The 132,881-nt window shown below is 46.7% G+C and overlaps 5 protein-coding genes across 6 annotated transcripts in view; 1 reads left to right on the top strand and 4 right to left on the bottom strand.

The window, feature by feature from the left end:
• Positions 1-1,639: 1,639 nt before the first annotated feature.
• LOC135400725 (alpha-crystallin A chain-like) lies at positions 1,640-2,504 on the bottom strand. The gene has a single exon (XM_064632593.1). It carries the CDS (start codon positions 2,498-2,500, stop codon positions 1,817-1,819), a length of 684 nt encoding a protein of 227 aa, XP_064488663.1. The 5' UTR covers positions 2,501-2,504; the 3' UTR covers positions 1,640-1,816.
• Positions 2,505-5,173: 2,669 nt separating this feature from the next.
• LOC135400724 (uncharacterized) lies at positions 5,174-28,209 on the bottom strand. 2 transcript variants are annotated; one of them, XM_064632590.1, is made up of 7 exons: positions 28,042-28,209; positions 17,438-17,543; positions 15,413-15,577; positions 14,637-14,834; positions 12,598-12,809; positions 8,075-8,323; positions 5,174-7,010 (listed from the first exon to the last, which is right to left on the bottom strand). In XM_064632590.1, exons 2-7 carry the CDS (start codon positions 17,535-17,537, stop codon positions 6,846-6,848), a joined length of 1,089 nt encoding a protein of 362 aa, XP_064488660.1. In that variant the 5' UTR covers positions 17,538-17,543; positions 28,042-28,209; the 3' UTR covers positions 5,174-6,845. The 2 variants fall into 2 exon arrangements, with proteins under 2 accessions (XP_064488660.1, XP_064488662.1); XM_064632592.1 differs by having other exon boundaries at positions 15,413-15,574.
• A 2,794-nt stretch (positions 28,210-31,003) lies between these two features.
• On the bottom strand, positions 31,004-126,396 carry LOC135400723 (cytochrome P450 302a1, mitochondrial-like). Its single transcript, XM_064632589.1, has 15 exons — positions 126,004-126,396; positions 75,428-75,528; positions 75,120-75,210; positions 74,797-74,958; positions 72,929-73,091; positions 72,325-72,542; positions 50,557-50,752; positions 48,044-48,281; positions 44,792-44,985; positions 44,343-44,544; positions 43,131-43,290; positions 38,844-39,013; positions 35,999-36,077; positions 34,243-34,449; positions 31,004-31,543 (listed from the first exon to the last, which is right to left on the bottom strand). The coding sequence occupies exons 1-15, from the start codon at positions 126,019-126,021 to the stop codon at positions 31,433-31,435; spliced, it is 2,310 nt and encodes a 769-aa protein (XP_064488659.1). The 5' UTR covers positions 126,022-126,396; the 3' UTR covers positions 31,004-31,432.
• On the top strand, positions 107,687-119,010 carry LOC135400722 (procathepsin L-like). The gene is made up of 8 exons (XM_064632588.1): positions 107,687-107,724; positions 109,154-109,289; positions 110,783-110,925; positions 112,747-112,938; positions 113,248-113,439; positions 115,105-115,270; positions 116,054-116,162; positions 118,376-119,010. Exons 2-8 carry the CDS (start codon positions 109,175-109,177, stop codon positions 118,473-118,475), a joined length of 1,017 nt encoding a protein of 338 aa, XP_064488658.1. The 5' UTR covers positions 107,687-107,724; positions 109,154-109,174; the 3' UTR covers positions 118,476-119,010.
• Positions 126,397-132,313: 5,917 nt separating the features above from the next.
• LOC135399735 (keratin, type II cytoskeletal 68 kDa, component IB-like) overlaps positions 132,314-132,881 on the bottom strand; it is a 1,647-nt gene continuing 1,079 nt past the window's right edge. Inside the window, exon 3 of the mRNA XM_064631472.1 lies at positions 132,314-132,514. The gene's annotated coding sequence lies outside the window, so the exon portion shown is untranslated. The remainder of the gene's footprint in view (positions 132,515-132,881) is intronic.

The following is a 132,881-nucleotide window of genomic DNA, read 5'->3' as shown; positions in this document are numbered from 1 at the left end:
ATGGTGGTCCTGTGAATGAAATTTATTGCCCCTGCGTATTGTGTTGTAAGGCCGTATGGTTTAGCGTCATTTATACCCCTGTCACACGGGCATTTTCTATCCTGCTCGACCGAACCTGCTTGAACCCAATGCAGATCGGATGGTGCTACACGGCTGCTTCCAAGCAGGATCGAACTTTGATCCTGCTCGACTCAAGACAGTTCCCATAACAGGATTGAGAATTTCAAGACTGCTCGACGGCCGCCATTTGCATCCTCGACCCCGGTGAACTGTCATAACTTAAGACGGACATGCGCGCGAAGCTACAAATGATGCTTACATCGGTATACGATAAATTACCACTAATATCGCTGTTATATAGGAAACGCGAAATTAATGAGTTCCGTTTATTCATTTGCACAGGTCAACCATTCAATGCGCATTGAAAGTGGCCGTGTAGCAGCGTCAAAACTCGAGCGTGCTCGGGAAGTTCGATGCAGATCGTATTCGAGAAGGATCGAAATGCCCGTGTGACAGGGGTATTAGATAGCAGGCTGGCTCGTACTCAAGCAAGGTACAGATAGCAAGCGTACTCTCAAACTACTGCTTTTGTCACTTTGGAACGTAAGAAACATAACGGTCAGGAATACTATACCGTGCAAAACTGCACAAGCTATACCCATAAATGCTTTCGATGTGTTTTTAGCAGAAGTATAGGAATAATGATAATGGATGTGAATAATAGTGAGTTTCAGTATAACGTACGCTGTCGCATTTGCGTACGTAAGGGATAGCGTCGCGGTTCTGCGCAATGCGCAAAGCTCTCTTTATGCTCAGCGTGTGCGCAGAACCACTAACGCTATCTCTTACGTACGCAAAAGCGATAGCGTACAGATAGGTAGCAAGACGATAGCCTACGGTATACCAAAACATCCTATTAGAGAGTTTTAGTGCACCGCACCCCCGCGCCTTTGCGTACGTAAGGGATAGCGTGGTGTTTCTGCGCACTGCGCGTAGCTCTCTTTGTTTTGCGGGTGCGCAGAACCACGAACGCTATCTCTTACGTACGCAAAAGCGATAGCGTACGATGCACTAAAACTCACTAATGTCATCAAAGCTTAGTGTGCCCACCTCAACGAAGTGTGGCAGTACGTTCGAACCCCTATGTTACTCCCCCCCCCCCCTCTCAACGAAGTGTGCTGCAAGACAATGGCACATATATTTTGATGTAGCGCAATGTGACGTTCATGTCGTCGTAGCAGAGAAAAAATATGCTGGGAGGCAAGAGGTCTTCACTCGTCGTGAGCGCGCCCACGAATGAATGAAAGGGCTGAAACTGCGGATCGCGCGAGGAAAACCGGCACCGTCATTGTCGTAGGCAGGTGCCGCTGCATCTACCTCACTTGCTTCTCGGGTAATATATAATTCGGTTCGACAGCTCAATAGAATGTAGTAATCCTTGCATCATCCTGTTGTATCATAGTTCTATAATACTACCACTATTGCTACCACTCGTTCCTTGTTACTAAATTATCTTTTTAATCCTTGTTCAGGTCTTTCTTTTCTATTCACGTGTTCTGGAGTAGCCTGCTCACATCTCCATATTTTGTTATTATTGAATCAATCAATCAATCAATCCAGAAAAGCCTTAGTCATCAAGTAACGTTGATTACAGTGGTATCTTTATTTCCCTTGGACACGCGAAGAACCATCTATCGGACATATCCGAAAAGGCCTCAAGGATGCGAACTCCTTCAATGTAGTTCTCACAACACGCAGATGAACTCAAAGGCGATCAACTGCGGAGTTGTGGTTGCTGAATTTTCACAACGAGTTTTCAGCCCATCATGTCTTCAACCGAGGGCATCATGTCATCTTCAACGGTCTTCGAAGACCTTTTATGCACAGGTCGATCGCTGTAGCCGTGCATATACGTAATCGGAACAACCCTCTCCGCTTCACGGGGCTGCTGATCCCTCACAGGAACGCGGACCGTCAGGAAACCGTCCTCTGTCAGGCTACAGGACACTCGATCCGGATCTCCCCCATCGGGCATCAAGTACTTCCTCGTGAACTCTTTGACGAAGATACCGCTCCTTCCCCTGTCTTCCCGTCTCACTGCTTGGATGATGATGTGGTTGCCGCAGGTCTTCACCGTCACGTCCTCCGGGTTGAACTGGTGGACATCTAGGACGACCTTGAACTGCGTGTTGGACGGGTGCGACTGGCAAAGTCCGTCTCCCACAGGCGAGGAATGGCGCGAGCATTGGGGACAGCCGGCGTAGTCGGTGCGCCGCCTCTTGCTGTAGTATGCACCTCGACCGCGCAGAGGCTCGTGGCCGTCAGCACTTCTCACCGGTGACGTACAGCGTTGCCGCTGTCGTGGGCTCGGTCCCCTTGAGCTGCGGCTGCAATGGCATTGTGCAGGGCCCTGGAGGCTGGACTCCGCCATCAGGGATGCTACGCCACCAGCCTCTCTTCGTCGTCTTCCTCTACCTTCTTCTTCTTCTTCCTCGTCCATTGGCCTCGTCCTTTGACATCTCCTCTTGTTTCTTTTCTTTCTTCAATTTCTGGTTGGTGTCAACCGTGCGGCCATCGTGGACACGAAGGCGGTATAGACTCACGTCACACGCTATCGAACTCCAACTGTGCGGATCGCATAAATGCAGAACGTTACCTAAAATACGATGTTGAACAGAAATAGTTTGCCACTAGATGTGTATAATCATCATATCTTTCTCCATTTCTATTCGTTACAGTACAGAGTGTAACAGAGTAACCTTTTGGAGAATGTCATTTGCATTATGAGTCGACCGGGGCTCGTGTATTGGTGGAACCAGAAGGAGTGTTCAGGTACCCATAACGGTGGATTGCTGGAGAATACATCATTCGACGTGTCAGCAATATTACAGGAGCCTCACGTGTATTTATCGTGTGCGGTTAGTAGTGCTCTCGAGGTGGGTATCATTTGTCTGACCATGTATTCATACGAGCGTCATTTCCCCGGAATATTCTATATGAAAGAAAAGGTAAAATTCTGCTTACGGGGCGGATGACCCGCCGTGTCTTACACTCCAACGGACGGCACGACACCATCGGCCTTGTCGTCTGCTACGGTACACCTTGTGGCTGAGCTGCAGGATATTACTCATGGTTAGAAGAAAATGAAAAGAAAAAAAGAAGTCATTTTGCGCACCTTCCGCTGGAGTATTCTAAGGACCCTCTCTCGTGCGAATACACTGAGAGTGTAGTTTCTGATACGACTATTCCATTGGAGTATAACGAGCCTTATTGTTCATGCCAGTGTGATGAGGTACCCGGGTTCGAATCCCGGTGCAGGCTGTGCTCTCTGCGGTTTTTCCTGGGTTTTCCTCAGACGCTTTAAGACATATGTCGGCACAGTTCCCTTAGAAGTTGGCACAGGACGCACATTCCCCATGGCGTCAGTCGTGACGTTGCCCACCTCTGTGAGGCCGACAACGGCGAGCCCTTTCACCATCACCACCACCACCACCACCAATAATAGTCTTCGATGATTCACACTTCTGCTTGCGTGACGACAGAGACACGATGGGACAAGCTCAAGTAAGTCATCCCTTCGTGTCTTCTCCTCGTACTCAAGGAAAGGTTACTTACAACCTCATTACTCCAGCTCGCTTGCTTCTCACTTATTCACTCAAAAAAATTTTTCAGCGTGTTCAATGAATGAGCGGCTAGTGTTCGAGCGATTATACCTTGCTATTCAATGAAAACTTTTTTGTGAGCGGACTCTTGCGATTTATTCATTAACTATATATATGGCAACTTTGCATCAATTTCTTCTAAAGCTGCAATATACTGGATACCCCTTTACATTTTGAAAATATAAACTTGTAGAATTCATGTCTCAGCCGAAAGCGTGTATAGGCCTTGACACCGTCGTCTCTACGTGGTGCCTACTCATCCTGTCGGATGGTGGTGCGCAATGCAAGTTCAATCACAACGGAAAGTGTTTCGCTTTTATTAGTTCATTTTCCACAAATGCACAAAAAATATATATCGATGACGACTTTTGCGAGGAATGTTCACACTCCCAGAACCAAGTAACACTCACATGAGTGACTGCGACGTTCCGAAAATATTGATACATATATATCATGTACACAATTCACATATCATTCCAGGGACACTCTTATACGATTCGTTGATCGTGTTACCCACCCGGCAACATGGAGCACTGCAGAGCAGCGCCATTAGATCTTCCTATTTGCCGTCTACACTTCTGTACAACTTGCTTATATCCGTGCGTTTTCAGACTACCTTCGAGTAAAACATTATCTCCAGTCAGTTGTATATCACAACATAAGTATACAGGTGTGCGTGACTGTTACGAGAACATTGTGAGGCAATACAAGTACACGAAGCTCGTCAATGTGTGGTACTCCAAATTAGGTACCTAACTAGGACTTTTATGTGAGGATTTTTGGTCACATAAACGGGTCGAAGCATGGACGCAGGTACCTACAGTCATGTTATCCTTGTCACACAACACATAGTTATAGCAGGGTACGTGTCAGCACTTCAGAAACCCTCAGGGAATAACGCATAAATGTCGTCATAGTTTCGTCTTGAAATTTCGAGCAGTAGTGCAGCGCCCCCTTGTGCGCCTCGCTGATTACTCCATGCGCTTCAAAAAAATTGCACCGTCTCGGCACAACGGTTCTGTCGATTCTGCATGTCCTACGCTCGTCTGCTTTCTTTATTTTTTTTTAATGCAGAACAGTGGCGTAGCCACGGGGGGGCTAGGGGCTAGGGGGGGGCTAGCTGCCCCCCCACCTGCCACTGACCGACCCACGCAAATCGTGCAAATCCGAGGAGAAAATAATATATGGGGGGGGGGGGGGGAGGGACCAGTGTGACGATCGCGAAAGTTCTTACAGTTCATGGCGTCTATCTAAGCGACACACTTGAATGGTTTCCAAAGTATGAGCATTTCACAATACTTCCAATCCCGTGACACCACCTCATTGGACATCACAGTATAATCGTATTGTGAATGTCCAAATCAATTATTTTCGTTTTTTTTTTCTTCAACCGCATGCTGCGGTGTGCACAAGTATTGTGTGTTGTCGCACCCAGGATCAGCGGGAAAGAGGGAGTGGGGCGGGTTTTCGTATAGAGCCCCCCCTACCTTGGAGGTCTGGCTACACCACTGATGCAGAATCAGTTCGAACGATACGAGGGCCGAGCCTGTCCATTTAATATAACGCATTTTAGCTGTGCGATGTGTCAAATATAACAACCTTAGCATACTCTGTGCACTAGAAACGCATGTGATATAATGGAAATAATGCTTATGCACTGATATTTAATTGCATTCCCATATGTCTCGACGAATATGTTTCCCTTTTGCAGCATTGCGCACCACGCTCACCGACGGCCGCGTTATTATGCGCTTGGAACAACAAGTGAGGTCTTACACAGAGCAACTGAAAACTAAAGGGAGAGAAGAACATTGCAAAAAAGTACGAAGACAAAATAACTCGTCATTAACGAGGCTTCTTCTACGCCGCGCGAACCATATACACTCTTAGAAAAAAGGGTGGAGAAGTTACACCTTTTAGGAGGTAATAGTTGTCTCATATGTTGTGCCTACAAGGTTGCAAAGTCCTACCTGCCACTTAAGAATGATAGGGTTACCGCTTCTGATTCGGTGAGCGAGGGGAATGTACGCCTTTTTGTAGTAATTTGGATATATGATAATTGTTTTTACCACTCCTTTACAACCTTTATCAGACGCTATGTTGATATAGGTGGTAACTATAGAAGTTACTACCTTTTCACCACAGGGGTGGCATGCAATGTATTGCTCCGTAGACGAAAGCGTGGTGGGCGAACGCAATGCATCCTGGACAGGTCCTGGTCGCACGTCACAGCAAACGTCAAGGCACACGTGACCTTCAAGATGGCGGCGCCCGCGATCGGCGGCCAAACCGTTTGTAAACAATGCGGTTGTTGTTTCTGGACGGCGTTTTGGATGTTTTTCGATCACGGTAATTATTTTTATCCGATAATCTCGCAATAAAACGCGCAGTTTTACACATAAAGCCTCGTATTGTTGACAACTTCCAAGGATGTGATGACGACCGCGCGTTAAGACTTACCGAGCCGATGCGACGTACTTAAACTAAGGTGAAATGGGCTACCATGTTGCCGAAGAAGCACCACATAGTTTACGCTGGCAAAATACGGTCATCTCTTGGTGTTATGACGGCGAATATATGTCGGTGAGCGGCAAAACGGCATGTAAACAAAGTCACATGACCTCAAAATGACGTTTTCTATGACGTGCGACCAGGACAAGATGGCAGTTTTGCCAAAAGCACCCGCTTGAGGGTAGTTACAACAATGGCGGGTTTGTGTCACCCCTGTGCTTTTCACACCCTTTTTCCTTAGAGTGCACTCACTCGAGCGAACAAAGCACTTCAGTTTTCCGATGGCGTTTATCGACAGAAGAGATCAACGACCGGAGGGAAGAGCCCTCAGCCGGCTTTTCTCTCAACCACATTGGCGTTCACTTTCCGTGCCTGTATTGCCCAAACAATCTACCTGAACAGAAAATAACTGCGCTATCCTCCATTCTCTCATCACAATTTATTTGAAGTAATGCCCATAGCTGGCCTCGGTTTTAAGCTGAAACTACATTCCGAACTCTATCGCCTCACACACGTCAGTACATAACGATGCACTTTCAGACATTTTCTCATCACGTTAGAAACGACCACGGAAATTATGGGCTCGCATCCCCACTCGCCTCTTTGAACAAAAATAGGGACATCCGAGTGGCTCAATGAAAAAATAAGCACCGCCTTCTCCTCGTTCTTTCTCTATGCCCAAGCATCCTCGGGCTCAGCCAGGAGCCCAGCAAGGGTGTATAGTCTGCTGATGTCAGCGGTGTCATCTTGAGGTGGCTGACGGCGTTTCTGCAGTATCCGGCCCCAGCGATCGGAACGCTTTTGAGTTGCAGACGGCATCACCAGGAACCTATAATCCTGTAATAATCCAACCACAAGATTTCCGTATGTGGCTATCATGGAAGGCAATCGACGCGTCAGGTTGCCTTCACCTGTACATCAGCTGAAATGTATACTCAAAATCCCTTGCAGTTGTGTCTGCGGTGTGCGTGTAGTATCTGCAGGGCCGCCATTTTCTCAACATACTCACTATATAATCACGTCATGCACTGGTCCCCTTCTTTAAGGTGCCTGAATGCAAGCTGCCTTTGTATCCCGCAGTACACGGAGAGTTACTAATATTCAGGCACCGTACCGTTCTTCTGTGTGCGGTGGGTGAAACTGAGTGTGATGCAGGTAAAAATGGCGGATTTTGAGTGAGCTGCAGCTTTCAATATGCTTGGGGTGAGATTTTGTTTGATTTTTGTTTTGTTTCTACAGGACGACAACGTTTGCAAAAAGAAAAAGAATACATGAAACATCAAAGAAGCAACTATGAGTCTGCACAGTTTAAGTGGGGTAGACTCAATCTGGTATTTTTAGGGCGTGATTAAAATGTGTAATGATTGCTAAATTCCACCTGTAGCGTGGTGAGGAGCAGCAACGACAACAACTTTATTTGGAGATGATGAATAGGGACATCGCCAGCGGCGATGCTCTACTCCATGCTTTACCCCATTGCTGGTGGTAATGTGGGGAATGAAATAAAGAGCCCCTTCACAATAAGGATCGAAGACCTAGGGTGTCCAAAAAAGGTCAAGCGGTGAAATCGTCAAGTCAAAGGAGCGTGTCTAGATGAGTAATGAATTTCTCATAAACAGCCCTTCACCTGCGCACAAAGCATTTGAGAGGATCATAAAGAAATCCTCCTTTTAAATAACCTGCTGCTTACTCCTGGGGGTGGTCGCTGCAGCTATATATGTGGTCGAAACTCAGTCTCTACATAGCGTCTCTACAGTGTGTGTGCGACCATGCCGTTCCTTCCATCCCACCTTTCCCCGTCTTTTGTGAATGGGTCCTTATTTCTCCCTAATAGGCACTATTGGGGAGAAATAAGGCACTAATAGGCCCTAATTGGCCCTAACAGGCACTTGTTTTCCTACCTGTGGATAGAATGGTGCTTGAGAACGGCGTGAGACCTGAAACCACTCGGGAACGTCTTCCCGGAAGTCATCAGCAGTCGGCGCTCTTGCGGATTGGTGAGGTTCTTGTTGTGCCAACGCCGCCGCCGCTGCCAATGTGGACAACGTGCGGGCTCGGTCCTCCCGGGACATGTCGGAGAGCTCTCCCAGATACTGCTCCAGCTGCGCTTCGCTCGGCTCAGAGGAACCACCTCTGAGGACTGACTGTGGCTACGAGACAACGGATAGAGTGCACGAGACTGCTAGTGGGGCTATGAACTGCCTGAGGCACAGATATTGTACAACACCGTATGAAAACGAAGGTCCTATACCATTAACGTACGTTGCTTACTTTCTATGCTGTGATGACATTTGAGGATAGTTTAATATAGTTGTGAAATACTGTCGTCGGTTGTAACATGTCAGCCTACTGATCCCAAGGTAACGGGTTCGATGCTGGCTAAGAATTTGGTGGCAAGGTACAAATTACTTACCGGCAAGGAACGGAAAATAACGAAATAGCGGTGGGAGTAGATCTATCTAGACCTGCGTCTCACCCAGAATGGTAAAAAGATATTGGTGATGACGATATATATATTTTTTAAACAGTTCACTCATTCTTAGGGTCTTCTTGAAAATGTAGTACCGCCACATAGTCATGATAGTCACCCACGGAAAGAACTTCGTTGATTTCCTTAGTTTCTGGTAGGTGAGCGTAAATGAGGTCCCGTGGGTCACGATAATTCTGCCTTGCGGTTCCCCGAAATCAAAGCAAGAAAGGGGGACGCCAACTGATTGGGGGAGCAGGAAGGCCAGACAACGCTTTGTTTTGGTTGGTTGGTTGGTAAAAAAAAGAAAAATATGGAGATGTTGGCCCAACTCTACATTGGGCCAGCTACTCCAGTACGCTTATGGTAGCGAGGTCTGGACACAAAGGAGTCTAAAAAGATGTTTGTTTTTACAAACGTCCTAAGGAAGGAGATCACAGAGTGTGAAACATGTCGATTTGCTGCGGGCCAGTCACCGAGTACCTTCTTCAGGTCAAGAGGGCCGTTGGCGTGTCTGACCAAGGCATCCCGGAGAGCTTCTCGACTTGCCGTGAATCGCTCGCAGCTGAGCAGTATTTGTTCAGTGTCCTCTCGCACTCAGCATTGAATGCAGTCTAGTGATGGAGCTATCCCGATACGGTGTAGAAACGCGCGGCCATGGGGAACGTTCAGGCGAAATCGATGGAGTAAGGATTCCAGTGGTCATGGCATCCTTGACGGTATTCGATATGTGAGGTGAGGATCAATCCTGTGGAGCAGTGACATCGGTACTCTTGCGTTCAACCAATCACGTTTTACCAGTCGGGTTCGCAGAATACCAAGAGTTCGTTTCGCGTCGGAGCCGGTGAAATAGACTTTCTGCATGGACGCGAGCTAGTGAAGGTTCAGTGCCAGAGGGTCGGCTACTTCGTTGCCGCGTATGCCCACGTAGCCGGATGTCGTGGCCTTTGTCTAGAGCTTCGGTGTACGCCGCGCTGATGTCTTGGACCACAAGTGAAAGGCTGCTGGTTTCCTTTGCTGTACGAAGCATGGCCGATACGAAGCGTGGCCGATGTTGCATGGGACAAGCGAACGGAGTGTTGAATGCCACAGCTTGGAATGTAGAAAGCGCAGGTTGACCCAGTTGGGGTTATTGACGCGTCAGTAAATATCTGTTTGAGTTTCCTGTAGTTCTGTATGACTTCTAGAGTAAGTTCTCGCATGACTTGAGGAGCAGTAGTCTTCTTAGATGTTAGGCCTGCAGGCCTAACATCTAAGAAGACTATACTGCTCCTCAAGTCTCTGGGTTGGACGCAGTTGGGTATGGGCTATGGAATTTCGTGCTTGAGAGGCATTGCACACTGATGAATACCCGAATGAGATCAGCGATGGATTGCGTATATTAGCGGGTGCCTCCTGCGACGTCTTGCGAGACGAGTGTAATGTCGAAGCCCTTCTATCATGCGGAGGGTCGGTACGTTCGATTCCCGTGCTTCAGCCAATGCCGGCAAGTTCGGTGCATCGCTTGGTACTCAGAGGCAAATCTTCACGCTCTTTGTCAGAACACGCTGTAGGTAAGTTTCAGATGTGGCAGATAGACCATGAAGGACGGGTAAGTGGTGCGTCAACATCTGTCGAATGAGAGACGCGTGAAGCCCAAGCATAGAGTGGCATGTAGCTCCCCATCGTGTCCCACAGAGATAACGCAGAACGTTAGTCCTAGCGTCAGGTCGATCTTTTATATTCCGGACTTCAGCATCGCAGTATATTCTACGGTCAAGGATAATCCCGAGGAAGCGATGGTGAGACACCCGTACTAAGTTGGTTCCATTCATGTGCAGGGTGAACTTTGTGAGATGTTTCCTGGTGAAGGAAAGATACACAGTCTTTTCCTTGGAGATGTTCATCCCTCGTTCTGTGATGTATTGTGCTACATTATTAAGCGCACACTGCAACCTGGTTTGCAGCGTCGGTCATTGTTTACCGGACGTCCAAATGCATATATCATCTACATACATGCTGAGATGCACACCCCGCGTCAGAACCTTAGGGAGATCTGCGAGCACGAGATTAAATAAAGTTGACCTGAGTACTCCTCCTTGCGGAACCCCTGCCTCCTTGCGAAACCTCCACTTGTGCGCATAAATACTACTCGGTCTGATAAGTAATTAGCAAGCCACCTCAGCATGTGACCATTGACTTGCAGTTCATATAGAGCACCTAGCATGTGCGTGTGGCATACGGTGTCGTATGCCCGTTTTATGTCCAAGAATACAGCCACTGTGATGTTCCCACAGCTTCCTCTTCAATGTGCGACACCAGGTCAATTATGCAGTCCATGGTGGTGCGTGCCCGCCTGAAGTCTGCCATTGCTTGAGGAAGGAGTCTTCTGCTTTCTAGAAACCACTGCAATCGGTTTAGCCCCATCCGTTCCGCGATTTTGCTCATGCAGCTCGTTAAACTTATAGGACGGAAGGATTCAATTGCCCTTGTAGATTTCCCAGGTTTGAGGACAGGAACAACAACAGTTGACTTCCATGTCGCAGGGACCACCTCGCTGATCCACGATCTGTTGACAAGCTCCAAGAGGACAGTTCTGACTTTGGGACCCAGATTTCTAATGGCTTGATAAGTGCCGTCTATGCCTGGCGCAGAGTGTCGCCTGCAACTGTGAATGGCTTTTCTCCAGTTCGGCCGTTCGGTCGTGAATTCGGCATTCAAGAATTCATCAGCTGGTACCGACCGAAGATCAACCGTATTTGTGATCGCAGCAACTGCTAGCCAGTGTGAGTCAGCGGCAGACGCATCGGAAGGCTTCAAAAGGTGTACACCAAACTCGTCTCCCACGCTAGATCCAGGGCTGCAAAGGTGTAACGCCAAAGCACGTAACGGCTCTGCATGGCCACGGGTGAGCTAAGGCACTTCACTACTTGCCATATGCGCCCTGTAGAGGTATATGGAGTCAATGACGCACAAAAGGACTGCCATTTGCGGCGGGCTAGGCGTTGCTGATGGCGGCGAACTAGACGGTGAACTCTTCTACCTTCTTCGTAGTCAGGAAAGCTACCTGTTCCTTTGAAACGCCGTTCTGCTCGTCTCCGAATGGCCCACAGCTTTTCATGTTCAATATCTACCGTTTGCATTCCCTGTGGTGGTGCGATCACCCTCGTTGTAGTGTTGAGCTGCTCTGCTAGCAGGCTGCTAAAGCCATCTAAATCTGCCCCTCTACACACCTTTTCCCCGACTGCCGTTGTAAACTGTTGCCAGTTCGTCAATCGCACTTTTCGCTTGAGGTGTGAATGGCGAAATAGCGCATGGCTAATGAGTATGGGGACATGGTCGCTACCCATGAATTCCAAATAGCTCATCCATGTCAGGTGTCTTACAATATCCGCCGATGAAAATGTAACGTCTATGCAACTGGAATATTCTGGGCCTCGGAAGTGCGTATATCAGTGTGCTGGCTGCCCCAGCTTATACATGGCGCACGTTAAAGTCCCCGCATATTAAAAAGTGCATGGCAAGGAGCGCAGGGAAAAAGCTGTCGCACATTTGTATTGCGTCCTCGCCGATAACAATGTTTGATGCGACATATGCACTCACAATTGTGAGATCTTGATCCTGGAGGCGGATCAAGATTTCACAATTGTGAGTGCAGTGCATTGTTTGTTTTGGTGTTGGACGCATATCCGTTCATGCATCACATAATGTGTGTAACGCACGCAAAGCGTTACGTCATTAGGATAGCGAGTGACCTCACTAGTGCTGTGATCAATTTCGTGTTTGTTTTCCCATTTTGTTTGCTTGTTTTTCTTTTTGTTCGTCTTTCCTTTTCTTCCTGCTTTTCCTTTCTTTCGTGGGAATAGCAAGCCGCCGTAGCGCAGGATAACCTTTCCCTCTTATTTTTTTTATATAATAAACATATCCCCCCCCCTCACTAGTGCTCTAAAATGTAAAGTAATTGTAGAAGTTTCTCACCTCTTCGTCCATGAGGTAGGCATATCTGGGGTCCGACTTGGTGATTTGCGTTAGGAAGTACAGGAGGTCATCCATGTTGGCGTCTCGCTTGTACCGAAGGGCCCTTCGATGGAGTCGTCTGCTCGACAGAAGCTCGTCCAGACTGTTGCGCAATGTTCTCTTGCGTCGGAAGAGACCGTCACTGTAATCGTACATGGAATAGTCCATCCCACCTGCAGAAGGAAGCAAGCCGGTTGGAAGGAAAGAAGATTGCCCAGCAAATGGTACGCCTTTCTTCGTGCTTCGAATGCTGTTTATGAGACCAGATCTGCATTTTGCAAAACAGTGCGCGCCGAACCCATCCATCACGCGCCTGAAATCCGTACCATTAGAAAACCACTTAAGTGTAATCTGTCGCTGCGCTCTTGGGTTTTCAAAAGGAATTTCGGTACACAAGGGGTATGCAGAAAGTAAGTTTCAATCTTCTATTTAAAACAAAAAGACAACGTGGAAACTTGGTTTCAAATGTTTTATTTTCACTCAGTTCCACATAGCTTTAACTAAACGTCTTTCTGTATGACTACTGAGGCACCACTATTGATGCCCTTATCATAGTGGGGTCATAGCTGGTTACCAGTTTCTGCATTCCCGCATAGAATAATGATGCTGCCTGCCATGAAATTGAAGAATGACGGGCTAGACCACCATGTTAAAGCTCACCATAACCATGTCACGGCTTCCTTCGCATCGTATTCGTCGTTTCCATCTTTGAGAAAACGGTCACCACGACCAAAATGTTTTCGTCGACTACAGTGGTCTCTCCGGAATCCCAAGCACGGAGGGGTGTTAGAAGAAATGGGGGGGGGGGGTCATTATTATAGTTACGTCACTACATAAGTATTTAGATTGAAACATTTAAATAATTTAGTTTACTAAAGAAAAAGTTATTTACTATTACATTTATTTATTTATTACAAGTTACAAATTATTTAAATGTTTCAATCTCTTTAAATAAGTATCTTATTCACTTGCGAGTGCTAGACTTTTCCCATTTTTGCCTGTTAGTGTCCTTACGTCATTACACCTTCACATATCATTACCGACATGTGTCTAAAGCTGAAATCGCAGGGGCACCCCTTGTAGGGTGTACACAGCTGAAAAAGTTAGGGGGTGTCACTGAACATTTGGGGGGGGGGGTGTCAGGGGCTTGTAGGGGGGAGGGTCTGGATAAATCCCTGGTCGTCTGTTACAAACCGTCCAGAACTGACCATTCGAACGTCACTCCTTCTCCTCTCCTCCTATACGAGCGGCGACGTCTGTTATCTCATCTCATCTTATTGTCTCAAAATGGCGTCTATGACTCGCCAGCGGGGAAATGAACTCCTGAGCAAATATTTGCAAACGGAACTTTCTGCATGCGCCTCGCATAATGGCACAGTAAGTGAGAGAGAAAGCGAGAGAGACAGAGACGTTCATATACCATGCTACAGTGGGCTGTAGTAGTACTGTGTACACAATAGCTTTGAGTAGAGAGCCACAAATTAAGTGGAAAGTTTGCTGACTCATCATCACTGGGGAAGGGGGGAGGGGGAATATGTTTCTTATATAAAAAAATGAAAATATTAGCCTAGGCGCCTTAGCCTTAGTACTACGGCGTCTCGTCACTGGTTGCATTTTTTGTTATTGTTGTAACACTTTGCATAATATACGCAAAGTGCTACAAAAATGGTGTACGCTCCTTGTTCTCAGCAAATCAGGAGACGGAAAGGCATCATTCTGAATGCTGGCTCGCATTGACTGCGGAATGCGGTGAGGTTAGTTAAGGTGAGGTTGGAATGTAAAGTACCGCAGTCATGTAGCATGTTGGAAGAGCTGGAAGAGCATGTTGGAGTCAGGCGCTGTCGGTGTTACGGACAGACGCAACACGGTCGGACGAATCATGTCGAAGGGAGACTAGGAAGGGAGGGGGAGAGGAGCACACAGAGGAAAAAAAAACAGCATCCTACGTTCAAAAGCGGAATGTACCTCAGAGTGAGAGGACAGTTCTCGTATATCCTTACCAGTGTTCTCCTGTGGAGGTGGAAGTTCCCGGCTGGTGACGGAGTTCCCATCATCCAAGTAGTCGTAGTAGTCGAATCTATTGTGCGTGCCTTGCTCGGTGCCTTCTTCCGTATCTCTAGGCAATTCCTGTTCCGACGCTTTCAAAGCAGTCGCGGAAGTGGCCGCTTCTTCCGACGACGGTGCCTGGGTACTCCAGTCTACGGAACACAAACATACATGTACTCAACGTGCGTCTTGAAGTGGGGCCGTTTATTTATGTGTCACAAAAATAACTGAAGAACAAGGTTCTCCTGAAAATGGTTTTGCACCATCACTGAATGCACTTGGCAATGGCTCTGGATAGGTTACATATCACATCCATAACAGATCACACCAAAGCCTTAAAAGAGCTGCGTAACGACATTTAACCTCGTCACAGCCTAGCGGGTGTTCGGCGAACCACCCATGCCGCGCTCCAAAACAGTGTATATTTTGTGTAAAATATACAGGGCGTTTTTTTTTCCCCGCAGCGTATTAAAAAAATTCTGTGAGAGCAGCATGGATGCCGATTTTGCAGTTGAGGTATTCGGCGTAGATTCCCAAATTACCCAAAACCCAATTACACAAAATTCATTAACTACTTCTTACAGAGTTACATACTCTCTTCGAGAGGATTCGCTGCCGGCCGTATAACTCAACTGTAAAAAAGGCATTGTCAGCAAGGGACGCGTACTAGCCCCCTGTCTTTCGTCGCCTTCTATCGAAAGTTAATTCTATGCTAATTCGATGTACTCACCGTTCTCGTTGCTCTGCTGCGTGCCATTTTTGTCTTCTACCGTGTTGCCCGTGGCGGCAGAAGGATCGGACTTTCGATCGGGGAATACTATGAGGTCGTCCATCATTCCAGCCGGCTTGTTCTGTTGGTTCCCAAACATAATGTCCTCTTGCGAACGCTTTTCTTCTTGCGAAAGAAAGCCACAACACTATTAGATATTGAGCAGCCAAATGTATTGCGTGCGCTATTTCATAAAAAAGGCCACGCAGACGTGGTACGCTTACCAACGACAAACAGTTACAAAGTTATACAGGGTGTTCTTTGCGCTGTTACACAAGGGGTGACCAACTTTGAGTAAGTGGTGTGTAGTCGTTATATAATATGCAGGGTGTTCATTTTTATCAGTTACTGATTTTTTTGTAAAAGTGCTATGAGTGCACCGTAGATGTCGTTTTTTGCAGTATAGAGTTTTACGGCCAGGCGGACATATGAGTGTGCAACTACAAGGTGACTAATTAGCTAAAATTCATTAATTAAATCTTCAAATAGGAAATTCCGTGCAAAAAGCGAGATAGCAGGGTGGGAGACAATTCCCGTTGAAAGTCATTCCATTTCTGTAAAAAAGTCCGGAAACGCGCTTATGCGTTGAAATGTCCATAACCGACTTTTGATATGCAAATGAGCCAAAACCGAAACAGGTGCTAAACCGAAACCGAAACCGAAAGCGCTCATTCACGACAGAGGGCCAGATCAACCGAAGGTCATGCGCGCTCCTAAGGCGCGCTGTTTTGGTTTCGGCTCATTTGAGTAGCGGAATTCGGTGATGGATATTTCACGGTACGCGCTCGTTTAAGGATTGGTTTTTAAAATGTAGAATGACATTCAACGAGGATTGTCTCCCATTATCTTATCTCGCTTTTGCCGGAAATTCCCTAATTAAGGAGTTCATTAATGAATTTTAAGAAATTAGTCATCTTGTAGTTACACACTCTCATCCAAGGGATGTACGCCTGGCCGTGGAACTCAAGCGCTAAGACGACATCTATTCTGCTCTCATAGCTTTTTTATAAGCAAAAATATGTAACGGATAAATACAAACACGGTGCATAATATTGTATCAGACCATCTGGACCGCTGCTGGAACGCGGCGACGCCACATTATCTCGCAATCAAATTTTGATACAAGGTTCTATCCTTCTGTTTGAGTTTCTCCTATACGTCTATATGTAAGACTATTTCTCTGAGAAACCCAAGGTTTGCTACTGAAAGAAAAAGAGAGAGAGAGAGAGCAAAGGAGGTTCCGATGTGCCCATCAAAGTACAGGGAAAGGCTACTAGACCTCAAGGTACTGCATACCGCAGTCAGACAGGTAGTTTCCGTTGGCAGCATACTTTAATAGTTTGTTCCCTGTAACTACAGCGCAACAAATTATACGTGTGATAGGGCACCCTTAACATTTTTAATTTGTGAGCAAAATCGCCGTAAAAGGGTTCGGAGCGAATTCTGGTTGGAAGTAATCTCTAATTCGTCGAAGAACAGCGATTTTTATGTCTCCCGAGTATGGTCACATACCCCAGAGAATGATTTGCTGCTCCTAATGGCTACATATCCAACACGTAGCCGACTTCTTTCGTTTAGACTTCTTAGACCCAGTGTTGTGCTCACACAATGTAGTCTTGCCGCCATACTTCCTGAGGGGCAATGCGAAGTTGGTGGCAACTTCGACACAGTGTTGCCCGTAGTACTATACTATGTACTATATATCATGAGTGCTTTTGGGACAGAAATTGTCACATAAGAGTAATAGGGCTATCAGGCTATCGAATACATAAATTTTCCAAGATTGTACTTCTTCTATTTCTTCGGTACATTTTTCGGTATTTGCGAATACGTTGTGATGGCTCTGCATGCATTATGTGTTCTGCACAGGAAATGGTGCTAGTGAGAACTAGCAAAAGAGCTCTCCTTCGAAAGCTTTTTCGATTCCTGTTTGATTTGTATTGTGGGTTTGAGTGTGCAACATAGTCTGTAGGTCGTGTCACATACCTGTTTCGGTTTGGCCATTGTCCCTGGGTGGCATGCTGAAGGCACCACACGATAGTAGGAGGACAAAAATGCTGGGCCACAGCAGCCGGCACATGGTCATGGTTTCCTATCAAGAGAAGAGAATATGCCTGCTCATATTTCCGTTCGCAGGAAAGTGGCTGTGACATACTGCGTCTTGGTACGTCTTGTGAAAATGGAATTAGAAGAATGAACATGGAGATGGAGGCTTTAAAAATGGTTGGTTGGTTGGTTTTAAGAAAAATAAACTGGATATTTTGCTTCACTTGTGTGAGGCCCGCAACTCCACATCACTTGCACCAGTTACTTTGGTGGAAAACTCCTGGAATGCATTGAATGTACCATGTAAATTCAATGATGTAATGATGTAAATTCAATAAATGTAAATTCAAACATGAATGTATAGCGCTTAAAGCTGCGTGGTAAAGTAAAAATAATAGTAGAATATGAGTAGAGAGAATTGGAAATATGTGTGGCAGCGACTCTAATAAGTTACTTACAGGTAACGAAAAAGAAGAAGAAGAAGAGAAAGAAAATCACAGTATGTGTACTTAAGGAAAAGAAATGATACTCGAGTGACACCAGAGATAGCAGCGCACATTGCCTAAGTACTGCTTGTTATTTATTCCTTGAACACTGCAGATTTCTATAATATACTACTGATATACCTGTAGTACAGGACTGAGCATGCGTGTCTCACTTTATACGCTTACTACAGCGCAAAACAGCACAACGTGACACGGCGTATTTATTACAAAATAATGTCGAAACAGTGCCACGCATTGGCGCCCGCTATAGACTGAGTGCGCCAATTACGCGAGGAAAAGCAGCGCCCGCTCTGCATTATAATGGCTGACACAGTGGGGGAGTGCCGGAAGTCAGGGTGCGCGAAATTCCCGGGGAAAAAGTACCAACATTTGGGTGCCCAAGCTGGCAGCCCGTTCATTACGCGAGTGCGTCATTTATGCGGGTGAATACTGTATATCCAGTCATTCGTCGCACCTCGACTTTCACGAGCGACGTGGCCGAGCGTGTACAACATCCGTTCATTGGTGGAGACTCCAAGGTCATGCTGAAAACCGGGAGGTGGTGTGTTCGAATTCTGCGACCTAAGGTTCTCCTCGGGCTTTCCGGTATACTTTCCGGACGGACGTCGGCACAGTTTTCCCCGAAGTCGACACAGGACGCATACTAACGCCCCCGTCCCCCACTCCTTCCTGGTGCCCTCTCTCCATTTGTCCACATCGCTCATAGCCGCAGCCACATCGCGGCGATAACACAAAAAAAGAAACCTTAATTTTCAAAGCAAAGCAAAATATTTTCATGGACACAACTGTATCTTTCGAAAATTCGAGCTGTAAGAGGGCCGCGAACATACTTCTACTGTGCCAACTACTACTTTTCTGTGTGTGTGCCCATTTCTGTGGAGGAGATACCGTGTATACCCTTCACACGAGCGACGTTCCCCAGAATATTCCAGAGGAAGATGGGTAAAACGTCATAGCTTTCTGCTGTCACGTGAGCACAAGCGCTCAACGTCATGCATTTCCGTGCTCTTCTAACCATAGGGAATATTCTGCGGCACAGTCACGAGATAATTCGTAGCAGATGACAGAGCCGATGCTGTCGTCTGCCATGAGCACAGCACGGCGCTTCCGGTATTCCGACGCCGTGAGAATGATCAACATAAGACGTGGCAGAACTTCCGCCCCTTCGCTTTTTTCTTTTGCTCTTCCTTCCACTAGAATAATCGGTAGGATACTGACTACATTTTTCTAATGACAACGCCCCTATACCGCTTCGGGAATATAGGCACCAACAAGAAACTTTCTTCGCTGTAACGGAACACGCATAACTCTTAAAGACGCCTCTCTCTTTCACTCGTTTTCGCAGACTGCATTGTGAAGCTTCTCGTGTATATCCCGATTTGCACATCGATTCGCTTCTTGGAAATGGTGAGTGATACAGCATTGTGTCTGTACATTACACTCTTGGTGGGCGACATCCAAAAACAACGTAAACATCTTGATCTAATATAACGTCCCCCTTCGGCGGCCAACAGGGTAACGAGTAGCTGGACGAGAGCCCTCCTCCTCACAAGAATGAGTAGGAGAAAGGAAATCTAATTTTACTTCTTCTGGCTCCAGTGATCGAATGTGGGAGGAAGATTTGCTTTTCTTTCTGTTTGGTCGCCACGTACCACGTCATCCAGTCAGCGAAACTAGCCCTTGTTTGCTTGGAAGCAACAGCATCAGAAACTAAGCAATAGAAGTTTCTGGTCCGTCACAAAAGCTTATATGGAGGCCACCCATATCATTCCAGACCTGAAGAAATATGATGGATTGTTCCGATGTTGAGGTTCGAACACAGCAAATCAAAATCTGCACTCTTAAAAGAGATGGTGGTGGTGGTCTCGCCGTTGTCGGCCTCAACGGTGGGCAACGTCACGACTGACGCCCTGGGGGAATGTGCGTCCTGGGCCGACTTCTTCTTAAAAGAGAACTTCACCGCATTACACTCTGCCTGCCAACCATCATCTCGAACGACATCGTTCTACCCCTGATTTGTTGAAAACTGGAGGAGGCGTACGCCGGTTCTTTGCGCAAATCAAGAGTGGTGACAGTATCATCATGTGCAATTGGTGACCTTCAACGTGTTATGTGGTGATTTTAAGAGAGTCGACGAAATATCTAAACGAAGCAGTCGCTTAAATGTCCTGAGAACGACGGAACAGGGACGAGCACTGGGTAGTCTGACCATTACACCACGCTGGCTCGACTTCCGAACGACTTCACAAGTGGACTCTTTTGAACGCACGGGACACGCGCACTCACCCTCTTCACACTCCTAGCCATTGCTCTCAAACACGTACGTGCAGTGAACTCAGCAGGCGACATTTTCTGAACATGATAGAGCCACTGGGTCACTGCCGAACATAACACAGAGCCTCGAACGCCAAAGAATATTGAAATAAGCATTCCATTGCAGTATTTTAAGAAAGTTTTGTCACACATTTTACTACCCCACGCACTGCCATTACTATTTGTAAATTCGACGCACGTACATGTGCGTTCATATTTCTGCGCTATGGCATGCTGTGGCGTTGACGATGATTAAGGCAAGCGTAGAAGAAACGAAATGACGTCACCGCGCCATGGCGTCACAACATCACGTAGTACAGTAGATGTCCCCAATGACATCACATACACACGGCATCACACCACCCGCAGCACTGCCACTGACCCGCACAGTAGCCAATCGGAGCGCAGGGAGAGGGAAATAAACCGTGCTGTGCGCTTGCCTGTTGACGCTCTTTGAACAAAGTGTGAAAATAGTTGTTAAAACGTGTGCGGTGACACCAGCTCACAACTAGCTCAAACTAGTACGACCGTCAAAACGTTGCGCCCAATTGCGGATGATACACTGGATGATTGCGCGTCACTTCTTCGCATATTGCGGGCGAAAATACTTTTTCTTAAAGTTTAGTTCTACACTTTAGTTAGGCGGTGATATGTAGAAAAGTGTATGCAGCCATCATGCATAGCGGCGCTGCAGGAAAGTCAAGTAAATAAATAAATAAAGCAAATATTGAAAATGCGGGACCTATACTGCTCTGCATTCATGTGATGGTATTCGTTATCTAACTGGTTAACGTAGAAATAAAATGATCAGTTTATGCAATTACCATTTTGGGCTACGTGCGCACTTGTGGCCTAAACCGATCGCAATGCCCGGGCAATGGTTGTTACCCATCTTACTATGGAACCAACAGCCATGGTCACGAAACGACAACTCAAGGGGATAGCGGTGCATGACTTAAAGTCCTACAGTCTCCCACTTTCCGGCGATTGTGACTTGCGAGAGCTTATGCGGTACCCTATGATCGCTATTGCCGGAAGTAGAAGTGTACGTTTTTGGTTTTCCACATGCATGGGATGGGGGAACACGGTATATCGGTGGTTAGGATCTAACGGTAGCATGACGACATCTAACACGGAATACGCGAACAACGAGAGACAATAGCGGCGTTTAATAGAGGCGGTTGTCTTTCGTTGTCCTCGTGTTATCCTCCGTTATACTTAGTCGTCGTCATACTACCGTTAAGTGGGGTTGTCGTATGCACAAAACACGTGAATGCACTTATAAGCCGTCTTCCACTATCACTCAACGTTTTGAAACGTGCACTGCCTACGTAGCTCAAACCGAAAATTGGTTTAGTTCTGCCCATTCGCTAACCAAAACCGCGCATGAACACACTGGACGCTATGTTCCAACTTCTTCATTGATGGAATGGAAGCTATTGACCGACGGTAACTGCCGGACGCGGAACCTAGCTGCGGCAGTAAAACGCTTCTGAAGCCCACATGGACAGTTCTCGACCTGGCTTTACGACCGACTTGGTAATGGCGATGTCCATACCAGCCAACTTACAAACGACCGTTGCTCTGGAAGCAAACGAATTTCTATTACCCCCATCTTCTTAAGGCCAATCGTATCTCTGAACGCTTTACCGTTTTACATGCAGAGGGGAAATTTTACGGGTACCAAAAGTAGATCCTCCAGATGCGAAAGTTCCTCCAGAGAATCTACGCGTACATCGACGGTTGGTTACCAGTTCACAGCCCGGAAATCGTAAATGTTGACGGTTCAATATTCTGTGGTACAAACATGCGACAACATAAATGAAATTTGACGATTGCAAGAAAAAGACCAAACGAGGTGTAAACTTTAGGCACAAATGAGGTGTAAGTATGGTGCCACCCGCATTTTGTTAGTACGGTGAACATATTTTTGACAATTACGATCCCGCTGGGCTGCCCACCCGACACGATCGCCTGCGGATCGCGCCCGCTGCCGCAAAGCATTTCAGGAGCAGCCGATGAGCGCGCGACGTGAGGTATTACTACAGCTCCAGTGGGCGGCTGCCAGGTGAACGGTGTTCAGCACGGCAAATACCGCACAACTCATCGAAATGCCTGATCCGGAGATCTCGTGTAAGCCTGAAGGCGCCGTATCCGATGTTTTAGGTGTTCGTACCTATTTCTCTCTCTTTTCTTCTTCTTTTGTTTTATCCGCAGCGGGAATCAGACGGATCAATATGGTGACGCCAAGCGAAGGTGAAGGTTTCTGCCTTCCGTTTCCGTGAGAATACATCGCTCCTTTTTTCATCCCGTTGTACTTTGTTGACCAGCGACGGCTAATGAGCATCTCCGGATTTGTTTGCAAGTCTTCGTCAACAAAATGTGCTGCGCACTATTTGTCCTGTTTCGCCTGTTTCCAATATAGGTCTAGATGGGTTCACGGCTAGTATAAGTTTCCCGTCTTTCGGAAACAACGACAGACGAGTAGAGCGTGTTGGTTTTGGTGAAACATACGCTGGGCGAACGCAAGAGGAGACAACCAACAATATGAGCAGCAAGTCTCTCACCCTTGGAGAGAATGAGGTCACCCTTCTTCGGCCAACATCGGTAGGGTTGACATTGTAATAAACGTCAGTTGTGAAATCTTGACGCTGTGTCTGTGCTGTCCGTCCGTGTGTCGTTCGGCCAAGAAATGCCCTGGCCTCCCGTTGCCGAAAGGAAGTTCGTCAATACGCTAGCATAGTCATGAGACATTTCACCAGCATGCGCAAGTTTGTTGTCGCGAAAATAAACCTCCTATCGCAAAACAACAGCGAAATGAACGGCAGGAACTTCAACAGGAGCAACAATATGCGTCACTTCCGTCGTCTGCTACGGCTGTGCGGCGACGCTCACCAGGGACTCGGAGCGAACCGCGGCTTAATTTTATATCGCGATTATGACGGCATTTCGACGAATACACGAAAATCTCAGTCGAATTCCGCATTTTTTTTATTGTACACACCCCAAATGAGGTAAACAGCCTTGCAACATATTTTCACTTGTGTCGTCCTAGTGCCACTACAGACTATAGCTCGTGTCTTCAGAAATCTACTGAGTTCGTGTCATTGCAGTCTAGTCTCCCACTGTGTTCTCCCAAAATATTGTTTGTCTATATGACGCCGCGCTATCATAAAATTAATTTTGTAGTCAGGAGAAGTATGACGTCATGAGGTACCCAATCTGCAATGCGTCTAGCAACATTGCTCCTCGAAGGTACCTTCGAGGAGCAATGTTGCTAGACGCATTGCAGATTGGGTTACCGCCACCACCAATAGGTATGAGAAGAGCCGATTATAGAGAGGGTTTGGCCATTCTCTGATCTTCTGCCGCCTTGTGGGTGGAGTCTATTTTGACGTCAGAGTCGTCGTTGCGCCGTCCAAAAAGCCTTTATCCAAGCGTAATCCGGCAAGAATCCGCTTAGTAGCCATCTGGGGCGTGCCATTTTGATGCTGTCCTCCACCTGGTCGATAGGTGTCTTGTGGCGCTCAGTGTAATCTACTGCGGTCGCCGGCTTATGACCCACAGCCTCTTGTGATATAGGGACGCTTCAAGTTGGGCTCCTCTCTCTATACAGGGTGTTTCAGTTAAATCCCCGGGCCAAATAATTCGCGAACCGGTGCACCAATCGAATAACTTTCTTTTTTACAAGTATCTGTCCAATACCGCCTACAAGATGCGCACCGCGTGAATGAGCGGGAGGCGCTCATTATTTAAATAAAAATGAAAATGAGTTTCGTAAAAAAGCGTAACTTCTAAAGCAGGGCGCTGTCGGTATTAAAATGGGTACTACCCCTTTTGGGACCTTCAGTGGACACCTTTCAGAGAAAAATCTGCCACCGAAGCGGGTCATTTGTTGCAGTAGTTAATTGGTTTCGGTTTACGTATTTTTGTCGCGGCTTGTCGCGGCGAAGCGCAAAAGGACGTAATTCATTGGTGTAATTCATTGGTGTAAGGACGTAATTCATTGATGGATAAGGGAGTGAAAGAGCGTCTTTTTGCGCTTCGCCGCGACCAGCCGCGACAAAAATACGTAAACCGAAACCAATTAATTACTGCAACAAATGACCCGCTTCGGTGGCAGATTTTTCTCTGAAAGGTGTCCACTGAAGGTCCCAAAAGGGGTAGTACCCATTTTAATACCGACAGCGCCCTGCTTTAGAAGTTACGCTTTTTTACGAAACTCATTTGCATTTTGATTTAAATAATGAGCGACTCCCGCTCATTCACGCGGTGCGCATCTTGTAGGCGGTATTGGACAGATACTTGTAAAAAAGGAAGTTATTCGAGTGGTGCACCGGTTCGCGAATTATTTAGCCCGGGGATTTAACTGAAACACCCTGTATACGGTTCTGTGTATGAGAAGAGACATGTCCTAAAAACAGTCGAACTCGAATTGCTGGTTTCGGAATCCACTGTGCTAGCTGTCCATTACACCATGGTTCCCACGCTGTCATTATGAAGAGTAAGTGCGATAACGCACGTAGATCGTCACGCAAAGCGCTCATTGGCTGACACGTGCGGTGCCCGCATCTGTGTGAATAGCCCAGCGGATCGCTCATGTCGCGTACGCACGCAGGACTCCGCACGCAAATGCATGCATGCATACAAAAGTGTGAACCATACTTTGTATGTCCTTGCACATCTTCCAGCTCTGTGTACTGTGAGGTACTTGATAGCAGAATTTATCGCACTGCAGGCTCTGGCTAACTGCAACGGGCGCAAACATAGAGGACGATGCAGAGAGAATGTATTCAGTGTTGCCGCAAGTACTTACGTATACGTCAGTGCAATTCAGTGCAATTGTTTTTCTTTTTGTTTTTTTTTCTTTTCTTTTTACATAGCAGCTAACACGTGCTCTGCAGACATAACACAGCACCCTTTTTCGTGTGTCTTTCTTCTTGTTCTTTTTATTTTGAAAATAATAGGTAATGCCAAAGCTATAGGGGGTCGTAGGTTGGTGATGCGACGAAGAGGAAGTGGTAGGAAAAACGTGAAACTCAAATAGGAAAGACTCAAAGACGTTTCCTTTTTAACGTAACGATTGTTAATTATAAGATGAGATATGACAGTGATAATGATTGAAGATGATGATTAGAATTGATAAAGGCTGCTTGCGCATGAGCTTTCCTTCTATTACTTGTATATAAACACTTGAAAACTATCTATGTAAAAGAATTCCACATAGCTAATCGAGCGCATTAAAGGTCACCGTTGCGTAAAACTTTTTTTATGTTTGCCTTCGGCATTTGCATATGCAAAGTAAAATTCAAATACTTTTCCGGTGACATTACATTACCGAAATACGTATGTTATGTCACGTCGTTAGGCAGCTTCAGAATAGGGTGCATACTATAAGGAACCGTCGCCGCGCATTGCGGAAAGCACCGTTTGGACTCTCTGGGCATGCGCAGTGACGATTCCTTGCTTCTTTGGGCCCCCGAAAGGCTTGAGTAGAGGAGTGTTTCCAGTATCCTAGAAATATCCAACGTCAGCCACCCTACAATATTAAGATTACTTGAGCAACAGCGTTATAGTGACCCTCGTTATACCGCCGTCCTACTAGAAACGAAGCAAAAAACTGAGAGTAGTGGTTCAAATACCCGTTTTGAGAATTTTAAACCAACAGTATAGGGAGTGTCAGTAGATAGGAAACACTCTATGCTATAACTCTACGAAGAGGAAGCTGTCAATTCAAACTACACGACAAAGGAAGTTGTCAAATCAGAGACCAACAACGTTAGTTAGTTAGTTAGAAAAGAAAAATATGGAGATGGTGGCTCCTACAACACTCCTGGCTCCTACAATGTCCACAAGGAATGTCATTAAAGCAGCTGTCGCACGATGTCTAAGATCCCTCGGCTATTCTCCGAGGAGCTTCACTAAGTCTAGAGGACGGTGGTCCAGTCCAACAACGTGATGTAACCCACTTCAAAGAAACAAGGCGATTGGCTTATCATGTTTTCGGAACTGTTATCTTGAACAGCTTCCGATTTCCTGGAACTCACTAATACGCACCGGATAACACACACACACACACAACATAGATCGGCACCGCATTCTAAAGTAGGCTTGGTATTCGACCACAAGTGACCACGTATCGCCCCGGTGTTGCGTGGGAGGGAATGAGGACACATCGTGGAAGATGAATCTACGCTAGAGAAGACCTATACTTGGGCAGAAGAGGAACAAATAACCGGATAATGTTCAGCGGTTCTGCTAGTAATGCATCTGGACTCGATATTTAACGAAGATAGCAGATGTTGCGTTAGATGCCCGAGTGTACCCAGTGCTAAAGCCACTGAGGCGTACTAAATGGTTCCTCCGTGCTTTATGCAGAGCATTTCGAATGGCATCAGTTCCGACGTCATTTTAACAGCGTAGTGAGAAACAAATATTTGCTTGCGATATCTGTTTATCATTTACTCAACAGGTCACTCACCCAAACACATGACCTACAATATAACTTCATGAACTCTTTTTCGAGCACGCACACAACAAGACGTTCCGAGAGGAGGTCTACTGTGTAACATCAATGTGACTAATGGGCTAATTAAAGACCTTGTAACATGATGAAATAGTACTGAAGAACCAGCGCTCCGTGTTGCCTACTTCCGTATGTTATTTTTCTTCCGTGCTTATTCATCATGTTGAATATACGCTTAGCTATTTACCCACTATAGAAGGTATAATGGTCCGAGATTAGATAAGGACATCAATTACGTTCAGCACTGAACACACATTAAAAAAAGGCAAAGGAGATTAGATAACACTGGCCTCCACATTCGCTACCAGGCTTCCGGTTCACTTTGCCCCTGTTTCCAAAGCTGTTCCTAATTAGATAAGGTTATTCGTATCCGCATTCGTACCTCATCATACATCATCCGATGTATGCGTGTGTGTGACTGTGTGTGCGTCTACGGTAGAAGGTGATTGATTGATTGATTTTTAAAAGAAAAAAATGGAGATGTTAGTCTCGAGCCACTCGGGACTGGCTACTTCAGGACGCGTTATTAAGAAAAGAAAGGGAAACTACACGGAGAGAGGAGAACTATCCCAGTTCCCCGTATGGGCTTCTGGTTTACAAAATTCACATTGGGAGTAGATTCACAAGTAAGGTGAGTGGTGAGTAAGTTTAAAGCTGCACGTGCCGCAGGGTAAGACTGCGGATAATTTCGACCACCTGGGGGTTCTTTAGACGTGCGCCGGAAAACACCGACACACGGTGCTAGAAGCAATGTTCCCCTACATTGCTACCGTCCTAGGCCGGGATCGAACCCGCGATCTTGAACCAAGGTCGGACGACCTGCACACCACAGCGTGCGTACCAGACAAGACGAAACACGATACACAAATACGTACCTTTGTAGTCACACGACAATGTAAACAGGCTCGTTATCTACATGTTATCTACCTATATAACAAGTACTAGCTGTGCCACACATTAAACTTCGTCATCATCAAGACAACCAACGCGCCCATAATGACAACAGCGTTACCCCAACCTCGCGTATTATCTTTTATCACTCCCGAAATTCGACCTCCGTTACACGCTACAAGTATCCACCTCAGAATCACCACTTCAACATATGCTCAAAACACTCCAACTTTGAGACCATCTGTCCGCTCTCGGTAAGATGGCGGTGCCAGTGGCTTTCGGAGGTAGCTTCACAAAACACGGCTTACCTCAGCCGCGTTCCACGAGTAAAAGGTGATCCAGGAGTGTTCTTCCTCGGTGGGGAGGCGATATTCTCGAGGCGACACGAAGATCACACGTCCTGAACGGGGCAGACGGCCTGGGAAACGAGCCGGAGACTTGGACGGCCGAGTTCAGACCTGGGGCTCGTTCCTCGTATCCAAGGGGCGCAGTGCGCAAGGCCGGTCGCCATGACGACGGTCGGCGCCCTTCCCCTTTTTTTTCCTCCCGTCGATTGTGGGATCTCTCTTCCTCACGCAATTAGAGCGCATACCACAGAGGGAGAAGCCTTCTATATGCATCGCTATTTTAGGGAACGTATATAGGGATTTCTGCGGTATGGAGACTAATAGAGATATTTCCTAACCTGAAAACGTGTCATTTCCCACGGGGAAGGAACTGCAGTGAGTGCGATGTTGTGGAGGATACAGAGCATAACCTCCTCAGGTGCTCCAAGTATTCCGACAGTCGCAGGACACTAGAAGCACGTCTGGCTCGACTGGACGCCCGGCCATTTGGCCTTGTAAAACTCCTGGGTCCTCAGCCATTCAATCATCAAGCGGCTGCATTAAAAGCGCTCCTACGTTTCCTTGAAGAAACGCATGTGATTGACGTTTTCTGACACCTTCTGGGCCCTTGTTTGTTACAAGAGTTCCCACAAGTTTGGGATGGTTGTCTCCCGCCCCCCTAACTACTGAGTTTCCTCCTTTTTCTTGTTTATTTCAACTAACTGACGCTAGTGATCTGGGGTAGCCAGTCTGACTTTATCGTGACTTCAATCCCCCCCCCCTTTTTTTTCTTTTTCTGTTCCCGGTGCAAAGGACACGTGAACAAAAAAAAGAAAAGGAACACGTATGAAGGAATAGGCACTTGTTTATAATGTTCTTTTTCTTTATTGGGGGGAGGGAATGGTGTATACGTTCATGCTTGAAAAAAAAAAAGAAAGGTCAGTCAGACGCAAATTTAGGGTTCGAAATAAGGAATGCAATAAAACGAGAGGAGAAATAATATATGTTTATAAAAGCGAGTTCGAAATGTATATTCTTGGTTTGGTTTCGTATAATGAAAATAAAATGGAGAATGCGGACAATTTGTAATCTACATCATGGGAGAATGATGGCTCGGTTCGAAAAATAAGAACATGGAGAGATTGCCCCAACTCTGCGTCGGCTATAATGCTGATAACGGCTGTATATGCTGCTATATTGGGCCGGCTAATCCAACACGCTTAGCGTGGCGGGATCCGCTAGCAGATTTCTAGAAGAACGTGTTTTCTACGAGAGTTATACTGAGTGCAACATAACCTTGTCGATAAATGGCTGGCCAGTCACCGAGTATCTTCCCGAGCTGCGCGAATCAGGATTGTAAAAAATCATATTTTATGAAGAAAGACTTCTTTTGTTCAGGTCGGATTTATTTAATTTAAATCAGATTAATTTCACATAAATCAGTGTTTTGGCCAGTGCTTTTGTGCCGACCACAAGCGCGAGACTTGTGAAAATTTGCGAAAGTAAAACTATGACAAGGTAGATGGAACAGTGATCGCTATATAATGTAGTTGACATAGAGCTGAAGAGATGGGTAAACGACACTGTTGGGGTGGCCGAGCGAATGTCAATTTATCCTGATAACCTGGAACAAATCACGTGCTACGCAGCAGTAGGAACATTAGAAGGTCCGTTGTAACAAGATGTCAGAGGTACAAGCGGTACGTCGGAGGCTTGCCCATGCGCTCGTCGGGCAACATTTCCAATCCACATCCAATCCAGGTCCAATCCAGGTCCAATCCAGATCATATCCGCGCTGACGCTACAGAGTCCGCGCTCGCCGATTGGTTCAGAGAAATGTTGTCTGCTACTCAGCTGTCGTCTGCTACTCGGCTGTTCGGGGCTCTAAAAAAGTATTGCTGCTGGCTCGGTCATGATTCGGCCGCTCCTTCCATCCCCAATTCTCCGGTGGAACTGCCAAAACTGGTTTACGGTGGCAAAGGGACAGGGCGCTGACCTCCATTGGCCAGGGAACCAGATCGCGCGGATTGTGTAACGTCATCGGTGGCATGGCATCATGCACACGTCAAAACCTTTCTGCTATTCGGTAAACTGACACACACACTTTCATCAGACATCCGAACAATTTTTGGATGGCCCTCTGTACTCCTTTAAAGGAGCATGGAAGGCTTCTATTTCATTAAGGAGCAGCTATCTTATTTACAGCGTGCTATGAACATATTATATACCTTCAGGAACTGTCACGCAAGATATTTCCTTTGGGAAGCGCGCATTTCCTGAGAAAATCAGTTTGCAAGAGTGCGCGCAGCAGCGGCGACTTTCCCCAGCTTCTTTTGGCATGTTGTGACAACAGACCATACAGGCACTTTTATTGGCTGCCTAGAGTCGTCTGCTACAGCACGAGAGCAAGGCGATTGGTCGACTGCTCTGTTTCAAAGGCAGGACCGAATACAAATACGACCGTAAAAAGACAGGAAAGAGAAGAAGGCGCGCTCCTCGCTATTGGGCAGATGACGTAACTTGACGTGACGTGGCGAGAGGGAAGCAGCTTTTCTGATTGAAAGCTCTTGCACACTAGGATTGCTCGCTGTACCTTTGTTTGTTTGTTTGTGTCTGTCTGTCTGTTTGATAGATCGATCAGCTTTTAGTGCGAATGTAAGTTTCCCATGGCTTGTATTTCCAATTTCTACATCCCCTGACATTTTTTATCGCTTTAAAAATGCTTCATTCGTGTAACAACATAGACATTGATGCCAAACATGAGAGATGAAGCCGGCTGAGAATTTCCAACCTCTGTGTAAAAAAAAAGAAAAGAAAAGCTTTCCCGTAAAATATAGCGGCTTCAATGTGCCACGTAAAGGGATATCGGCCCATCCCTTTACAGATACGTCTTCCCGAGTTCCAGATTGCAGGACATGCCAAGTTTCACACTGAGGGCACCGCGTCGAAACAATTGTTTTATTTGTACTCGGTGCATACCTTGACAGCCTATAGCCCATCAAGAACGAAAATAGTTCCACCGTGTCTCCAGTTGTCATCCTCAGGTGGGATTTCATTTCCGACAATCAAAGTGAGTTGCCTGTTACAAGGTGTGCGAGTTCTTTTTACGATCACCTCATGTACAGTCAGAAATCGCGCGCATTCCCTTCTTGCCATTCTGCTGGGCTTCATCTTACACAGGCGACGTGGTCACTCGGACCTCAGGTACGCTGGAACCGTTTGTCTTTGTACATGATACGCTGCAGAGAAAGGCGATGGCTCGCGGAGCGCTACCTAGCTCCGTGTTTCTCTGCGTCTTTGTTGGCGCTCTGATTAAAATACATTAAAAAACCTATGCGGTTGCTTAAAATACTATGACAGGCTTCCAAATACTTTACAGGCGATCTCTGAAAGCGAGTTTGAGCGGCTTGTCGGGCACATTGATGAGGCGCGTGAAGCAGTCGATTTCTTCGTGCCTGTAGCTGACCTCGAAGGTGCGGATGAGCTGAAAGAAAAACAAGGACGATTTACAATAAATGAACAGTACAACTTTTGGACAATACACTTCTATATCGAGCCTTACAAGGACATTGAAGTACTGGACAAAAAGTCAGTGATGTAGGTGCGCAAATGCGTCTACCCCTATACCCATCGGCACGAAATGGACCTCTCCCTGTTTGTAAACAAATGAGGTCATAGTGTTCGACAGCGCCACCAATTTGGTATAGTTGAACTACGCTGGAAGGTAGGGGGGGCGAACAAGCTCGCACCCGAAAGCCACGGTCTTGAGGGGATTACGATGGTCCTTGTAAGGGATGCGGCCTTCGGTCCTGCTTTCCTTTCAGTATGAGGCTGCGAACAAGTGCCCATTCGTGGATTCCAACCCTGCCCTTTAGATTTGTTTCGGTTTCAGTCTGTCTACCAACGTCATGATGACGTTTTTCGGCTGGAGGTCCATTGGGAAGTGAAATTTGCAACATCTGCCAGTTGTGGTTTCCGAGGGTCACACACTAATGGTGTCTTCGACTGGTCGTCCCGATACTCCGAGCTGGAGCTGGTCAGACCGCATTTCACTCCGTTTCCGAGCCGGAGGGATCATGCAGAAGCCGAACCCAGAAGGTTCGAGCAGAGGAGCGGAGATGGAATGTTAATTCACGTGACTTCCGGTGTTTCCCTGTAAGTCAGAACACACGACGGCGACGCAAAAAACGCAGAACATGGCATGCATGGCGCAATAGAAACACTATACTCAGCGGAAGTTGGCGCCGTCACGTGACAGGAAACCAACCATATTTCGCAACTGCTCCGACGGCGTTGGTGAGAGCACTCTAGAGCGCTCCGAGTTTGAAGAACGAGCCCCAAATGAATCAGTCGAATGCAGTCAGAGCGCTCTGTTTCGACCAGTCGAAGATGAAACGTCGCTCCAGAGCGCTCTAGAGCGATCTGAAGCAACCAGTCGAAGACACCATAAATATCAGAGTAATGAGGCTTGTGCACGTGACGTCACGCGCAGCCTTTGCGCGCCATGGAGCCACGTGACATGGGAAAACATGGGGATGCTTCAGAGGCGTCTTTCTTCGGGCCGAATGAGGCAGCAGCGTATGTTTTTACAATTTTCTCTCGTAATTGCACGCATACCGCAACAACTCGCGGGATACCCTCCTACTGTGACTTCAGCCTGCAATATGTTTTCCAATGTCACGTGACCAAACATGACGTCACTGCACAAGCCTCATTCCTTTTCGGATTCTTCAACCGTTTATCTAGGTGTGACGCTCAAAATGCAGTCGAGCTCTCTTAGGGGAAGACATTGACACACGAAGCGCAAGACCTAGAAGGAAATGACTCGTGGATAAGTCATTCGTGTTATCTAGCAGAACATAGAGGCGCGAGGTGAGGAGACGCGAGTCGCATCTGGGTCCGTTGCGGTTGGTACGGATATGTGTCATTCACTCATCAATGGTCGTGCATTATCCGGAATATGCATGATACACGTTTGTGCATGGCACTTCGCAGATTGTGTACCTCCAGTCACATATTGCGGACCCTATCCCGGGCAGCTCATATGACCTTCCCTCTGCCTAGCTAATACCTATACGTCTAATGCACAATGCGTTCCAACGACAAGAGTCCTCCATGTCCTCCTTGTGGTCGACAATTCTCCTTCGTCTTATATGCCGGACGTTTGGTGATGTCACAAACCATGCACGAGATGCACGTCTACAGAGAGCTTACTTGGTGCACGCTTTCTGTCAGCCTGGGGCCAACCATCGTAGCATGTGGACTGAATAACACATCCCCAACAGTCATAAAGTACCAGGATGTGACTATACGCTGTGCATGTAGGTCAGCTGTCTGCGCAGCTCCTTGGTTTCCACCTTTCCTCAATTGCCCTAAGCTAACGGCTCAAGGTGAGGCGCACATTGTATATTCTGTGGATCCATATGCGGAGAACCATGCCCGTCTACGAATACCTCCTTATGGACGATTTGTGTGTGGAAAGACGCTTCGTCATGGGGTAACTTCGCCAATAATCCTGGCGGTTGCCGTGGTACAGAGTGCATCCCAATGAAGACCACTTAGGATGCTCGCATATTTCCTGTGGTCGGTAGTCCCCTTGGACTGCCCAAATCCCAGAGCAGGAGGGTTAGCCCAGCCCTCTCTCTCCTGTGCCACCATCATCTCTCCCCTCCATCTTTCACCCTTCCCTCTTCTCCCTCCCCTGGGTGTACAGAGCCGCCACTTCAGAACATGGCTGACCGCACGGTCCCCCTACATCCCCCCCAGACACTTCGTCACGCAGTTTCTTCAAACTTCATCCTCTCGAGTGCGGAGAGACAAATTATCGTAGTTCCAGCGCTCTGCTGGACAACACGAATGATTTATCCACGGGTAATGCCCCCGTAGTTCTTGCACTTCGTGGGTCGACGTCTCCTCGTAGTCTGAGAGATCAACGCCATTGTCGTTGTCATTGTTCGCTCGTCAGAGGTAATCCGATTTGAAGATAGAAAAGCAGAGACGGCGTGCGTTCGTGGGCAACCAAAAAAAAAAAAAGCCGACGAGAGCGGCTTTCACGGCAGATGATGTATATCCGTACGAAGTATCCATGTAGGCCTATATGTCATTGCGAAATATCTTTGCCTTCTGCCAGAAGTAGTAAGGGAACGCCGTACGTCTTTCTAGTGACTCGCGTAATTCACTTACTCTAGCCAATAGCAGGCTCATGACGGTCTCGGCAAACCTCCTCCCGACGCACATGCGTGGACCATAGCCAAACGGCAAGGAGCAGAAAGGGTGTGCACGAGCAGCGGAGTTCTGTTCCTTGATCCACCTCTCTGGCCGGAACGCGTCTGGATCCTCGTAGTTCACTTCGTGTCGGCAAGCTGCTTGGTTGTGAGTGATGAGCAGAGTCTGCAATAGCGAAACGGAGCGAAAACGTGATCAATAATGTGATCATCTGCGCAGTATGCTGGTACACGTCAAGTCTATCCGAGAATGATTCGAGTGCTTACTCATCATACCAAAAAAAAAAAAGAATATGCCCGCCAGAAAGACAAAGAAAAAGTTAGTAAGCCAGCAGACATGTGTGTCACACACTCGCTATCAAGGTGAAAATACTGCACAAATCCCTGATACCATCCAGCAGTGTAGTGCTTGCGATGCGATGCGAAAGGCAAGGGCTTTACGGAATATTTCACTCTTTCTTCTTTTTTCACTTTTCCACTTTTTCATTTCCAACACATGAATAGAGGGAACAAAGGATTGCACTTGCTTATATTTCATGCAAAGATGCAGCAACCGCTGAGTTAACGTGAGGCAAAGCAGGATTACGGTGCACTATAGCGGTCACATTTCTGCTTCTCAAGTTTCCTTTCTTTTTTTTTTTATTTATTTAGTTTGCCAATGCTAGTGAGAGGGAGAGAGCGGTAACTTTGCTTCATGGATCTGGTGACAGCCGTAAGAGGAGACTTGCAGCTCCATTGATTTTGAGGGGCTGCCGCACTAATGCAGGATGCTCAAAGTGGTTCGTCGAGGGCGCTGCTCAAAATAGGAAGTCACATCCTCGTCGGCAATTACCGGCTTAATTACGGCACTATCCATTTTCTGAAGCCCTACGGGAAGTTCTTTCTCAATTTAACGATAACCGCCAAGCCATACTGTATAGTTGCTGACTGTATAGTATGCCTTTTGTTACCACGCTTACAGTTTCTACTAGACTGGCGGCGTTTCCAATTCATTGTACCCCACAGCCACGTACTCATAGGAATATATGGTATACCATGGATACAAAGAATCGATAAGATCCATAGAATCAGGAGTAAAACTGATCCCAGAATAATTTCTGATAGTCGGATTGTGTCCAACCGTTTTTGCCAAGCTCCAGATAGAGCTGAGGCGCAGCACCCCACTGAGCTCAACCCGTTTGCACAAAAACCGTGCTTGGATCCTCACCTTAAAGAACTTCCTTTGGCGCAGTTTTGCAACTGCTTTAACCACGTGCTCCTTTAACTTCCACACCGTGCGAAATGCACTGCCAACGCTTCCTCCCTCCCTCCCTCCCACCCTCCCTTTATTCTTACCCTTTCTTCTGACTTATTTCTTTATCTCTATGTTTCTAATTTCTCATTTCTTTTAATTTCTGACCCTCTATACTTACTTTTTTACTCCACCTTCTCCCCTTCCCCTTTCACAAAGGAGTGAACCTTGCCGTCTTGTCTGAGCAGGCAGACCTCACTCCTCTTCACACACCACCACCACCACCACGCTTTGACTAAGGGTTTCCCGTATGTTAGGTTCCAAGCAAAATTTTTGCACAAACGAGCTCACTCTCAAGAAAAGGAGTGAAAAGAAAGTTATGTGAACTACTGTGCGTAAGCTGACCAGCGCAACACTGCAACACTATTTCGATGCGTTCTCTGAAGACAATGTAATCGACTGGCATAAAAATACGTGTACTTACGCCTGCGGGAACGTTGAATCCAGAGAGTACGACGTCCTCTGGGAGAATCCTTCCAATTCCTATAGCAATTGGGTTCATCCTGCGCAGATCATAATGGAAGCGAAGGTAAAGAACAACCCAATGTCCAGAATCGTTCGGAATGTGCGCATTCCGAATTACCTGTCATCAGCACATGGCATACATCGCTGTCGAACACCATGTTATAAACGTCCAATAGACGAGTTCAGAAAATCCCAGAGTGCTTAGCGCCGCTTTGAACTATGGGACTTTACTAATACGAAAGAAACGGGTGGCCTCCAAACTGTTCCGATTTCTTCCCTACTGGACCATTGTCCACGACTTGTCAAGGTCAGCGAAAGCGAAATGTGAAGGATTATTCTTCGTTCCCCCGTTCAGCAAGCGCCCAGGATGCAATGCGTGCGCAAAGAGCACTGGGATTTTCTGAACTCTTCTATTGCGCTTAGGGACACGCGGCTGCCCAGTTTAGATGGGCGCCGAAGAGCAGATTTAGAATAAGCTAAAACACGCTCGAATGGGATGGCGCGATTCCCTTTCACAAATTTTCACACACACAGACTGCCATGTTTACAGGCCATAACGACAGGTTATCCACAGGAATATGCATTCGTGATTCACTATACCCCCTAAATACTAGGGACGTTGGCTACGCCCGCAGATGCACGTAGTAATAGACCGGAAACCATATGCAAGTTGCCTCTCCGCCATGTTGTCGTAGAGTGCCGGCTGAAAGTTGTCTTTCTCACTCAATGTAATGCCCAGTTCCCACTTGATGACCTGCGACGCAACGTCGCTTACAAGCGGCGGCAGAAGACGCGCATATCTGGCTTTCTGAAGGGCTTTCTGCACGGCGTTCGTGAGACCAATGTTCTGTTGGCCAATGAGTTGCCTGTTGTGTTAAGCCCGGTATGGCAGCCAGGACGCACATTTCCCCAGGGCGTCAGTCGTGACGTTGCCCACATACGTGAGGCCGACCACGGCAAGCCCTTTCACCATCACCACCACCACCACCACCCGGTATGGCAGCGCTATTACCATGGGCAGCACAGCGCCCGAGTTTTGGCAAGCGAGGAAAATAAAAGTTGAGAACGTTTTGGGGATCACGAGGGTGGGACAGTGATATGTCCAAATCACGCATTCTCGTTTTTCGTCTGCTGGCTTTCGCCGTTGTCGTGGCAGTTACCTTGATTCCCTTACGCTCGCTTCATTACGATAATTACAAGTTGAACGTGGTGAGTTGCAAAAGCATCGACGTGAGGCGGAATGTGCGCTCACTACATGTAGGGTCTTTATCGCGAGCAGCACAGATGACACATCTGAGCCTCACTGCCTTCTTTTAGCTAATTACGTAACACCGTCAGAAGCCCCTTGGTCTCTACCGGTCCCGCCCATCTTCGTCAGTCTTCCTTATCTTCGGGAACGAGGAGACCAAGTTCCCCACCACCCCCAAGTCCTTCGGGCCCATTGTTATGCTGTGGTGGAAGAGAAATTTTCCACTTCTGCAGCACGGATGGCGCTTGAAGTTATGGCAAGCCTGCATCGGCCTCTGTAATACCAAACTCGCTTGGTCCACGGCCAAATCCTGGCCAACAACGCTCTGCCCTAAATGCACTTCTAGAGTTTTTGGACACTGTAGGACCGCGGTCCTCACTGTGAGGCTACTCATTATTCCATTTCACCACATTATACCGCCAGCAATCGTGTAGGGTATCGCCCCTAGCGGTGAAACTCCCCACTCATCATCATTTAAATTAAGTTGTTGTTGTTGTTGATACATGAGGGGTCCTCAGAACACACTAGAAGGAGTGCGGACCGAGGGAATATCGCGAAGAGTCTCGTCAGCCGCGAGACATAGCGGCAAGCTCTCCGTAGCGAGAACCGACGGCAAATGTGCTGTCTTTCGGCGTCCTTCTCGACGTCATCATTGGCGTAGTGACGTCCTGTCGGGCGCCATCAAGTTGCCACTGGCAACACAACTTAGATAGACAAAGCCTGCTTACTCGTCTGGGGGGGGGGGGGGGAGGAGGGAGTTATGGCAGGATAGGCTCGCCGTTGTTGTCCACACAGAAGTGGGCGTCGGCACGGCTATAGTAAAAAAAGAACACAAAATGAAAGAAAGGACGGACGGATGGAGGATAGAGGAGGATGAAGGTTGGGGATGCGGTGAGGGTGCACGAGTTCGTCGGGGAGAGCAGAGTATTAGATGGGTCGTTGAGCAAGGCCTGCCTTCTGCAGAAAGAGAATGAGGTTTCTTGATTTGGCGGAACGTTCGGCAGAAGAACCAGCGGGATAGAGGATGTCCGCTAGCGTGCCCGAGGTGGAGCGAGGGAGATGGGCTTACTCGTCGACGTGACGTAACAACAAAGAGTCAGCCAATCAGGATCGTGTTTTCAACGGCGGCAGCCAATTACGAACGAGCGCTCAGCGGTCGTAGCTACAGAGACGAACCACCGTCGTCTGCGAGTATATAGTGATTGAACGTCCCCGCGCACTAAATGGGAAAACTTTAAAATAAAGCGCAAAACGGTCCCATATATGTTTCTCAAGACTGATTTTCTGGAAGGCGTGCTGCACTTTTCATCTACAGATTCAGGTCTACAGGTTCCAAGTTAGCCGCAATCATTTGAGAGTTCCTGAATTCGCATAACGGCGATTCGCAGTAGCAGACGAATTCTGACTTTATATGTCCACGCAGCGAAGGATGGAGAGGAGGCAATAAGCATGCCTTCTGTATCTAGGTGGTGTTGCAACAGGGCGAATTACAGAAGCAGTGTAGAAAGAAGCCTGTTTTGGAGGCTATGCAAAGCTTCTTAGAAATGTAGACTACCTGAGGCTCTCCTTGATGCATGCACGGAGGTATGGTGCGTTCGCCAGCTGGTTGAGGTCAAGATGAGATTCGGGAGACGGCATCAGTCCCGTCAACTCTTCACACAGCCTTTCTTGGCATCGCGGGTTCGTTGACAAGTGGTACAGCATGAACGCCGTGGAGTAAGCAGTCTGCAAGAAAATTGTGAATACACACAGGATATCTTATATACAGTATGCAGTCATACTCCGCTCATCCGTATACTTCTCTGTCCCTTCTTTCTGTACACCGGATAGTAAGCCAAAGGCGCACAAGAGAGCACAAATTTCATTACAATCTAAAGCCAAACCGAAACTAAGGGAACTCTTTTCACATGATTCCTCACAATGCCTATCATTAAAGGCCCAAGCGCGTGCGGCGTTTTTCGAGCGGCAGAATGCAGAGCTTCGCTCAGCAGCAAGCGACGCTATACGAAGAAACTGGAGCTGTAAGGACAACGGACAGAAAGAATACGAGTACACGGGACCGGCTCCTGTTTGTCCGTATAGCTATGTACCAATAGGCCCACTCAGCCATTCTAATCAAGGGACGCTGTCGTGAAACTCCCAAAGCTCGCCGCATGCAGCCTTTCCACAACGGCGGGTGGACGGCGTCCCAAGCGAGCGTTCCCGTACTCTCTCAGGAATAGAAACTCAACATGACTTTAGAAACAACTCTAGAAACTCTTAGAAGCTCTTTAGAAACTCTTATTACAAGTGAGAACATATCATAACGAACAATTGATACTGTAGCGATGCGTACGCACGGAGCCATTTGTTGTGAATACACGGTCCCGCTATTCACACGGACCTCAATGGAAGGTACCCGGGTTCGAATCCCAGTGTCGGCTGTACTGTCCGTGTTTTCATCTGGGTTTTCCTCAGACGCTGTCAGACATATGTCGGCACAGTTCCCTTAGAAGTCGGCCCAGGGCGCACATTCCCCCAGAGCGTTAGTCGTGACGTTGCCCACCTAGCTGCGAGGCCGACAACGGCCAGCTCTTTCACCACAGGGCCCAAATGCACGAAGCCATGCTACCTTGATAGTAAACCATGACAGTAGGTGTCGAAGTGGGCCGAAGTATAATTCCGCGACTCGCCATCTATAGGCTCTCGCGAGAACTGGCGCGACGGGTTGGATCTAACCTGAGGTCTAATCTATGATTGGCCACTTGTGCGAGCCGCTTCCGTCACTTGCCGTCGAGATCTGCTCTTAAAGGCACCAGCTCGCGAGGCTGAGTGGTTAGCGTGCTGGCCATTTCACGTCGAGACTCGGAGGTAGCCGGGTTCGAATCCCTGTGCTGTCTGGGATTTCTCCTGGGTTTTCTTCAGACGCGGACAGACGTGTGTCGGCACAGTTCCCATAGAAGTCGGCCCAGGACGCTGCCGTGACGTTGCCCACCTCTCTGAGACTGAAAACGGCGAGCTCTTTCACTAGCACTACCACATAATCCCACCGCCGAGAAAACGCCTGTTGGGTTTGTTCCAGTTGGGTTAACCACTGGTGTCTTTCCCGTGACATTCCCTTCAGAAGCTTCGAGTATTGATTTGGGAGAATTTAATAACACTACATCAATTAGACCTAGCTGGGGTGAAGTCGTGCTAGGTATGATGCCTCGAGTGTTAACACAAAATGCGTTTTTCTTTACTTCTCTTGTAAGCGGGTGTACGCGGATACATTCGGAGTGCTTGCGGGTTCGGATACGTAGGAATAATCTCTGCTGTATGTGGATGCGGATCGATTACTCATCGCAACATATGCATCGGTAGTTCTAAAATAAGTTCGCGCCTGTACAATATGCACCTATCCCATGTCATCATCACTTCTCCTTCATTTATTGTTGCTGTTGTTGCACCTATACGCTGTTGCATCCTTACAGATCACTGGCGCATTCTGTCATTTGCACTTCGAGACCATGCGAAGTGCGAATTTTGCAGATCGGATGCGGATGTCAAAGAGAGCCAGCAATGAGAATGGCAAAAGAATCGGCCATTAAGGGTTTTACCCCTCTACCACGGTGGTTCTTATGCCGAACGTACGTCTTAAGCAAGAAACCGTGTTCTCCTTCTGCAGGAGGCGGGTCTTGCCCAACGACCCCTCTAGCCCTTTGCACTTCCCGACAGACTCACGCACCCTCTGCGCATCTCCACCTTCCATCCTTCAGCCGTTATTTTTTTATTTTATTTTTTTTATTTTTTGCTATAGTCGTGACGACACGACCTCTTCTGTGTGGCCAACAACGGCGAGTCGATTCAGTCATTACCCCCAAGTCCCCCTCGGAGCAAGTCCTGTCTCGCCCCGATAGAATGCGCCGTCTATCATCACGAATTTCTACCCAAATGTTACCTCTCGTTGCTATGGTGACCGACGCCTTGCCTTGACGATGACAAAGGGTGTCTCACTGCGTAAGGAGCGGTACCCTGCCTCTTTCCTCGTGATCTGGTATGAACGATATGAGGATATAACAAAGCTTGGCAGCGTAAAGCGTCGTAAGAACCGTTATGAATGCTTTAGCAATTCTCACAGCAACCGCTCGACCTTTATTTCTATCGCACACTCCTGCGACATCCAGAAGGGTATGCTTCCTTGTGCTTCGTCGCAGCAAAATAGAATCGAAATGTCAGTATGTGGTTCGTTGAGGATGTTTAAAAATTAAACACGTTATGGTAGACGTCCGCAGTTCACCGCGTAAAACACAATAATGAGAGTGCAGTAGCAGATTGCTGAAGATGCAAAATGTAACGGTACGTTAGCTCCGTGCGTTGGGTAGCTCGAGAAGCTCAAGAGCGCAAATGCATTTATAAGAAGCAGCAGCCTCCACTTTGCTAGCTGTTACCTTGTTCCTTATAAATACGTTACATTTTGTTACATTATACAGTATATTAGAATAATATGTTCTTGCTTACAAACATCGTCAGTTGTGCATGTCTGACTTTTCCATTTGTATAATGCAAAATATCTGTCAGGTAACGCGGAGTTGGGCTCCTTGAAAGAGTACGGAAACTCTCTCTTGGGACGACGTCAACTTTGAAATTTACAAAGACTTGAGGAAAGAATTAGTCGAGAAATCCTCTTCCCAGATAACACGAGAGGGATGGAAAAGACTGAATAGCTTCTGGTTGGATAGTAAAAGGAAATCGTTGTTGTGAAGAATAATGCATGGAGTACTACCTGTGAAAGATAGATTCTATACGGTGTAAGACAAGTAGACGGAACTGCGCACTTTGTAGTTGCACAGAAACGGTAAAACAGGAAATTTTTGAGTGTAAAGTGGCTGTATACCTATGGTTATGCTACAAAAAATATTTTGGATTAAGTAGTCTAAATTTTGAACAAGCTGTGGGGATCCATATCGGGTAGGTAGTTAACAAGCAGCAAAGATTCTATCTATTGGTGGCTGTAGAACTTCTCTATCAAGTTGGGCTTAATAGGTGTAGGGTTGTTCATGGAGGTGATTGTTGGAGCAAGGCGAAATGCAGAAATATCGTGAGCTATTATGTGCGCATGTGGGTTGGGAGGGAAAAGTTACGGTTGGGGCCGCAAAATTTCTTCAAAGAGTGGCAGTGCAAAGGCTTTAGAGCGGTGGACGGGATCATCAAGTTCCACCTCACTGAGTAAGTATGAATGAAATTATGTTTCTTCAGCATTTTAAAGCTTTCCAGGGGATGGAACTGGTAAGATATGCGGGGTGATTTAAGCGTGAAGCACAGCGGTGTTGGCACTCCTCGAGAGTATACGATGGGATGCTGCACTTCAGTGCGATAGCAATGTGGCAATGTTTTAGAGCTTGTCTCAGTTGTTGACTCAGGAATGGAAATAGGCAAGGTAGGATTTACAAGCGGGCTAAATGGTTAGGGGAAGTTTAGGAAGATTAGTACACAATCTTCTGTGGCTCATCTCATAGAGTCAACAATACAACTTGCCGTTATGGAAATGCTGCGTGCGGTTAGCTTCGGCCGTTTCTCAACAGCGCCACGCCTCGTTGAGAGCACAAGCTCGGCGGACTGCCGTTCGAAAAACGCCGCCCGCTCACGGCTGGGCCTCAAGAGCACTTAATTGCCCACTCATAACGCAACGCGTCTTTTACCCGTGCGTTTAGATTGGAAACCAAATATTGCAGTGTTTGTTCAGGTACGCACCTATGCATACAGACCCAAATGTAAATATTTTCTTTTTTGCGTGTGTGTGTGTGTGTGTGTGTGTGTGTGCCTAACTTCTCGGAGATAGAGTTTTGAAAATAAATACTAGCAGCAAAAAATATTCTCTTACTGTATCAATTCCTGCGAGAAACATGTCAACAGCCATAGTGAAGACGTCCCTGAAGTCGATTTCAGGGTTGCACAGGAACTTTTCCAGTATCGTCCTGGTTTCTTCCGAGTCTTCCGGTCCAACTTCCTGTTGAGCCTTCTTCAAGTACTTGAGGACAACACTGTGCAAAGGCGCAAACAGAATTAGCGCCGCTGTCAACGTGAGGTGATGACAGTAGCTCCACGTTGCGTCCAGCTTGAAATACCGAAAATAAGAATTCTAGCCGACTGGAACACAATGGGCCAAACCATTCGTATAATCCGTTTAACATGTAACAGTTACGCAGCGAAACATTATATATGCCCGTGTTCAACCTAAGGACGGCATGAAATGTAGTACGCAAACCCTAAAAGAGTTGCTGCGCAGGGGAAATTAGGGCGCCTCTCCTATAGTTTCGGTATCGGCATTGCTGCGACGTAGAGTGATGCGCCCAGCTATTTCAGCCAATAGGAACAAGTGTAGTGCGGGGCGTCTACGGTTCCCAGTGTCTAATCTGTTGTAATATTCCAACCAGTGCACGCAGATTTCTCGTCTAATCTGTGCTTGTATTTCAACCTGCGCACGCAGATTTCAATCTGGTTAAAACCTCAAGTTATGTTCTGAATTCGGGCTGACTTACAAACCAACAAGTAATTCACGAAAAAGCCAATGAGTGTCAGCAACATAGGGGGGGTGCATGTATTATTTGAACAGAGAGAAGGAAAAGAGAGGAGGAAAGGTCAGCCAAACTGGATGTCGGCGTGTAATTCCTCAAAAAAGAAAAATAAATAAATGAAAATAAAATAAAAGAATTACGAACCAAAGGAAACAAAAAATGAAAGAAGGATGAGATAGATTAAAGAGAAATAAGACTTAAAAAAGATTAGAGTAATGGTGTATGAGGGAGGGGTACTGACGAATATGAGATGACAAGAGTTGAGCTCACAGTCGGTTCATTTATTAGACCTGTATCGCTGAGGAACGTCAAAACTGCTTTGGTCACAGACCGCTGACAGGGGTTGAACCTGGACCATGCTGATTACTCTAGGCTCTATGTGTTTGTCCCTAGATGAAGCTCGTTTGCCTCTCCGTTACAAACCAAGTTTAAGCAGATTTATTTCAATTGGGTCACATTTAACGGGCTCCATGTGAACAGAAGCGCAGAGAAGTCGTCCACCGAAAAGTCATTCTCACCTCGCCATGAAGTCTTGCGTTTCGACGAGCTTTTTGTACGTCGGTGTGTTAAACAACTTCCATAACGGGAGCCCGTTTTCGGTTACCATGACGATGCGGTGTGTCTCAGCAGCAGCTTCCACTAACCGCTGCGCCTCTGAGCCATGCTTTAGATTTTGTCGAAGGCATCCAAGCCGGCTATTGAGCACCAGGACCCCGGTACCTAAACGTAAGTCGTACGCTGTATTATTGACGGGTTCTACAACAAAGAACGAGCGTCGAAATGCGCGGGGCAGTTGGTAACAGTAGATAATGATAAAAGGAATAGCAGCTAGGGACAAGGAAGCGCGGCAGGTCGTTTGTGCGCCTCCTTGTCCTTGTCCCTGGCTGCTATTCCTTTTATCATTATCTACAACAAAGGCTTGGCAGATGCAAGAAAAACGAGAATCAAGAATCAAATATGGCCTCACACTCAAGCGCCCAGCTGTAGAGTTCCTTGAGGAAATCTTCCATTTCCATGGATGTACCGTTTCTCGCCTTTCGAATTAGGTGCGCAACTTCACAGGTTATCTCTTGTAGTGGCCTCATGTACACATTCATAGCCTTGTGCTGCATCAGAGGCTTCTGAAACATGTGTCGGAGTCGCAGCCATTCTTCACCATTCCTACGAGAACAAAAGTCGTTATACTTACAACGACCTGTCTCACGCGCTCATACCAATGTAAGCAGAATGCGTATATGGTACAGAAATCAGGAAACTATACAGTACACCATCGTTAAAACGAAGCTGCAACGGGAGCGGAAAGGAATTCGATGTCGGCAATTCGATAAAAGTGCGCCACGAAAGCGCGATCCTGAAAAACGTATTCAGATGAGCAAACAAGCCTCGGTGGTGAGGACCTTGACTGTCTTTTGCTTTATACCGACAACAACAAAAAAAAAGGGGGGGGGGAAGCGAAACAGAAAGACATAATCTGTGTTTGCCGTACGGGTTTTCGCCGGCTCGCCCTTCGCACTAAGCGGAGGTGGCTGGCAGCAACGTCGAATAATCGGGTTCGAAATACACGCATTTCGGTCGGGACAGCATGAAAGTTTGATTACAGCGATAACCTGACGAATGATTTACGTTACAACGCGGGTTTACTGTATGCTGGAACAAACCCCGCAAGTCTGATTGTACTCAACGGTACCTTTATCCGCAGCTTTGAACAGCCATCGTGTAAATACACCACCACTACGCACTACTGCTTGTATTTTTCGTACAGCTCTCAGGCTAAACATACTGTGAGATGAATTGGTACCCAATGGCTCTGATCAATGTCGCCTCACAACGTATATTGAAGGAACTTCCACGCTTCCCATTAATGAAAGAATTTCGCTGTTACACGGGCATTTGAATGATCATTGAAGGCAATGACCAATTCATCATTTCGAGTATCATCGAAGCCAGAGTCACGAAATGGGGTCTCCCATTCAGTTCGGGTTCCATTCAGTTCGGGTTCCATTCCGAGGAATGGAGATTTGCGAAAATTCCATTCCTTTCAATTCCCCGGAATGAAAAGGGTCACTTCCCTCTCCTGGAATGGCTTGGCAACCCAATTCCATTTCGTTAATACCCTCAATAAAAAAAAAAAAAGGACCGGCAACCATACTGACAAGTCCAGCAGTGCTAGAGGAGATTGACATTACCAAGCACGGAAAAAGCACAAAGACAAGGTTATTTCGCTCATGAACCGTGTGCAGGTGCGGTGCAAAGGGTGCGAGGGCAGAAACCAGCACGTTGAAACCAAAACTGCCACCGGTGCACCCAGACCATTCCATTCCCATTCCTAGGACAGTTTCCGCCATTCCATTCCAATTCCATTCCGAGCTCTACTAAATCTGGAATGGTTCCGGAATCGTTCCAACTCCGGAGTGGCAACTCCGGCAACCCTGATCGACACTATTCCGCTGCTAAACGGGCCGATCAAATGCTCCTTGAGAGTTTGACACGTTGCACGCCGGATGACGCTACAGGCATCGGCTGCATAAGTTCTAACCGAGAAGAGGCGTCTATAGATAGTGGCGTAGCCGGGTGGGTGGTTTGTTCGAGGGCTCAAACCACGCTGTGAGCCTTTGATAGTGAATTCGGGAGATGAAGACGAGGGGGAAAGCCTCCTTCCCAATGTAAGGTCCCCATAGAACCGTCCCAGAAACAGTTCTCTTGCTACGTCATTGGTCTATATAGTGACGTAGAATGCAAGGGAAAAAAAAAGAATTTTGAATTTTAATAGTGTTTTGATTGTTCATCACACGCAACTATGAATTCAATGTGCACTTTTGAACAACCGTGTATGGTGTCGACAACGGGCCGGTTAGTGATGTCCAGAGTAGAGCAGCAAATTTGCGCATGCCACCAACACGTAACAACCGTAATAACTGTTCCACTGAAGTTTCAAGATCTTTCGTATCACTTCTGGCAGGTTTACTGCGCGCGTTTCTTTTTTTTTTTCTTTTTTTTGCGCTTGCTTGTTCGCTCAACACGAGGCGGCCAGAGCAATTTTCGGGGACCTTGAGTCTTGACACCTTCTATGGCGTTTCACCAGCCTCAATCGAATCGAGGGGCATCCGAGTCGATGGTAATTCAAACTAGCCGTGCAGCAGCGTCCGATTACCATTTAGTTCACTCATCATTCATTTCGAGGACCACTGAAACGTTCAGCAGCATAATACGGCTGTTTTCATATGCATTGTTATTGAGGGACACGGCGCGGAACCTTTGCCCTTCCTCAGGTTTCCTTCTACAGTCACATAGTAAGAGCGCGGTCGGTTTGCTGCTGACATTTCATTGCCGAGCGATCGACCTGGTATTCGAACCCGAGCCGCGACGCGCGAGTCGTAGTTGAAGCGAGGCTCCTGTGGCAGAGCAACAAGTGGGCATGGCCGCAGCGGTGCTAAAGGCTGAATATTGCGGGTGACGTAGCCCTGGCAGGTGTGGTGCAGACCACAGCAAAGTTTTCCAATCGTGCCTGACGACATCGGAATTCAGGATCGTACTGTACATATCAGTTGTCATCCCCCCGAGCCACAATAATTAATGGAGAATTTACTGGCTGGAGACTTAAACTACCCTACCTTTCCCTTGCAAGTTGAAGGCTAACCGTGAAGGGTTGTGACCCCATCACCTACTTGTTCTTGCCTTCGATCGAGAGCGAGTTTTACTAGACGGGAGGGTGTTCACAATAGCTGTTCCGAAATCACAAAGACTCATCCTCCAACGCCACTTGCGACAACGTCTCTTTGGCCACCCTGCTCGGCCCGGTCCTGCACAACCAGGGGGCGGTTACGACTACCCTCTTGAGCTCTCTTCGTGCCGCCGGCGTCTCGGCCAGACTATAAGGCCCCTGTTGTGTGTGTTTTCTATTTTCTTAAAGGTATAGCAAGTCGGCCTACGCCTGACTAAGCTTTCCTCCCTTTCTTTTTTTTCAATAAACATATCATCCCCCCACCCCGATCCGAAGGCGCCTTATTCCTTTGATGTGGATGACATCGCATTGCTGGGCTTGGATGTGGCAGCCTCCATTACCGCATGGTTTTCATAGAGCGCTTCCGTTCTACTAGGACTTCCTTAATGGCTTTGAAGAAATACGTGTTTCGCAGTGCACCTTTAGAGTCGCCTAAATGACCGCTTCCTGCGTTATGCACATTCCCAGAACCCCCAAGTGTTAGGCGAGATTCCTTACGAAGGAAACATTCCACCGCTGGAGTACTGTTGTGGTCTCTCTAGGCGGTACTTGAGTAACGCTCGGTGTGACAGACGAGACGGGTACCGCCCTTCGTGCCGGAACACCTGCTCCATGTCCCGAGGATCGAAGACATGGACGACGACCCGGTCGCCGACGATGACCTCACGTACCAGGGGACCGTACCGCTTGAACAGCAGCTGAGCATTGCGGTGCATGTGGGTCAGGTCATACTCTCCTGCGGAAACACGAAACAATGGATTAATTATATTCAATTCGTCTGCTAGGCCGCACACTGGAGATGCTGCGCAAATCCTCCACAAGAAGCTGTAGTAAGCTTACAGCTTTATCAAAACTCAGCAATCATGTACGATGTTCACTGCATTATTGATTGGTGATCCGGATACCTGGCATTCCGTAGTTGGATCTCCACCGTAGACGTGATCAATTCCGTCAAACGTGATAGAAGCAGCATGTGGTGCGAGTCAGATATGGGACTCCTTCGGTGGGGTCATGAGAAGCAACTTGCCTGACGCAATGTTGATGTGCATTCGGATGCAAATGGGCTGTTTTATCTGACTTGTGCGTTAATTGCTGTTCCATCACCAACAACAACAACAATAAATGATGACAATAACAATATGATAAGGCTAGGATAAGATACCAATAGAATTTTACGCTTTTTTCGTGTCTCGTTTATTTTTGGAGAAGCTACAGGTGGCCCTCCGATTCAATGCCAGTACAACCCTCGTTTGTTGGTTTACCATGGGCAACCGTGATTTATCACGGTAATTGACATACTGTTACATGCTACAGTCAACGCTCGAATAATGAACGCTCAATTTACGCCCGCTTTATGAAGGGTGTCCTCTATACGACAAGACACTTCCCCTTCCTCATTCCAAACCTCAGTTTATGAATCCCTGGATTTATAAAGCATTTTTACAGGAAGGTTAACCGTTTATAAATCGAGGGTTGGCTGTACATGACAAAACTAGAAGACTGAGGAGTAGAAAGTAACCGATTCGCGGAGAAATGCTCCAGGGTCTGTGCTCCATATTCTTGCTCCATACGTGAGGCCGACAACGGCAAGCCCTATCACCACCACCACCACCACCACCACCATATTCTTGCTTAAAAAATCATCGTCATCATCATCATGAGTCTCTGTCCAATGTGTCGCGCCCTTTCAAATGTATGTCATATCTCCTTACGATTGCGTAAAGAGTTGTAGTTATCTGACGCAAGGGTGTATACTCTATCTATGTACTTGTACTTGCACATTTGTTTGTACTTGTGTTTGCACTTTTCGATGGACTTCTTCCTATACGGCGGTGGGACAGAGATCCTTAAATGTCACCGGTCAGCAAAAACGACAGACGTCACTTACACATCCCCTGATCCTATAAGGACGTTGAAGGTCAGTCCTGAATAGAATATTTATTTAACTTTGTTTAACAAAATGTTCATAACATGACCAAACCTGACCGAACATGAACTATATCTATGGGCTCGTGACAACTTCCGATACTGCTGAAAAAGCTTGGACGTGTGTGTTGCACGGTTGTCGTCCCTCAGAAATATGTCATTTATGTACATGTCAAAAAAAGATGTCATTTAACTTCTCCAGTCCCAGTATACAAGAAATACGAGGTACGTACTAACTTGTACCTACCTTGCTGCTTTCCAAGCTTAGGTGTTTAGCAAATCGTGGGACAAGCCTCTGGGGCTTCCGATACCTTGAACAGAACGCTGCTACAGAACAGTATTCTGTTCGATTTGTGAGAGGCTCCAGAGGTTAGAGTTGTCCCTCTTGATATAACTAGTGACCATAGCAAAGCTAAAAACGGTGCATGGTGGCTATACGTAACCAAAGTTACAAGCCTTCACATGCACTTTCCTGTCTCGCCCCGCCACGAATGATACCATGGCTCGAAGCAATATTGCTCAAGAGCGATCCGCTTTTAAGACAGAAACTAATTAACTGCGATTGCTGCGTAAACGTATATTTCCCGCAGCCTGAAAGGAATCTGCATTGACCTAACTGGTGCAAGTCTTGTGGAGTTGCTGGCCTCACGCCTAGTCTCCGTTTTATTTTTCCTTAAAATCAATCATCATAAATGCGTTCCTGATCCAGCATCCAGCTCATGATTCTGCACACGTTCTTGTGGAATCCTCTTCAACAGAACCACAAACCCACAAGTACTATGACTGACAGGTACATGGCATATCATGCATACGATGACGATGATGGTGATGATGGGTAAGTCGCGAGAGGGTCGGACTGGCTACCTCATCATGCCTGCACTACTTAGCCAATGAGAAGAAAATAAGAATAAAGAAGTAGAAGGAAAGGAAGCAGGCAGAAGTGAGAGAGGAAGTTCAACTGATGAGAATCACCAGTGGGAAAACACTTGCACCGCACGACACTTGCACGAGTCACCGCATGCACTCGAGTCTCAAAGCGTTTCTCGGTCGAGTCTCTTGAAGGAGAGGCCGAATATCGTACTCACCTATTCCGGGAAGGTACCTCCAGATATTCCCAATGATAGGAAGTGGTTTTGGACCAGGTATCTCTTCGAAGGCCTTCGCGCCCTCCACAGGACGACATACTTCGGGGCTGCCGTGTTTTAGCTCCTCGTTAACTGCTGGGGCAAGGGAGCTGTGCACGCGAACCTTCTTGACCAGAGACCGCTGCCAACGGCGCATCTGGAACCAAAACTCACTACGTCAGCGCAAGTGCCCAATCATAAGAACGCACGCTATATCCTAAATGTCGCACTGGTGCACACGTTGTACATATGACCGCATCTGCGCGATACAGATAAGAGGCTGCCGCCGAGGAGGTGGTGTCTTCTGGCCAAATCTTGTTTTTACATTCCTATCACGGATTCTCGTTCCTGGAAACCAGTTTTTTCGCAGTTCACATAAACCCAAAGATACGGAGCAAGAAAATAAATCACGAGTCTTATTGGGCGAGACTTCAAGAGTTGCATGCTGCATTCAGAGCAGATGTGTTACGCCAGACGTGTACGGTGCTCGGGGAGTCTCGCAGACTCGATTTCTACGGCGGTCCGTCGTTCCTGCTCCTACGACGCGTCAGAGGGAGACAAATCACAGGATCATTGCCCGAACCGCAACATGCAAACGTCACTGCGCCCTCATTGATTTAGCATGCGGGGTAAGATGTGATAGGAAAACGATATTGCTTGTTCATCAAAATGGCAGAGTGGGCCTGTTGGTACATGACTGAATTAAAACCGGAGCACGAAACACGGACAAGAACACACAGACGACACTTGACAGGCGGCACACAGACAGATGACACTCCGAGACGATGATCAAGTGTCTTCTGTGTGTTCTTGTCCGTGTTTCGTGCTCCGGTTTTAATTCAGATATTGCTTGCCGTTTCGCAGCCTTAAGATGGCGCTGAACATAAGGCTATCGCACGCAGCACATAATATCTGTACGAGCACGTGCATCACAACTGTGACAACTCTCCGCACCTAAGTGACAAAACGAAAACCAAAAAGGAAACTAAAGAAAAAGGCGTTGCATTAAAAAGTACATCAGATACGCGATAGAAAAGCATGCAGCGTAAGTGGAGGCGACTTCGTTCCTCCTCATTGTCAAATCTAAGCTGAGAAAACTCCATTCAGAGAACCAATTTTCTCCATTACAGTATGTAGCCGAAATATTTATTATAAGGCACAGAGCAAAACTGTCCAGCGAAATACAATGAACTTTGGTGCGGTTTCCTACACGCATAAGCGACAGTGAGTTATCTCTAACAGTTTGTAGGGCACACTCATCACTACAGCAGGATGTCCCAACTAACGTGCGAGGTTTCTCAATGGAGCGTGTATTGTGATCAAGAGTAGGGAATCCATGGAGCGATTGTGTATTGTCATCAAGTAGGAGAACTACCTATGGAGGTAGTAGGAGCGAGTGTATATTGTCATCAAGTAGGAGAACTACCTATGGAGGTAGTAGGAGCGAGTGTATATTGGTCATCAAGTAGGAGAACTACCTATGGAGGTAGTAGAAGCGAGTGTATATTGTCATCAAGCAGGGAGAGCTACCTATGGATGTAAACTCTATATAGAGGAGGAGCGAGAGTGTGTATTGTCACCAAGCAGGAGAACTACCTATGGATGTAAACTCTATAGAGGAGGAGCGAGAGTGTGTATTGTCACCAAGCAGGAGAACTACCTATGGAGGTAGTAGAAGCGAGTGTATATTGTCATCAAGCAGGAGAGCTGCCTATATAGAGAGCTATAGCGCTCCGTTGTGGAGCAGGTTGATCAAATACGACTAGTGACAAATACGACGTAGTAACAGCATGCAAGCTATAGCTGGTGCAACTGCGACGATGGTGGTATCTCCATGCGTTTGAGGCGTTCAGGACAAGGACAATGTCGACGAAGAAACGACAAACAGAACAAAACCGTTTTTGTCTTTTTTTTTTTTTTTTTGCGCGCGCGTGAATTACGCCTGCACGCCTCTGACGCTGTCATGTGAATATCGTCACACGTTTTCCCATGGAGTATAACCAGGTTCGCATGATTCTCCCGAGCAACATGCTGCCGTATCGGCAGGCACACCTCTGATACACCACAGGAACTATTGAACATGACCCTGAGTTTGGGGTAAGACGACACGGAGACAGAACACGTTAACAGGATGAGACTTAATATTACTTGTAACATGTGCTTTCGAAACGACACGATTGCGCTTTCGAAGCGAAACTGAAAAGAGTGACCACGGGCAACTCACAAAGGTAGCTCTGTGACACGATCGACAGATCCCGAATTTGGGTTCAGTTTCGTTTAGTCATTAAAAGAAACGAGGCGAACCAACAATGTGGGCGAAGAATTTAATCTAAGAGAGGAAATTGCGCTGCCTAGTTCACCTCACTGGACGTTTTCGTTGTAGACACAGGGTGTCAGAGCATACTGCCGGTGTCGGGAGGGCACGATGAGGTGGCGGAGCGTCTGGGGTGGGGCCGCAACGCATACGGTGCTGAAGTCGAGCAGGGGTTTCCAAAGCGAGCCGTGGTCGTCCCGTTCCGCCCAACGGTCACCCGTTGAAGCAATGTTGGATTCCAACAAGAACTTCCGACGCAAGTCGTGGTCGTCCACCCAGCTGTCTCCGTTTTCTCTGTCGTCGTGCCCAGCAGCCCTTCCCCGATCAGGGAAAAGCCGGAAAAATTTCTACAAAGCTTCGTGGGAGTCATCTCCGCCGTAATCCAACTCTACCGGTATACGGCAGTTTCTCACAAAGGTTCCCCTCGGGATTTGTAAGAGGAGTTGACCTTGCCCAGCGTGGAGCATTCACAAGGCGGTCGTATCTGTAGCTGTCCAGTCTCCAAAAAGGGACAGCCATCAGCCCAATGCTACGCGCACACAAAAGGAGACTTCAGGAAAGTCCGTCTGGCTCTTCCGAGCCAGCCACCTATTCGTTGAGGAGATCATCACAGCTGGATTTTTTTTTCTTTTTTTTTTTTTTTTTTTTTTTGTGCATCAGTGAAAATTTTGACTTCAACAAGAAAAGTGAAACTATAAAACTCGCAGCGGTTATTTAATTAATATTATTTCATCCTGCGTTTTTCTTTTCATTTTTGAAAAGTGTATTTACAATTGCATGCATGATTCACAGATTTCAAACTCAGATTTATGTGAGTTCGACTTGGTACCAATGGTAAGGTATAGTAAGAAAAAGCAGAGAGATCCCAACTCCTTGGAGCCTGCAACCTAAGCGCCAACCTTGTCCAGGGCTAATTTCTCAAATGTCACTGTTAAAAAAAAAAAGGCGATACATTCGGCCATGCCTTCAAGGCACTACACCGAGACTCCGCAACGAAACACGTAAGCATCTACATAGCCTTGCTTTCGCCCGTTTTTGTGCAAAAGCAGCGAATTGTTTCAAGTTCTCAATGTTACACAACCACTGTCAGCAAACTGAGTTTAATCTGCTTTTACGCATCTCTCCGAACCATCCATCTTCCCATTGATGAAGCGCAGCCCCTTTCACTCTCGCTCACAACCAGCGTACACATTCGGACTGGGCATCACTGCGGGAGGCGTGGAATCCCCCCTACCAGTTCTTGTTCAGAGCAGCTGTGTGTGTGTGTGTGTGTGAAGCACGAAGTCCCGCAGGGAGCAACGGCTCCTGCTGGGTAATCGGCTGGTCGGGTTCATCGGCAGCATCTGCGCTTTCAGCGGGGTCACGAACTACATTTCCCTCAGCTGTCAAGGGCATTGAAAGGGTAGACGCACCCGCTTCCAAGGTTCAGCGCGTGACGACGGTGTCTCTTCGTCGAAGTCGATTGCAGTGGGATAATATTTTTTTTATTTGGCTCGTCACGAGAAAGAATTCTATAAGGTGTCTTTTCTGTACCATTTTAAGGAATTCCAGGAAAGAAACCGGGGAATGCACCGTCGGGTTACGCTTTCATTTCTTTTCAACGTAGTGAAATAATAATAGTAATAATAATAACAAGCCCTTGATGCTTAGACGGGAGCGTAGAATGTCTATTTGGCACTTATGAAAATAAAGGTAGTTGTCATTATTATTCGCATTTAAAATGTAGCTTCTTGAACACAAAGGTTACTTCTTAATATTTATTATTTTGCATTATTACGGTATTTTTGTTGTCTGGTTGCTGGGTCCGGCCCACGGCGCTGCTAAGTCGGCAGTGTATCACTGTATGTGGAGAATTGGTAATTGAATTGAATTTTCATTGCTGTTGTTGTTATATGCTTCATTATTACATGTCATTATTCTCTGCTCCTTGAATTTAAGCTATATCTACTCTTCAAGAAGTAATTTGATATATGTATAACGATGTTTTCATCGGTAATAATCTATAACGAATGAAGGATGAAAGAGTTTTCTTTTTCCTTCTTCCAACTGTATTCAATACGTTCGTACTCCGTTACTGGAGAAAGTTCAAATCACCCTCATTGTTTCAGCTGTCTACGCGCTGAAAGTCAGGAAGCCGTCCCCCTCTGAAGGAAGACCTCACAGCACTATGCAGTTCTAGGAAGAAACACTCGAAGCAAGCGAGGAACATCGTATGACTGGCCAGGCAGACTCCTGGCCTTTTTGAAAAGATGGCAAGAACGCTAGAATCTTCAATAAAGAAACAGAAGCATTCAGAAGTTCATTAACTTCCGGTCAGTGTGGAGATGGTTCTTCGAAGGAAACGCCAATGTGGGTGGCGGTTCCAGCTTCCGGCTTTCAGGTGCTGAGGAACGCATTTAATTATACAGGATTGGTACCGTAAGACGGGACGCATGAGAACTGCAGATACAGAAATTTTTTGGAGATTTCGAATTGCTGAAAAGAAAACGGTTCTTTTGATGCTTCCTTTTTCTGAAAATTTGAGGAAAACAAAATTTTCGCTTTTGCAGGCTTACATTGAATAGCAAACAGAGTACAAAGCATGGTGTAATATAAACTATACATATAAGTTATATTTTGTTGGCACCATCATTCAAGCAATGGGATAGGGTGCCGCCTGAGCGGCGAAACATCCCAACTAAATCATCTTTATTTGTTGTCGTTGTGGCACACGTACAAGTACGAAATATAAGTTTAGATCAATGTTACCACTTGCGCAAGGCTTGACTAGAACTAACAAACAGACAAAGTTCTTATGTGGAGACGTAAAATTCCCGATAATTTTGACTCGCTGAAATAGAACGGCTTTCACAAATTTTGGTTTAAAGAAGAACTAAGAAGAAGATCAAAGACATGGAGATTAGCTAACTTTTTGTTGTACAGTGACTAAGATTCATAAGAGTACGATCGTACACCATGTAAGTAAAGAGCACAATATCTCTTACGTGGGCTAACTCAAAAATGCAAAGAATACAGGGTAAAATCATCTTAAAAGAACAAGTGCAATACATTTTACGTTTATCAGGTTATTTACCTCATAAAATATTGAACTGACCGTTCTTGTACAAGGTTACAACGGAGCCCTTCATGCACTATTCAGTTGCAAACAGCACTACAACAGAACATCACATGGACAACATTGCACGTGCAATATGTATACCCACAGAGTGCAGTTCCAGGAAACGTGGTCGGGAATGCCCCTCAACGAGACACATATAGCTCACGAAGGTTTCAGGAAAAGATTTTCAGTGATCGAAAAGTTCAATGGAATGCAACTGCTCCGCGACCGTTCGGCCGCATTCCAACAGCAATAACACCAGCAGAATAATTAATGATAATGAATGGGGAAATTCGCCACATGAGGTGCGGCCCACTACCCCAAGGCACAATGGACAGGATGAGATGTGTCCTGATGATGAGGTGATGAACAATGCTAAATAGGGGTCGATAGGGGCCACATTCCAAACTGAAAATGCATGGAAATTTTGGAAATTGGAATCTATTGAAAATTTTGCAGCTTGACTGCTTGGATGCCTGAGTGGTTGCTGATTGTGTTAAGTGTCTGCTGAGTGCGTTGAGCCCTTGTTGAGTGCGCTGAGTGCTTGCTGCCGAGCGTTGATTCTTGCTGCGTGAGTGCGTTGCTGAGTTGGCGACAGTACCGCGACCGGTACGTACGCGTGGATGCTGTTTGTCGCCAGAGAAGTGCGGGGGAGGACCATCATGAAGGAGGTGGAGAGGCCGTAAACTGAGCTTGCTGTGGTCTCCCTGCGCGTCCCCGGTGGAACAGTAGTCCCGGTGCTACTTGCCTGCCAGAAGGTGGTTCGCTGCTGCTTTGCCGAAAAATTTAGGATGATGAACGGCCGAATTACGGCGAACATGGTGTTCGTTGTTCGGCTCACCAAATGTAGAGGAGGTGGTGTTCCTCTACATGAGTCCTGACCGGAGATGATGGAATGTCCCAGCGGGCAGATGGTTGTGGCCTCAGGCTATAGGAGGGTGCTGGTAGAACTTGCTGCCAGGCGCAGTGGCACGCAGCAGCACAGACACGTCTTCATCGTCATCCACGGGCTGCCACAACCTTCTGGCAACTTTTTCCACCATTACGGAAGGCTTTGGACAATTTTAAATTGTGGCAAATTTATTTTTTTCAATTGAACTTCGATAATTGCCAAGCGAACCTCACTTTTTTCTTTTTTTTTTTAACAGAAATGTGAAGTCCTCCACGGATAACCGCAGACCCAACAAAAACTATGCACAGTATCGCAACAGAAATAGTCGAAATTACGCTTTAGCCCCGCCTGCTTGATTTTCGCAAAGAAGCGCGCACGAAATGTGCGTCTAGAGGAGGAACATGGTAAGGCAAACCTGTATATGGGGGTGGGGGTGCACTACCATCAAGTAGGAGAACGACATGGAGGTATGGTCCCCTTTACACCGACGGAAGAGGGAGTACCTTTCATTGCTACTGTACGTTGTATTGGCATCAAATGTATTGGCATCATTATGTATTGGCATCAAACTGGAAGACCAACCAAAGGGGCTGGCTCCCTAAAATTCAACAGTCAACTATGATGGGTAGAAATCCAGCGAACCGGTAGAGATGCAGGAAGGGAGTTGCCTCAGGACAGAAGCCGCCGATGTATGCATAAAATTTATTTACATGTTATGCAGATGTTAGCGAAAGGACGATGGTATGAGCTCATATTTTATTGGCATAATTACACTTCCGTATTGACCAATTATGCCTTGCTTTTCACTAATAACATAACGATGAAAACAGTGCAGCGACAACGGTAATGTTGTAGCGCTACTTGGCCTACCACGTACTAACTGCGTGGATTGTATTGTTGACTCTATGAGATGAGACACAAAAGATTGCGTACCCGTCTTCCAGAACTTTCCCTAACCGTTTAACCCGCTTGTAAACTGTGTGTATCGTCATCAAGTAGGAGAACAAACGTATAAACTAACCAACCAAATGACTGACGCAACCTTTGCATTCAGCAACATTTGCCACGTCAATTTTTCATGATTCTCGCGTTATGGTGAGCCTGAGTCGATGTTGTGTTTACTGGCGTACCCAGTGCACGCGAGGGCTTGGTCGCGTCCGTGGCCCCGGTGATATCAAATCGCATGGGGATACGCTCTTGCTCTATGCGCGCAGAGCTGGATCATCTGTGTGTGGCCGCGAAGCGCTCGTTTGTTTTGAGTCACGTGCCCTTTCTAGAAAATGCATAGACCAACACGATATTCGCTCACCATGACAGTCGCATCTTCTTTTTCTCTCGCTCTTCTCGTTCTTCTCACTCGCAGCGCAAAATTAATTTCGTTTTGGAGGTAACAACAACAACAACAATTATATCCTGACGATGAAGTGTTGAGGTTTTCCACTGTAGGAGTGGAACGCTACCCCATAGCTAGGGGGTCTAATATGAGTGATGACGGTGACGATGATGAGAGATGACGATCCTGATCGTGATGGTGGGAAAATACGATGCCGCTGTAGGAGTAACAATGAGTCCTCTAGACCAGTTGCCTCAAAAATGGCGTTTTGGAGGTAGCCATCTACAGATCTTTGTCTAATTACATGTAACCGCAATTGGTTTTTGGCAGTACGTATGTCTTACCTTGTAGTAGATTTGTTTTTCGAAATTGTGTAGATTGTTTTTCGAAACTACTATTGAGAGGACGAAGAAAAATTACAAAGATAAGGCCGGAGAGCGGAGACACATCCGCGTGCAACGGCAAAGATACACGGGTGACGGACATTCTTGTACTACCGTTTGATTGATTGATTTGTAAAAGAAAAAAATTGAGATATTTACTGCTACTAAAGTACCGATTTGGTATAGGCCTTCCGTATAGCTGCATTAATAGATAGGTAGTGAGTGTAGAGTACTGGGTGCGCTGCAAAACGGTAATTTCCTTCTTACATTACAACGATGTCGTGAGATCTTTTAATGAAAATTTAATGTTTAATTCTATTTTATTCTGGATCTTTACCGAAGTAGTTGGACTGTTCAACTGATTCGCCCGTGAATATTTTAATTTTAATGGACGATGACGTAATTTGTGAGTTGTGGGCCACGTGTTTGAACAAAACGCAATTCAAAGTCCAAAGAGAGAGTGAGACAGACAGACAGAAATCATCTATGAGCCCTTCTCAAGCTCTCTGTGCTCGTGCAAGAAGCGAGAAGATTATTACGAATGATTTCTTGTCCCACCGTAGCCCAGTACAGCGTCTGTGGATTGACAACTCAAACCTGGGAATTATTATCACGCCGCATGCGAGCTCTGTGTCTGTACAGATGCCGCTCTCATCCCTTTCGCTTCTATTCCCAAATTTACTGGAAATTTCCGCTCAACTTGATGGACTATGGGTGGTCCTGCCAAGGAAGATAATACCGGAAATGGTCGAAAATAGATTACGTGAGAGGAGCGAAAATCACTACAGCTTGAAATGTTTAGCACCCAGGTCGAAAAGGTGAAGGATCGCATACGTTGCATAAGGGATGCGGGAAGGCCGGGCTCGTAGTTAGCAAATAAAAGACATCACCTGGCATATATGTGGCATCGTAGGACCGAATTCTCGTTATGCACTGTTCGACAAGGACCGGTCGGCTACCTACGGCTACAGAAAGAACGAATCGTATATCGTCCTGAAGCCTCTCGTAATCTACGATGTAATCTAATAATCTACGATGACATCTCACCTGGAAGGTAGTCCCTCGTTTCATATCTCCCGATATATTCCGTTTCCACGCACCCGGTGAGACGCGCAAACTGCAAACGTGAGTGGCCGCGCGGCTTCCGCAGGAGCGACGTCCTCCCCGTGTGGACCGTTGTAGGGTGCCCTTCCGCGGCCCCCACATCTGTCTCTCCTCCTCCATCCATACCAGTTTCCCCTCCCCGAACCTTGACATTGAAGATGAAAGAAGACTCTCCCCCCCACTTCCCCCGTTTTCGCTTTCTTTCTTCTTGACAATGTTCGTAAGCTGAGCGACTTCTTCCACCTTGTTGTAGCCGCCGCCAGACCAGACCGCCTGCTGGTCAATGGGTCCGCGTTTCCGGAATCTGGCGGTGGTTAAGGCGCACCCATAACCTCCCGGTCTATACGTGACCGCCCAGAAGGCAGGCTGCGGGTACGGTTGCTGCTTTAATTCCGCCCCTGGTGAGGGGCATGTACTGTGTTCCAAGCCGCAACGTTTCACGTGTTCTCGGTCCGGTTAATGCTCTCTGATTATCGGCCCGATCTGACGTTAAGAGCCTCATGTGCAATATAAAAACGAAGGACTTCGATGTGATAGCGTTTAACGACGTTCACAGGGCAAGTCTGAAAACGAACAGCCTCGCTCGAAGCAGTACGCTAAAACGCTGTACAAACGTTGTTCGGTGCTGCCGGACGGGATTTATATGTACTCTGAAACTAACTAGAGTATACGCTCAGCTGCTCATTTCAAAGATCGCCTACCAGGTTTGGAAGACGCGCGAGGTCGCAGCCCTCAACGAGACTCGACCATGCGTTGCAAAAAAAAAAACAAAAAAAAAAACGCGAAAATTCAGCACTATGCGTGAAAGGCATAATGTACGTGGGACTCTCTTCCGTAGAGCATAATGCCGAAAGGCTGTGACTTCTGAACTTATGAATGGAGAAGTCAAAGCGGGATACTAAGTGCGAGACGAAGGCTAGCGAATGAAACACGCTTGTTATCTGATTACAAAGAGCACCCTTCTTACGAAACTCCGAAGAACTTTGGCACAGACCTAGACGCCTGTTGCGTCGAAGGACTGTCTTCAAGGGCTTATATTAACATGGTATTCGCATATTTTATCGCCTGAGGTCGCAATGGTGCGCAGCAAAGGTGCCTGGCCACCGGACAGAAATCTGAAAACAACTTACGCTACACAATTGACTCGGTACGTGCCTGCAACCATTCTTGCATCTTGTTCAGTGTCCAATGCTCACACGTTATCAGAAGTTTTCACACACGGTTCACCCTCAATTCTTACACATACTATATAGATACAACAAAGCAGACGTCATTCATCATTATTACATCTTCTTCTTCTTCGTACGCCGATTAAGCAAGTGTATGGAGCAGTAAAAGCTGTTTAGGCCAACTTTTTCGGCATACAGGGTGTTGTGTACTGTAAAATGTCTGCATTCACTTTTGTTAGCGTCATGGGCTAACCTCTAAGGGAGCTACAGCAGTGTTCCGAGCGAATGTGAAGTTGTCTCCACTTTTACTTTTTCTTTCCCCTTTCCCTCTTTCCTTTTTACTCTTCCTAGAATCCTAAAATATTGTTTAAAGGGGCGCTACAGTGCAAAATTATCATCGTGCAATGAAAGATGCCGTTACCACGACATCAGCACAAAAGGAACGAGATTAAACGGCTGTGTCGGCGCTTTAACAAGAGGGAAACCAAACCCAGGTATTTCAGGAGGATAGTCGGAGGGCGACGCTGTTCTTAGAAACCACGATACAGCTATAAGAGTAAAATTTTACCTGCCCACAGGAAAATGGTTACAGGGGCTGTTTCTACCGCAGAGATAGGATATTAGATGGAGGCGTCATTTCCTTGAGTTTGAGGAACGAAGAAAATGCAGAAGACGGACACTAAACACAAGGACGGTCTTTCTTGTAACCGCAATGGCATCACATCACAACGACAAGACTCAATATTCTGTATTTCCTTCGTTGCTCAAACGCAAGGAAATCTTGTCTTCGTCGAATGCCCACCGGCTGCCTCCCACACTTCTCTTCTGCTCCTTTAGAGCATATTAGGCTTACACAGCAAAAAAGAATATGCCACGTCTTCTGACCATCATTCGTTTATCGAATGTGGTTTCCAAGGCACTGTAACTTAGCAGACGGGCAGTTTATCTTGACGGGGCTTGCTGCTCGTAACCCCAGTGCAGAAAGAAATGTGACGGAAAATGCTTGAAGGGATTGAGAAACCAAGTGCAACCCACTAAATGTATGGCATCGTTTCATAGTCGTTGTAGCAGACGTTGTAGTCCATGAATCCGGCACGAGAAGCCCCACATTCATCATTTGAACGCTTTTTTATTGGGTTTTTAAAACGGCACTTTTTTCTAACGCCACCGTCGACGGTGGCGCCTAACAACGCTGATAGACATTGGTAGACGAAGAGGAAGTGACGTTTAGGTGTGCGCGCTTGCCCCAAGTTCATCCGGAGGGTCACCATGCCGGTCCTGCGGCCGTCTCCCTCTATACAACAGTTACACCCTTACACTCAAGTTACACTCAAGTGCAAAAGCAATGGGGCAGAGTTTTAGAACTGGCCTCAGTTGTTGACTTGGTTGGGGAAAATAAAGCAAATCAGTAAATTAAGGATATAGGGAGTGGTAGGCTAAAAGATAAGGAAGATGGGCTCACTAATTTTGTGACTCATGTAATCAGTCAACAATACAACAGTTTACGTCGTCATGGAAACGGAAAAGAATGCGCTTCCTTTCTCGAACATGGGACGTCATTCCGAAAACGGTCGAGCAGGTCGAGGAGGGATCGCAGAAACATAGGGCGCATTAAGTGAGTATTTGGCGCTCCTGTATTTAAGTGGTTACGTTCGTACTCAGAGTTCCTTACGCGAGCGCGCTCTTCACGTCCCAGCATTTGGAGGGTGCACGAAAAAGGGGTATCGTACTCCGTCACGTCACCTTTTCCCTCCTCTCCATGAAAGTGAAGAAAAAGAACGCAGGACGCGGGTGGCAGCAGAGCAGATAGAGTAGAAAATAGGGAAAGGGTGTAACACCAGCACAGCGAGCGTGTTCATGCGTCCAAGTGCCGTTTAATAGCTGCTCCAAAAGCACGAAACTCGGAGCGCCCGAGAAGGAGTGAGAGTGCAGCTATTTAACGCGCCCATAGCGTTTTGATGCACATGTTCGGTACACATAGATCAATGTGTACCAGGTGATTCCTTCAAAAGTTTGGAAATGGTTTCAGAACCACTTTAATATTTTTTGGCAGCAAAATGAAGGTAAAGCAGAGCAGTTCCGGGCGATGTCTGGTGGCAAATTCGTCAACCAACAATTAGCTATGTTCCCTAAGTACCCAGTAATTTCCCCAGAAATCGATCTCGTGGGAGTGGGGTACCGAGCTTCGAAGTGGGGGGGGGGGGGGGTCTATGTTTATGGACACATGATGATGATGACTCAGTTTTAGACTCAGTTTCGTCCGCATGCGATGTAGTTTTGCCGCCGCACTTGACGCGCGCAGTATCCAGTTGGTGACAACCTCGACACAGACTTACCCGTAATTTTCAGTTTTAATTTTCTAAAATATTATGCGCGCGCAATTGTGACGAAAGTTGTGACGTAAGAGTATACTGAGGGCTCAGGCTATCGATAAGATAATCCTTCTGAGATTGCACCTCTGCTGCTTTGCGGATCATTTAAGTTGAAGATCCCGCCCAACAACATAAAGTAAGCGTCTCAGCAGGTTCGATCCTACGTATAACTACGAAGTGAAAGCACTAATCGCATGCCATCGAACACTGAATAGGTTAGTATGTCATACAGTATTGGTTAATATGCCAAAGGTAAATTCTCCCTATTTGCTTGGACGGCTTATTTTGAGAAGTAAATTTGTCCGCACTAGCTACCACTCGTACTATGTCATTTCTCGACTTTAAATCTAGAAAAACGTATAAAATAAACCTCAATAAATAAATAACGTCACAAGCGTCAACCGCCGAAAACTGTAGTCGAGATCTATAAAGTTCTAGTGTAAAACCAGGGTCACAGAGAGTATATCAGCGTTCAAAATTATAAATAAAGTTTGCAAACAGCTCATCTTTCCCTGCACGTGAGCACGGTAATCACCACCACGCTTTCGCCCACCTGTTTACAGCAGTAGCGCAGAAAAGATCAACGCCCTTAAAAAACGTTACCTTATCTTGCACGATAAACGGCTCCTCTGTTGTCATTGCATCATTCGGACATTGACTCCTCTCTTTGAGAAGGGCCTTTCCCTTGGTTTCTTCGAATCGCTTTGTGACCGTCAGTGTCACAACATGTTGTGCAGTGGACGAGAAGAGGTTTCTCGGCCAAGTGCCGCATATATACACGCAGTTATGCAATTTTTGTAATCGTCTGACATTCTAGACAGCCTCTCAGAAGTTTGCGTGCCTCTCGGCCACTGTCCTAAGGAGACAGTACATTGTGCAGGGCGTTGAGTGTCGTTGGTTCATTTAGTCTACGATCATTTTGTCTATGTATTGTCTCATTAACAAGTCTCATTCATTAGTTGGATCCTGCTTGTTCTTTGTTGTGCCTCTTTGTCATCCTGGGATTGCATTTGTTCTGTTTTTCTACTTCCTCTTCTTTTCACGTGTTTTGGAGTAGCCTGTCTCAATATTTTTTTTATTGTTCAATCAATCAATCAGGTTTTCGGCGTTATGATTGCTCGAAGATCCCCACCCGCAAAACTGAAGTGATTCCATTCACATTCCAAAGGAAAAATTTCCGCCGATGCCGGCTACCAACGCTCCAGGTTTAATATAACCACCAACAACAATAAACGACGACGACGACGACGACGATGAGATGAATATAAAACTGAACCCGGTTAGAAGGAAATGTCTATATTTTCAGCACAATCCAACATCATCATCATCATTGGGATAGGAGCAAGAAAAAATGGGAACTCAATGAGGCCAGACCACAGGGTTTAGCGACACTACGTCGTTTACGCTTCGACGACGTCCAAATACACCTATGTTGAACATTCTGACAGGGAAAAAAATTTGCCACGTCTTGGGGAAATTACGCACACGCACATTGGATGATGATGAAGTGGGCGATTCACCGCCGCAATGTAACAGCCTTCTCTCCTTGATGTGATTCCTCGACCAAGAACCGTATACCGCGGCTGCCACACGCAAGTGCCTCACGCTATGGAGGGGCACAAAAAGTTGCAGCACAGGGTCCAAATCCCTCGATTCCGCGCCTGGTACAGGTGCACCTTAACTTCAGTAATATACGTGTTCTCCAAACTGGTTTACGATGTAATTGAAAGCAGCAATGTTCCTTGTTGCAGTCATCATGCAATGCTGAGTTGTAGTACTGGAGCTCAAGTTCAACTGCGGTGACGGCGAATTCTCTCGAAACCATAGTTCGGAAGGATTCCCGCTATAATGCGACCCCTCCTGTCCCCCACTCCTTCCTGCTGTCCTCTCTCCATCTGTCCACATCTGTACGCCGCTCATAGGCACAGTTGCTTCGCGGCGCTAACACGGAATAAAAAAAAGAAAGATAACTCGCTGACAGCGGATTTCTCCTCTTCGTACTCTCAAACAAACAAACAAACAAAAAGAAAAAGAGAAGACGAGACAAGCGCCATGCTTATCAGGTGCTCTGCTTCCGACGACACAGTCAGTGTAACAGAGAACACGCGCGACAACGAATGTGAAGGTTTTCGAACGCACGAAAAACCACGCGCCACTCAACTAGTAGCGAGTCTGAGCGTATCGGAAGAATGTTACGAAAGCGATACGATAGAAGAAGTTATCAAATCCAAGCTTAGCAATGTGATGTCACTCTCTCCCCAATGGGTGATTTGCTTATCAGGTTTTCGAAACTATTAATAATAATTGGGTGTTTACGTCGCGAGACAACTGAGATCATGAGCGACGCCACAGCGGTCGGTCTGTGGATTGCTTTTGCCCACCTGAGGGTTCTTTAACGTGCGATGAAAGCTCATCACACGGCACCCCGTATTTAACGTCCCTTGCGGAAGACGGCGTGTCTAAGCAACTTGTACCCTGCCACCAAGTTGTTGGCGTCCTCGGCCGGGTTCGAACCCGCGATCTCGGGATCAGAAGGCGAACACGCTACCGACTGAGCCACCGAGGCCGGTTTCGAAACTATTATCGTAAACAACTTCCTATGTACTGAAACTCCAGACTTCCTCGTGTTGTCAACCGTATACGTCTAAATTATACCCTATAGTCAGACGGCAAACCTAAGGCCGTTAGCGGAACGGCGTTTACTTCACCTGTTGTCCAACCATCATTTCGAACGACATCGTTCTTCGCCCTGATTGGTCAAAAACAGGAGGCGTGCGCCTTTTTTGTGGCAATTATGAACTGCATAACCGTCACAAAAAAAGGTGTGCGCCTCCCATTTTCAAGAAATCTGGACAGAGAACGATGTCGCTCGAAATGATGGTTGGACAACAGGTGAAGTAAACGCCGTTCCGCTAACGGCCTTAGGTTTGCCGTCTGACTGGGGTATTACCAAACCTTCTCGAACTGACATCGCCTCTCTCACTTTGAGAAAACACCAGCGTTATACGTGTATAGTCGTAAAGTTGAAGGGGAAAAAATGCAGGAAAGACGACGGTTCTCACAATACTAAGAACGTACGTACTTACTTTTTTTTCGGTCGCAATACAGTGCGTCGAAATGGCTGAAGTGCATCTGCTGTCACATGAGCATGGTTTCACTTGACGAAGAGCGCACACGCAAGTAACACGACCCCGTCATCCGTCCCTCGCCGTTTTATCAAGTGTGAGCCGCACTCAGCTTTCGCTTTAACAGATAGTCCCGCCGTTCATCCCGTCATTCCGCCAGACGACACTCTTGGTAAGGGATGTCGCACCAGCGTACCGATTTGGTGACGTGATACGGAGCAGCTTACCGCTTCGGGACAGACTGTGCGCGTAGGTTAACTAATCGGCAACGTGCCTCCACACTGTCGTTGCAAAGATATCCGAGAGATAATGCGCCAGAAGCTTATGATAAGCATATATACGGTGATAAGGTACACAGACTCTCAAGTGGGGCATCAAATACATATTCTGTTTCAGAAGCACAAAAAATGCGAATGCCCATTTAGAAAGAGAAAGAAAATCACCAAAAGACAGCTTTCCCCGTGTTTCGCGTTTGCTTTTTTTTTCTCTCTCTCTCTCTGTGCCTCACGCTTTCCATTTTATGTACAGCAGTGATGCGCAGAAGAAGCAGAAGATCGTCACTACCCGAATTTCTAGAAAAATACTTTTCTTCCGATACAGTACCTAAGGTGGAGTGAGATCGCTTCTCCGCTACCGGTAAAAGTAGCGAAGTAGGGGCATAGAATTTTGTGTAGCTAGTGCGCCACCTATTTTCCTTCGTGATTGTTTAAATTTGTCTGCGCAAATAAATTCCTGTCAGTTGTGAGTTTGCATATACGTTTGTCACCTTGTCTTAACCGCCCTTCGTCCTGTCTCAGTGCTGCATTGAAGCGACATGAAAAGTAGCGAATACAGTAACGGCGCCAGTACTACTACTAGTGGCGCCGCCATATCCAACGAAGAACATGAAACGAGGGCTCCAGCATCCCCGGTGCTAACTCCATGTTTTGAGAGAACATCGTCCCGATCAAACGCGGAACCTTTCTTCAGTCGTCTGCTATTCTAAAGAACCGACACGGCGCGGCTGATAATCACGGTCAATGGGAGGGATTGCTTCAATTGGCTTTCTTTTCTTATGCTTAACTCTTTTAGGGTATGCTGGGTTGCACGTCTCTTCCGCCCGGGGTGTTTTGACATCCATGCCTCCTTTCCATGTGACGCAACGCTCCCTTCGGCTTGGTAGTTTCCGACCGTGACCTTGCCTTGTATCCAGGCGACATGCGCTCCGTTTTGTAGCGGTTCAACTGGGCGTGAAATATCTCGCTGCCTTGTAGACGTCCTATCCCACCCGTCTTTTTTCTCTTTCTTACGCCCGTATACTTTTTTTTTTCTTCAGCATCACGTCGCTTCGGTATTCGCCATGACACTCAATTTATTAAAGGGGTTCAGAAATCATCGCTGTTTGCTATATTGAAGTATACGTAGACCACTACACAAAGCGGAACTCGTCTCTGGAGCATACTGCGGGCTTGGCGTGGTTTGGTGGGGAACGAATAAAATGTAGAGAATGTGGTCTTCATGAAAAGGGCAGACCACTCCCGTTCCCGTGATTGGAACAGGAAAGAAAGCAATTAAATGTACTGCAAAACAGTAGAGCTGCCATCTCAGAATGTTTATCTACGTGATGGCCTCAGCCTTTAGCACTCTTACGTCCCAATTTTTGTCTCAATTGCGCTCGTGGCATTTTTTTTAGAAAATTAAAATTGAAAATTATTGGCAACACTGTGTCGAAGTGGCCACGAAATTGCGCATTGATGATCAAGTACGGCGGCAAAACTACATTGGATGCGCATAACACTGTGTCTAAAATAAAAGAAGCCGGCTACGTGTCGGCAACGTAGCCGTCAGGAGCAGCAGACCAGTCGGGCACATAGACCACAAATTGCGAATTATTTTCCACCAGACGTCGCCCCGAGAACAGTTACATAGTTGCTGCAATGAATAACGTGTTCCTCCCCTTCCCCTCCGTCCCGTTTCCCTCCCTCGGCCCCGAGCAATATGCCGCCAGCTAGGCAGGCAGATCGCTCGTCTACCCAACGTTACCCCCCCCCCCCCGTCGCCCCTGCATTTTATATACCTGATAGCGACTTTCAGCAAGCCTTTGCCCTCCCTTACGCAATGTCCTCTATGGAAGCAGAACTCCTCGGCATCCTGTCGGCTCTACAGCACTTGGTCGGCCTGCCGGCTGCACAGTGGGTTTTTCTGACTGAGAGCAAGGCTTCACTGGACCTGCTGCTCTCTTTTCGTCCCAGCACAATACGTATGCACTCTCCACGCGCTGATACTGCAAGCTCTCACACAACTCGTGGCTACTGGCCATTCTGTGACGCTTCAATGGATCCCGGGACACGTAGGCCTTCTTGGGACACGTAGGCCTTCTTGGCAGACACAATGGCGAGACTCGCAACATCTACCAGAGCTTTCCCTGCTACCCCTCTTCCCCTAAAGACCTCTGCCTGTTCCCTGCACATTCGCCGGGAGCGCTGTGTCCGTACCCGGCATTTCCGAGCGCACTCTACCTCATATGATGATTTCTTACGTCTCATTGACCCCCTGCAGGACTTTACTATTGCCTGCCCTTGCAATAGAGCTGAAGAGTCACTCCTCCATCGTCTTGAATAGTTTTTTTTTGATTGCTTGTTAGCGCCGCGAAGCAACTGTGGCTATGAGCGGCGTGCAGACGTGGACAGATGGAGTGAGGACAGCAGGAAGGAGTGGGGGACAGGGGGGTTAGTATGCGTCCTGGGCCGACTTCAGGGGGAACTGTGCCGACATTCGTCTGGAAAGTCTTCGGAAAACCCAGGGAAAACCTCAGACAGCACAGCTGGTGATAGGATTCGAACCCACCACCTCCCAGTCTACAGCACGACCTTGGTTACCACCAACGAGCGGACGCCTTAGCCCACTCGGCCATGCCGCTGGTCTCTTCTTGAATAGTTGCATGTATGTATTGTCAACAAGCAGGAGAACTACAATATATGCAGGCTTTTGGTATCCAATCGATCATATCAGATCCAATTCGATGCCCATGATATTGCAATTGCTCCTTCAAAAGTATATTGGCTGTAGAGGTGTCTATTGAAGGAAGACACATAAAACGCATACACAAAATATACATACACAAAAACACATAAAAAAGAAGAAACAGTTATACTCGATGGTGGTCGCAACATGCGCTGCAAGATGCGCATTTTAGTTTCTGTTATTCTTGCGTCTGGCCTTGCCAATTATAACTTCAAGAAGGAACGCAAAAGTGGCCCCAGATATCATATAAAATGTAAGCATGAAGATGTCCTTGAAATCCTCGAATTTCAGGGCATCATCTCCAGTGACGTGGCCACACCCCTCCCAGTTTCCTGAGGAGTCCTTCCACCACTTTTGGATTAGGCCTGCTTCACGAAGCCAAAGAATCCTGCAATATTGAAATGCCAAACGTGGGAAATATGCTTACAAGGTAATCATCATCGTCGTCATCATCTTTCCACGAGTTTTTCACCGATGTAACTGGCGCAAGTGCCAAGATCTCCATTTCGTTTCTTGTTTAAATCAACCAAACAGTCAATCAATCACGTTTTTCGAGCAAAATGTGGGAACATAAAACCATTCTGAAACTTGAGGTGCGTCCCTAAGCCTACATCGATCAGGGTTCGTTGAACGGACCCTCTCGAAAAAAAGATCGAAGGGAGCCACTCGAGTTCCTTTTTTTTTTCACTCCTAGAGGCACTGATGTAAGGGCAATCGGGGAATGTCAAAACTCAGTCAAGTGCGGTCAACACAAGTGATAAAAAGATAACATCATTGAAACAACCGTTTATTATCGTACAAGCCTTCATGCAGTGGACTGATGACCCGATGAAATGCAAGTGATGAAGCTTGTACGATAATAAACAGTAGTTAGCTTCAATTTTTTTTATCTTTTTAGGCACGGTAAAGTGAGGTCCCGAGAGATGAACGGAAGTAAAGAAAACAGAATCGGCGTCTTTTCAGACTTTTTTTTCCCTTTTCTTTTTTCTCTGCTGGACCCGGAGTAGCTTGTCCCGTGTCGAGCGGGCTCACATCTCCACTTTTTTTTTTATCTCCTATCATCATCATGATCATCATCATCATCATCAGAATCGTGAGATCCAATCGCGGTTGTTTCTACGTACCCCCATGTAGAACTGGTGTTTGGAGTTGGTATTTTTCTTTACTCATTCATTTTAGCTTCATCTATTTGAGTCTGATTCCTGAACTTTCATGGTTGGTACTTTGCCATACTCAACTGATCGAAGCTAGCACAGACGGGCGCGCAGAGAAACATAGAGATTCCAGATTCACGGACAAGTACGACGTGATCCTAAAGTACTACCTGGCGGATTCGAACGTGATCATTAATTATTACACTTTCTTTGAAGACTCATGACAATTCACTAGCAATATTGTACAAATAGTTGGAACGTGTAAGAACATCAGTGCCCTCTGCGCGAACAGACAAACGTTTGAGACATGCTGGCTACCAAGCGATGTGCTCCATATAATATGTATTATATATATATACCTGCGCTCCAATTCTCGTGCTCATATTTCGTTCGTTCAGATCTGTCAGTTACCCGTTTAGTAGAGACGAAATTGCCCTGTGGCAGGCACCCCGCTCCTAATGGCAATGCACAAGTGTTGTCATGAGACCAGGATCAAGAGGCCTATATGTAGATGCGTGCGCCCACATGCTGACCATACATCAGCGTTTAAACTACATTGTATACGTCGGCAACTACAAACGCGAGGGCAACATTTAAAATTGGTGATTCCTCTATCCAAAATTCTCCGACTAGGCATGAGTTCTTACCCAGTGTAACCATACCTATCATTGATAGCCTTCTGCATGTCGGGCTGCATTCTTTTGTTGAGATATATAACAGCGTTGAAACTATATGGCGATCGCTTTCCGACGTACAGTTCTCCTTGCGTGGCATTAGAGCAGACAATTTCTCCGGGCAGTGCCAGCGAGGCCCTACTCGAGATGACGACTGCACGAGCATGCATCACTTCCTTGATGGCCTTCAGAGACAGCGCCACGGAGACGGGTTCGACGGAGCTGTGTTCCACAGCCATCTGCCAAGCTTTTATGTAATGCGGGTCTTTGGACTTCTACAAAGGAAGCGTTAGAAAATAGAAAAGAGTGATTAGTAACCTGTGTGGTCATGTGCAAGGTATGGTTCCAGCGAGCTCAGGACGCTCCGAGGGCACAGGACAGGCACATATGGGGAGATGGTGTTGATGCGGGCCTGTTGTTCGCCATCGAGGCGTGACATCTGTTGCAGTTGGAGATAGTACAGGGATGATGTTCAGATCAAATTAGAATATTAAGTTACAATTAAGACGTGGCATGGTACTGGTGGACGCAGCGTGCTGTCGTAGGCCCCACAGCTGTGTGCATGGTCACGACGGTCACCGAAGATAGTCGTGATGTTGCCCACAGCAAGACCTATCTTTGCCAAGAGCAATGCACGCACACGCACTATAGCTCCAGGCACCATCCAATTAGATGAAGATGAAGAAGAAGACTGCGAAGAATGCCCTGTTAGGGTATATCTGTTGGACCTGTTGCAGCATAGGAACTCTGCAACAATGCTCAAACCCTGTGTCTGTTGTACAGGGTTCGACAACGGCCCGAGAATTTTTTCGACTGTAGTGTCTAACGGACGGTGATCGACGCGTTGCGGGTCATTCTCAAACCAACCAATCACAGCGTTGTGGTGTAGTAACATGTATTTTAATCTTATGGCATGTGTAGCCACTACTTGAAGTTGCGCTTGGAGGTCGTTTCCGTACCGATGGGTTTTCGTTTTAATGTACGATACATTGTTTACTATGGGATACCTTGACTAAACGAGCGAGAATTCAGCGGATATTGAGGCTCAGCAATACATCTCAGGAAGGCAAAGGTTTTGATTACTCCCATGAGAACGCACTACAACCAACCTGCAAAAGTGATTCCACAGCGCTTCCTTTTGGGACATAAGGTCTGACGTTAGGCCTCTCGGAGAGGTCCTTTATGGTGTCTATCCTGTCCGTCTCCTTCTTCACCATCATCATGGCTTTCATCTGTCCAGCAAAGGCAGTGGACAACACCACTACCACGATCCAAAAGACAGAAACCACAATCCTCGCAGCTGTTCCACGAGGCATCGTAGGGGAGGCTTCACAAAAGAAACAGAAAAGCTTTGGAATAAGTGACAAGAGTTTGAGAACAGTCAAGCGAAATGTAATTAGCCAAATGAAGCTCATTACGCAGTTCTCTTGCATGTTACTTGATACGTATGCGTCAGGGGCGGATTTAAGGGGGGGGGGGCGACCGCCCCCCCATACGGCCGTGTTCCCTATGTAAAAAACCTATCTCCTGAATGATGATGCGCCGCACGGCACGAAATTTCCTTAAGACCGCCCCCCCCCCATGACAGATCCCTAAATCCGCCCCTGGTATGCGTACTTCTTCGCGCCATTTACAACAGTCACTGCATAATTTCGTTAGTGTCAGCACATTGCGTTTGTGCAGTGTGAGAGTGCACTGCCATTTCATTCTTACATTCCAAAAGGCTGTTCCCAATGAAGTCCCAAAGATGCCGCCAGAAAATGGACAGCCAGTTGTTCCTCCTGTTACTTGTTGACCCATCAGATGATGCGACGACGCTGCTACAAGTGCTCATAATGGAGCATGCTAGGATACAGCCAATAAAACAGCACCACACCTGGACACAGAGGAAGACACATGAAATCTAGATGTATGTTTCAGCTCGCATATTCTTTCCGCTTGCCTTCTATGGGGTGAAGTAGAACTATGGTGTAAACAATAGGCCATTTGAAAAAGGCCTGTTTTTCCCTCTTTCTGTGCTCATTTTTCCTATCGGAGACTATAGGAAAAGTAAGGCATACACATGTTTTCCCCGACAACCCCCAACCTGTACCGCGACGGCCGCAGCGGCGCTGCGGTTTCATAAAAAAAAAAGAAAATATTCGTTTCAAGAATTCGCTCCAAGATGCGTGTTGAAGTGAAGGTACTACAGTGGTCCACAGACGTGGATTCGCAGTATCTCAAGAAGCAACTTTATCGAGTGAAACTCCCCATGCATCATTAAATCATTTAAATCATTCAGTGCTTCCACACGTCAAGCGTCCTGGAACAGCTGGTCGCACCAGTGCGACGTACGTTTCCATTTTTTCTTTCTATTTCTGTTCTATTCTATTCTATCCCCCATCCACCATTTCACAATAAACTTGCAGTTATATCGAGTATAACTTCCGAGTTCCATTCACTGCAAGACAACATTTAGCTTGTAAGTAAAATAGATTAGGTTTCGTTTCGAAGGATGTTGAAATTTGAATTGGGGGGGGGGGGGGGGAGACTGGCATTCTTACTGCAACTAATGCCTTGTACCTCATAGCGGTTTTGAGTTTGCCCACTCTGCAACGGAGGCTACCACAACTCTATATAGTGTCTGTTCACGCCGTTGCCATCGAACTTGAACTGTTGCACAGAGGGGTCATGCAATTGCTTAGTAACAACTTTATGTTTCCAGAGAAGAGACAGGGTGCAGGCAAGCTGGTACTCCATCATGTTGAAGAACAGGAGGCAACAGACACACACGCACACAAATCCTCTTTTCACGTACATTTTTTTCTTTTAAAAATCAATCAATCAATCGCACACAAATCCACCGACACGGCAGAGTTCTTGAATCCGGCCTTCACAACTTATATATCCCCGAAAACGGCGAAGGGGCAGCCACTAGGGGAAATGTCATCAGCAACACTTCCTTTTTCCTTGTGTCCTCCTTTGCCGTTTTTTTTGGGGGGGGGGGATAGAAGTTGTGACCAGATGTGATAGAAGACCAGATTAAATACACTGCTGGTTCTGAGGATTTGTGTGCGTGTGTTCTTTGTGTCCGTTCCTATGGCTTGCAACATGAACTTTATGTATCATTGCAGACATGTGTCTAAAGCAAACACAGCGAAGGTCCCCCTGTAGGGGGTACACAAGAAAGAAAGGGAGGGCATGTTGCAAATCATTTTGGGAGGGTGTTAAGGAGCTGTGCTTCACTTAGCAGTGCAGCCATTAGATTCGTAGCCTATGCCACTAGAGGTTATACGGACTTTGAGTCGCTGTATCTTCCGTTATTTAAACCTATCGTTATCACCCAGCCTTTTCTTCTCTGTACACCTCTTCTTGCAAGCGGGAGAGCCAACATAGTAGAAGCATTGTAGAAGCATGCTGAATGAATGAACATGCCAAGGGAATGTTCACTCTTGGCCATATGGATGGACACGTCGTTTTCGTGTCAAGATATGGTTCTGCTGTTTTTTGCTATATTTTTTTTATTATTACGAACCGAATATTAGAACCCTATAGGCACATGCTAACGTCTAAGAAATAAGTCTGCATGAGGGTATACTTACCTGCCAAGAGAAGATCTGAACGGTATCATAGATACTGCTGTTCTCTCGTTTCATCCTGCCCGCTAAAATGAGGATTTCAATGGCAATGGTTGTGTGAGTAGCCACAGCCACATCCGCCTTCTCGCTCGTTGGATTGATCACAGATAGACCAACGTCGATCTCCTGTGAATTTTAACATGTACAATGTTTACCCAGCGACATGGTAAACTGCCATTGACTCATATGAAATTCTGCGAGCTGTCATGTGATCATTGGAAGTCTTGCTCGATATAATTCAAAATGTCACGGTAACACTGCAAGCTATGACCCTAATCTCGTCTTACATCCTGTTGCAGCATTCCAATAAGTCCGGTCCAGTTGCCGTCTGGTTTCCTGAGTCCCCAGGATGCTCCCGGTGGTGAGAACAAGGTATAACTGGGAATACAAGGGAGAGATCGGCTAGCATACCAGCTTACTGAGACGTAACAAAAGCACTGTTCGACACAATACATGCTGTATACTGTACATCACATCCTCGATAAGATACCTATACTCAGTCCGGGCTGGTTATTCACCACATTTTCGTCTATACATGTGTTACGTGTGGGTGAATAGAAAATTATAAAATTATAGACACCTTCTGTGGACTTACTTCATCCTCAAAGAACTTGTAACGGCTCGCAGTATTTCTCCACATACACCTTCGATATGCGCGTTCACACCCAGAGTTTCGAACTTGTGGTAAGGGGCGTACTGAAATGTAATTGGGTTTTGTTCATCAGAGCAAGCCATTAGTGGAACGTCCGCGCGAGGTTGTCCCCACCATCGCCGCAGAAAAATCGTTCTCTACCGTACAAGTAGTGTCGAATTTTGTAATTAGGAGAGAGAGAGAGAGAGAGAAAGACATGATGACGAACGTCAGAAGAGGAAAATGGTGGATCTTGTGAAAATTTCACTGCGAGACCCCCGATCATTTCAGGAACGCCTCCAAAACTATCACTGAACCATAGTGGGGTTTTCGCAGTCAGCGACAATCCATCCATATTCTTCCAGTGTAACCGTTTAACATGTATATTAGCTGACTAATTCACTTCGTGCACGCAAAGCCAATTCTTCGGCAGACCCAGTCATAAGATGCTCAAGTAACTACTTGGTGGAGGATCGACCATACTTGGCCGCTCAAAGAACACAGGTCGCAATGACTTACCGTGGCTTGTAGGTGGACAGAGCTGCATTATAACTTACGGCTCCACTCCCCTTAGGGATTCATACAAAAATACTTACGGAAAAACTGGCTACTCGTAGCATTGCCGGAACCACAAACTTCTGTGCAGAAATTCTGCGATAAGGCTGCAAAGGACCTGAGTGATCAGGTTGAGGACTTGTGAGGACGCCGTTTCAGAAGGAACACGTAGCGTTACACTTAATGCAAACTAGATGAATAGAATGGGGTCTTCAGTGAACGACCATGTGAAGAGTGGCGTACTGAGTCATTGTAGCCGCGATTCATTAACTGTACCCCGCACGAAGGGGTGGGGGGGGGGGACACGTGACATACAGCCACGCAAATGTGTTTGCTTCCAGCGAGCTTGTGTAAACATGCAGCCATCATAAGCTCCGCAGAGAGAGTAATCAATTTAAGTTGTGTGTTGCGTATAGATGGAACATATACATTATTGGAATCTCTGGTCCCTTCCTTCGTCCTCAATTCGAGTGTGAAAAATCACGAGCTCTATTCGAGCCAACAACAACGACAGATAACTTAAAGATGATGAATGGTGAAATTCGCCAGATGAGGTACGGCCCACTACCCCGATGAACAATGAACGGAATGAGATGTATCCTGACGATGAGGCGATAAACAACGCTCAAAAGGGGTCGAGAGTCAGTGGAGTCAGTGGGACAAGACGAACAAAACACTAGGCAAAAACACAACACACATTAACACAGCACACAGGCACGCAGACACATCATAGGGTGGACAGGAGACCGGTATCCCGGAAAAAATCCGGAAGTACTCCAGAGCTTTACGATGGTCGATCTGGATAGACCAAGGGCCGAGTATGGTTGCCAATGTCATTGGTGAGACCGTTATACGATACCAGACGACAATGGATGGGCGGCTTTTGGAGAGTTGTGAACATGGCAGTCGAGGAGCACATGCTTGGTATCCGCCGAAACAGCACAGCGAGAGCACAGCATGGAGTGGGAGCGGCCGGTCAGATCGATGCTTGAAATGAGCCATCCAAAAGGATGTAACACTGGCGGAACATGGCTCGCCTATCCGAAATGGCCGCCGGAACATCATGAGCGACATTCTCACTGAAATGATTTTTCGATCACTGTTTTGATTTCCGAGACTGGGGATAATTTATATCGCAGTCCGCAGTAAAAATCAACGACACGGTGCCCCTTCCTAAAGTAATTTTTTGTTGTGTATTCCAGTTGCTTTCTATGAAGCACAGCTTACACCCGTAACAAGGGCTGTCGATTTATTACAGAACCACATGTGTGGCATTTTACAACACATGTGACACAAAATGTAGAATAAAGGCACGGAATAAGTTGAATGCGTTCACTGCATTCAGTGTAACTCACTAACTCAGTAATGTAACTCAGCAATGTAGCAATGCTTTAGAACCTGTCTCACTTGTTGACTCAAGGATAGAAACTTCAATTTCAATTCAATTGCAATTCAATTTTATTAGTAGTATTTCCCATACAGAGTACACAGTGGGGGCCCCGTAGCATAGCTAGAGGTGGGGCCTCCCGCCTAATATAAAATAGACAAGATAGGGATAACAAGCTGCCTAAATGGTTAGGTAACGTTTAGAAAGATGAGTACACAATCTTCTGTGGCTCATATCATAGAGTCAACAATACAAACTCAGTAAAGCTCTACGTAAAACTCAGTAAACGTGATGCAGTGTTATACGCTCACAAAATCAACTAGGCAGGGCTTTAGGGCTGCCCTCAGTTGTTGACTTCAGAGACTTCCTCAATTGACTTGGAAAGGATAGTGTAGCAGCACTAGCTGCACCAACATCGCCTTTGGCCACATGACCCTGTTTGTGCCCTGCCATCTCGCGCTCACGAGACGCGAGCTAGTTACTTCTTCTTCTTCTACTCGAGCGACCGGCTAGGACGGTCAATAAAATAGTTTGGTCCGACTTGACGCCTTTTGTCTCCTGGCCTCACTCAACACGCGACAACTGGTGACCCGGACGTGATGGCCACTGGACCCCCTTCTGCTACTGGCCCTCTCCCAGGACCAGCAGGCCACTTTCCGCCAGTCCAGCAAGTCCCAGGACCACAGCAACAGAACGTTGCGGTGCCCGCTATTGCGGCGCCCCTGTTGCCCCCACCGCAAGTTTCCGCCGAAGCAAATCAAGCTGTTGATTGATGACAGTGTCGTTCTGCTCAAAGCACGCCTCAGCGAATTGGATGTTCAAGAGGCAACTCCCTCCGATCTTCTGACAAAGGTGATGTCTCATCATTGCATGCAGGCAAAAGAAATTGTGTTGCGCCATCGCGAGCTTCAGGCAAAAGCGGCAACACTGGAGCGCGAGATGGCAGGGCACAAACAGGGTCATGTGGCCAAAGGCGATGTTGGTGCAGCTAGTGCTGCTACATCTGCTACATCTGCTACAGCTGCTCGGCCAGGAGACAATAGCATAAAGTTCAGCGCATGTTGACGATGTTTTATGTGATAGATGATGGCCATCTGAAATTGACTCGGAGGGAATGACAAAGGCAGACGACGAACTTCCCCTCGTGGTTGAGCCGTCCTTGAAAACTGCGGTGGAAGGCTCATCACATGAGCTCATCATATCGAGAGTGAGCTGCTTCGTCACCGCATACAGCGACGTTACCTTCCTCCCTTGTTAGTCCAGTCCGACCGAGAGGGAGATGCGGGGCGTCGGAAAAGTCCGAGGAGGAGTGCTGGGAGCTGTGGATGCGACTACAAAGTCACATATGCTAGTCTTCAGTTGAGAGACACATGGGTGTACGCTGCTGTGCTTGCGTCTCCGGAGCTTCATAACTCGGTTGCCGCCGATGGTGAGCTAGAAGGCGGAGGTACTGCCGACACGTCTCCCCGTAGCGAAGCACTTCAAGCGGGTATTCCTTAGCTTCAGCAATGACCATATGGGTCTCTGCCGCCCGAGGGACTCCCAAGCACACTCGGAGACTGCGCGCTAGGAGGTACTGAAGTTTATGAAGCTGAGGAGGGTGGAAGGCCATTCAACATAGGCAAGCTGTGTGCAAGTGATCCGCTAACCAAAGCTCGATGGACGGCCAAAAGCGACGCCATGTGGCACCGCCCCACTTCATGCCTGCCAGATGCCCGATCACCGCAATCCACCGGGGGACCTTGGCTTCTAAGCTCGCTATGTGCTTCACCCAAGACAGCTCGGCGTCTAACGTGACACCTAGGAAGCGATGAAAAGAGGCACTCCTCAGCTGTACACCAGCAACTGAAAGAGGGAAGGGATGCATGTTCTTTCTCGTAAACGGGAGTACCCCGTACTTTTCAGTCGAGATGTCCATGCCAGCCGTTACGAGGTGGTGCTCAATAGTGTTCAAAGCGTGTTACAGGCGCCGCTGGATGGCCGGACGGGATTCGCCGCTGGTCCAAATGCAGATGTCACCTTTTTTCTGCAGATGTTTCTTTCCAATGCAGCCCCGTAGACCCGCCATGGCCACGTCAGACATTGCTTGATGCAATCTATCTCAGAATTGCGCCGCTTGATGGGACTTCCATTTTATTGGAAGGCGTCTCTCGGTTTCAAGCACAGAAAACGAATTCCGTACGTGTACTTTTATAGCTACAGATCGTAAGCTCGAGACCCCTAAGAACGCTCTCGGCAAATCTGCCGCCTTCGGCCCTGAAACAATACCGCCTGTCCATGTTGGAGAACAACCAACCAAGAATTGCTATGTTCACCGATGTCTCCACGACGAAATCCGGGTCTGCAGCGGCATACGTGGTACCGCAGCACTCCAAGGAGGGCATAGTGCGGTTATCCCATAGGACCTCTTCCACGACAGCGGAACTGGTAGCTATACACCTTGCCGTGAGATACATAGCCACGCACGCGCGACCTGTGCACTGGATTGTCTACAGCGACTCAAAAGCTGGTCTGGAGGCCATGTTGGCTTTCTTGGGGAACAGTTGGACAGCTTCGGCGGTGAAGGAGATCCTAACGGAATACAAGAGATGCACGGACCTGGGACATGCCGTTATCTTCCAATGGATCGCGGGGCACATTGGCATCCGCGGTAACGAAACTGCAGACGAGCTAGCTGGAATTGCACAACTGGCTTCCACCAAATACGTCGTGATGTATACAGGGTCGGACATCAAACTTCTACTAAGGTCCATGACAGACGACATGTGCAAACGCAAATGGCTACAAGGTGATGGTGGGTCATCTCTTCTCAGAAGAACAGACCCGGAATTCAGCATCCCTCCCTCGACTGCCAGAAGTATCGAAACATTTCTACATCGTGCACGCCTGACCGTCCCGTATGACCGGCATTTCCTGCATATGGTGGGCAAGGCGGATTCCCCAGATTGCGGAGTGTGTGGGATGGAAGAAAATATTGAACATACTTTTATGGAGAGCGGAAGACATCAGTCCCAACGCAAGACATTGCGGGCCGCACTAACTCGTCTGGACAACAGAGCTTTCTCCATAGAGAAGGTCTTGGGGACGTGGGACGCCAACCAGAGGGACGCCGCATTCAAGGCTCTCGTAGGCTTCATCTCAAGTTGTTCTCGTGATGCTCAGTACTAATTCATCTGTACGTGACGCCCTGGTTCCTGTGTGGCGCGATCCTCTGACGGTCATGTGCCCGTGAACAGTGCGCCGTACAGCCTAGCCTAGTCATCTCTCTTTCCTTGTTGTTGTTTTTCGTAGCTTTTTCTCGGAGTAGCAGAACTTGTCAGGTGACAAGTTCAACCTCTCAGTATTATTTTTAGTCCGTCCAACTCCAACTCCAACGCTCTCGCGACTAATTACTGCATCGAAAGGGAAGTACAGATAAAAAAACGTTCAATTGCAAAGTTGTGCCTATATGATTCAAAGGTAGTGTAAATAACTATAGATACTGTTGCAGCTGAGAATCGGAGCAGAGCAAGTCAATGTGATAGATGATCATAAAGTAACGTGGGCACTTTCTGTTTCCCGAAAGTAAACACAGACGATTACAACAGTACAATCTATCTTCATGCGGAACACCATTTTATTATTACAGCTCAACATCATCCTTCCGTACATCATCTTAATCACATACATGTGCATTTGTGACCTACTCGAGTTGCCGTGCGACACAGACACGTTTTGTCGTGCCAATGACAAGTTCGAGAACAAAGACAACGCCGGCCAGACAAAGCATGTAGAGAACAAGCACGAAGGCCTCCTTGATATCTTCGAATTTCAAGACGCCGTCGCCGTGTACGTGGCCGCAGCCTGCCCAGGCTCCAGCTACGTCCTTCCACCACTTCTGAATGATACCCGCTTCACGGAGCCATAGGATTCTGCACCGCGCAACATCGCAAGGTTACTTCGTAAGCCACCTTCACACTTATCGCCTAAGTGAATACGATGAAAGTGGAACCTTGAAAAGCGATGCAATGCAAAACGAAAACAATGACGATAGTTTGTCAGTTTACGAGTTGTCATAATGGTTATGCACAGGAGCTTCCGTCGACGATCTTATAAGGTTGATCCTAATGCCATGAAAATCTTTTTGCATTATCGAACTATTACAAATCCAGTAAAAATTACACATCTTAAAGCGGGGGGGGGGGGGGGGGTACCGTTTATCGAAAGAAAGAGAGAAAAGAAAAAATAAGAAAGGGAGGGCGTTATGCCTGCAGAGACGGGCAAAAAAAAAGGGCAATAAAAAGATTGCTACTCACGGAATAAAAGACGCCGTTACCTTCACATCAATACAAAATTGAACGGAGACACAAAGTGTGTAAAGCTGTCGAAATGCTCTGCGAAAACAAACTTAAGACTTAAGCGGTAACACGCGATCAACAACAGGTACACTTTCCAGCGGCCTACATCCAATCATTTTCAGTGATTCCACCTGGAATTTCAAAGTTCCCGTTCAGGTAATGCTTCGACTTCGATGTAAGCGTTCCGGTTTGGTTCTAAGGTCAATACGACAATGATCTAAACCGGTTCTTTACGCGAATGTGTATGAATATTTTTTACATCACACATACACCCCTCCTTACCATAAGGAGGACACAACATACAGGCTGACACATCATAAGATATAAGTACCTATTATTAATGGCCTTCTGCATCCCTCGAGCCATCCTCTTGTTCAGGTAAATGACTCCGTGGAAACTGTAGGGAGTCTGTTTCCCAACGTACAGTTCCCCGCGCTTACCATTAGCGCAGACAATCTTCCCGTTTACGGATAGCGAAGCCCTGCTGGAGATGATGACCGCTCGAGATTGCATTACTTCCCTCATTGACTTCAAGGAGAATGCCAACTGTGCAGGCAGTGCAGAGTGGTGCTCCAGAACCATGCGCCAGACCTTTGCGTAGTGGGGATCCTTCGAATACTGCGTGAAGGCGTCAATCAATTAAGCAATCTGCTGACGTTATAGACAGGAAATCCCAAGTTTCGAAAATGCACGTACAAAATTTTCGTATATCTATCTATCGCTACCAGCTAGGCTGTGAGGCTAGCCCTGTTTGCAACGAATGCGGTGTACTTACCAATGTAGAGCATATACTCCTCTGCTGTCTGACTTATACATCAACGAGAGGTGTACACTGCAATCACAGCTTGCCACCCTTGGCGGCCGCCGCTTTAACTTGTCGTGCATTATCAGCCCTTCGGATACCGCGGCCCACTCCAGGGCGACCTTACGTCATATAGTTGTTATAGTACCATTTGTGACCCCGACGGCGCCCTCGGACATTCCCACTAACACGATCGATCGCCATCGCCGCTCCGATCATCACCGTCATCTCTCATCATCGTCATCACTGATATTAGACCCCCCCTAGCTATGGGGTAACGTTCCAGTCCTAGAGTGGAAAAACCTCCCCATTTCATCGTCAAAATATGCTGTTGTTGCTTCGTATGTCTAATGCAACATGTGGGAAGAAGATTGTGCACAAAGTGTTTCCGTATAGGTATCGAAGGCGCTACAATTTCGACACGGCTTCGTCTTAGTAAAAGCTTGACCTTTTGGTATACCGTAAACTATGTGGGCAGGGCGCTTCACCATGGTTTGGCGCCTCTCTGTACCTGTGTCTTCAGCGGAAATCGCATTCGAAAGGTCACATGCCGTCCCTTCGATTCTTCCTCTAGCTTCTCCCCCCACTGTTTAAGAGGACACACGATCCAGAACAACATACCTTGAGCGAAGACTCTACGTCACTCTCTGCAGGGATATAGGGTTTGATCTTCGGTCTTTCTGAGATGTCTTTCATGGTATCGATCCTGCCAGTCTCTTTCTTCACCATCATCATGGCTTTCATTTGCCCCGCAAATGAGGTAGACAGCACAAGTACCAACACCCAGAACACAGAGATTATCAACCTGGCGGCTGTTCCACTTGGCACGCTGGGTGACGCTGCAACGGACACCCGCAACAGAACTTTCAGTGTCAGCACTCGGACATCGATTAGTACATCGGCCTTTGTTTCACTTCCTCGACGGACACAAGGTCCGAAGTACAAAGGTAGAAAATCGAGTTAACCTGCAGAGCTGAGCCTGCAGGTTAGCCTACCTGAGTTAAACCTGAGCTACCTGAGAGCCTCAGGAAGAGGGCTGCCGATATTTCGAATTGCTCAAAATATCGGCGGCTGTCGTCGTGAGGCGCTTCGCTTAACATAAGGTGGAATGGTTTGTCTGTGGATCTATGTAACTTTTCGTGTAACCTACTGAATATAGATTACAGGGAAGCTGCTTTATTCTACTACCATCGTCGTCTCATCCCTTTTACAACGTGCGAGTATGATGAAATAGACTCAAGTGCACCACACTGCCACGACCGACTACTATACGTACATGTGACGTACATTGACGTACAGGGGATGTGATGTGTGCATTGTAATCATCATGACCTGCTGCATTGCCACCCTTAGCATTGCCGCGGTTTCGGAAAATCACGTGATGAATAGCGCCAACTAGCGCCAAATCTCATAGCAAACCGACCGCCATAACTTCGGTGCTGGGAACTTTGCCTGCATCCAGATGTCCAGTGTGTCCAGTGTGTCCGTCTATAGTAGTATAGGTCGTGTAACACATAGGGCTAGTAGTCACGGTTGTCGTGTCAACAACAACAACAAAAAATTATGCAAAAGTGATGATGACACGGGATGTTTCCCCGTGGTAACCACACGACCCTTCCCCACTTCAAAGTGGTTAATATGAGAGGATGAATTAATGACGAGCACGAAGCGAAGACAGGTCTGAGTTCTGTTTGGAGCTCTTCGAGGAGGCCAGTGGCTTGCACGAAAGCAAAAAGGGAGCGAAGGGTCCGGCGCTTGTGCACAGGGGAGCTCCGTGGGCCAACGACTTTGGACAAGCTGAATGGTCTGTGGTCAAGGAGCTCAAGTTCGCGTCGAAGCATCCAGCGTTCGTTGGCGTCATGTCAAGATCCTGATCAAAATCCTGAAAAATCGCCTGCTTGCACTCTACAACAAGAGATCCCTGACCACGATGGCTTGAGGTCTTTCACTGCAATAATTGCGGTGTCCTGCCCCATTACATTTGGGTCCCTGCGAAAGTAGGCAAAATAACCAACATACCTCGTGCTGAAATAATCTTTTAAATCATTCGGTGCTTTCACACGTCAAGCGTCCGGGACAGCTTGTCGCACCAGTGCGACCTACGTCTTCATTTTTTTTTTTCTATTTCTATTCTATGCTATTCTACCTCGTGCGTAACTAATACACATTTGTAGTCGGCTAGTGGTGTGCAGGCATTGGGAAGTACCTCCATTAAGCTAATTTTACCACGTATGCAGAAGTGTAGGTGCAACATATGCGATACGCACGTGGTAATGAGAAATTAAATCTTGGGGTCGATGTCTTAAAGTGTACGTCAAGTTAAGCAAGAATGGCATGGCGAGGATCCCCCCACTCCAACTTCTTCAGTGAACCCGTAAGAGAATGAGTGAGACTGACGTCACGCTGGACACCCAATGGGAGTGCCCATCGTGTGGCTCACTCACGACCCTCGTTGCGCTGCTCCTGGAGTCATAGCTGGGCTTTCTGAAGTGAGCTCGAGGGGGGGAGGGGATATATGTACTCGAACAGAGAAAAGAAAAGGGAGGAAATGTCAGCCAAACGGTATGTCGGCTTGCTATTCCGCAAAAATAAAAATAAAGAGCTCGTGGTATTTACCCAGAGGCTATGGCATGAACGACAGGGACATGGTTCTGTCCATGACAAGAAGGTTGCATCACAACATCAACATCAACTCCCCGTCTATTATGTTTCACACACCGAACCACAGTATAAAACATAACAAAAAGCTGCATCTGTATATCGGAAGAAATGCGTAGCATTTTTGTTCTTTTTTATCTGGCCTGGAACCAGCTGTCAGAGAGTATTCTACGGTTTACTTGCGACAGCTTGAAAAGACGATCCAATAAACTCCCTTTCTCATTTGAAATGATTTATGATCCCGACAACCAGCGTGCAAGTAATCCTCTCTAGCCAGACATCCCCATGAAGGGCAGTTTATGGAGCCGTCGCACGATGGCGACGCTGTTCCATCTCACTCAGTGCTGGTAGTCAGCGCACTGGAGTTGGTGAGCTAGCGTTCAACCTCTGAACGGCATCTCGGCTGCTGAAGGAGATCTTTATAATATATTCTTATTGCATTTAACCATGAAAATAACTTTTTGCCAAACGCAAGTATGACTTGAAAAAAAAATCCCATTCATAATCATTAATTTATCTGTTGTTGTTAGAAAACAACAACAGCAATGTATAAAACATCGGAACAGCTGGTCGCACCAGTGCGACTTACGTTTCCATGTTTTTCTTTCTACTTCTATTTTATTCTATTCTAAAACACCTGAAACACTATGTTGTCTTCAGTCTCTGTTCGAAACGTGGGCGATGAAGGAAAAAAAATACACACTCCAGTTTTTTAGTAGTGGGAACACAATAAGTCCAGCGAATGAAGCATCCTTTGGAATGAAACTTTAATGATTCACAAGATTTCGTGCAGAACTTGCACTTCATCAAGTGAAGACACAAATAACGTTATTTGTGTCCTCACCTGATAAAGTGCAGGTTCTGCATGAAAGCTTGTGAATATTGAAGTTTTATTCCAAAGTGTGCTTCATTCCCTGAACTTCTTGTGTTCTCTGTTCGAAAAGTCGACGGCTCTCGTCCTGAGGCACTTCACTTAACATTTACTTTCCGGTCCGCTGGATTTTCTACCCTTCTACGTTGTAGAGAGGATATTCACCGTACCTTTCTCAGGTGGAACGCGACTATAGGTCAAAGCCTTCCAAACTATAGAGCACGTGATAACACTTTGTTTTTTCTGTTCTTTTTTTTAACCCTTGTCGTGATGCCAGTTGAATCCTTACATTCCATGAGACTGTTTCCAAAGGAGTCCCACATGTAACGCGAGAAGGTGCACCACCAGCTTGGATGCTGTCCTCTTCTGCGGGAGTGCATAATGGCATCCCAAGTATTTACGATGCAACACGCTACGATGCACGTGAAGAAGCAACACCAGACCTATACAGGAGAAAGGTAAAGGGAAAATATTGGGGGGCCCACCTACACTGCTCCGTTTACACACTGTAAGAGCACAACTTCACCGCATAACACGCTTTGCGCGAGCCATTGCATCGGATGGTACAGTCGGTTCTGTTTCCACGAGAAAGCAAGGCACACGTCTATCTGTGGCGGTTCAAATGCAGGGTGCTTTCTTTCTTTATTCGTTGCAGATTTATGAAAGCTATTAGAGCAGCATAGAATAGTTTTTGCAGTTGAATTATACGGCCAGGAGGACATCCTCCGGAAGAGAGTATGTAACTACAAGACGACGAATTACCTAAAAGAAATTTGACAAGCTCACTGCAATTTTTCAGATCCCTGTGAATGAAAATAATGCGTTTGTCGTTTGCTAGCATGTTCTACACTCTGCCGATTACGGACGAAAGCAAAGTGAAGAAAACAATTTTGCGACGGTGTAGCCAGCTCTCTCCGGTAGCGAACGTTAACTAGACCGTGCGAGTCCGCCTTAAGGTTCGAACCGTTCGGACCAAGTCTGAGAACGACATTAGTGCACATGCGTGTTAAAGAACGCAAGAGCAAGAACTATATGCTTACTGGCCAGGTAAAAATCTGTATGGTATCGAAGATGTTGTTGCTTTCCTTCTTTATCCTCCCCGCTAAGATGATGAAATCAATGTAAACGGTGGTCTGAGTAGCGTCGGCCACTTCTCCTTTGTCGCTCGATGGGTTGAACACCGTCAATGCCATGTCGATTTCCTGGAAATCCAGGGTATACCTCACACTATCAAATTCGTATAATGACATCTCACGTTGAAGGTATAAGGTTGTAATATTGTATTATACAACTAAAGTGGGTGGTGTGGCAAAGTATAAGCGTGTGATCCGTCTTACGTCCCGTTGTAGCAGCCCCATGAGGCCGGTCCAGTTCCCACCTGGCGTGCGCCGGCCCCAGAACGTACCCGGTGGGGAAGTGAGGCTGTAACTACATGTCAATTCTGCATGTAGATGACATTCGGTAAACGATTACTAGTGGGATGTCCAGCGGCTACTGCAAAGGCGGATGAAGCACCCCTTCAAAGTGTCTTTGTAGAAATGAGTTGAATTGTAAAACAAACCGGTGGCATGATATGCTTTTGTTTGGTTGTTTTTTTGTGTGTGTTTTTTCGAATCAACATTGGATAAGTCGACGGCCGGACAATCTATACCACATCTCAAAGGTAATCCGATAAAACGATAAAGCGCTCTATTGTACAGGTTGGGACAAAAGTTTACGGAACACGCGAGCGACGTACTTTTTCTTCTGTGTGACACCCTAGCAGCTGCCGGAAGCGGATGAGTTCACTGTTTCGGAGGGGTGGAAGGATTCGCTGTTAGCGACACACAGTGGTAGTTCCGGTGTCTCTTTGGGTGTGCCTGAGAAGTGGAAGCTACCGCTGTGTGTCGCTAACAGCGCACCTTTCCCCCTCTCCAAAACAGTAAACTCACCCGTGTCCGGGTGAGAACAAGAAACGGGTGGATACAGGTTGGGACAAAAGTTTACGGAACATGCGACCAGCGTACTTTTTCTTCGGTGCGACTACCTCGCGGCTGTCGGAAGCGGGTGGGTTCACTGTTCCGAAAAGGTGGAAGGGTGCGGCGTTCGTGACACACAGTGGTATTTCCGGTGTCGCTTGGACGTGCTTGAGAAGTGGAAGCTACCGCTGTGTGTCGCTAACAGCACACCTTTCTACCTATCCGAAACAGTGAGCTCACCCGCTTCCGGCGGCCGCCAGGGTGTCGCACCGAAGAAAAGTACACTGCTCGCGTGTACCGTAAACTTTTCTAGCACCCTGTATCCACCTTTTCTGTTCGTTGTGTCCGTCTATTAGTTTTAGAGCTTTTATTCCAAGACGGTCAGCCGCAAGGACTTGGCCTTCCAACGAACACTGCACTGCACAACCTTCTACCGTTCTATGGTTCTGCTTCGAGAGATGAAATATGTGCTTTAACTCAGGTGGATACAGTATAGCCACAGTCACAGATGACGTTAAATGGCGTCATTCTTTTCGTTGTGTCGTTTCCACTCGTATAGTACAGGTTGGGACAAAAGTTTACGGAACACCGGGGTGTCGCGTTTCTCTATTGGAGCGACACCCTGGCATCAAACAGGAGCGGACACACATACTGAGAGCTGGATTGAATAGCCGGTCACCCGTCTTTTATTCGATCTCTTCCTGAAAGGAAGCAGGCGGCCGATCCGACGAAGAAATACTTCAGTGCCGTGTGCCGTACACTTTTGTCCAAAGCTGTACATGGTAGTTCTTCGTAGTTTTCTTCATAGTTTGGATTAAAATAGCCGTACCGTGTTCCTCGGGAAAGACTAGAGTCACTAAATAAGCTACGCTTCAGAGCATCGACACTGAGTTCCAAGAGCGAGCATGCACCATCTTGTTTCCGCGCCACGCAACCTACGCGCACGGTGTACTTTAGCGCACGATGCCATCCATCGTGCGTGGGTGAAATGTTCTTTTAATTTACAAGCAGCAGTTGACGGCTTTGAGCTCACCTTGACATCTTAGGGACTCTCTGGTGGACAATACATGGATTATCGCACAACAATGACACAGCTTCTCTATCCCACAGCGAGTATCACGTTAGCCGTCTTTGGTCCTCAACTGGGGATGGTACCATCGTGGTGAGGAAACAAGATGGCGCCCCTGCTCTCTCTTGCACCTCGGTGTCGGTACTCTGAAGCGAAGCTTATTTAGTGACTCTATAGGAAAGACTAGGGCTGCGTTCCAATACCTCGCGCCCGCGAAGCCGCCTGACTAGGCAGCTGAGTAGACCCCTTTGCTTGTCACTATTGGAACAGGTTTGCCTAGCCGAGGCGCCTGTGGCGACGCAAGAAATGCGTACGGCGCAAGCGCAGCAGGTACTAGCGTTTCCTGCTATCAGCCATCCCGGCTGTCAGATGGTCATGCGTATAACTAGACTGCATCGATGCGCACTAGGCGGTAGCCGACTGAATAGCGGACTTGGTGAGATTTGGAACGAGACTTAACATGGCGGCACTTCCGGTTAGACCGCTAGGCAGTCGACTACCCGGGGTATTGCAACGCAGCCTAGTCACGCAGAAAGAACTCAGACACTAGAAAGAAAGACCACGCAGCCAGCTACAGCGGGCCCACAATGTGGCCCCGAATGTGACCATTGTTTTAATCAGGTTTTAGTATAGACTCCGCCCCATTTTTTTTCTAAATGCAGTTCAATTCAATACCCCCAATAAATAATGATTTCAAGGTCTCTTTACTAATGCTCGCTTACATCTACTCCTACGGATCCATTTCATACACTGTATTTTTATGAAGACCTTCGACACCTTGCCCATATAACATCAATAAGAAGTGTCATCATCAGGGACAATGATGTTACAGTAAGAGATCAAAAGTATGCGGAATACAAATTGAAGCAGGGCACAGACCAGTGAACCGCAGAGGTGTGACGCCATGCAGTTCTCGTGTCCCGTTAACTTCTGTCCGGGGAAGGTAAGTTCGTTCAGTGTTGAGATAACGGTGACGCCCGCTGTCCAATAGACCTGTTTCGATTTCTGTCGACGCATCAAGTTCTCTCTACAATGAACGAACTTAGCCTCCCCGGCCTGTCTATACGCGCATCGTACAAGTCTTTCTTGCAGACTACATTTTAATCTGGTTCCTGTTGGATGCTCGCGAGGCGTACATCAACCTCAACCAGAGCTTACTGCTTGCTCTTTCCACATGCTTACATTGAAGAAGTATTTCTTCCGAGCACAGGCTGAACCAGAGTTGTTGGGCTTTGAAATCAAACGCGCTAGCGCAGAGCAGTCAACTGATTACATTAGCATTCGTCCCAATCCTTGTTCGTACGCCTACGGAACACTCTGTCCAGGTCAACTTTACACATGAATATCGTCTTACTTGAACCGCAAAGAAGCAGCAAGGGCGCGTAGTATATCCCCGCAGACTCCTACGACATGTGCATTCGTTCCCTGCGACTCAAATGTGTGGTAAGGAGGGTACTGAAATGCAAGCGACGTTATAGCGACGACATATGCCACATTTCGGGAGCAAAACTGTTGAGTAGGAATCTCTATCGCGAGTGTAATGAAGTATTCAGCAAATGATTTGTAGTCTAACTGTGTATTCACACGAGCGACATCCTCACAGAAGGTTCAAGTGGAAGAAGAAGCAAAACCACTGCTCACAGAGACGAAGTTAATTCCGTCCCGCGTTATGTGAGCATTCACACGGTGAGGAATATCGGGGGTGGCGGTGCGCACTTAGCAGACGACGCTTCACAGACGACACCGACAGCGCGTCTTTCCTGTCGTCTGCTACAGAATATCTTGTGGCTGTGTCGCAAGATATTCCCCACGGTTAGCAGTGTACGTGAACACTGGACGTTGAGCGCTCGCGCTCAGAAAGTTATGACGTATTTCGCGTCTTCCGCTTCTGCGAGGAATGTCGCTCGTGTGAATGCACGGCAGCCGTAAATAGGAATTTACTCAATTTCTATTACGCGCAGTGAACATTTCAAAACATCAATGGAACAATCGAAGCTCAGCACTGAATTTTCTTTAAAACTATGCTCGGCAAGTTATTGGTTTCTGCACGTCACGCTTAAGTACGAACCATTTTGTGCAAACGAGATAGTTAACGATCAACGCAGTAATCGATAACCTACATACAAACTGCTAGGCAGACTTCCGGCTGGGCAACATACCTGGAAACTGGTAACACGTAGCATATCGGGAAGTGCAGAGCGTCTTTTTTGTTATCCGTGTACAAGAACTAGCTCAGCACAAATCGGAAATAAAAGAGCAGGAATAGATTCGTATGATCAACTTTTGTGACATATTTTCCGCGTTGTAAATGAAGTAGACGTAAATGATATTCTTTCTAATATATGAACTTGCACTTGATTGGTAAGCGCAATTCGCATTGATTTCTCGTGGCGTTCTGTGTTTATACAGTCATGTCGTGTGACAAGTCATGATGCCCTCGCGTTGTTTGACCAGCGCTGGTGTAGGTACAAGCCATCTGTTTAAACGCATCCATTCACTGTGTTACATTATCCGCGTTACTGCATCGCTGTGCTACACGGTATGCACGTCATACACGCTTGGAAAATACACAAACACACCGCTTCATATTCCTTCGCAGACGAGTCAGACAACCATTATTCAATGCGTGCATTCTGGACATCGATAAAGTGAAGCGTGAACTAAAGCTGTTGTTGGTGTGAGTGAACTACGCTGATCTAACACTGAGTTATGCGAGATTCACAATAGCAAGCCAGCAGTAGTGTCACAGCTATGAGGGCGGGGGATCAACCCCTACAAAAATCGTACCTTTGTTAGTGCACTTGAGAGAGGGAAACGAGGGGGGAAATCCTCCTCTTCCATGTAAAGTCCCCGTATAACGCCTCCCGATGTATTTTTTCGGGCTACGCTACCCCAACCAAGTAACCCTGACCTTTGACCCGGCCTCACGGAAACTCACTGCACTAAATCCGCCGAGGCTGTATTAGGAGATCAGAAATATCAGGTCGTGACACTTGGCTGCAGCTTACCTGCTAGGCTTCGGATACTCTTATACTCCCCTGGCCATGCAGTGGGAGCACAGCTTTGAGCTTGAGATCGGACGAGACACGAGAAGAGGACAGTCGGACATAAGTCGCCTAGGCAGCTTTGCAGACACGGCATCGATCAGCAATGCTATCATCTACTGTGGGTTTTGGTGCGACACTAAAGTATAAAAAATTTCTCCTCGCTGAGTGAGAGAGGCTGTTACCTTGACAGCAATACAAAAGGAACATTATGCAGCCATTATGTCGTTCGCGATGTATGCATGCCCGTAAACGCAATTTAGGCTTTCACTCTTCTCCCCTTCTCAGGAAAGGCGGCAATGCGGAGCGACGTGTGATTGGTCTCCTCAAACGATTTGTCCAATCATCGCGGGAGACCGTTTGAAGAGACCAATCCGGGGACTCTCCGCGTTGTCGGCGTTCTTAAGGAGGAGAGGGAGATGGAGAGCGTACATTATCTTTCCCTCATAAATAAAAAACGATGCAACGAATGACTACCGTTTCTTTTGTATTGCTGTCAAGGTAGCGCCATCTTTCATTCTGCGGGGGAAACGGTTTTGCTCTCTATAGTGTCCCTGTAAGTGATATCGAGCTACTTGGAACGGAATAAGTTCTATAGTCGTGTTCAACTTAAGAAGGAAAAAAAGATATAGTCTATCAACTACATACGCCGTTGGAGATCAGGAGACACAATAGCGCGCCAGGAGAAATACTGCAGCGCCACCATGCGCCATCAGTAGGGGAGCGGACTTTCTGCTGCACCGTAGTGTCATGCGGCCAGTCTTAGCAGCCAATACGGAAGCAGAGTGAGTATGATCGATTACATTATCTGGCGTAGGGATAGAGTGTGACATTTCTGCATCCAGCCGTCCTAATATTCGGCGCAGTAATATTTTGAGAGCTGACGGACTAGATTTCTTTGCCTTCGATTTTATAAGATACGAAGGCAGAAAAATAGGCGATGTCAAGTTGCCGGTGATGAGTAGATCAAAGAGTGATATTAAACGGTAGGAGCAACCTATTTATTTACACATGGTAACAAGACTTTCTTGCACGAGACTGCACTTCTTCAGGTTACAAAAATATGAACCCGTATATTTTCATATTTTCGTAACCTGAAGAAGTGCAGTCTCGTGCACGAAAGTCTTGTTACCATGTGTAAATAAATAAGTTGCTCCTACCGTTTAATATCGCTCTTTGACCTTCGATCTGAAGTTGAACACGACCATAGTCTCATTTTTTGAGTCCACTGCTGGCGTAATCTGCTCACGAATGCGGCAATAAAATATCTCACTTGCGTGTCAGGTTCCTATATAGTCAATGACTTATTTGGAGAGGGGCTAAGAAAAATGCTGATAGAATAAAAAAAAAGAGAAGGGAACGGTTAGGCATGATGTAGGCTTGCTATTCCCAAAAGAAAACAAACAAACAAAAAGATGCAGAAACAGCAGATGAGGTTGATGTCTGTGCTACTGTTTTTCCGCTTGACTACAGTTTCTACAAATTTCTATACAATCGATGTACAGAATAGAGACTTGTGAACATTGCTTTGTCCGCTAGTTAACGCTTCAATTTCTTCCAGAGAGCTTCGCCAAGGAGTGCGACACTGGAAAGGCAGAGGGAGTAAATGGGCAACATGAAGACCTCCCTGAAGTCACGGAATGTGAGGATATTATCGACCGGAACTTGTCCGCATCCATCCCAGTTCCCTGAAGATTCCTTCCACCACTTCTGTATCAGTCCTTGCTCACGAAGCCACAGTATCCTGGACGCAGAAAAAAGGGTCGATAATACACAGAAAATCAAGCCATAGACCGCTTCTTCCGGAAACTTTAAAGGGACAGTCCGGAGCTGTTGATTGAGTTTGAGATTAGAATTTTATTTGGCTGCAAGTTACGTGCTCATGACAAATACAAAATTTCGTCCAGCACAGCGTCTCATATTAGAGAGTGTACCGTACGCTATCGCCTTTGCGTACGTAAGGGATAGCGTTGGTGGTTCTGCGCACGCGTAAACCATAAAAAGAGCTTCGCGCAGTGCGCAGAACCACCATGCTATCCCAAAGGCGGTAGCGTACGATCAGAGTTGTACGTAACACGTTACTAGTAATTGCGTTACTAGTACGTTACTAGTAATCAATTACTACTTTTTTCAGTAAATTTTAACGTAATCAATTAATTTTGTGAGCAAGTAATTTTCCAAGTAATCTGATTACAATTTTCGGTAATCAATTATTGAGTAATCGATTACTTTTTTAACCTTCTATAAACAATGGCAACACTTTTCAGCAAGCCCGATCTTCAACTGAAGCAATGACGCAGAGGTCACTGTTTCTTTTTTTTACGGACCTGCGTTAGTCGTGACGTTGCCCGCCTTGCGAGGCCGACTACGGCAAGCAGTTACACCACCACCACCACCACCACTGTGACGGCCGCCTCTAGTCCTCACGTGTTCCATGCAGACCACAGAAATACGATAATTCCTTACAACCGCGACCTACTGGAGCAACAGTAACAATAGTAACAAAACGAAGCGGATGTTTCAACGCCTATACGATCGTCCTCATCTGGGACAGGAGGCGAGACAATTTAAAAGTAACGGGAAATGTAACGCGTTACATTTGTAATCGGTAACGTATTACATTTTTGATGAAGTAATTTGTAACGGTAAAGAATTACTTTTCGCGCAGTAGTAACAGTAATTGTAATCAATTACATTTTTCGAGTAACGTGTTCAACTCTGCGTACGATGCACTAAAAATTCCTATTCTGAGATAAATACAGAAAACGAATGGCACGTCCACATCCCCATTCCGTTTCACTGTAACGTAAACGTGAACTACCGCAGCGTGCCCGATGTTTAGATGTGTGACGGAGATAAAGTCCGGGATTGAGGTCTGTTTTAAAACGCGGTAAAACGTAATCAACGTAACCAGTTTTGCTTGGAACCTTTGACTTGACTGCTTGATAAAAGAGAAACCGAAAGTTACAATCAGTGACGTCAACGGTAGCGAAAGTGTCGACCCAAGAAAAGCATTTGGCTGCGAATTCAATTGAGATATTTTGCGCGGTGACCGTGAGCGTCATAAGAAAGCACGCGACCGCGTTTGCTCTGCTTTCCTTTGGCTCACGTCTGTCACTTTAAGCCTGAGCTATATGAGATTCCATAATTCTTTCAGAGGCTTCATGCTCAACCATGCATTGCTCGCTTCAATCATCTGAGCATTGAACTGACCTATCATTGATTCTTTTCTTCAGGTCTGCGCCCATTCTTTTGTTGAGATAGATGACAGCGTGAAATTGGTAGAGCGCTTCCCTGCCCACGTAGAGTTCCCCTTCTTTTGCCTCGGCGCAGGTCTTTTCTCCCTGAATTGATTGCGAGGCCCGACTGGAAATCAACACGGCCTTGGAGCGCATGATCTCGCCCATGGCCTCGTCAGAGAATGCCACAGGGACGGGTTGTACCGAATCGTGCATCAAAGCCATCTGCCATACCTTCTGGTTGTTGATGTTGGGTACCCCCTGAAAAACAGTTTGATGCCACTAGATCTAGTGCACTTCGATTTCTAATTATCAAGCAGTGTTTTGTGAGGTATGCCCTAAGAAGAAAAAAAAAGTTCTATGGGGGAACAATTATAGCTTCTAGTCCCTTGATAGCAATTACTCCCCAGTTTAGTTTTCTGATCCCCCCAAAAAAATTACTCCCCGTTAGGTCCCTATATTTTGAATAAACTTCCGTGTATTTAGTCTAGAAAAAGACTGATGGGTCTGGGAATGCATACAGTCCTCCAAAGAAATAAAATTACTCATTTTCTTTTTAGTAAGATAGGAAATCCTGCGAACCGATGAGAAAGTCCCCGATATTTCGAACAGAGACTGTACTTCGGAGAACAGTCGCTGTTCGAAATATGAGCGGCTCTCGTCCTAAGGGGAGGGGGGATATATTTATTAGAACAAAGAAAAAACAAGGCTCTTTCTTTCTTTTCTTAGAGGGAAGATGGTATAGATGACGCAATGCACAACGCACATTTAGCTATAGTACCCCTTGCACCATAGCCACAAAGCTAAGCCTTTCGGCTACAATGAACATTCAGCATCTCTCCCCCCCCCCCCCCCCCCTGTTTGTTGCGACCAGGACCAATAAAGACGATGTAAAAGAACTCGTGAGCTATTTAGCAAAGGTTTGCAGCACACATGAATACATGAGGATAAGGATTGCGAGAGTATGGGACACTGGAACCTTGTGTACGGAACGGATGTCAGTTTTGTTAACGCGTGCTCTTGTTCCATCCCGTTATGAAATCCGCAGCCGGCTTGTAGAACATAGGTTACCATTTCATAGCGACACATAAGTATCCAAAACATTCATGTGCATATAAAGGGACATGTTACCGTTAATGCTGTGACCGCGGCACTTCCCCTGGGTACGTAAGGTTTGACGTGAGGTCTCTTTGCAAGGTCGGCAATGCTATCTATTCTGTCCATCTCCTTCTTCACCATCATGATAGCCTTCATTTGTCCGACAAACGAGGTTGAAAGCACCACGATTCCGATCCAGAAGACACCAATCACCAGCCTTGCAGCACCTCCACGTGGTACACCGGCAGATGCTAAAGTGAGATGTCGTTAAGGTGAGTGGATAGGCTTGGAGTTGGTCTACGACTCGCAGCCTTACAGGTAATGCTACATCAACCATGGGAAAGAACCATCTTTTCAAAACCCTTCTTGATCACGAAAGTCTAATTGCGTTGCAATTAACGAACATTTTCATCCTTTAGACCTCAAAATATTCCGCAACACTATACATATAATAAAATGAACACTGAAAAAAACATTGCTACTATGCATGGATGATTTATCTTTTACAGCGTCGTCTGTATAGTGGAGAGTTTGCCGAGATCGCGTCGGCGTCGTCGGTGTTCGCACGTCCGCACAAAACTCTTATCGCATGTGCACTCAGCGCTGGGAGTAAGGAGGAGAATCCCACCAGTTTACAACCGCTATCGATGGACATTGAGGTAAGTGAATGAGCTGGTAATGACTTCAGCTTCTATCACGGAAAGGCGATTATCGGCAGAACTTCGGCGGACGGATTTCATCGACTGCAAAAGCACCGCCTACACACCATCACTACGCAGTGCGTAGAACAAATAGACAAGCCCCGCTCGTAGACACTCCCAGCCCTAAATGTACGTTCCGTACAGCTCCACGCAGAAGACGTCGCACATGACTATGTCTTCCGTAAGACATCACTTCTGTGTCTTTCCGAGACGTGGATGAACACGTATAGAGACCGATACAAGATGCGGCTGCGGGGTGCGTCGCAGTGGCAAGGGCAATCGAGTGGCCATTTACCTACACTCTTAGAAATGAACTTCACCGCATAGCACGCTCCTGGCAAACCATCATCTCGAGTGATATCGTTATCTGCCCTGATTTGTTGAAAACTGGAGACGTACGCCTTTTTTTGTGACAATTATGAACAGCATAAGTGTCACAAAAAAGGCGTACGCCCCCCATTTTCAACAAATCAGGGCAGATAACGATATCATTCGCGATCACAGTTAGCTAGGAGCGTGCTATGCGGTGAAGTTCATTTTTAAGAGTGTACGTACTGGAGTACTGCCTATACACCCCTTGAAGGCACCCTTCCTGGAGACGACGTCGGAAAAATTTGTGCTGTGCAGCTTCCCACAGGGCTCGTGGCGGCTGTGTACTACTTCTCGCGCCGCGCCGGAACGCGTCCGCGACTTTATCGTGTATGTACTCGCGCCTTACCGCACGCACAAGCTTCTTGTAATCGGAGATTTCAACTTGGACGTTTCACTGGCAAAGAACGCCACTTTCCTAAGTGATATGTCCGAACAACTGGACCTTCCACTGTGCACCGATGTCCCCACAACCCACAACCAAACATGGCTCATGCATATGCTTGGTGTTCCAGAACAGCCCCCTCGTTCAGGACGCCACTCACCTCGCCAACCGCTTCAGCGACCACAAATCAATACTCATCACGCTTCAACAAATTGCTCTTCGCACTTTCGTCCGGCTTCATGTCACCTCACGCACAGCTGACGCTGAATTGCGCGTTACACGAGTCGTAACCGTCCTGTAATTTTTATACATTTATTTATTTGAGTTGTCCAATTCCAGTATATGCCGATTTTTGAATGTGTGGCCTGTGATTCAAGTGGTCGTTTGTGATTTTGTGAATAGATAGGTAGCCCTCTCCACGACAGTTACGGATGGACTTGCTACACGGTTGCCGACGTTGGTAGGCTCTATAAAGCTACAACTTTAATAGGATGAAAGTGAACAGCAGTGGACATTCGAGTTTCTGTCCGACCCCGACACCCTGCTGTGACGGTTCCTTGAAGTAGTCCTGCAGACTCCCCACCATACCGAAATAAATTGGCAATTACAAATCCACATACTCTCTGGTCATCTGCCACTGACGCAGGCACACAAAAATATGATTCAGAACATTTGTGCCGAAACGTTGCTTTACCTTCAGAAAAGCTGTTGCCCACGAAGCTCCACAAGTGTACAAAGAATGCACCGATTACGTTGCCTTGTTTTGCCTTCCTCGCCGGAAACAAATAGTCATTGCACGTCACAACCAAGGTAGATACCAACATACACACAAGGAAGCCGACCCACACCTGAAAATACATATTTTACGCACTGGATCTTTGAGTGAGATATATCCCCCCCCCCCCAAAGTGCTGGCGCCTTTTCATCAGAGGCGGGGAACAAGACATTGATGAATGCAATGTTAACCACGAATAATGCAGTACTCGCGCTATAGTGTGAATGCAGTAAATATATGTAGGAATAGTATATACCATCCACGAAAAGATGTGTATGGTGTCGGTAATGCTGCTATTTTCGCGTCGGATTCTTCCGGCTAAGATGTAGAGCTCAATGGGAACCGTAGTGTGCGTTGCAGATGCTACCAGTTCTTTCTCACTCGTCGGATTGATTACTGACAGGCCCATGTCTATTTCCTGCAACAAAATGGCCTAGTACAATGTCATAGTGCCACAAGAAAATACACGGAGAATTGCATTGTCATCACTCACTGTCATATTGCTGACGCAGATGTTTTGTTCTCCCAATAAACAGCGTCGTCGCCCCATATCATCGTCATCATGTATCGCTCTCTCTTTCTCTCTCTTTTGGCGCACCACAACTACAGCAACTTTATTCCTATGATGATGGGTGGGGAGTTTCATCGCCAGGCCGATACAGTATGTACAGTCATAGAGCAATATAGACACGCGTTCTACCGATCTTAGTTACCGTTAGCCTTATAGTTAGTCTTTGTAACCTTTCGTTGTTTTTCTTCGTTTGTAAGGAAAAGAGAAAAGAAATTCAACGCGTCTCCGTCCGTATTGTGCTACTCCTAACATAAATTCTCACCCCCACCCCACAAAAAATAAAAAAAAAAAAACACTTGTCAGGTGCGCTACTCGCCACTTCGCTATTCACTATTCACATGTTCGCTATTTCGAAGTCCACATGTTCACTAGAATCTATTCACAATTATCCCAAAGCCATGTACCGAGAGTCCTAGAAGGTTGTATCCATACCATAACCTTTCGTGTTTTCCGTGAGGCGGCTCGTTGTTCCATTTCACCGCTTGAGACAAATTGATTCTCCCACCTGCTGCCACTGTGGTGCTCTTGAGGATCTGGAGCACATTCTTCTTCATTGCCCTCACTACGAACCTTCCCGAACCACACTCTCCGAGTCTCTTCGTCAGCTGGACTCTCGCCCTTTCTCCCTACCGAAATTGCTTGGTCCCTGGCCCAATCCAGCCCAGCAACGCTCTGCGCTCAAAGCTCTTCTGACATTCCTGGACACCATCGGACTTCGATCGTTATTGTGAAGGGGCTCGTTATTTTATTCCCCCCTTCCACCCAGCAATGGGGTAGAGTATCGCTTGTTGCGATGAAACTCCCCACTCTCCAAGGCCGAAAATAAAGTTGTTGTTGTTGTTCCATTTCACCACATTACCCCCAGCAATGAGGTATATATTGCTCCTGACGATGAAGCTCCCCACTGATCATCACTCAAGCAGAATTGTTGTTGTTTTCAAGCAGAATTGTTTTCGTTAATTGATTCTCTTTTGCCACCGCAAAACATCTGAAGCAGGCTACAGAGGCGGATTTCAGCTCAGGGTAACGAGGCAGTTGCTTTGGACAGAATCTGCTTGCCGGTTGAATTGAATCGCTGGAGCACGGCACCGGAATATATCGGAACTGGCGTACTGCAAAGATAGCAGACACCACCGGCCCTGTCGTCTGCTACCGAATAGTTTGTGGATGAGCCGTAGGGCATTACCCATGTTTAGAAGAGAACAGAAAGCTATGGGGTTTTGCGCATCATCCGATGGAGTACTCTAGGGAATGTCGCTCGCTCGTGTGAACCTACATCGAGTAGACGCGCAAAAAGACCGGCACCGAATACCGAAACTCATCCATCTATGGCATCACCATGTGAGTGAACCAGCCCAACACCACCTAGAAGAGATGGCATCTGAAATATCCCTTCGACCTCGCGATACGTCAGCCTACTCGGATGGTTTCTCTCCAATGAAACGCGTGTCGTCTGCTTCGTCGGGATACCGCTTTCGCGTAATTGGCCGACGACCATCCGAGTAGGATGACGTTACGCAGAGCTGCGCCAACGCCACCTAGATACAGAAAGGCCTGCTCATTGCCTCCTTTCCCTCCTTTGATTAAGAGTCAGCATTCGTCTGCTACTGCGATTCAGCGTTCTGCGAACTCAAGAACGCGCAAATGATTACGGCTCACCTAGAACCTGCAGACCTACAAATTTAGACAAAAAGAAAATGCAAGACGCTTTCCAGAAAATCGGTTTTCAGAAAGATTAAGACGTTTTTGCGCTTTATTTCCAAGTTTTCCCATTTAGTACACGGGGGACGTACAATCAGAACTCGCAGACGACGGTGGTCCGTCTTCATGGCAGCTACCGCTGAAAGCACGTTCGTGATTGGCTACGGCCGTTGAAAACACGATCTTTATTGGCTGACTCTTAATTGTTACGTCATGGCGACGAATGAGCAGGCTTTCCCGATTTAGGTGGTGTTATATGCGCTGGCCATCTATTCTAGACGCTGTTGGATATCCACTGGAGAGGTCACGTGCTTATTAAAACCAGTAGGAATGTCGGAGGCCCTCGCAGAGTGACGCCGGAGCTTGGCACCGAAATTTGTACAAGGGGAATATGTTTAATGCTGATAGCAAAAGGAAGAAAAAAAAAGCGAAGCGTACAAAATCTTCATAATTATCCTGGTTCGCATGCGCGCATGATGCAATGAACCATGCATCGAAGTGTCTGTATTCTTTTAGTATTATACATTGTACATTAAGCCTAACGAGGTTGCAGATCAAGGTAACACAGACTTTGAAGAGCCCGTCTACACTATCACACCTACTGATTGCTTCGCATCACTTGCAATTTTTGTAGCAAACACCTATTCGCGTAAGCATCAGAATGATATTGAAGTCGTTTTGCAAAAGGAAAGGTTTACGTCGCGTTGCAGCATTCCAATGAGGCCAGACCAGTTTCCATCAGGCTGTCGGAGGCCCCAGAAAGCACCCGAAGGAGATGATAGCACGTAACTATGGAGAAGCAAGAAAAACGTGTAACGTTAACCTCCGTGCATGAAGCATTTCTATATAGCTGTGTACAGGCGTTGTAATAAAGCGATCAGTTGAACTCAACTGCATCGTGCAATGGGTGTGAAGATCCCAACTGCTCATCACAGAAAAGAGTACCACACAGCCCATAACAGGTGATGAGGGCGCAGCTATAATTGTGGCATTCGAGTGTGTGCGAAGAACCATTAGGTGGGCAAATTATTCCACCGCAGGCATATCACTGCGAGATCTTTTGCGACCAAATAGTACAGTTCTACGACGTCAGATATCGAAAAATCCGTCGAGCAAGCGAACGTACATACTCCATTTTCAAAGATGTTGCAATGGCTCGTAGGATTTCACCACATACCCCTTCAATCATGACGTTTTGCCCCTCTGACTCAAACGTGTGATAAGGAGGGTACTGCAAGGAAGCAAGAGATACAGCCTTAGATAGGAAGACGCAAGCGTGCACACAGTTTCTTATCTTAGGGCTTCGAACAAACATGCCCTATCTTCCTCGAAGTTGGATACACGCGTTTGCATTTTCCCATTGCATATTTAAAATACCTTTCTCTTAAATCATCTTCTCTAACATTCCCTTTTTTTTTTTTTTTTTTTTTCCTGCTGTAAATTGTGTATTTTGGTGCAGCTAAAGTTGTCGAAACAAATATCATCCTCAACACAAAAGACGAGACATTAATACGCAGCGAAGTAGCATTTTCGAGCACTCACCCGAAAACTGGCTACTCGAAGTTGTTTCAAATCGTCCGTCGTCGTCATGGTTAATGCGAGCGGCACACTCTGCGTACAGCTTGTCTCACAGAAGAATTGGAACACTAGTATATTTGGAATGTGATGTGGGCAAACGTTATGGCTTGTCCCATATACAGTTTGCAATACAAACCCTATAGTACAAGTGAGAGAACTTTCGGAAGGAGTCCTTTTTCCTGACGTGTGGGCTTTTATTATTTTGAAAACCAAACAGTGACATGTGACGAGATAAAGGGCTGTGTACGTTGGTGCGATATCTCGTGCTCTTTCCATAAGCACTGTCATTTTGAATGTTGAAATTATAGTTGTTGAATGATGTGTACAACATCGTTAGACCATTAACGCGTGCTAAATCACCCGAGGACGAATTCGGCTATCAGAGTTTCGCACGACCATCTATGTAGCCGCCCTGTGGAATAAAATGAGTGTACACTTAATGAAAGCCAAATTGAATATTTATGTAGATTAGACCAATATTGTCAATTTGTTTTGCATACTCTCAGCAGCAATCAGTATTTGCCGTGTGCATCTTCAATGAACAGGGGTAGGATACTGAAAAAAAGGTGACAAAGACGAAGACTGCTTACATACTAAAACTCCACGCGTGTGCTTTCAAACCCACATAAAGCTCGCGTTTGTTTTGCCAATGGTCGCTTAGGTACCTGGGGTCAATGCATCTCGTCACGCCTCTGGTATTCACAGTGTTGAAATTCTTTTATACTTTGTATCGCCTCAGATAGCAACAACGGTCGGTACAAAACCCGCAGGGCACGTGGAGTTGATCCCCAGCAGCACAACATCTTGGTCCAATATTGGACGAATATTGGCAATATTGGACGAATATTGGCCCAATCTTGGTCCAAGATTGGGCCGACATTGCTAATATTGGTTCAATATAGGGCTAACAGGTTGTGCTGCCTGGGGAGAGACAGTTCTTAGAGAACGTAAGCCACCAGGAGTGCAGCACCAGGAACACTTTCTGACTTGCGTTCAACAACAACAACAACAACAACTAAATCATGACTATGGCCTGGGGTGATTCACCGCTTGAGAGCAGTACCCTACCCCATTACACGAGAAGCATGAGATGTGAAATATGGAAATGAAGTTATGTGCAAGTACAACTCGAACTGCGCTTGCGTTCAAGGAACGTTTGTGGCATTCAGAATTCAGATCAATTCTATGTCCTGATGCAGGATCAGTTGCTGGTTCATGATAAAGTGTGGCCAAGCGATACAAGCGACACTCGTCACTTCATCATCACATCACATCATCTTTATTTTCATTTCTTTTTTGTAGGAAAGGTAACCGTCATCTTCACTGCATTGGGTGGGGGACACAGATAAAGGTCGCAGACAGGTTATGCGATTCATGTATCTGTTGTTGTTGTTATTATTATTATTAAAATGCTTCAGTGCATTTATCAGATATTAATGGTATGTATTAGCTAGCTAGTACATCAAATACATGTTCTGAACTAGAACAACAATAACAAATACGTGATGATGACATAGTAGGATGTGTCGCCGTTGAGGCGGCACCGCGTATCCCATTACTTGAGGGGAACAAGAAAAGAAGCAATTTCATATGGTGATTCCTACTCAATCTTGTTGGTACTTCCCTTACGATTTCTTTTATTTCGTATTAGCATCGCGAAGCAACTATGGCTATGAGCGGCGTACAGATGTGGATAGATGGAGAGAGTATAGCAGGAAGGAGTGGGGACAGGGGGGGTTAGTATGCGTCCTGGGCAGACTTCTCCTAGAATTACGGTTTTAGATGTATTCGTAGCAGTGCCAAAGATCATTCTTAAGCAACGCCTCAGGCTGCGTTGAAAGTATGAACAACATTGGCTGACCAGCTACTTGATGGCTTAGTCTGTTGTGTGCTACTATAATATCACTTCTATAGAGAAGTTCAATTTCATTTCATTTGAGGACGTATAGCTCAATTACAAACGTTGGCGAATATTCGGGATATTTAAAATAGCGTACCCAAGCACATTGCCCTCCCCCACAAAATAAATAAATATACAAATAAAAGGTAATTAGTGGCTGCTAGTGCACATACCCTGATCCCAAAAAGTGTTTTTCCCTGGGTTTTCCGAAGATATTCCAGACGAATGTCGGCACAGTTCCCCCTGAAGTCGGCCCGGGACGCACATTAACCCCCCTGTCCCCCACTCCTTCCTGCTGTCCTCTCTCCATCTGTCCACGTCTGTACGCCCCTCATATCCACAGTTGCTTCGCGGCGCTAACACACAATAAAAACACAATGCACAATGACGGCCCTTTATCTCTTGGGGCCCCAAGGCGCTTGGGTGCCCCATCCTAAACCCTCTGCCACAGTAGAGAGTTTGAGTGGCCGCGTACGCAACGAAACAACGTGTGCACACGGCGCACGCGCTAAACGCAAATTAACTCTCAGTACGCATGCGCACACCAGCTATCTCCATGCATACACCCAGAGATTGCGTCCGCGGTACTGGAACCCTATCTTGTTTTGTACGACGCGGCGCTACTACGCGATCGCGATTGCAATCTATTGCATTTTCATAAGCGTTGATAAGGTCGCCGATAATACTCTCGATAATAGTTGGACGACGTAATCTGTGCAAGCAAATTCAAAACCGTATACTATAATTGTATTGTTGCACTGTGCAGTACACAGTAAATCTTTTTGCACCCTTTAGGGTGTAAAAGGGGTGTAATTTGCGGATAACACCCCACTTTTTTCAGTTACACCCTTCGCTACACCCTTGTCAAGCTACAAGGGTGTTTCATGGGTGTAAAATGGGTGTACATTAGAAACACACCCTTGTAACACCCTAAAAGCACCTTATGACTGTGTTACTGTCTACGGATGTCCGAATTCCCATGTTTGTTGCAACCCGCATTTCGATACCGGGAGTAGGATTGAGGGGGAAATATAAGTTTGTTCTAAAAAAGGAAAAATAAAAGGGGATGGAAAGGATTGAGGCTTTTGAACATATTCATAGCTAAGGCTGCCGTCATGTACTATATGTGGACTCTGAGGGTTCGGTGTCGTGATGCATCCCCCAAAAATCAGGGTTCCGTTATCGATGCAAGTTTACCTGCGCTGACAGTCTTATATGCTTGGTCCATGCAAATTTCGTACTAATTCACCCGTAGAATGAGTATCCTATAATCAGGACCACCCGCACGAGCGTCGGTAGCTCAGTCGGTAACGTGTTGGCTTGCCGTTCTCAGGGTCGCTGGTTCGATCCGGGTATGACACGAGGTAAAATTTCTTCCACCATCGGTGTCGGATATGGGCTATGCATGTCGGAGAACATAGGTGGTCGAAATGCAGCATAACGCACTAGCCTATCATCTATTATTATTATTCCATACTGAAAGGGTGTTTTTCCGAAATAACACCCTTTTTGAAAGGGTGTCCCCATGAACACCCTTTCGAAGGGTGTTCATAAACACCCTTAAAGGTGTTCGCCATGGGAAAACTCAAAAAACACCCTTAAGGGTGTAAAAAGTTTTACTGTGTATGCAGAATGCCTGCAGACGGGGTCCGTCACATATTGGAAGTTGCATCATCAGTGCTGACCACCCGGTTTCTTTCAGGTTAAAGGTTAGGAGAATAATAGTGACTTTTAGTGAATCGTCTTCACTCAAACGGTTCGCAAACGGGGTTTGCCCCTGTCCAATCAGATGATTCCGTCCTGACTTCTGAGTCAGCCCCTCTTCTCATTGGCTCTCTGCGACACCATTCGCGAACCGTTTGACTGAAAACTATTCACTAAAACTGGATAATATTGCGAGTTAGAACGAAGCTAATCTGCAAGGATTGCCCGAGAAGTCTTCGAAAACCGTGTAAGTGCATGCCACAAAAAAGGCCTGCCCCTATAGCTCCCGTCCTACAACGACTCAGAGAGAACGATCTCGTTCGAGATAATCGTTGGCTGCAGTAAGAGTGCAATCGGCTTGAATTTGTATAGTCAACTTCAACCAGTCCCCACCCCCCTCCCAGATTCCTGGGTTTCCGATCCTTTGGGTGCATCTACTTGCTTTCTCTCTCTGTTTATATTTGCTCACTTTAAGCGGGACATATTCCGTGGTCAGTGAAGTTCATGTTGTAAGCCAAGCAATCGGAATGCTTAGCGCACTAGTTTCATATTGATAATGTGGATCATCTCTAGTGACTGCTGGTCTCGAGCATCCACCTTCAACTCCACACGTTGATCTCTGCAACACATGCAATAGGATGTAATACGTTGAAGTAACGTACTGTATAGCGGGCGAGCCAATGAAAGGCAGAAGGTCAAACACAACACTGATAATGAGAGTTGATAATGATGTTTGATAACGGCACAACACTCACAATGACAGTAATACCGACAGTCATTCTTTAATGACAGTTTACCATCTGTCATTCTTATAATTTAGAGTAAATTTAGAAGTAAGGTGGACTGTCGTTCTTTAATTGCTTTAATTTAACGGGCGCTTCCAAATAAACGTATTGCGTCAATCAAATATATTCCTCTAATTGATGGTATGCCTTCATTTGGAGGTCCTATAGTGTTTGAGGAAACTTTAATATAACGTGGTATTAACGCGCAAGTATGGATAAGACTATGTATACAGTTCAGGATATGTAAGCGCCCTATAGTAAACGCAATGTGACGACCTGCTGGCCTCTGTGGATGTTGGTGTGCTACGCCTAGTGTCAGTCTAACGCATAGCAGAGAGCGATGGTTATCCGATGACGTAAGACCTAGAATCTAAGCAACCCCCTGCGGAACTCTACGTACTCCAGAATACTATCTTTCTGATACGTATACCATATCCATCAAATACGATATCGATTTCAAGCAAGGACAAATAGCATATGACGACGACGGGTTCTACACTGGTTCTTGAAATGTTATCGCTTTATGTATCCCGTTATTCACACAGAAAAATATCGTATCGTTCGAGAACCTCGAGAACAGCAAGATCACAAGATGCTGGAGATGTGCATGTTTGTATTGGGCCCTAATCTTCAACAAGCATGGGAGGGGCGCTGATTGGATAGGAGAGACGTATCAGCTGCTGGTTAAGAACGCTGACGGAGGAGCACTGTAGACCACAAGTTCCGAAGGCGTCGTCCAGGCATCACTCCTGCGAGCGGACGGGAACTGGAAGGGTAAGTCAAACTCTCTTTGTCTAACTACCACATCCCCGGGAGACTTGAAGTGTGTTCTGGATGGGATCATGCACACGGCATCCCACTCGAGGGCACAGGAACAAAATTAGTAAAATTTACAAATGTGACGCACCAAAACAACAACAACAACAATAATTATATTTTGACGCACGACAAATTAGGTATAGTATAGGTTCGAGATTCTCAATATAAAGCACGCTGGACGTGATATTTTAAGACTTAAGTATGTTGTTAATGAAGTGAGAAAACGTATCTGAGTGTCTGTATCTCGATACATTTTGTTTATCTCGTGGGAAATATTAGATACGTTTTCGTGTGCATGTTTCGTATTCGTTACTTTTACTTTTCGTTTTTTTTTCTTTTTCAATAGATTGTGTCCTCTTTTCGGGTGCTTTTTAGATGCTTAAAAAAAACGACGATCACCGACAATCTACGTCAACAGGTTGCGCACCTGCACATCAGCTCTGTGGACCGCTTCTTGGGAGACGACATAAGTTCGAATCCCGCAACAGGCCCCGCCGTATGACTGCTGACCTTTCTCCCTTTCCTGATACCCTACCATGTCAGGTTGACGGCACTCAGTTACCAACATGGCAGACATGGCATGGGAGTGTCTTACGGAAGCAGTGAATACGGGCTCATATGTTATGCGAAAATAGTGTGGTACGGAAAGCGGCCCACTATACGCAACGACAGGTTAGCTCCTGAAATATTACTCCCTTATTTGGGAGAGGGACCAATCAGGTCGCTCCACGGGCAATAGGGTAGAGGGAAACTGGGAAGATGCGTAGACAGCTGACCTGCCAACTAACTGTGATTGATGGTAGGGTGGCAGCTGAAGTTCATTCGTGGATCAAGAGCCTCTATAAGGGGTGCTAGTGTGGCCAGTTTGTGTGTCATTGTCTGCTTTCATTCGTTTACTGTATAGTGTTCATTTGTTCAAAATATTGTCATAATTCGTTATTGAGGTGCGCGTTATTTTTTTTTTTTTTTTAATTTGTTATTCTTGTACAAATAAGAAACCCGTTATTCAATACACCATAGAAAAAAGATATGTTTCATTGCGTTAACTTTTGGAGAGGTGCAGGAAAGTAACTGAAAAAGTATTGGGTACTATTTCGCAAATACCTGTAACTGTATCAGTATATTTGTCTATGGGGTATCTGTAGTTGCAGCTCACATACTGTTGATCACATTTATGCGTAGTTATGCGTGATTCAGATACTTTTTAAAAGAAACTTTAACAGCCCTGAATCTAAATTAACTGTTTGTTAAGATATCGACATGAATGTTCAACTGGATTAGTTAGGTTAGTCAAAAACGCCGCACAACAACAAGAACAACGAAAAAAAAAACGAAACGAAAGTGGAGAAGAGTAAAGAGCTATTCCAAAATGTTTTCTTTTCAGGCTCTAAAGCGACAAGAAAAGATGCTGTCCCACTCTGTGCTGCTTCTACTATTTTTCGCCATTGTGACCCTCGCGAAAGGCCTGTCATTCGAGCAATGGGCGCTGGCAGAGTGGCAGACTTTCAAGACGCGACACGGTACGTATACCATCAGTCGTATAGGTGGACAGAAAAGTGCGACCCTTTCGAGACATTTTAAAGATGATGATGATGACGACGACGATGATGATGATGATGATAGGAAGACCAAAAGTTATGGTAAAATTTGAACGATGTCCGTGGGCGCCGATATGTGATGTGTGGTAACTGCATACCACAGCTTCGCGACGGAAAACCGGTGGTCGTGACATCACCCTCAAGCCGCAAACAACGATTACTAGCCGTATACTTTCGCGGTCCGGCGCGATGGTTGTCATCCCGAGCCCCTAGCGGCCAGCTGCCTCAACTGGAAGAACGTAGAGAACGGATAGCCAAATTTCACGTATAGAATATGAAACATGTTACTGCGTGAACATAATTTATCAGCGGAACCTAATAAACACGCTAAACAGAGCATCAAGATGGCAGAATGGCCCTGTGGGTGCATGACTGAATTAAAACTGGACCATGAAACACGGACGAAGAACACACGAGATAACTAAACTACCTAAACCATAGAAATCATAAGGAGAGAGGCTAGAAGAAAAGCTGGCTGAGAGAGTGAAGGGGGAGAGCAACGGAGTTGTACGGAGGTAAAGACTCTCTCCCAATGTCCAAGTCCAGGGGACGCTATGATCGATATTCTGGATTCGGCCAGATTCTGCCAGAGCCTTTACACGTGTGAAGACCAGGTGCGTTCGGCGCAATGGTATCCAATCCAATGCAAGTCGCTTCCGCTTCCGCTGGGCTCCGTGTGCCATGCCGTGTGCGAAGTGTGTCTGTTTTGTCTGCCGTCACCTGTGCGCTTGGATTCCTCATGGGACGAGCATCGTACGGTTTAAACCTTGTGCCGCCACATGAAAGAACGGCGCACGGAACTCGTGGTATACACAGTTCGTGACACGCTAGGCCTACCGTATCGATCATGGCGGCTCACATGTTGAGATGTCCCCCTTCGCTGACTTGGTTTCTAGTTATTATGCGAGTTCTATGATCTAAACAGAGCAACAGCGCCGCGCACGAATTGCTTGCCATATTTCCGCTTCCGTTCGCAATCAACGCGCCACTGTGTCAACGGTACCCAAAACAAATGAAAAAGCCTGATCGCTTAAAGAGACCGTCGCATCCGTTCCAGTCAATTTTGAAACTATACTCTCATTTTCTTCCTCCTGGACCGCGGCCACGGTATCAAAATTTCCACGCGAAATAATGGCGTAGTTTGACTGCCATAACCCTGTCACACGGCGAATCGAATGTCATTCCGAGCGAATGCCATTCGCACTGGATGACATTCGTTTCGTGTCACACGGTGAAATCAAATGGCAATACATGCGAATTCACTTTTCCCTCTCGCACTAACTGCGACCCTCTACACTAACCCTCTACACTAAACACGTTGCTGATATCTGATTGATTGAGTTGGAGTCGAACTCGGAGAATGTTTACGATTCTCTACAACTCCCTAATATGCAAGTGCAACTTAAACTTTACAGGAAAGAACTACAGCAACCCCTTTGAAGAAAGCCTTCGCATGAAAGTGTTTATGGAGAACCAATACAGGATCACTCAACACAACGAAAGACACAGCAAAGGGCTTGTTTCTTACAAGCTGAAGATGAACTCTTATGGAGACATGGTATGTGGCTTTTTCTTCTTCTCCCATACGAGAGTTACTGCTATACAAGAGGCTGTGCAGCTTTTGGGAGGATAAATACGACTCGGCAAAATAATATTATGGATAAAGTAAAGATCGAACTTGAGATCATGAGCTGTGCTGGCGGTGACGAGTTATTCACTCTTAAAACCGAAATTCGCCACACTCTCAAAAACGGAACTTCACCGCATAGCACGCTCTCCGTCAACCATTGCAACGAATGATAGGGTTATCGCTTCTGATTCGAGGAGAGAGGGAGGCATAAACCTTTTTGTGTCAATTATCATACACTCTTAAAAATGAACTTCACCGTATAGCACGCTCCTGGCCAACCATCATCTCAAACGATATGGTTATCTGCCCTGATTTCTTGAAAACGGGAGGCGTACGCCTTTTTTGTGACGCTTATGCATAATTGTCACAAAAAGGGCGTACTCCTCCCGTTTTCAACAAATCAGGGCAGATAACCATATCATTTGAGATGGTGGTTGGCTAGGAGCGTGCTATGCGGTGAAGTTCATTTTTAAGAGTGTATGTTCAAATTGACACAAAAAGGACGTACACCCCGCTCTCTCTTTCGAATCAGTAGCGATAAGCCTATCATTCGTGACAATGGTTGCTGCAGAGCGTGCTATGCTGTGAAGTTTTGTTTTTAGAGTGTGCACGCGCTTACAACATAACTTCACCGCATAGCACGCTCTGCGCCAACCATGTAATCGTGCCACGAATAATAGGGCTTTCGCTTCCGATCCGAAGGGAGATGGGGGAGCGTACGCCTTTTGGTCAATTACCATACATACAAATGGACACAAAACGGCGTACACCCCCTCTCTCTTCGAGCTAGTAGAGACACCCTGTCGTTCCTGCACTGTTAAAACTGAACTTTACCACATAGCACGCTCCTAGCCAACCATCATACCGAATGATGTCATTCCGTGTCATGATTTGTTCAAAACGGGGGGGGGGGGGGGGAGGCGCCTATCTGGGACAAGATAATCTGTCCCAGATAGGCGCCTCCTCCCATTTTCAACAGATCAGTGCACAGAATGATATCATTCGGAATGATGGTTGGCTAGGAGCGTGCTATGTGGTGAAGTTCTGTTTTAACAGTGTGGCAATGGTTGGGACACAGCGTGCTATGCGGCGAAGTTCTGTTTTTGGAGTGTAGCCAACCGTTTCATCTCAAACGGCATCGTTCTTGATCCCTCGATCTGTTGAAAAGGAGAAGCGTACGCCTGTTTTTGACAATTATGCAGTTATGTTAATTGTCCCACGGTTGTTGGTGGTGGTGAAGACAGCATGCCGTTGCTGGCCACACAGCTCTGGGTGTCGTCGTGACACTGTAGCTGAAGATGATAATGGATGAAGACGAGAATATGAATTGTCACAAAATTGTCGTAGGCTTCACGCTTTCTAGAAATCACGAGTGATAACGCTATCATTCTGTGAACTCCTGAACCTTAAGCGTGTAATGTGGTAAACCCCTGTTTTAAGAGTGCGTGGTCAGTGCGTCTGATGCACTCTTAAAAACGAAGTTCACCGCATAGCGCGCCAACCATAATCCCGAGTGACATCGTTCGTTCCCTTTATTTGCTGAAAACGGGGGCGTACGCCATTTTTGTGGCATTGTACAGTTCATAATTGCCACAAAAATGGCGTACGCCCCCGTTTTCATCAAATCAAGGTGGAGAATGTTGTCATTCGGGATGATGGTTGTCTATGGTAGCGTGCTCTGCGGTGCTCTGTTTTCAGAGTATGGAATAGAACCTGTATTCTTTTTTTTTTTTTTGCCTTCCTTTGCAGTTACAGCACGAGTTCGCACACAGTGTGACAGGCCTACGCACCAGCGCAGGGTTATTGGAGACTACTGCATCATTGTACATGGCCCCGTACGGGACAGAGAAGATGAAACCCCTGCACGTCGACTGGAGACCCACCTTGGTAACCAAAGTGAAGGACCAAGGCACATGTGGATCCTGCTGGGCATTCAGCGCAGTACGTATAGCATAATCCACAGAGCTTCTTCACATCCAAAGTATATTATTGTAATCCTAAAGCGAACGGGTGAAACGTTCAATTTCTCTTCTCTCTCTCTCTTTTCTCTCACAATTCAATTCAGTCCCAGTCCCAACCCAACTAAAAGCTAATGAAATCCTGTCGGAAACTTCCTCATGATGCTCGAAGTCGCCTTGTAAAACAAAGCTCGGACCTTCCTCCTCTTCGATCTCCGTACCATACTCTCTCGGTTCAACGGAAGAATAACAGAGTTACGTGTGACAAAGCAATGGGACTTCTTTCTCGCAGACCGGTTCGCTGGAGGGTCAGCATGCCCGAAAGACAGGCAAGCTGGTCTCCCTGAGCGAGCAAAACCTTATTGACTGCAGCACGGATTATGGGAACGAGGGCTGCGATGGTGGTCTTATGACCAATGCCTTCGAGTACATCGTAAAGAACAAGGGAATCAACACCGAGCACGCGTACCCATACGAAGAAATGGTAAGTGCCATCGTCTTCCGTCTCGTCACCAACATGCGTGTTTGAAGAAGCATAATTTCTTTTTAGCTCATTTGTAAGCACTGAGGTAATGGTATCGCAATTGCAGCGGTGAAACAACTCATCCCATCGTCAATCATGTAGTTGTTGTTGTTGTTTAGAAAGGATGACGTCAGGGAAAAAGGAAATGTTCTCTTGCCGTTTCTTGCTGCCTTCCGCTGTTAAACGAAAGCTAAGCTCCAGATAACTTCGAATATACCGTCATATACCGTACGCGTTTAGCATCGTATACTTACACGCAGAAAAATAAGCGTTCGACGAAGCCGTTCGAAATAGCCGTTCCTTAGCCATTCTTACGTTTCCGAAGATAGGAAATGTTCTGAGAAAGGTTCTTGCACTAGGAAGAACTCTCGAAGAACGGTTATTTTATAGAACGGTTTTTAGGACGGTTCAGAACGGGTTTAGGAGTTCCGAAGTCTGTTTAGGAGGGTTATAGCACGGTTTATAAAACGGTTTTATAGAATGCTGCGAACGGCTCGAACAACGGTTCTTGCACTATGAAGAACTCTCGAAGAACGGTTATTTCTAATGTGAAAGATCCCGTTAGCTTCAGAGCAATACAAAAGGAACGGGATTCATCCGATGCGTCGTTCGTGATTTTGTGCGCGAACTAAACCGCAGTTTACGCTCTCGCTCTTCACTCATTCTCAAGAAGCGCGGCTATGAGGAGCGGCCTGTCATTGTTCTCCTCAAACGATCTTGGCGAATCGTTTAAAGGTACTGTAAAGCTGTAGACAAGCATGATATGCCGCTTATGTGACTAGAGGCTTTGTTGCTTCTAAATACCATATGCGGAACCATACGACCGACAACGCGCTATAAATATTTTTAATTTGCCATTAAAGATGCGGCGTAGTGGAGCCGTGCGACGCCTGGTGTCAAACAACCCCCTGTACAGCGGGCAACACTGAAAATTGGTATTACACACTATTACATCGGAACTTCGTTTTTTTAGTAACCATATTATTAGTTTTCCTGTTTACCTATGCATTCTGAAACCCCTGTTAACAGTTTAACCTGTTAACCCCTGTTTTTGCGGAGTAACCCAGTGTTGGCCGCTGTTCAATGGAGGCATTCCCTACTTCTCTGCTGCGCCTGCGCGCTCCTTCTGTTCGCGGCCTCTTTCGAACGAACAAACTCTCTCTGTGAACATCTGTGAACAAACAAGTCCCGACGCTCTCTGGCTTCTTGAACGTCTGACACATTTTTTTCAACGGCTCAGCATTTCATTTCAGTTCGCTTATCCGTCTACCCTCAGATGTGGATCGTTGTGTGGACTGCAGGGGCGTATTTTACGGTGGATTGTGGTGGATTGTTATGTCGAGCCCAGTGTTATACGCATGCAATGTGGTTGCCGCCGTATGTGTCGGGAGTACAGATTCATTTCGAATACCTAGTACAGTGTTGCCCGTAATCTTTAATTGCAATTTTCTAATTAACTGCCCCGTCGATTGGCGCAGTTTTTGTCCTCGTGGCTTGGACTATCGAATAGCCACACTAAATGACATTTGATCGGTGCTGCTTTACAGTACCTTTAAGGAGGAATCGTATATATCGCAGTCTGACAATGCTTGTTCATTTACGAGTACTTATTCTCATCGCCCTTAGAAGGGAGACTGCCGGTTCCGCAAGAACATTGTGGCAGCCAACATGACTGGATACGTGACCATACCACAGGGATCCGAAGAATCACTACAGGCAGCAGTGGCTTTTGTAGGTCCCATTTCAGCCGGTGTCAATGGAGAACATTTCTCCTTTCGGTTCTATGAGAAAGGTGAGCATTGCAGATCCACGGTGACTCGCAGTTACTTCTCATCGTGGCATTTACGGGATGAGTAACATAAACCAGTCTCCGTTCGTAACTAATTAAAATGCAAGTAACTTGTAACCGTAACTAGTTGCTTTTTCCAGTAGCTACTAGCTAGTTGATTTTCTAAAAAAGTATCTTGTAACTAATTACTTGTTGCAGTAACCAGTTACTTTTCTACAAAAGTAACTTGTAACCATAACTAGTTACTTTTTGCAGTCACTAGTTACTGTTCTACAAATGTAAATTGTAACCGCAACTAATTACTTTTTGCAGTAAGTAGTTACATTTCTACAAATCTAACTTGTAACCGTTACTAATTACTTTTCAGTAACTATAGTTACTTTTCTACAAAAGTAACTTGCAACCATAATTAATTACTTTTTACAGTAACTAGTTACTTTGCTACAAAAGTTACTTGTAACCGTAACTAATTACTTTTTGCAGGAACTAGTTATTTTTTCTACAGTAGTAGCTTGTAACTGTAACTGGATACCGCTTGTGGTTAAACCTACCTAATGTGGTAGTAAAGTTAAATTCACGAAATATAACGGCTCGCGGATAATAAGGGTTTTACAGTATTGTAAACCCTAGTATAGCACGATTACGGGAGACGGAAAGAAAGACGATGACGGGCGCTAGTGAAACCGACGTCCGCCAAACCATGTTTGGCGAGCATTGAGTCATTTCAAGAAGTAGAAAGGGTACAGTTCTACCCGTCACCATGCTGAAATCACTCTTTCCTTGTAGGTGTTTACGACGACCCTATCTGCGGCTACAAGTCGGTCAACCACGCTGTCTTGGTTGTGGGTTATGGCGTTGATCCCGATGGTAGGAAATACTGGCTCATCAAAAACAGGTATAAGGCACCTACTTACAAACCAATACGGTACTGTAGTTCTTTTATGTGGCGTAAAACACGAACAGCTGCAAGCGAGAACATCTCCGAAAGCATCATCCAGTGAGCGCAAAGCGGCATAAAACAGCAGTCGGATTATAGACCTCTCTCTGTTTTGAAACAAACGACGTCATAGTGTTCGACAGCGCCACCAATTTGGTAGAGTTGAACTACAAGTTAGGCGCGAACAAGGTCGCGCCCGGAAGCAACGGTCTTGAGGGGATTACGATGGTTCCTGAAAGGGACGCGACCTTCGGTACTACTTTTTTTTTTTCGATAGGAGGCAGCGAACAAGTGCCCGTTCGTGGAACCCAGCCCTCGCCTTCAGATTTGTTTCGGTTTCAGTCTGTCTACCAACGTCACGATGACGTTTCTCGGGTAGAGGTCCATTGAAAAATAACTGGCACACCTAATCATCGAGGCAAGATGAGGGACCATAAAATGGGATACATTGTCGCTTTAGGTCACAAAAATCCAGGTCTTACAAAATTGAGACACTGTCATGCAGCACCGTCACGCACTGCTACCTTTTCTTTTTAAAATGCTTTTCGGAGCTTATTATTTTCCGGGAAATCGGAGTCTTTCGGAGTTTATTTTTATGGCTTAGTCAATATCCAAAATTCTGATGAAATTTTGAGACTTTTGTGAATGAGTGACGCACTAACAAGCGCGGTAGAAGTGGTGTGCGATGTCATCAACGTCGTCTTTACGTTTGCGTTCACGAGTGATGCAGTCCGCCACACAGGAATGCTGTTGGTGGGAATGACCCGCAATGCGCCTTTGCTGACTGTACCGCGTGTGACGAACGACGCAATCTCTCACGATACGCTATTTGCACCAACTAGCAACCTTTCAGAATGACCAGTTTGCCCCACCTGCGTCCCATGTTTCGTTATGGTGTTTCGTTCGCGTGCAGGACAAAGAAAACGAGACAAAGCTCACAGGAAGACTCCCGGCGTAGAACTGAACCGAACTGGTTGAAATGACAACATAATGCCCTTGGTGTTGAGTACTGTCACATCATTCATTGACCCAACGAGGTGACTAACAGGCATTGCCAGCATTTATCAAATGGAACCCTGTCTGCGGCGTTGTGTGCTTCTGGGATCTCTAAAAACCGGAATTCTTCGGGTAAATCAGAATTGTCGAAAAGTTTACCGGCCTACTTTTTCGGGTTCATCCGAAAACCCGGAACGCTACTTGTTGCTCTTTATGTTAAGCTTGTGGCGATGAAACACTTCAACTATCATCCCTAAAATAAAGCAGTAGCTGTTGTATGTAGTCGTAGTGGTGGTGGTGGTGGTGGTGGTGGTGGTGGAGGAGGAGTTGTTATTGTTGTTGGCAGTACAGGGTGGTCGTAGTAATTGTAGTAGTGAAGTGAATGAAAAATAAAATGAAAAGAGAATGAAAAGAAAAGAATTGTAGTAGTGGCAGTAGTGGACGTAGCAGTAATTGTAGTTGTTGTAGTTAGTAGTAGTAGTTAGTAGTAGTAGTTAGTAGTAGTAGTTAGTAGTAGTAGTTAGTAGTAGTAGTTAGTAGTAGTAGTAGTAGTAGTAGTAGTAGTAGTAGTAGTAGTAGTAGTAGTAGTTGTCCTTCTACTTCACTCTTTAATAGACCTAGATTCATACTGTGACTTGTATGCTTGTGTGCGCTGACATTATCTGGCCATGAGAGCTTCATGTCATACCAAGGATGTGGGCATAGTATCACGCCTTTGTGCTGTTGAACCTCCACGAACAGTTATCTGCCCCGTTCTCTATTATATAGAACTTTGAACCATATTCAAGAAGGCTTATCGGCAATGATTCTGTGCTAATCGTTTTTAGCGCGTTAGCATTAGAAGCCCCATTTCGAAGAAAAGACGGCGTAGCGTGGTGACCGAGGTGTCCGTCTACAGCGCGGCACGTGACGGAGAATAGCGAATAAGGCTGCGCTCCGCAAGCTAATTCGCTGTTCTCCGTCACGTGGAAGCGCGCGGAGCGAAGGCAGCTCGGAGCTTGAGCCGTCGTCAGTTGCGCCTCGTCTCTGGAGGTGTCAGACGTGTCTCATACAAAAGTTTTGCGAGCTGCTGAGTTTGTGTATCATGTCGTGTGGCGTATGTCATATGTGTCATGTCTGCATGTGGTGTGGTGTTTCATCGTATTTATTTTGTTCCTTTTCTTTTCTTTTTACAGCTGGAGCGACTACTGGGGTTTGGATGGCTACATGAAGCTCGACCGCACTGGGCGCAACTTTTGCGGCATAGCTACTATAGCCAGCTACCCGCTCGTTTGAACGATGCTACACCATCTTCTTGACCCCATTATTTTGCTCACTGTAGAATGTACTGTGCTCTGGACACTATGTATGTCACCATATGTTCATGTGCTCCTCTTGCATTGGAACGCATATCCTGGAAGATTTGTTCCATGTCACTCGGGAGCACTAGTGGCGTGGGAAAAAAAGGGAACACGAGAGGAATGCATAAAGGAGAAGACAGTGGCTGTTGCAGGGAACTTAGTGGAGAGTTCTGCTGGGGAGCCTACCGACAGTGGCCGTAGGACATACGTGTGGAACTTTTGGAACTTTGACAGATGAGTGCGACGGAACTGTCCAAACATCGTACTGGATCTGCGTTGGTGTGGTAACTGTGACAACACTGTGTGACCATCGTCAGATCTTCGGAAGCGACACGTGACAATCCTGTGCCGGACTTTAGAGACAGCACCGTTGTGGGAGAGATATATGTATGCTTGAAGTTACTTGAAAGTGCTTCGTTATCCTCTTACGTCTACTAAGCTCACGCAAGTGTATTAAATCCGAAATTGATTCTTCTGGATCCTCACTTATTACGGTCGGAAGACCACGTGCAGCTCAGTTGCAACTTTTCACGTAACTATACTATACTGTCTTTGTCGAATGGGAAAGCCTGTCACGCTCCCGCTTTCATATTTTTTCTTTGTCTTTCTTTCATGCGAATACGTCCTTACAGCACTTTTTATAATGTCAAATGCAATGATATCTCCATGAAGTTATCTGCTTGAACCCAGCTCTCCGCTTAATGACATGTCTGCAACGACGATCCCTTACATTTCCAAATCAGCGTGTTGCGACATCACGTAAAAGGATTATTTTCACTGAAAATGTTTAGGGTGATCTATGAATGAATGGACGGATGGATAAATGTCCACGAGAAAACGAGGGATTGATTCCGCTACAAATTGGGACATGCGGCTATACTCCACAAAACCGCTAGAACGTGCACTTTTTTCTCTGTCTCTGTCTCCTTTTTTGTAGACGTAATATGTACCGGAGCATATACTACAGGGTGTTCCACCTAAAGTGATACAAAATTTTAACTGGCGACGTACTCGCCGGAAGATTGTGGAACTTTTGCCACTATTGAGGAAGGCTTTGGACAATTTTTAACTACGGAAATTTATTTTTCTCAATTGAACTTTGAAACCTGCCAAGCTTAACGTTGTTTTTAAGGAAATATGAAGTCCTCCACGAATAACCGCAGACCCAACAAAGACTATGCACTGTATCGCAACAGAAATAGTCGAAAAAATAGTAAAAATTACGCTTTAGGCCCGCCTGCTTGATTTTCGCAAAGAAACCGCGCGAAATGTGCGTCAGAGATGCAAGTGTCCCCACCTTGATTTGTTTTGCCTTCTTTGTGTGTACCTTTTTATCCATTATTTCTGTTTGTTGGGTCTGTGGTTATCCGCGGAGGACTTCATATTTCTGTTTAAAAAAATCACAGCAGAATCCCTCACATACTCACGGGCACTCAATCAATAAAGCGGGAAAGCAATATAGCACACTACAGGTCTACAAAGTGCGGTGTCAGCAGTTCACACTAAGATGGAGTTCGTACTTAGTGTTCACAACACAGTTGTGAGACCAGTCTCACTCAAGAAGGCTACAAGCAGACGGATTGCCTTCCGTTGATTTCGCGGAGTATCCCAAGGACCCAATAAATGAGTCAGCTCCACTGGGCGGTCCGTCATGCGTAAAATGCCGGCAAGGAGTGACCGTGAAGTGCGAAGGATTGCTGTGAGGATTTTGATTCAGAGTGTGTAATAGCTATACAGCTCTTGTAATGGAGTAGGTAGCACCCATTGTGGGTTGCTGAAAGCTCAGAGGCTTACTTTATTTTACTAACTAACTGACTCTGTAAAAAAAAAAAAAGAGCCCTCTTTGTCCCGCTGATCCCATGGATACTTAGGCATGACTGTATTCTTCCTTCACGTGACACGAGGGTCGGTAGGCGAACCGTACACATTAAACGAAATGGGGCTCTGTGCATATAGTTAGGGATGACTGAACGTGCTAATTATGGATGCGGATAGATAATCCACTAAAAAGAATTAGGCTAAAGACGAATAGGCGAATTGGAAAGGAACGCTAGCGATTGGCGAGGCAAGAAACGCGATGGACGACGCAAGAAACGCCTTGCGTGCGGAGACCGGGAAGCGAATTGAAGACTGGGAGGTGAAGTGGGAGGTCGTTTTCGAAATTCCGGCACTGGCTGTGCATGATTTTGAAGTCTCTTTTAAAGTATTTGCAAATTGGGCATTGGTGAAACTTAAGTATGGCCATAACTTAAGCGAGTTTTATCTGTCCTCTTCTTCATTTTTTTTTTTTTTTAACTAAGCCTCTACAGTTCACGTTACGTGCGCTGTCTGAGTATTTGCATTTGACTATCCTTAGACTGTGTAAGAGAAATGTCGTCAGAGTTACGTGAGAAGGAGAGGGAAAGGAAGAATGGTGGTTTCTTTCGCTCGAAAATCACGAACGACATACCCGATGAATCCCGTTCCTTTTGTGTTCCTGTCAAGGTAACGGCATGTTTCGTTCCGCGAGAAATTTTCGCACTTTCATGGCCACTACTTTCAGTAGACTGATTGCCGCTCTATTGGCTGCGGTACCCTTTCCCTCCAGATGTCGACTCTTCTGGTTTTAGAAGCGGCGTAACCTACATGCAGTGGCAGCCTCCAATGTATCTATCATTGGCAGCTGAAGAGTGATCTTTTTTGCCCCGACGGGGTACGCAGGGGAGGCATTGACCTCCTTCTTCACTTACCTTGTCGAGCGCCCGAAATACACTTTCCCATCAAGTTTTTTCCGCGTCAACGGGAAAACTGCCTTCACAACGTCCACGCGTCCCAAAGGCTCTTACCATCACTTAATGGCCCGCGTGTCGGGCAACGGTACCGGAACTGGCCCCAAGCAGAATAAGAAGAAAAAAAAAAGCTAAGATAAAGTATGGCAAGAAAGATAGGGGGGTGGGGAGGCGTTGAACTTGACAGCTTCGGAGCTGACTACTCCAAAATGACTAATATGCGAAAGTGGATAAGTATGTGTATGGAATGGAGAGGAAGAAATTTTAGCAGAGTTCCGACTGCTCGTCGCCTTAGCTGAACCGGTCGGTCTCCCATTAGCTTCCTAAGGTCTAATGGACGAGGGTCCACTCGGTCCAGGGGAGCGCGAAAACCACGTCGACGTGAACTGTATCGACAGCAACGAAGCAGTATGTGTTCCGTGTCTTCTGCTTCGCCGAATATACAGCAATTATGCGAATTCTCCTTTCCAATCTCGCAGAGACATGCACAGGTGACGTACGGCTTGACATAGGGCTCGCACACAAAAAACTAAACATAAGAATGATGACTATCATTTTATTTCTACCGAACTAAAGCTGCTCGCGTGTCCCTCAGATGCCTTCGCAGCAGGACCTAGATAACGCATATGGAGATTGTTGCGCCTTCGTAACAATAAACGGCACTCCGCGGACTGCATTAAAGTGCACGAAATTACTCCTCGGGGAGTGAAAGATGCCGTTTTCCTGACAGCAATACAAAAGCAACGTTATTCGTCCGTTGTGTCATAACGCGAAGACAGCCACAATATACGCTTTCCCTAGCTCTCATCAACTCTTATCCAATTAAACAGGCGATCCACATCGCTTTGAACGTTGCTGGGGTAAAAATCGCTCGACGTAACCGAAAGGAAACAGACCAAGGTTGGGGGTCCTGTCGTTTTGGACAAAAGACTATCCTTCTGTCGCACACGACAGAATTATGACAGAAAAAAAAAAGGAAAAGAAAGCTCGGACCACGACCTACTAGATTAAGTCATAGGCATCCCTTCCCATCTCCGCATTTCGAGGCTAGCGGTGGCGCTACTCATCGACCCCGTTATTGCTTCCGCAATTTCTAGGATACTTTGCACTTCAGCTTACCTTAGTCTTTTTGTACAAGCGGTGGATGTCCCACGGGAGATGTTCCATTCTAAAGTTGATTATCATCATCATTCTACGCGTTTTCATAGGAGCTGTCGTTGTCGTCTGCTACGGTAGTTCCTCTCCAGCACTGGACTAATGGACGAACTCTAATAAGACACTTTTCCATCATCATCCCTTTCTCATCCCTTCCGCAAGAGAAAAGGGGCAGTGGACCGACATAGCGGCGGTGAATGATCCACCATATCATCATCCCATTTATGTGTGTCTGCTTCGGTAGTCGCGCGTCCGTTTCTGCGCGTTCAAATTTCCATTGTCCAATCATGATGTAGATCTCGCGGGCCGATGTGTAGCGCTCCTAGCGGATCGTGCGGACGGGCCCCTCATAGGGGTTGTCGATTATGTCATGGTCGGTATAATCTAGTAGGTCGTGGCTCGGACATTCGGGGAAACACCCTGCCACAATGAAGCCGGAAGCAGTCAGCACTTATTCCCACCGAAATCCTGTTCACGGAAACACAACTTGTTTCGCATAAGAGGGAAAGGCACGATCTCAAATATAGGAAGTTTTCACGTACGTCACATTGTGACGTGCAGTGACATGGCATGCTGGTAAGCTCCGCACACTAGTGGTCCCTTTTGGTGGTCACGCTAGCGGCATTGAAAGATGACAAACTGCGCTATTTTTCAAGGCGACAACCATAGTTTTCATAAAAGAAAATGTGAGAACGACAATGACGAAGCGTCTTCGGGATAAAAGAAGGGTACTGACGCTAACGGATTTCGCAACATAACCGGAAATTTCCGGTTATGTTGCGATGGTGAAGGTGACAGCGTTATACCCTCGAGTCCCCGTTGGCCTCGCAAGTGCAGGCATGCATCACGGCTGAGATCTGGGTGATGAGTGGATAAACTGATAACGCGGGCTGGAAACATCCAAGACTGCCTTTCACAAGTCGTAAAACGCAGGCTAACAGTCCCCAAATTTCTGCGTCAACTGAGCCATTAGTATGAAATAAGGTAATATGTTATGTGCCGGACAGTAAAGAAAGGAGAAAAAGAAATCAAGAAATAAGAAAAGTCGGCTTTAGTAGAAATGCTGCGTTCTTGATAGTAAAAATAAATAATTACAGTCGAGCGCTTTGGGGACCCAAGTATGAAAGGAGTCGTCACAGCGCATTGCGTAAAACGCTTATCGGTTCACTCACAACGTATGGGGCCGGTTGGTACTGGACTGAAGTGAAGCGACCATCACGGAATACAGGACAAGCGATGTGTGGAAATTTTGTCCTGTGTTTTGTGATGGTCGCGCCATTTCAGACAATTATCGGTTTTCCGGGCATGCGCAGTGACGACCCCTTATCTCTTTGGTCCCCATAGGCGCTTGCATACCCTACTCTAAAACAGCCTTGTTGGTATTGTAAAACAAAAGACACATTTTGTTTGTCATGTTTTCGGCAGCTTTCAGACGACACGCTCACGCAGATTATCGCCGGCCACGACAGCGACGCAAGCCAGCTTTGGGGATCCTTTGGAAAAATAGCGCGCGCACTTAAAACTCACAGCACGGTTTTGGTTCCGACCATATACGCAGTGGCGACGATGCTATTTCTTCGGCGCTCCAAAGCGCTTGGATACCCTTTTCTAACATTCTCTATTTCCTGCACTTCGGTACTTAGAAGGACAGTGGACTAGTTGATAAAAATCAATGGATTAGCTGGTGACGCGTCCAGCCGCCGGGCCCCAAGTTGGAGGTCCAAACCCGGATGAGGGAGTCAGAAACTCAGTGGTATTGTGTAGTTGCTTGGTTAGATTGAACTTGGGTGTGTCTCGCGCTGAGGTTTCACTGCACGCCAAAGAACCTGCTTGTAGGCAAACTTGAGCGACGAAGAGGACGTAGTTGAGGACGTGGATCATATACTCCAAGACTGCCCGAGGTACAGTGCACACCGTTGTGCCCTAGTGTCGTCCCTGTCCCGCCTGGATAACCGGCCATACTCCACCGAAAAGGTTATTGGGTGCTGGCCAGCAAATCAGCTCATACCTGCCATGCGCGCCCTTGTGCAATTTCTCGTCTCGACGGACCTCTCTGACACATTGTGACGCTCTTTGTTTTTGTGCATTGAGATTTCGCTTTTTGTGCCAAGCTAGGTGGAGATGTTTTCATTTATTCTGTTTCCATTCTGTTGCAAAGCGTAGAGTTTTGTGTAATTTCCATTTCTTTTCTTAATAACGCATCCTGGAGTAGCCAGTCCCGAGTGGCTCGAGACTAACATCTCCATTTTTTCTTTTAAAATCAATCAATCAATCAGCGACGAAGAGACCACTGCGCCGTTGTTTGTAATCCCAGTTCTAGGCGTGCCGCTCGTTTGTGGTAGCCAAGGTCGTGCTGAAGAGTGGGAGGTGGTGGGTTCGAATCCTACCACCGGCTGTGCTGTCTGAGCTTTTCCCTGGGGCTTCCGAAGAGTTTCCAGAAGAACGCCGGCACAGTTCCCCGAAGTCGGCCCAGTACGCGTACTAACCCGCCCTGTCTCCTACTCCTTTTTGCTGTCCTCTCTCCATCTATCCACGCCTCTACGCCGCTTGTAGCCAAAGTTCCTTCGTGGCGCTAACACGGAATAAAAAATAGTAATAATAATAATAGTCGTACTTCTCTAACGACGACAAGGTGCTAGTACCCACAAATCACTACTACTTCGAAAATAATAATTGACTACAACGAAAATAATTTATGCTCGAAATACAAGCGAGGAACGCTTAATGTCACTCAGCTTCGCTGACAGACAGTTGGGCGCCCCTGCATGAGCCTGACTTTCTCCAGATACCATAAGTGTGCCACCGCATTCCTCGATAATAAAAACTGGTTTTCGCTGGTCTGTGTGTATATGTATGTGCGTCTCTCCGGTGAATTTGTTGTGACCATAGGAAATATGTGTTCCATTCTTGGCTCGTCTGTTGTATGACTTCTTTAGAGGTCGAAGTCTTCTGCTTTGCTTGGAATAGAAATACAGACTACAGCAGAAGCTGAAATAATGCGGCAATACTCAACGAAATGCTGTACCATTTGTAAGCCCATGTTAGGTGACATACGTCGCCTTAGCACCTAGTAAAAAAAAAAAAATCAAGAACAAAGAGTGAACATGAACCGTAGACTGCATTATTCGCGCTACCGAAATTAAATACCGCTACCTTTCGCCATATACGAAAATGTAGCACGAGAGTACGGTCGCAAGAAGTTAGGAAACGATGCGTTGCCCCTAACATTTTCATTGGGTGAAAATGAGTCAATATCTTCTCGACAGGTGGCGCTCTATTCCATTGCTAGAGGTAAATACCTGAAAGACGTAATTATGAGACTCCCAGTAGAAACCAAAGTCTCATATTGTGCAGCAACGTATACAGTGATGAGTTTGCATTACGACAAGCAACTTCGGCACATTTGATTTAAACATGTTGTAAAGTGCACACTATGCAGTTCGTCATTTTAGGAACGGGATGATATGACATAGCAGTGCCCCTTTCGGAACTAAATGAATGTCACAGAGCGTAATCAAAATCAAAGTCCTTTGTACTCACCGACAGTTCATCAACCATCTGTTCACACAGTTCGCTGGGAGAGCAGTTATTGTTCGTTTTGCTGTGCCAGCAGACGATGCCGTCATCTCGTCCAGGATTCCACACACACACACACACACAAATGGGATGATGATGTGGTCAGGATTCCAACATCTAATGACGCCCTGGCATACCTGACACTTTCCTCAAACTGCACACTGGAGCTAAGCGATGCACTCGCTCTGTCACACAACACGTCATGGAACCATTGCAGCTCACTCACAGGATGGTAACGATAACTGCATGCTCCTATTTGCTTCACCACCGTAGGCTTCGTACTACACAAACTTGTACAGCGTGAAGCTATGAAGGCGGAGAGGATCAATTGTGTGTGTATGTGTGCATGTCCCCCTATCGAATCAAATTACTTCGGCGTCTTTCCATGACACATGTTCAGTACACTTCCCCCACCCAAGCAGCAAAATGCACTGAAAGTCGAGTGCAATAGGGGTGGACGGGTAGGTGGAAGGCCTTGAACGGATTCGTGAAGCTAAAGAACATTGATAAGACACATACCGTCCACCCCTATTGCACTCGACTTTCAGTACATTGTGCTGCTTGGGCAGGTTTATCATACACAAGTCACGTGTTTCTGCATTGAGCACACGTTCTTATCAGCAGCACCACAAGGTGTGAAGTCATGTACTGCGTCATAACCGTGACGAAAGAGATAAGACAAGCCACTGCAGCCCGATTCTTTTCTCAGATAATAAGCTCCGACACTTGTCGTCTGAAGGAAACGCTAGTGAAACAGAGCACATGCAATATTATTCTTATCCTTGCTGCGTGTTCTTTGCCATATACAGGGGGACTCGGAAATCGCTTACGCACAGAGGCACAACCGCTACCGGATCATCGGACATCAACTGAAGCAAATATTTTGGGGCTTTAGGCTCAAGTAGCTCTTGCAAAACCACAACAAGAGGAAGGACCCCCCAGCTCTGCATGAACTCTCTGTTCTTGGGGGAATTTATGTGCCAAACGTGGTCACTGATACCCTCCAGTTGCGACACAAGTTTTGCTTTCAACCCCGCCTCACACCCGCGCAGATGCCTTAGCACGTCGGGCACGTGGAGACGTCCCCGTCAATATAACTGTCCACTACCCTACCACTTTCAGCCTCAGCATGTCGATTACAGAAACGCCGAATCCGCCACAGCGGCACTCGGCAGTTTCAAGAGGGCGTTGTCCGATTAAACGATCATCTCCGGTCCATCGACCCGTCGATGGATTTCGTTGCCACGAACCATTGCTCGCATCGAGAAGCGTGCTTTCTACACCGACTACGACTTAATATCGCCAGGACACCTCTGCTTCTCTATAAAATGAGTCTTATCCACTCGCCCAAATGCCCCACTTGCGCCGTTGAAGCTGATATTCCCGCTAATCCCCCACCTTCCGGGGTGTCGCGGTAATCGTCTGACTTGCTCCTGTACCTCCTGTCTTAAGGCTGGCTTAGAGTCCGACGTAGTCTTCGCCCATGGCCGCCCGCGCTGCGCGCCGACAGCCAGAGTTCGCCACGCCATGCTTTCTCTTCCTGCCGGTGTCATAGTCCGACGCGATTCGGCGCAGCGCAACGAAAACAGCGCCGGAGATTTTCACATTTCGTAGTGGGAAAGCAGTCATATCCGTACCCGCGTGCTGGAATCCGACTAAAGACAATCCGTGTTCCCATCGTTGGCACTGTTATGTTTGTATTACTGTAATACGTTTGGCACCCCCAAACATGAACACTGAATTAAATAAGAAAATCGCACGTCTTCCCAGTTGGTCTCCTTCTTTTGCTTGTCTCTATAGTACATCCGTCGTTTATTATATGGACACAGATGTTCCTTTGCAGTTTCGGTCAAAAGCTCAATCGGCGACTGCACTCCTAGCGGAAACAAGCCAATTAGGAGTAGATTTAGACGTAATGTCAGTCAGACTATTTTGTGTGGCGATATGCTGCGCACGTGCCACAGGATAGAACTGCGGATAATTTCGACCACCGCGCGCAAGAAATATCCGACACACGGCGCTGGAAGAAATGCTTACATCCCCCACATTCGTACCCCCATCGCCCTCGGCCGGGATCGAACCCGCGATCTGGAGCTCAGCAAGCCAACACTGAGCTACCGACTGAGCTACCGAGGACGGCAGGAAGCATGTCGGTATCTCTAGCAACGATTGTGTGTGTGTGTGTTTTTTTCTTCCTAAGTAGCCAGTGACATTATTTACACAAAGGTACACGCACAGAGATTATCTTCATGGGCGCAACATAGAGCCCTGCACGGGCCCGACCCGGCCCGCGGGCCGAGCCGGGCTTGTTATTGGCTGTGTGCTCCGGGCCGAGACCGGGCCGACAAAATACGCTAGCACCGCGGGCTGGGCCGGGCCGACAAATATGTTTCCGAGAGTCAGGCCCGGCCGGGCCACGCAGCTAATTCCACACAATGGAGATGCATTAGTTCATATCATCATGCACTTGCGTCATTCCTGTGCATATTTTGCAAAGACAAGCAAGGGATACTGCATTAGGCATATGATTCGACCCTCTAGAACATTCTGAAAGCCACTTTACATTGCTCGTCACTCTTCACGTATTTCACAATCACTTGGCAAAGCTTGGTGAGAGGAGTATGGACTGGGAGAAGGAGTTTGTCGACAGCATCCTCTACCTCCGCAAAATCTTGACAGTGTAACGATAACTCCCATGCCCGCGTACGTTCTGGATTTAATTTGGTCTGGTGCGGTTATGGTGTTAAACCGCCATCACTTGTATGTTTGTCTTCTCTCCTTGTAAATTTACTGATAAATTTGTTTGATAATCGCCAGAAACGCGTACGTCGCGGCTGGAAATACTATGCCGGGATCTACTCGCCGAGTCACCGGGCCGGGCCGGGCCGGGCTCTATTTGCTTAGATTCCGGGCCGGGCCGGGCTCTAGTCACTGGGTCACCGGGCCGGGCCGGGTCGGGCCGCATAAAAATATGAAGGTCCGGGCCGGGCCATTTTTCGATGGGCCCGGGCCGGGTCGGGCCCGGAAAAGACGGCCCGTGCAGGGCTCTAGCGCAACACTCTCCGTGTGGAGCGAACCCCACATAGATAAAGAAAGGCGGCAGGTCTGCTTGCCGTGGTCGGCCACGCTGAGAGGCTAACACAGATCCGAATTCACAGGGAGCGGTGCCGCGTCTGAGGAAAACCCAGAGGAAAAACCCGAGGAAAGCCCACGGAACGCATCCAGACAGCACGGCCCGGGCTCGGATTCGAACCCTCGTCACCTCCCAGTCTCGGCGTGGAATGCCGTCATTGTAACCACTAGGCCACGAGCGCTGGTAGATAAAGAGAGCGTGTGCGTTTAAGCTACATAACGTAGCAATTAAGAGTTCGCCAATTACGACCGTTATGGCGGGCTAGCCCGCCTTCTAGCGCGCCATACGACCGTGCTTCCGCGGCCATTGCTATGGAGATGAGCCGCCAATAGCCCCATGGTGAGGCACTGGTAGCCACACAGAGCCCGTATTTCAAATCATATGAGGCGATTGGCTGAAGAAGAGATATGGCGACTCTGTTGTTGAATTTGTGATAGTCGTGATAGTCCTCACAGTCGTGACGTTGCCCGCCGAGCGTAGCCGATTATACGGCTAGCAGTTCCATCGCCACCACCACGTCCACCACCGTTGGTGAATTCGCGTTGTCATTCCCTGGCAGATTTCTTTGCCAGATTCTGAGCACTTATGTTCGCTTGGTCAAAACGTAGCAGTATCTCGCATGTTCGCGTGGGACTTTCCTATATCGCTATATAGCGCTAGGAATCTGTCACTTTTTTTTTACCGGTCCCGATCCGGCCGGGCAGCGCCAGCGTGTTGCCCAACTGTATCCGGTGTCGTCACATCCGCCACCGCCTGTAGAATAGAATAGAAGTAGAAAGAAAAAAATGGAAACATAGGTCGCACTGGTGCGACCAGCCACCGTCTCTGTTTTGAGCAGTGCTAACATAGCTATGCTTATCTGACAGATTTCCGCATCAGAGACTTTCCAGTAGTCGGTAAACATGGTGATATTCTTTGCCATCGCCGTAAACAATTTGTCTAAGAATGTGTCTGGGACGACGCTTGTGTAGCGAACGACGGGACCCGGCAGAGCCATAGCGCCCCTCATCCAATGGAGTTAAATCGCTAGATTCCTGGCACTGTGGCAACCTTCATATGATCCAGCGCGGGCGCCAGACTAACAATTTCCGAGCGCCATGTGCCTTGAATAGAGTCCAAAAGTTATCCGTTGGTCCTTCTGGCGGGACTACGGTTAGCCGTCTTCCTGTGAGGGGGGGGGGGGGGATATGTTTAATAAAGTGAAAAAGAAACTTCCTGTGAGGAACTCTGCTGGTGTCAATGACACAACTCCTCGTGGGTCGTCGTACACGTATGAAAGTGGCCGAGAATTGATAACGGCTTCTGTTTCTGCTGCGGGTGACACTAGATCTTCATGAGACAATACTCTTCTGCCGATTGTCTTCCTGAGTGCCTGTTCCATAGATCTTATGAGCCTTTCATAGAATCTGCCCCACCATGGGGCACTCGTATAGGAATGAACTTCCAACTGACGCTCGTTCCAAGTCAGTCCATCACTTCATTGTGTCGTATGTGTTGCCATAAGATACTAAGCTCCCTGTTAGACCTTTGGAATGTGGGCGCAGTATCGCTGTAGATCACGCTGGGTATTCTACCTCTGGCAAAGAATCTCCCCAACACGTCTATAAACGAAGCCATCTATATCGACATATCGTGTGAGACCTCCAAGGGTACAGCTCTTATGACTGTAAACGTGAAAATCACGACATAAACCCTCACATTCTTTTGAGGACTGTGAATGTCTTCAATGTAAAGTGGTCCCGCAATGCATACTCCTGTTACAGCAAATGTATGACATTGCTGTACTCTGTCAGCAGGAAGGGATGGTGTCTCCTCGTTCGTACTTCTTTGATTGAACCTTCTGCGGACCGTGCATCTGTAGAGTACATTTTTTACCACTTGTCTTCCTCGAAGTATCCAGCACTTTTCCCTGAGGACGCCAAGGGTGTCCGCGACTCCTCCGTGCATCATTCTTCGATGTGCTTGCTCGACGAGTAACACTACATAGTGTGAGCTTCGAGGCATGGCTACAGGGTGGTTTATACCGAATGTCATATTTGCCATCTGAAGGCCGTATCGCCACGAAATGACCATGTGATTTCGCCAAACAAACGTGCAAGTGGGTCATGTGACAGAGTTGTACCATGTAACCAAGAGGAAATCCTCGAGTTGGTTGTGGGACGGGCGTGTGTACGATGCTCGACATGGCGACAGCAAGAGACAGGACATATGGGTCCCGGGACATCAGAACCGCTGGTCGCGGCTTCGCTTTTGCTGTGACGGTGTGGACTTCGGTGTGGGGTCATCTGCGTGAGTTCGTAAAGCATTCACGCCATGAATTAGGGATATTTACCGCGCATTTTGAGAAAGGGTAGCGGTGTTCTGGTTCGCAGCTGCCTCTATAAAACGAATAGAAGCAGCTTTCGACCTTCGACATGCAACTAATGTGTATTGTATGTATGGTTCCGCGCAAGCTGCTCTGAAGAAGACATCAGGTCGCAAAATCACTCGCTACTCTTGGGCATTCGACCTATTTTAGGAATGCGGGTCGTGACGTAATCGGATTGATTCTGGAGCGCAAAGAGTAGGTACCCCAACTCTTGGGTCGACCAGGGTGAGATCCGGGAAACAGAACGCAGCTGATGGACACCACTCGTTGTCACATCATTACGAGGTCGCTCTGGGGTTCGAATGATTCATATCCGCTGTAAAATGCAGTTCCTGTATTGTTTTCTTCCTGACGTCATGCAACAGTCCTAGAATATTTGAAAGTACGAAGTTTCTACACCAGCTATCCTGCATTTATGCCATTTATCAAAGTCGTAATATAACTGTTCTATATATTATATATGTCGTTCTTATGCGGCCGTTGTTTGGTTGGTGAACCTTCTAGTTTGAACTGTCCCGATACGCAAGGAGTGCAAATTGTGACACAGTCCTAAATGGAAATATTTCCTTGGCACGGGTTTGAAACCGATGGGAAGGATTTCTACGGGTCTCGACGCTCCGTTGACTTCTTCGCTGTGTGCTATTCCCGCTGATCTAAATTTCCGTTCGTGTACCCTCAAGTTCTTCAAACGAAATCCTCTTGTAGACAGAATGACTTTGGTTCTTATTATGTGAAACCCTATCGCACCAGAAACAGTGGGACGGAGACAATACTTAATCAACATGAAAGTTTAATGAAATGAAGATCGTCAATTTACAGACGCCTATGTTTTCCTTTTTTTTCTTTCTAGACTATGTACATTGCATTACAAAAATCTGCATATCTGCAGGTCGTGATGAGAGAGACTTTGGGATATCCGTCTTGAAGAGTTACCGGGAGGTCTTATTCCCTGGTGCGACTGCAGGTACCTGCAACTGAGAAATGATAACATGTTAGAGGGTAATACTCAACAGCTGGAACAAACTGTTAGAGCAGAACTTATGGAAACACTGTAACACGAAAGTGTCAAATGCGTCAGAACTCCAGTTACAAATATAAGAAGCGACAGGCTACGGAAAATAGTTAGTCTTATGTTGAACGCAGCGCTTTCAATATGGCGGCATACATGACAAAAAAAATGTATAGGATCAGAGGTATTGCTCTACCTGAAGTATGCGATAGCTTGCCATAACTTATAGGCGTCCTTACACATTTAACGGCTGTGGAGAAACACGTATATCGCTATGGCATCGAATGGTCAAGAACCATTTATGCCGGCTCCGATAATACGAGGCATACGGA

This window comes from Ornithodoros turicata, chromosome 7, assembly GCF_037126465.1.
Source record: "Ornithodoros turicata isolate Travis chromosome 7, ASM3712646v1, whole genome shotgun sequence".
In the NCBI taxonomy this organism is placed as follows: domain Eukaryota; kingdom Metazoa; phylum Arthropoda; class Arachnida; order Ixodida; family Argasidae; genus Ornithodoros; species Ornithodoros turicata.
Note: the sequence above shows the minus strand (reverse complement) of the source record. Positions and strands in the feature narration are given on the sequence as shown.

Bases quoted from the DNA above. Each gene is read 5' to 3' on its own strand.
- LOC135400725 (XM_064632593.1), bottom strand. From the start codon at position 2,500: ATGGACGAGGAAGAAGAAGAAGAAGGTAGAGGAAGACGACGAAGAGAG.
- LOC135400724 (XM_064632590.1), bottom strand. From the start codon at position 17,537: ATGACCATGTGCCGGCTGCTGTGGCCCAGCATTTTTGTCCTCCTACTA. The intron at 12,810-14,636 runs GTAAGGATATAC...TTCCTTCTGCAG, and splicing joins ACCTCCACAGGAGAACACTG to GTGGGATGGACTATTCCATG. The intron at 8,324-12,597 runs GTGAGAAACTTC...GTTGTCTCGTAG, and splicing joins CCTACCTCATGGACGAAGAG to CCACAGTCAGTCCTCAGAGG.
- LOC135400722 (XM_064632588.1), top strand. From the start codon at position 109,175: ATGCTGTCCCACTCTGTGCTGCTTCTACTATTTTTCGCCATTGTGACC. The intron at 112,939-113,247 runs GTACGTATAGCA...TCTTTCTCGCAG, and splicing joins CCTGCTGGGCATTCAGCGCA to ACCGGTTCGCTGGAGGGTCA. The intron at 115,271-116,053 runs GTGAGCATTGCA...CTTTCCTTGTAG, and splicing joins CTTTCGGTTCTATGAGAAAG to GTGTTTACGACGACCCTATC.
- LOC135400723 (XM_064632589.1), bottom strand. The intron at 44,986-48,043 runs GTAAGGAATCTC...TTGTTCTCGTAG, and splicing joins AGCGGTGGAATGTTTCCTTC to GAATGGTGAAGAATGGCTGC. The intron at 31,544-34,242 runs GTAAGTGAATTA...TTTTTCTTTCAG, and splicing joins TGAGCCTGCTATTGGCTAGA to CTCATCCGCACCTTCGAGGT.